General features: G+C 42.0%; 4 protein-coding genes across 6 annotated transcripts in view; 1 reads left to right on the forward strand and 3 right to left on the reverse strand.

Annotated features, from left to right (window-relative positions):
* Nucleotides 1-1,622: 1,622 nt before the first annotated feature.
* Nucleotides 1,623-32,065, reverse strand: NUP37 (nucleoporin 37). Its single transcript, XM_069973479.1, has 10 exons — nt 31,962-32,065; nt 24,451-24,628; nt 18,774-18,898; nt 16,682-16,754; nt 15,643-15,737; nt 8,515-8,605; nt 6,594-6,775; nt 5,110-5,160; nt 3,980-4,073; nt 1,623-2,418 (listed from the first exon to the last, which is right to left on the reverse strand). Exons 2-10 carry the CDS (start codon nt 24,604-24,606, stop codon nt 2,305-2,307), a joined length of 981 nt encoding a protein of 326 aa, XP_069829580.1. The 5' UTR covers nt 24,607-24,628; nt 31,962-32,065; the 3' UTR covers nt 1,623-2,304.
* PARPBP (PARP1 binding protein) lies at nt 21,671-51,060 on the forward strand. Of its 2 annotated transcripts, none has more exons than XM_069973468.1 (11): nt 21,671-21,720; nt 32,911-33,066; nt 40,205-40,432; nt 42,238-42,336; nt 42,420-42,590; nt 42,709-42,863; nt 45,657-45,831; nt 46,771-46,949; nt 49,067-49,148; nt 49,517-49,685; nt 50,603-51,060. In XM_069973468.1, exons 2-11 carry the CDS (start codon nt 32,917-32,919, stop codon nt 50,881-50,883), a joined length of 1,689 nt encoding a protein of 562 aa, XP_069829569.1. In that variant the 5' UTR covers nt 21,671-21,720; nt 32,911-32,916; the 3' UTR covers nt 50,884-51,060. The 2 variants fall into 2 exon arrangements, with proteins under 2 accessions (XP_069829569.1, XP_069829561.1); XM_069973460.1 differs by lacking the exon at nt 21,671-21,720 and adding an exon at nt 31,884-32,197.
* Nucleotides 51,061-51,120: 60 nt separating this feature from the next.
* Nucleotides 51,121-55,045, reverse strand: PMCH (pro-melanin concentrating hormone). The gene is made up of 3 exons (XM_069955518.1): nt 54,815-55,045; nt 53,661-53,856; nt 51,121-51,170 (listed from the first exon to the last, which is right to left on the reverse strand). Exons 1-3 carry the CDS (start codon nt 55,043-55,045, stop codon nt 51,121-51,123), a joined length of 477 nt encoding a protein of 158 aa, XP_069811619.1.
* Nucleotides 55,046-100,708: 45,663 nt separating this feature from the next.
* Nucleotides 100,709-144,179, reverse strand: part of IGF1 (insulin like growth factor 1) — a 57,904-nt gene continuing 14,433 nt past the window's right edge. For both annotated transcript variants that reach the window (XM_069955531.1, XM_069955540.1), the window contains exons 3-4: nt 107,516-107,697; nt 100,709-105,286 (exon numbers count right to left, since the gene is read on the reverse strand). In XM_069955531.1, the coding sequence (XP_069811632.1) occupies nt 105,227-105,286; nt 107,516-107,697 (242 nt within the window). In that variant the 3' untranslated portion in view covers nt 100,709-105,226. The remainder of the gene's footprint in view (nt 105,287-107,515; nt 107,698-144,179) is intronic.

Below are 144,179 nucleotides of genomic sequence, written 5' to 3' on the forward strand. Positions count from 1 at the left end.
AAAAAAGTACCCCCCCCCCCCCCAAACAAAACTTATTGTGCAGTGACATCATGAGCAGCAAAAAAGGCCCCCCCCCCCCCGCCCCCCTGGAGTACCCCTTTAAAATGGCATGAAACCTTTAAAAATGTAGCAACTACACCCAGAATGTAAGATAACAAACCCACTTGGCGAGTATGGCCAAACAGGTTGCAAAATGCTCTACAACCTTATTCTTTCTCTTTTTAACAATTTTTTTAACCCTCTTTTTAACCCTGTAAGGTCACAGAGTATGCTCAGTATTGTTTCACACATCACAATTGGACAGGTCCCATCTATTGTCATATGTCCACAGGGCTTGCTATAAAGCATATCACTAAATGCTGTTAAAAAGATCTCACGCAAGATGGCAGCCCCAATGACAATGTATAAAAAAAACCTGAAAAAACACAATAAAAACAGATCTGAGAAAAAAAAAATTCAGTAAAAAAGATCTAAGCGACACATGCCCTTTAGGGTCAGTTCAGACATACAGACTCGCAGCGTAAATCTGGCTGCGAGTCTGGCATGTCCTGGCAGTTCACTGTCACAACATATTCGCAGCGGTCGTTCCAACCGCTGCGTGTATGTAATTCTGCCGGTCCCTTAACCCCTTCGGCTCCCGCCGCTCGCTGTATCTTTATACATTACCTGTCCTCGCTGCACGGGGTCCCGTCGTACTGCTCTCCCGCCCGGCCAATCAGTGGCTGCGGCTGGGCAACACACTGATTGGCCAGGTGGGAGAGAAGGAAGCCGGGACCCCGTGCAGCGAGGACAGGTAATGTATACAGACACAGCAGGCGGCAGCAGTGGGAGCCGAAGGGGTTAAGGGGACGGTAGAATTACATACACACAGCGGTCGTTCCGACCGCTGCGAGTATGTTGTGACAGTGAACTGCCAGGACCTGACAGACTCGCAGCCAGATTTACGCTGCTAGTCTGTACGTCTGAACTGACCCTTAATCAGCAAAGGCAGTATAGCTGGTAAGGAGGCCTAATAAAGGCCTCTGGCATCCATTGCAACCGATTGGCACCCCACAATTGTGTTGTGTGGGTACAGCACCTGTTAGTTCACTATTCTCTGCATGCCACCATCAATAGAGGGTTAAACTGACAGGATTAAACAAAAGTTGCAGGCAGGTGTCATCTCTCAACTCAACTCAAATAACGCGGCTCAGCTCCTAAGTTCGCTGTACATGCAAAGATTACCGAGCTGCCATAATGAGGTGTTTTGGAAGCCGATAAGACATTAAATATGCCTGTAATACACATATAGCTATCCAAAGATAACAATAAAGGAGAGATAAGGGCAGACTAGAGTCCCAGGTGGTCTTTATCTGCCTACAATATTCTATGTTTCATCAGAAGAGGTTGCCTTTGTGTAAACTGAATTGTAATTGTTATCTACTGGACACATGCGACTGTATATAAAATCACTGGAGTATCTATATTTTAAAGGGTGGTACTTTGTTCTACTTATGTCATGGAGTCAGAAGTGTAATTATGCTGCAAAATATAAAATGCACTTATATTTGTGTAAAACCACAATAAAAATCAAAACAAGACCACATATCTGGTATCCCCAGTGATATAATACACCAAAAAACTTTTGTTTTCAAAAGCACAATTTATTTGGAAACAGCTTCCCTTAACATAACAAAGATTGCATTCTTCCTCTCATTTCTCCTGTTTTATAAGTAAAAATAGTATATTAATGTATACCACTAGATGAAAGCCCCTCTTCTGAAAAAATAACAGGGACGTATAAACTATGTACAAAGTTATAATCCTGTCATTATGCAGCTCTATCACAATCTGAGTGCTGTCGCTCCTGCCCCCGGAAGTTCAGGTTGCTATGGGTATCTCCAAGCCAGGTGAGTTCTGTGCACATACCCTATAATGAATCAATAGGGCTTGTGCATTAAATTCACGTGACATGGCTATATCCATGGTAACCCGATCGTCTGACAGCAGAAGCAGCTGCACATAGACCGAGATAGAGCTGCATAATGTCAGGTACTCTTTAAACAACAAATTGCACAACTGTACAATTTACTTTGTTTCTTAAAGGGGGTTTTCAAGATGTGAAGAAAATTGGCACATCAGCACGGTAGAAGGGTAAAGCTTAAAGGGAGGCACCATGGTGGCAGCAGATATTTTAGGTGAGTCCATTTTTTTTGCCATTTCATACCATTTTGTTCATCTAGCCAATTTTTTTTTCAGTTTCCGGAAAACCCCTTCCGGGAAAGATGTACCATAGCTCAGTCCTTAAGGATATAATATTTTCTGTTACATTTCGGTAAGCCAGAAGAAAAGCTTGCGGTATCCTCCAACAACGCAGAGAGGCAGGGACCTGTGCCAGCTGAGTCCAGAACTCACAGGTGCTGAGCCAACGAGGATGGGCTAAAAAAAAATTAAACTGAGAATTATTCTTTGAATGACAACCTTCCCATTATCGCGTGAGCCAATTTTGGTGTTCACTGCAGAAGTTGTATGAAGGCCTTATTCTGGGGTACATATAACATTGTTGATCAATTTTCATTAAAGTGGTACTGTCCCCATCTGACTCATTAACTCAGATTGTACCCCCTTGATAACTTTATTCTATAGGACATAATTTTACTTTTTTTTTTAAAACATCTTTTGCACAATATAAAAAAACATGAAAATCGTGTAACTGTATTCAAAAACTTCAAAGAGTGTGGGCTATGGGCTTGTTCATTCAATCATTTTTGCTTTGTGTTTTGGAGGGCAGGATAAACAAATCAGCAGCTGTAGCAATTAAAGAAGCAGTTCACAATTTTTTTTATTGGCCTCCATGTTAGGCACTGGCGTGTATACTCACAGGTGATTGGTGTCCCGCGGCGCCGCTTCCTTCTGGTCTTGGGGTGCCGTTCAAATCCGGCATGCTCATGTCATCCGCTGCTGTGACCCCTCTTCTATCTCCTATGATTGAGTGCCGGAAGTCAAGCGCTCCCATAGAGAATGCATTTTAAAGCGTGACTTCCGGCGTTCAATCACAGGAGACAGAGGAGGGGTCACAGCAGCGGATAACGTGAGCGCGCCCTCGATTTGAACGACGCCACAGGACACAGATCACCCGTGGTGAGTATATGTGCCAGCGCCTAGCGAGGGAGCCAATAAAATTTTTTTGTGAACTGCTTTTTTAAGCCAATGACACTTTTTTTTCACTTTTTTTACAAATTAGGTAAAAAAAATTTTTTTCCCCACAATTAACTTTTTTTTTAATGACGTTATGGTACTTTACCATGTAATAGCTTGAATTCTACATCGGAATGCATATTAATGGCAGGCATCATATTAGGTGTATTAAAATGACAAACCAGGGGGCCATTGTTAGGCCCCCGCAGCCATAGCAATCCATTTGTACCCTGTAAATTTTCTGCAGAGCGTAGATACTGCAGTATCACTATTGAAAGTGACATTTATGGAGTTAAGCTGTTAGCAGCAGAGTTCTCTCTCTTCCCAGCAATTACAGTAGGAACCTAACAGACAGATTTATTTGGGTTCTCCAAAACTTAAACAGTGAAGGATATCCTCCACTGTAGACCTCCACTGAGTCTAGGTCATCAGTGTTCAAAGTAAACATGTTGTGATTCTGGCTACTGTATATGAAATATGATATGACAGAGAGAAGATGCAATATACATGTTTATATGTATGGCGCATGGTTCACGGCTCCATTAATTCTCTCTGGAGCGGCCAGGGAGAGCATAGTACAGTAATTCATAACAAAGGAGCCAGGGTGCCAATAGAGAGATCCCCAGGGGACATGTGGGATGGACCGCTATCACCAAATCCCCCCCCCCCCCCCCCCCCAACTCATACTTGTCCCCTATCCTCTGGAACAGTAGGGGCAAGTATTTTATTTTTTTATTTATATCGGAAAAGCATGTTAAATTCCCTGCTAGTGCAGTGTAACATCCATTTTAGAGTGTCTTACATGGGGGTGCCCTAAATGATGGATAAGGAGCTGAGTGTTCATTTTTCCAGGACATCCAGTAGTGGCAAATAGGTTTTCATTGCATTTGGACCACCTACAAGAAAATTCATATTAAAACATCTATTGGTTGTAAAATTAGCACACATTAAATTAAATCTCAATTATCTTAATCATAATTGCTAAAGAGTGGAATAAATTTATACACCTAAAAGATCCTTTCCCTTCCTCTTTTAGGCTATGTTCACACTGCGTATGATTCCGTCCGTAGTTCGTACACCACCGTACATGTGCGGCTGAAACTACGGGCGTGGGAAAAAATAGACATGCGGCCGGATGCGTACGAACCGCGAACATACGCCTGTAGTACAGTTATGCTTCCCTAGCTTGATTCGAAGCGATCTGAAACAGGTCATTTACTTGAAAATCTTCGTCCAGCCCCGTAAACCACACAGAACCTTTTGGATCGAAAAATCAAGTTCAATTTGGCTGAAATAAGTACTTTGTACGGGACCGCATGGAAATCCACGGCCGTGAGTTTCAACATTTCCGTCCTCAAACAATGGTCTTGTTCATTTTTCACGGCGCCGTATACGATCTGGCCATAAGCTCATACGTAGTGTGCATTGTGCGGGCGTATATTGTATACTTTCAAGCAAACGCATCAACCTCAAAACTACGTGCGTATATTCGCGGTTCGCACTACGGACGGATTCATACAGTGTGAACATAGCCTTAATCTGTTGCTTTCCTTTGATCATATATCAGGACCATTCTGCAGAAGACCTGCATTGTCCCTAACGGGTTCCCACTCATCTCAGGAGCAGTTTCATTGTTTAGTGTAACAGCTTCCTTGCTTAGATGCTATATGTACACATTGCTAAGCCCTGTATCTAAGCACCCCCCTTCCTTTAGTCTGTAGGCAAGACTTCAGCAGAAGTTCACTGTTTAGTGTAACCCCTTTCTTGCCATGCTGCTCCTGTTTCTTTCTTTTTTGCTAACATAGCACCTTGCAAAGCCAGTGCATTAGTAACTTCTAATCAACAGTCAGTCTGTGCAGTATACATCCCATATCATGACTGCTTGATATATGCAGGACAAATTATAGAAAAGTGTTTAAATTAAAAACCTACTTGAAGCATTTTGCTCTGTCCGCATGTACAGGCTTATTGTCTTGAGGGTAGCTAAGAGGAATAAAATAAATTATTAGTATGTTCAAAAGTAGTAAGTAAGTTTATTATAAAAGCTGTTTTTCATAAATAATTATTGGGGTTGCCCAGTTTCTGGCTTTTGTGTAAGGGCACCTACACATTATACACACTGGCTCTCTTGGGACATCCCATTCTAAAAGGCATTGTAACGATTAAAGAGGGACTATCAGCAGGTTAGATAAATCTAACCAGCTGATAGCCCCCTACCTTCCTCCTCAGGGCTGTTCCGGTGCAGTTAGTCATGTGCTCCATGGTTCGTGAGACCATTAGGGTTCACTGCCTGCCCCAATAGTTCCGATCCCACTGCATCGGAACAGCGCCAAGGAGGAAGGTAAGACACATACCTTAATCCTCTGTGTCTCCTTTGCAGTAGGGGCCCCTTTAATAAGAAGTTGGTCTCCATATACTCTTTTAGAAGACTTTCTACAAGATTTTGGAGGGTTTTGGAGGAAATCATGTCTATTCATATAGTTATGCATAACAAAGGATAGACAATGATGTTAAACAAGAGGGCCATTCTAGTTCATCCTAAAGGTGGTCAATGAAGTTTAGGTCAGGGCTCTGACCTCTGACACCTGGCATTGTGCAAGGTGATGTAAGTCTTGAATTTCCAGTAGACAGTTTTTTGCTAATTTTAATTTCATATGAAGTTTGCAACTCTTTGGAATCATAGACACTATGCGCCTTTGCACTTGGTAACCCTGCTCTGTAACTTAAAGCAAACTTTTGATATGACATATGAGCGTTCGGACCCTGTCTGATGAGAATGAGTCAGGAGATGTATGTGCTTATGGGACTGTGCAGGTTTTAAACACAGAGCGGGGAGATGAGCAAGTGGCATTGGGTGTTGCTCCCCGATCATACTCCCCAGGGCATGTCAAGCGTTTTTGTGAATGGCAGTTACGTTTTAAAGTGTTCTGCCACTATGTGGCTCCTAAACACTTCCGTTTTACATTATACCACTCAGAGATGCTCACTGAAGATTTAAGAGGGAAGACATTTTATAACCTGACTTGTTTCAGTGGTGATATCCTATTACAGTACCATGCTGGAATCTAGTCAGCTACTTAGAACCATTTATTCTTTCACAATTGTTTGTAAAGGCAGACTGCATTGATAGGCGCTTACATTTTTTTTACACCTGAAATGGTGGAACTGAGTAAATGAGAAATCCATGTAAATTCTCTACTCGGCAGTGCTCCAGACCTCTGGCTATGCAGGAGGCTGCAGCACAGCTCCACAAACTAAAAACTACTCCCAAATAGAAAGGTGGCGTGAATTTCTCTATTATTTTTATATTCACTAACAAGTCATACAATTTACATAGTAGTAAATAAGATACAACTATATATGTAGCATACTATTTATATACATTTGTAAAAGCAATAGTACATGTAGTCACTTACCTGGAGCTTGGCATTTCCCAGATTACCCAGTCATTTGCTGCAACTGCTCCTACTCTGAATGTATTTTGTAAGCACCAGTCTGCAGACATGAGTGGCATCTGCAGGGATTCAAGTGACAAAATGGCTTGACGCCTAGTCAAATCATATATACGTATTATGCCAGTCTTCTCTGCTACCATCAGCTGGAAAAATGAGGGGATATTCTGTTACAATATAAAAAACCACTGAACTAAAAAGAAAACACAAGGTAAGTGATAAAAACAGTGAATTTCTTCAACTAAGTAACATGTAGCTTTTAAACCTCTTCTGCGTCCAGGCCCTACTGAGAGGGGCAAAGCATCATTTATCCTGGTGCTGTCATGAAGGAGGATGCTGTGTAAAAAAACCCCCAAAAAACTAACATGCACTCACCTTCCTAGCTTTGCTTCCACCTGGGTTATTATGCCACTCAGCTGCAGATTCCAGGCTTGTGACTTCATAGGCAAGCTACAGTCACTTATTGGCTGGCGGGGACAGTGACAGCACAACCCTGACCAGAGCTGCACAGTGGGGACCAGTGCAGCATAAGGGCTCGTTCCCACTGAGGAAAGGTAGCGGAATTCCGCGACGGAATTGTCCGCCGCGGAATGCCGTTAGCCTCCCGCTCATAATGGGAGTCTATGGGAGGCGCGCGCTCCTGCCCTGTCCGCGCTGAAGAATGAACATGTTCATTCTTCAGCGCGGACAGGGCAGGAGCGCGCGCCTCCCATAGACTCCCATTATGAGCGGGAGGCTAACGGCATTCCGCGGCGGACAATTCCGTCGCGGAATTCCGCTACCTTTCCTCAGTGGGAACGAGCCCTAATACCGGCAGCAGCACAGAGCTCTGAAGGTGAGTGCACCCCCTCCCAAGGCATATACCTGAAAAGCTGAATGCCTGGACAAACATTTTAAAGAGTAACAACCCTCACTTTCATGCTGCCTGTACCATGAGTTGTCAGGGTAGTCCCCAGCAGGTTCACCCCCACTTGCCTTCACTGATAGATCTCCCCCTGCTTTGGTATAGAGAAAGAGCTACTAATGAAGGTCATCAGTGACTGCCCTTGCAGGAAGCAAAAGCTGACGACAGGTTCCCTATAAGCCAATATCAGAATCTGTCATAATAATACTTTTATTTGGAGCCAGCCCTGGATTGGGTACAAAAACAAAGGAAACAGTACCAAACAAACTGCATTGTGTGAAAACAGTCTAATTCTCAGTCTAAGTCTCATAAACAAATACACAATATACAGTCTATAATATGTTAATTTAGGGCTCAAGAACATGGCGGGTATACTTTGGATACTAGTAAAATTTAATAAACCAAACATAGACTATGTAACTATGTTTTGTCTTTGGTATTCCACATGCAGCACACTCTTCTGTATCACAAATAAAATGTATACTGGTGTGAAGCAGACCCAATATAGTCACACACTGACTACATTTAGAATACTGGAGGCTATGACTGTGCTATACACTAAAATACCTTTCTGACATATACCCATACTATGGTCACATTTTTACATGTAAATGAGGCCTTAGTGCAGAAAGTCAAAAGTTTGAATAAGTTAATAGAATTCATCAGGCATTGTATATTTTACTGACACGTGGACCTTTAAAGTAGTAATAAAAAAAGCTGCATTCTCTCACAATTATCCTTTGCTTTTTACAAGGTTTCCCTTCATTATACTGATGTAAATAAAAAAAAAATTGGGGAAATCAATTGATACTGTTGTAAGATGCATTAATTAACAAAATGGTACAAAATGCACCAAAATGGCAAATGTGGCAGTATTTTGCTGAATTAATCTTCCCCAATATGTTCAAAAATTAACTACGTCTTATACCATGGATCACAGATTATTGTGCAACTAATTGATGGAGAAAGAAAAGTTCAAACCTTGTAAGCTTCTAGTGGATGCCAAACCACGCTCATCCCAGGGGAATGCAGCAAAAACAATGCAATCTGGTTACCAGCTAAATCCCAAATTCTAATAAAAAAAGTAAAATAATAAACAAAGACATTAAACCTATTACAGAATGTGTGTTCATTTAGCAAAGGCTGATATATGTCTATGGTCTTGTTATTAAAGGGGAAGTAGGAAGGTGGCAGGGGGGATAATAATAACCAAGCACTACTTACCTCTCCCCGCACGATAAAAAGCCACCCCACCGCCTCCCGCTGGAAGGCATTTCACTTCAAGTTGTGATGACATCACAACTGAGGGGAAAATGCCTGACCTGGTTGATGGACAACCTGCTCAGCTAATCAAAGTCTGGATTGGCGTCCCGCCCCAGTCACTAATTGGCTGTAGTGGTGGTTACTATGTTCCCTCCCCGCCGCCCCTGCTTTTTCAAAAAATTATGGCAGCACCAGCACTTTTCTTTTAAGCACCACTAAAGAAAAGAAAAAGTCAACATAAAAATCCCAGCACACCCCTTCTATCGTAACTTCCTTTACTTTAATTTGTTTATCTCCTACCACATTCAAAACAAATCAATAGTGAAATGGCCCTAGGAGATCAGCCATTTCTCCCTTTGATAATTCTGTAATTATTGGCTGCAGTAGGAGCATCCTCCTATGCCTTGTCTGCAATAGGAGGCACAAAATTAGGCCATACCCCTTGAACTTTATATCATATGGCTGTTCTTATAGAACAGCTCTGAATTTTGGTTCATAAAGGGGGTTCCTGAGCAAAAGACTACTCCTTTCAGTCTAAGGAGACCTGGCGACATATGCTGTATGATGTGATACGTCATATCATGTGGAAATCAACCTAGGCAGCTGTGAGCATGTTCGTGACCTTGCAGATAGCATGATCCAATATACAGACAGCCATATACAAACATCCATCTAGTCACTTCAACAGATGGACTGTGTACACAGGCCTTAAGTCATGTTTACCTTATCTTGTTGTGTTCTGGGTGTAATTTGTACACTATGAGGGATATATTATAAATACAAAAGACACTTTTGTACAGAAATAAATACATCATATAATAGGATTGGATATACAGAATATAAAAGCTTTAGCATCGGTTGGTTACAATATTATCATTTAAAATTACTTAAAGGACAACTCCCATGAAAAACTTTTTCCCAGTAATTGAAGCACATTACAAAGTTATGTGCTAGTCTAGCTCCTGTTACACCAGCCTCCCCCTCCCCTGCCTTGTCAGGTGACTCTGCTTGCTCAGCTCCAATTGGCTGAGCAACTGCAAGTCATGTCACTTGCTTATCTTCTCTCTGTTACTGACTCCCAGCACACAGGCAGCCCCCTCCCTCCCCTCATACTCTCTCCTGCTGCCGAGTGGACTCAGTGAGTGAAGGAGTCCTGTCACTTGTTTATCTTCCCTCTGTGACAGACCCCGTCTTATCTCTCCTGCTGCCCTGACCTGATTAGGGACGGCCATCCTGCAGATGTCATTTTGCAATGTACACTACATTGCAAAGTGAAAGTATGTGTGTGCAGCTTCAGTGCAGGGGCTGACAACCTGTGTGATTATACAGCAGCCTGATGGAAGAGAGAGAGAGAGAGAGAGAGAGAGAGAGGGGGGCATGTTTAGTGTATGATGGGAGTTGAAGTGAATTGAGGGGCAGGCACTTGCAACATCACAGCAGCCAAAGTGAATCATGGGAAGCTGAAACCAGGAAGTAATGGAGAAATGAAGACTGAGAATGAAGCTCAGACTGTATGCAGACGGTGGGAAATTCAAACAGTAACAACTCAGGAGGGATGATAAGTATATAAACTATGTTTCTGATTGTTTTTTGTTATTTTTTTTCTTAGCACGGGAGTTGTCCTTTAAAGATATTTTCCAGAAAAATAGTACTGTTGGCTTATTCACCACATATGCCATTAATAGTTGATTTTGACAGGGGGGGGGGGGTCACATTGTGGGTACGGAGTCGCTTTAAAGTAAATAGGACAAAAACATTTCATAAAGTCAAACCTTTCCATAATGGTATCTCTGTTCTAAATCTTAGAGGGTACCTGCTGGCAATATCCCATCATGATGTACGCTGACCTGATTGCTGCGCAATCTATTCTGCCACAGGAAATTCAGGTATCCATGTATATGACCACACAGGGTCAGTTCCTTGCAAGCTCCCACCTAGCATAGATGTATCCATAGAGACCTAAACTTCTGGCGGCAGAATGGATTACACGTCGATCGGGTCAGCGTACAAGATTTCAGGTGTGCTTTAACTGCAAAAGTAAAATAAAAAATGTAAATATTGTACAGGCTGCAACAATTTACATTGAATAAAGAGAGAGGGATAGAGGGAGGAAGAGAAAGACATGTGTGCGGGTGGGGAGAGATAGAGAGAGGTCAGTATATGTCCAGACAGCTGAACCCTGTTGCTGTCCTGTCCAAAATTTCATAAAAACCCTAACATTTTAACCCCTAGTTGCACCAGTCAGTTATAGTACGTCCCTGAAGAAGGTTAGTTTCAGCACAAGGACGTACTATAACTGACCTGCTTTAGATGTTCACTGTTTACACAAACAGTGAGCGGGAGCCGCAACTAAACCAGCTGATAGCTGACAGTTTAGTGTAACTGCCCAAAGGGGGTCCAGCATCGGCAATTGCCGGCATGGGTGAATCGGTAACAGTAATGGGTGTGGTAAAACATACATAAGATTACAATTAAAATCTCTGCAAAGAAAATGATAATTTAAACTTTTCACTCTTACTTTGCAGTTATTCTTGTGAAATGCCCAAAGGGTTAAAATCTATATGAATGTAAATTTGAATACTTGAAAGGGTGAAGATTTCAAAATGGGGTAAATTATGGTGGGTTTCTAGTATACAGGCCTCTAAAATATACTCCAAAACTGAACTGTTGCCTAAAGAATTTCTCAGTTTGAAATGTTCATGAAAAATATGAAAATTGCTACTAAATATTTACGACCTCTAACATCCTAAAAAAGTAAAAGCATGTTCACCAAATGCTGCCAATATAAAGTAGCCATGTTCTAGATATGAATTAATAAATAATTTATGTAGTATTACTATGTTCCTTATTGGCAGAGACTTATTGCTATTTTAAAAAAAATAAAAATAACAACATTTTGGACTTTTTCACAAAAAAATTCTAAAGCTATAAATCCAAATTTACCACTAACATAAAGTAAAATATGTCACGAAAAAAACAAACAATCAATCTTGGAATCACAAGGATCGGTAAAAGCATTCCAAAGTTATTGATGCTTAAAGTGACATGTCATATTTGAAAAATTTGGCTGTGTCATAAAAGCCAAAACTGTCTGTGTCCCCTAAGGGTTAATCTTGTTCAAAAAAAGTAATTTATTATGATTTGCAGCTGAAAATGTGAGAACATGACATTGACATTTGAATATGGTGACAAGATGGTGTTTTAGCATTTAGCAAACCAGCTGCTATTTAGAGGTTAAACGGCAAAAGTAATATCTTTTAGTGCTCTAGCATAAACAAATAGATGCATGTGCCGTCTGTAAAGTCAGTACATGACAAGAGAAATGATATATTTGGAGTTAAGCAGAATAAGAGCAAGCTGACCTTTTAAAAACGTTCTTGGTGTTCTTTTTGAATGTACTTGGTTTTTAATATATTTGGCAAAGGTTTCTGGTTTGTATCCAATGTCATAATGCTTTCTCAAAGTTTAAGCCATTATTACAAAAAATACATGTGGAGCAACTGCTGACAATGTGGTAATTTCAATGAAAAAAGAGGCTTCAGGTTTTTTTTCTTTTAACTAGGCTGGGAGAGACATGTTTCCTGATTCCTTTTCTACACCTTAAACATCCACCTAATTACTTAAAGGGGTTTACTTTTTTAATCTATACATTTTATTAATCTCATACTTGCATTCTATCAAGTCCCTTTGTAGGAATTCTCCATGCTTTTATTTGATCACTTGTGAAATACCTATAGACTCATATCAAGGCAAAACATGGGAATCTGACCTGCTGATAGGTCCCTATTGCACATGGGGAGCTGAGGATGAAGGTATGTCTTTTACCTTCATCCTCAGCGCCGTACCCATGCAGTTTTAATTTAGTGCTCTGTCCCTTAAGGCTGTTTGGAGCACTACCCAGCCCCAGAGCGCCGCTTCGGCCCACCCCTTATGGGACCGAGCACTACATTAAAACTGCAAGGGAACAGAGTATGAAGGTAAGAGACATACCTACCAGGGCTGTGGAGTCGGAGTCGTGAAGTCGGAGTCAGAGCTAGTTTGGGCTGGAGTCGGAGCTAGTTTGGGCTGGAGTCGGAAAAAAATGTACTGACTCCAGCTTTAAAAAATGTAGAATTGAATTTTGATATGAATTTTACAAGTTTTGCTCATGAATATATATTATGAGCAACATTCTAATAGGACACTGGCCCTATTAGATAAGGGGGGTCAAGGAAAAGTTGTCAGTCACTATTTGGCAGTTTGTTTCTGAGCTGGAAGAGTCCATTGTGTGGGGGGAGAACTGTGCTGTTCTCTTCCTGGATGCTGGATGACTGTATATGAGCAGCAGTGTAATATAAAGATATCCTAGAAGACATTACTAGTGTAGCAGTAACCTCTGTACTCAATGTGGTGTTTTTCTTCAGTGTTCTATGGCTGCAGCAGGCTGTGTGTGTGTGTGTGTGTGTGCGTGCGCGCGCGTGCTATGGCTGCAGTAGGTTGTGTGTGTGCTATGACTGCAGAGGGCTGTGTGTGTATGCTATGGCTGCAGCAGGGTGTGTGTATGTGTGCACTATGGCTGCAGCAAGCTGTGTGTGTGTGTGTGCACTATGGCTGCAGCTGGCTGTGTGTATGTGTGCTATGGCCGCAGCAAGCCGAGAGTGTGTATGTGTGTGTGGTGTGCGCTATGGCTGCAGCAAGCTGTGTGCGCTATGGCTGCAGCAAGCTGTGTGTGTGTGTGTGTGTGCTGTGGTTGCAGCAGGTTTTGTGGGTGTGTGTGTATGCTATGGCTGCAGCAGGCTATGTGTGTGTGTGTGTGTGTGTGTGTGTGTGTGTGTGTGTGTGTGTGTGCGCGCTATTGCGTGCCCCCACAGTGACCTTCTAGATTACTGTGTGATCTCTATATCACTATGTGTGACCCCCTGTATATAACTATGAGTGACCTCTAAATCACAGGAATCTGGCATTGTTAGCAGTGTTTCTTTAAGTATGGTGAATATTTAGTTAGAAACATAGAAGACTGTCAGCAGGAAAAGACCACCTGCTCCATCATGTCTAGTTGTGAGTATTTCAGGACAGGGAGGCTGGAGACTGGCTGCATCCACTGCACACACAGGAGAATCTACTTTATATACAGTATTCCTTTATTCACTCAGAATTCGCCCCAGGATCAGGTAGGACATTAGGGAGAAGCTGCTGAGCCAGTGTGATAAATAACTCCCCTGGTATATGACTGGCCATTTATGAAGCAGCAGGAGTCTGAGTCGGTCCTGATCAAATTCAGTAGTCAGAGTCGGTCCTGATAAAATTCAGGAGTCGGAGTTGGAGCTGCGGCTTACCGACTCCACAGCCCTGATACCTACCTTTAGTTCCCCTTTAAAGGAAATCTGTTCACCTTGTATCTGAGGGTTGGGTATTTTCCCGTTCCTCCGCTGATGGCTGACACTTTTACATAGGCAGATTATCGGCTAAAGGAGCAGATAATTGTCCTGTGTAAAAGACCCCTAAGTCAGAGCTGGTCAGTACAGCAATGGTCGAGTAAAGTTAACCAGATAGTTCATCTACAGCTGCACTTTTGAAAAGATATGGCACGGCTCAGTCTGGTGAGGAGCAGGATCCTTGCCTGTACCAACATCAGCACACAACAGGTAATAATGGCAGCTCTGCATGGTTAGAAACGGTAAGGGACCTGCGATGATCATGGCATAGTCACATGACAATGATCTCACAGGTACTTTAACCACTGCAACCAGGTGTGGTAAGCACAGAGAAGCTGCTTAAGAGATAAACCAGAGGTGACAAGAGCTCATGTGTCTCATGCTTTACCTCCATCATCTCCTGGGCAGGTCATATATTACCAGGAAAATAATGCTGTCCTGTCTACCTGAAAATCTAAGGATACCCTCTGCTGGAGGCTGCTATACAGCAGATCATGAGGCTGGGAATGGGGAAGGTGGTGTTGGGAACAATGGAGGAAAGGGTAGCTGCCACTGAAAGAGGTGATGAGGGGGTCAGTTCTGCAAGAAGGGCTGAGGGGGTCAGGGCTGCCACTGGAAGGAAACTTGAAGTAATATGGGTGCTGCAAGACAGTATGTGTTTGTCAGTGAGGCCCAACTTAACACTGATTGGCTTGTGAGGCCCAAGCGAAAACAGTCTGAGAAACCCTAATCTAGAGAGGCTGCATTCAACTCATGCAGTATTGCAATGACAATGTAATGTAAATGCATCATTAAAGCGAATGTACCAGCAGAACATTCACTTTCAGCTTTGTACATGGGAAGCCGCTGCCGTGGTCCTTTTTTTGAACGGAATCAATGGAGCCACATCAAAGAGGGGCGGGGGTTTCCTCCCACTGGGCCGTGGTTCAAAAAAAGGACCATGGCACCGGCTTTCCTGTGCCAGCGCTGTTCTATCCATGTGAAAAACATGAAGTGAATCTACTGCTGATCCCTTCGCTTTCAATTGCAGTAATTGATCATTGCAGTGCTGCATCATTTCATTGCAGTAAATAATCATTTAATTGCCGTCCAGCCATCCTCATGAACATACACTCATAAAATCTTTACCTTGTTTCGTTTAAGCCATGTGGGAACCACGGATGGCAAATGTCAGGTGGCTTTTTATCTCTACAGATATGATATCCTTACTACAGAGTCTATTTAATTCCGATTTTCATACTCTCATACCTTTTTTTTTTTTGTGAACAGACTAAACACTCAACACTGTGGCAAGTGATTCGCTGAATGGAGAAACCCTTCAGCGAATGTCTTATGAAAACACAAAGCCTAAAAAAAGTTTTGTGAAAAGGCCAAGTATATTAAAATATTTTATTTGTGGATGACTAAGGCAAAAAAACAAAACATTTCCTACCTGCATGTGTGATCATCACTGACACTTGCAATCTCATTTCCATCATAAGAAGAAAAGACCACATCATTAATGTAGCTAGTATGACCTTGCAGGACCTTCCGAATGATAATTGGAGAGAACATGTAAATAATTGTAGAACATGAAAAAAGATTTTGTATATGCTATAATTACCATTAAAGCGACTCTGACCCCCCGAAACCACTTGTACCTTCGGATAGCTGCTTTTAATCCAAGTTCTGTCCTGGGGTCCGTTTCGCAGGTGATGCAGTTATTGCCCTTAAAAAACAACTTTTAAACTTGCAGCCCTGTGCCAAACGGCCGTGGCCTAGAGTGACTATGCATTAGGCTGGCACAACCTCTCTGTCCCTCCTCCCCACCATTCGAAATGCTCCAGGGAGATTTTCTACTATTCATCACTTGTGTCCGCACGGTACATGGGCTGGGTTGTTAAGGTACCTGTGTAGTTTTCACTGCAGGGGAATAGGAAAAATTGTGAAGAAGGCGGGGAGGAGGGACGGAGGGGTGGTGCAAAGTAAGGACACAGAAGCTGCAAGCCACGCACGTTGGGCACAGGGCTGCAAGTTTCTTTTTAGGACAATAACTGCATCACCTGCTGAACGGACCCCAGGACCGATCTTGGTTTGGGAAGGTCAGATTGTGGGTACAGAGTCGCTTTAATTTTTCAACCAGTATACTGAGAAATATTGGAGCAGGTGCCAGAGATAGTAACAATGTACTCTACACAAATTCTATACATTTATTGCAGGAAAAATGATGCAGCACTTATTCCTAATATTTCTACTCAGTCCCAATTTAACCACAGAGACCCCCACCAAATAGACAATGGTACACAGCAAACACTTCTGAACATTACCAAGTTTAGTAGTTATCAATGTTTGGAAGCAAATTAATAAAGCACTAGCTGTGTCCATTAATTTGTGGGCCAATTTTCCTTAGTTCTTAGGCTCAGTGGCCAGTGGTCAGCCCCCTCATCCATAAGCTTGTTATGTCATGAATATCCCTCTAACGATAAACATACCTTGTATTCATTCTGATCATGGAAATCTGAAGTGAAAACCCTTAGTGTTTTATCTCCAGCTGCTGTGCAAAATCTAGTTTTAAAAGAAAAAAAATGTACATCTACATTAAAAGATTGTGAGCTACATGTCTTTCGCTCCATTAACACTTTATCGACAAAAACGTGATTCCGTGCCTTGTCCTTCCGAAAACTGCCTGATCTCAACTAAGGGTTGTTTTAGACGGCACAATATGGGGCTGTGCATAGATGCAAATGATCGCAGATCAGCGAGAGTGAAGCTTGCAGTGCCTTTACGAGGCTCGATAAATCATGCTGCAATGTGCAGCCAATAACAATAAATTTTACTGACGCAGCCCCACAAAAAAAAAAAAATCAGCTGATGAGCGGGCAATTTCCCTCTCGTCATACTGATCGCTTGCACTTTTACATGGGCCAACTATGGCTCATTGAACGTTTCCAAGAACAGTCATTGACACACGTATAAAATTGCCTTTAATAGCTCTCCCTTCCTTTGTTTTGATATGCAAGAGGAAACGATTGCTTAGCCATTCATTTTGTATGGCAGGACAGCACCTTGAAGGGCACACATTACATTTGTCAATCAGGTGGTCCTATTACAAAGAGCGATTATCTGCTAAACCAAGACGATATTGCTCCCTGTAATAGAGCCTCTGACATGGCTGTGTAAAGGCATATACATGGCAGGCCTTAGGGCCTTTAGAAGGCCCCCAGCTGCCATGGATACCAATGGGTAAATTGACAACAGCTGATGTAGTGATTTTTAACCCATTTAATGGGTTAAAATAGTTTCAGCGGGAGATCTCCTGTGATAGGGATGCAGCATTACCGTATTCTCACCCTGTCATAAAAAAGCATAACTGTCGGTATAAGGCCCTTCAGTGAGCGCCATTAAAAAGATGTATTTGCGGTCACTAAGGGGTTAGGTAACACTCCCTATTTAAGGGGTAAAAGTTTTTTTAAGGCCACATGCACACATCCGAAGCTTTCTCCATAGCTCCAAGACTATGGATGTGCATCTTGACCCTCTGCAATAGCACAGACCCCTTCATTAAAGGGGTTATCCAGTGTCAGAAAAACAGGGCCACTTTTTTTTTTAGACACAGCCAGACTCTTGTCTCCACATTTGGGTGGGGTTGTGCAACTAAGGGCCCTATTCCACCGGACGATTATCGTTAGCATAATCGTTAACGATTAACGATCTCAAACTACCGCTATTGCGAAAGACCTGAAAACGTTCACTCATTTCCATGGAACGATAATCGTTACTTATGATCGTAATTGCGATCGTTTCTTCTTCCGTATTTCTTCGCTATTGCGTTCGTATCTATTGCGAACGACCGAACAATGTCTTATTCAATGCGAACGATTTGCGAACGTTTTGCGAACGAGCAACGATAAAAATAGGTCCAGGTCTTATAAAGCGATCAACGATTTCTCGTTCGGTCGTTAATCGTTACTGCATTTCAACCGAACGATTATCGTTTAGATTCGAACGATTTAACGATAATCTGAACGATAATCGTCCGGTGGAATAGGGCCCTTAGGGTGCCTTTACACAGAGATTTATCTGACAGATTTTTAAAGCCAAAGCCAGGAATGGATTATAAAAGAGGAGAAATCTCAGTCTTTCCCTTAAGACTTGTTCTGTTTACAGTCTGTTCCTGGCTTTGGCTTAAAAAATCTGTCAGATAAATCTCTCTGTGTAAAGGCACCCTTAGTTTCATTGAAGTCAATAGAGCTTAATAGCAAGCCACACCTGAACCGAGACAAGAGGTGTTGTCTCTGGAAGAAAGTGGCCTTGTTTTCCCAATGCTGGATAACCCCTTTAAGAACAGGTGATTTTTTTTTCGATACGAATCACGACCCATAACACTTACGGATGTACAGGGGCCATAGAAATAAGTGGGTCTGCATTTGTGGATCTGCAAATGCGGACAAAAGAAACGGATGTGTGAAAGCGGTCTTAAAATGGGATCTTAAATTTGACTGGCTGCTATATAAATAAATATATTAAAAATAAAAGTTATGATTGCTTCCCTTTAATATAATAAAGTAGTTAAAAGAGAAGTACCTTAGAACTGGAGGCAAAGCATCACATTTAGTTTCTGGACTCCAGGCTATAGCATCGACTCTTGCTCCATGGTGAAATGTTTTGATAATCTTAAACTCTATACCATCTACAGTAGAATCTTCTTCCTATATTACAAATTACAGATAATAAAAGTTACTTTTATAAAGAAACTTTCCATAACTAAAATAACACAAGTAGGATTACAATTAATGCATTAAATGTAAAATTTGCTCAACACAAAAGGGTCTTTTAAATGAGTGATAATAGGATGAACAATCTGATTATTTTCTTGTGTAATAAACAAATGTGAAAAAAAAGAGTCTATAGATGCGTAAGCCACTGTATGCTTGTATAGTGGCAAACATTAGAGGCATATATTGGAGTTAAACAGACCCTCATCAGTGTTCATTTTGTAGATGTTAACCATAAATATACATGTTATATTGCAGACCCCCTAATGTATACCCAAATTGCCCTTTCTATATGATATTCACATTTATTTCTGTGATGCAGATGCTAGCCTAAATGGTCAATCATCCAACACTATGACGTGTTGCATAACACTGCAGCAATTATCAGATCCCATTGGCTACAAAAAAAAAAGCAACCCATAGATTGGTTACTGCGACTTTTACCCACAGAAAGCACAGTTCTGTGCAACACTTCACACTGCAGCACCATAGACAGGTCACCTCCACCACTACTGTAGTTTGTTTTCTACTCTACACGAAGGGCAGAAGACTGTGCAGTTTACTGTTAGGTTGTAACCCAGATTATGGGACAGAGCGTAAAGGAAAATATGCATGAAGACTGCATAGTAAATGAAGCTAAGCAGAATGAACACAGTACTGGCACCTTACGCAAGCTACAGATGGAATGGTGAGTTTGTCATTTTTTATGCCTTGATATTTTAAGCAGCAGACATTTACAAATGTCGTAGAGAATGACAATTGTTTACCACGTAGTAATCTGTCTTCAGGAAAAGTCATTTTTATAGCACTGGTTTATCTATTGCTCTGTATGTACAGAGGAGATAGTTACTGCAGCAAAGACATAATGTTGTATTGTACTGAGTATAGTGGCAAATTGTGGAGAACCATAACTAGTTACAATGAATGTCACCGAGAGAATCCTAATGTGTAGATGTTCCTGACTCTTCAAATGTTGTGTTACCTGTCAAATTTATTGCTGCATGGTGTGCATGAATATACTGTAGTTACTAGCATCCACCAAGTACATGTATTACTAGATTAGTTTAGATACTGTTGTTTAAGTTGCTTAAAATATATATATATATATATATATATATATATATATATATATATATATATATATTCTTTTTTAGCAATAATGCAATAAACACTGCATCAAAATGTAGAGTCATACCCCACAAAAACTATCATAGTGAGATTTATAATCTGACTGATAACTATTGCTATAAAAACAAAGGATACCAGTGTCTGCTCCAGCCAAAACAACCTTATGCCCCCTTTAAACTGTATGGCTGTTATTTTGCTAGTCAGCAGATATTTCCGTGGTAAACAGTGTCCCTACCATGTCAGCTCTGCAAGCACAGTGGCAGCAGGAAAGATCTCAGCTTCCTTTCTGGTGTTGGCAAAGTGGGGTTCACAGTCCTGAACTGCAAATGGGGATGCAAAGCAGGGGGACTCTTTTCCTGAAACATGAGATGGTCTAATTCCTTTATTACTTTGTAAAGAGCAGTGCACTAAAGGGTTCCATCTTAAAAAGAATTTATAGGTCAGATATGTTGACATTTGCTGTCTTTATTGATGCAGTAGACAAGTGTTGCAGATTTCTGTGAGTCTGCATTCTTCAACCACCCCCTAGAAGTCCCCTGACCCTTGCTCCACCAGGATAATTAGCAACAACAAGATACCATTTCTCAATACCCAGGGAACTGATGAACGGCTGGTACCTGAAGAACTATGGGGGAATCGGGCAAGCAAAAATACTTTGCCCACCAAAATGTAATATTGACAGACAACCCCTTTAAGAGGTTAAAGGAATCCTATTACAAAGACAATGCATTTGATAACGCTGAGCAGACAGATATATAGTTGTGTGGTAAGGATTCAGGATAACTTATCATTTATGTAAACTTCTGCCCATTCTTAACTAAGTAGTCAAGTGGGCGGTTCTTCTCAGTAATTGAAAGCTATCTGTATATATGTGTGTGCATGTAGTGAAAGCTGTCAGTCACATTTTTACATGAATAAATGAAAATACATTTCCCACGGCTCATTTTGCTCTACAAAACATGATGCCTGCAGACTAGACTGCATTTTCAACATGACAGATTCCCTTGCACTCCTCAACCCTGCAGCCATTGTTCATTTTGGGGTTTTTGTTTTCTCCTTGTTACATTTGAAAAGCCATAACTCTTGTCCTTTGCAGGACCAACTGTACTTTGTATCTTTGTACTTTGTAGTGTCTTTTTTTTGGGCTGTGATCTGTATTTGGGTACTACAGTACTTTTGTACTGTATATATGTAACTTTATCACTTTTTATTCCATATTTTCTGGGACCTTTTTTGTGCAGATGCTGTTTGCCATGCAATATCAGGAATGTGTTAACGTAATTGTTCGGGGAAATGCACATGCGACAATTACAAATATCTTTGATCTTTTTTCTTGCATTTTTTAATTTGAAAAATTGGAAAAGTGTGGCGATTTAAACTTTTATTAGTGGATAAGTTTATTTATGCATTAAAAAATTCTTTTTTTTGCCAACACTTTTGAAGTTCCCCTAGGGGACTTCTATTAGCAATGTGACTGACAATGGAGATCGATGCAGTACCTATGTACAGAACTGATCCATTATCATTATGTAGGCAGGCTAAACTGATCGGCAAGTCAGGCAGCCCCAGGAGGACTAGCAGAGGACTTGGGCCACATTCACACGTTCCGTGTTCCGCGCTCACAACAGGTCAGCTTAATTTTGGTGCCAATTCAATACATTTTAAAAGATGTGGCTTTATATTTATATGGATTTTTGAAGGATTTTAGTAGCTTTACAGTTTTGTTTGATAAAAGCTGAATGAGGTGTGAGATCTTAGATACATGGCAGACTGTTCTCAGCAATCTATGGTAACCTAATGAATCTGTATTTACTAGGGAATGTGATGACTTAAATACTTGAATAGAAGCAAAGGTTATGATATTCTCTCAGTCCACATGGATCACTGTAGAACATTATCAGCTACCCATGAAATTATGCAAGTATTTTCCACTATTCAAACATGTACATAGTGATACCACTATACACTAAAGTACAGAGTAAATCAAAAGTGTAGCATGTCAACACAGAAAGCTCCAACGACCGGGAACATTCCCTGTGATGCTCTATGTTCAGCACCAATAACACATACATAACAAATACCTGTGTATCACAGGAAACATTCTTGTTTGTTGCAACTTTCTGTGTTGATAACTGTTAAACCATAAGTGATACTACAAATCTGATTGTGGCAATTGATTTCTGAGACATATCTGGTCTTCTTCAATATGCTACATGGCCATCTTCCAATTGAAAAAACTTGCCCTTGACACAATATAACGACTTTCAAGATAGTGACCATGTTCCCGCCTAAAAGATAGGCCCCCTCATCCAGTACTTGCAGGAGTATTCAGATATGTCATTTTTCCTTTGGTTTCTGACATAAAAAGGTGTCTTGAGACTTTCTCTAGCAGACTAGGAGTTAAAAGCTGAGAAAACCCTTGTTCTACTTGGCTCTGTAGTCTAGAAATAGCCTGTGTTGTTCCACACAGCCCTGTGTTATTAGAGCTGCATATTTGGGACTAATAAAGAAGTCAACTGAACATTTTCAAGAACATCCGAAATGTCTCATTCACACATGTAAAGGTTTGACACACATTTTACACTGAGCAGAATGAATGACCTCAGGAAGACGGCGTTCCCCTTGAGATTAGTTTCTCCTATTGATATGTCCTGGAACATGGCAGGCAGTGTTCTTTTGGCATGAACTCTTGTGGTCCATTCTGACATTTAACATTACCTTTCCATTAATATGTCTAGAGAATTGCATCATTGAAGTATACATTTGTAGAATTCACAGATGTCAAGCTAAATGTCTACTTTACAAAAAATTAATAAAAAAATAAATAAAAACAAGAAAAAGGCATTGTGGCATGTTTTTTTTACTGATTATATTTGCATCAAAGGCCTCTGCTGCAGATATGGTTAAACGAGACAAGAAAAAAATATTTCCCGTCAAAATGGTGGATACCTTAGTGAAACCAGATAGACCATTCTGTAAGTCAGTGGGGTCTGCCAGGTGCCAGTGGTATCCATCATGCAACAGATATAGTAACAGAAGAGGTGTGAGAACAGAGAAGATGGAAGAGGTGAATAGGAGTTGTCCCATGACCCAATTTCATATAGTTTGAAACATTTCTAATATGCATTAATCACTACAGCCGCCAACTCATTAACATCTCGAATGAGAATTATAGTGGGCCAGGGAACTTTCGAACTGAAGATAGGTGTGGGTCCCAGAGGAGGGATCCATATCTAGGGGACACTTTTGGCATATCCACAGGATATATCCTAAGTGTCCCAGATGGGTATACCTCAGTTAATCTCACGTAAGGCTTGGGAATCTGCCATGGCTCCTATTTGTGCAAGAAGGGAAAGCGATGTTTATCCTTTGTTTAATGAGGACTGGAAGAGAGCACTGACATCATTAAAGACTTTCTCCTTGCACAAAGTAATATTGTGCATAGAGATTATTAAGGGCCTTTTACACAAGTCAGTTATCAGCTAGAAGCACTGAAGAATCCCAATCGGCCCGTGTAAAATCACAGAAATGAACTGAGGACCAGGAAGACGTCAGACCCTTGGCTGATTGTGTATTTAGAACTTGCTTTGAAATTTATTGGTATCTGCTGCACATCTTCCTATGTAAACTGGAGATGTGAGGCCGATAATGATAAAGGTAAAGCGACTGTACAGATATGCATATAATAGTGCATACTTACCTAGAGTGCAGCTGAGATCCAGCATCCTGTTCTTCCTGCTTTCCCATCCGGCTGCTGTCTTCAGGCCCCACCTCCTCCAGAATGACTGACAGCTGGATTTGTCATGCTGTGTAAAGGCACTGCATACGTGGGCTGAGCTTGGCGAGTGGCGCTTTTTAGCGGCCACTTCCGGTCGACAAATCTTCATCGTCTAAATGGACCCTTACTCAGTCATTAGGCTTAACAGAGTTTATACAGACTATTACAATGAATGTACTAAATGTTGTCTCCCTCCATGTCCCTGGGTGTTGGGGTTCTGGAAAGAGGAAATCATACTTTTAAACCCCACTCATTGCTAAGGCTACACAGCCTTGACACAGGTCACACTTCCTGAATTGTGTTGCATTACAGCTTATGTAAGAAAATAGGGTTGCAGCAGGATGGATTTCTGATTGTGGTCAATTGTGGTTTAAAACAGAATCCCATAAGCATGACCAGTGACTTGGTCATAAGACCTGTAAGTTTATCCCGAAGGCTTATATATTCCTTTCCAAATCCTGGTGAGTCAAATTCACTTTGTTATGTTGGTCTATTACTTGTTTTACTGTTTATAAACAGCTTTATAAGAACAGTTTATTTAGTATTTCAGTATACTGTACAAATGCCACTTTGCACCTACCTGAAATCGGCAAGAAGCAACAACTACATAGTTGTTACCACCATAGGCGACTAAAGATCCTACACCCCCCGAATCGAAGGGATTGAATTCCACCACATGTACAAAGTCCTCGCAGTCCACTGTGTACGTTGCATTTCTAGCCGAGTCTTGTTTCATTCTGTGCTCTATTACTTCCAAACTGAAATATCAGAAACATTTTCTTTTAATAAATTGTTATATTTAATTCACAAAACTCAAGGGCAAATTTTAATATAAACTATACATGAACTATATAGACTATTTAGGCCTCATTCACTTTGTGCTTTGTGCCTCCATAGTGGTCTAGATCACTACATCCTAGACAGTGACCCATGCCACAATTGTGGGTCCTTACTAGGACCTGTCCTTTTCTTTGTGGTACGGAACACTGCCTATTCATAGATCTGCAAAAACTGTGGATGTGTGAATAGGCACATTGAAATCAGTGTCCTTTAAATTTGTCCGGATCCGCAATTAGGCACAAATTTTGCGAATGAGGTCTTAAAGTGTCACTGTTGTTATAACTTTAAAAATCTAAATCAACAGTAGATATAAAGCGAGTTTGCAGGTCCAGTCTCCTGAAGGCAGATTTTCTGATTTGTGCTGGTTGTAAAAAACAGACTAAACACAGGAATTACGGGCAGTACAGAGTCACAGCTCAATGTGTCCACCAGTCACATGACTGCCTTCTCTGCGCTCAGATGGCCTGAGAAGCACAGGACTTCCTGTTTTCTGACTGTTTCCTGTTTTTTGAGAAAAAAAAAAGTCAGAAAACAGTTTTCCATAACTAAAAATAAAATAATGAATGTAACTTGCAAACTTGCTTAATATATAAAAAAATATATAAAACGACATCAACACTTTAAACCAGTCTCAAGAAAACTGTGTTCCCCATTTTGGATTTTTTTTTTAATTCACAGATAAACAAAGATGACTATTAAAGGGGTATTCCAGGAAAAATCAATAAATTGCTAATGCAAAGTGTTAACCAAGGTTAACCCTTTCCTAATATACTTACCTGTCCTTTTTTGGCCCCCCAAGGAGATCTCCGGTCCGCTCATGTGATCTTCCAAGTTGCGACTCGCGGATCCTCTGTCCTTCCGGTCCGGTGACGTCACTATACCCGGCCTGCGTCCGCTCTCCGTCTCAGCAGCAGATGTCACACAACAGCACCCTGCAGGGACCCCTCACAGTAACCTGTTGTACAGTTAGCCGTGTGCTGATCCCCCGGCCCCCTTCTCCTATATCATTGCGATCCCCCCGGCCCCCTCCTTCCTGTATCATTGCCACCGCAATCCCCCCGGCCCCCTCCTTCCTGTATCATTGCCACCGCGATCCCCCCGGCCCCCTCCCTGTGTAATGATTGAGATACACAGATCACTCACCCCCACCCCCTGGTGTAAGTGTGTTGCGCTGGACCCGATCTCGGCGCTGCTATCCTCAGCTGACAGGCGCTCTGTGTGAGTGCAGGAGAGATTCCTTTCTTGCTCCGTACACAGCCCCTGTCAATTGCCCTGATACAACTCAGCTGAGGATAGCAGCTTGAGCTGAGGATAGCAGCGCCGAGATCGGGTCTAGCGCTGCAACACACTTACACCAGGGGGTGGTTGTGAGTGATCTGTGTATCGCAATCATTACACAGGGAGGGGGGCCGGAATGATACAGGAAGGAGGGGGCCGGGGGGATCGCGGTGGCAATGATACAGGAAGGAGGGGGCCGGGGGGATTGCGGTGGCAATGATACAGGAAGGAGGGGGCCGGGGGGATCGCAATGATATAGGAGAAGGGGGCCGGGGGATCAGCACCCGGCTAACTGTACAACAGGTTACTGTGAGGGGTCCCTGCAGGGTGCTGTTGTGTGACATCTGCTGCTGAGATGGAGAGCGGACGCAGGCCGGGTATAGTGACGTCACCGGACCGGAAGGACAGAGGATCCGGGAGTCGCAACTTGGAAGATCACATGAGCGGACCGGAGATCTTGGGGGGCCAAAAAAGGACAGGTAAGTATATTAGGAAAGGGTTAACCTTGGTTAACCCTTTGCATTAGCAATTTATTGATTTTTCCTGGAATACCCCTTTAAGTTTGTACGCTATGCAAGGAATATGTATTCTACAACTATTCACATGTAACTTGTGAAGTCAGGAATATCATCAAAAAAGTATTTAAAGGGTATACCACAGTGTCTCCATAGGCTTTAAAAGGAACCAATCAACACCAAACACGCTATAAAGCTAATAAACATTGTAAATAAAGCTCCTTATCTAGTGCCCAAACATACTCGTGTTTCCAGATTTCCAGCAAAACCCTAAAAATGTCCTTTATTTTTTCCCGTGCTGTATTAATTCCAACTGGGTCTCAACTAGTCACAGTCATTGTACTGTATTCTGCTGTAATTACGCCTCTCTGGACAAGATTTACAGCTCAGTTCGTCAGAGGGGCAGTCTGAGCGATTGTACTAGTGTCGCCGGAAGCATTTCCAGGACCCTGCAGCAGCCGAGATCATTGAGACACAGTGTCTTCATCAATAACACTAGCATACAGTGCATGAAAGAATAAAGGTATGTTTTCAGGGTTTTGCTGGCTGGGACTCGGGATACACAAATATGTTTGGGCACTGTGTTAAGAGCATTATTAACAATGTTTATTAGCTTTACAACGAGTTTGGTGCGGATTGGTTCCCTTTAATAAACCAAAACTAGTATACTTGAGCCTGATCTCTTTTATGCTGGTATACATTTTAATTCAGGGAGTGGTAGTAATTTACTTTTTTTTATCCTTTAAATAGAATGTACAACAGTGTAATCCAGAACAATTGTAGTCACCTAGATGTTTTGCCTACTAAAGCCACTTCCAATTGCACTTGTAATAAACCTCTTCTTTAGACAAAAGCATGTTACCCTTATGTAACATTTGTGATGTATTTATTAGATTACAATGTACTTAGATTACAGTGTACTACAAAATTATATATTACAGTAGCTCTATGGGATTTAAAAGGGTTGTCCATGCTTAGAAAATGATTACTACTACTCACCTGTTAATTTTATTTGCCAGAGTCCATGACAGCACCAGTAGAGAGTGTTTGCCCCCAGGAAAGGAAACTTACAAAGACAAAATGGTGGAACCTCCCATCTATCTTCAGTGGTTTCCTGTCCTTGGGAGAATACACCTGCAGTCCAGATAATGTCCAAGGGAAGGAGGTAGTTTGTCCCTTATGTTGTGTTTTAGCACACCACATAAATCTATTACAAACCATGAAGGAACCCTTGGAGGTCGGTAATGCTGTCATGGACTCCGGAAAATCAAATTACTGGAGGGTAGTAATTATAATTACAGAGAGATTACAGAGACCAACACTTGGAGAACCTTACGTCCAAAGGATAGGTCAGCAGAGGAAAACAGATCAGTCAGAAAAGAATTCCTTTTAACAGGAGGAATCTAGGATCAGTCCCAAAAAGTGTTGCCTCCTTAATGCCTCTAGCCTGAATTGCTCCTAGTTTGAGATTCCACCAAGGGGGTATAGGATAGTAGACGGTAAAGAATGTCTTTCTCCCTTACAAGGGTGAACTTCTGCCACAATTTTCGTAAAAACATTTGGTGCCATGGACAGACAGAATGGTAATGTCTGGAATGGCAAGTGAAGTAGCTGCCCTGTAGTCTCACTGCCACCCTGAGAAACGATTGACAGTCTGGGTGGATGGGTACACGGTAATAGACATCTTTTATGTCTAAGGGTACTATTACAGCGGCCGACCATGGCCCAATCATTTTAGTAAACAAGCGCTGATCTGCTAGATCGGCGCTTGTTTACTGGACCTATTAGACAGCCTGATAATTGGGCAGTAAGGGCTGCATGGACATTGCTAGCAATGTCCATACAGTCCTTGCCTAAACACCTGATACCTTACCTCTCCCCGCTCCTGGTCTTCTCTCTTGTGCTCAGCGTCTGATTTGTTGTCTCTATTAGGCTAAGTTCACACTGCGTTTTCAGCATCCGTTTAACGGATCCGTTTTTTGCAAAAAAACTGATTGCAAAAAACGGATGCATTTGTGTGCATCCGTTTTTGATCCGTTTTTCCATTGTCTTCCATTATAAAAAAAAAAACGAATCAAAACGGATGCGTTTTTTTTTTACGCACAATAAAGAACTGTTGACACTAATTTTTTGACCGTTAAAAAAAAACGGATCCGTTAAACGGATGCTGAAAACGCAGTGTGAACCTAGCCTTACACAGTGCTATAATCAGCCCAATTTGCCCGATTATCGCTCTGTGTAATAGGGCCCTAACACCACCATAAAGCAATCCTTTTCAGAAATACATTTCTGAAGTAAATTCTTTGAATAAGATGTATCAAGTTTAACCCTGTACACCACACATTTCTTATTCCTGATTCCTTTTAGACTTCTCCTCCTCCTAAAAACAGGTAACATATCATCAGTCAGACGAAATAACATTATGATACATAATCACAACCCCCATGTGGGTATCGTCCGCACTGCTTCGAAGTCCTGAAGAAGTTCAGCGAGTCTCAACCGGGGTCTCCATAGTAAGGGCCCTGGAGTCACACACCTGCCTATTTTTGAATCTTGGCACCTGACTGAAGCATCAATCTGTCCCCGGAAGTCTTAAAAATCATGTTCTTGCCCATGACATTATCAAACTGCGTACATGTCTCAGATGCATGTGCGGTTCCAGACAAAGGCAGCGGTATGAAGCCACCTCCGGACCTCGCTCCTCAGGAAACTACCTGGTGGGGGTCCTGCAGCATTTAAAGGAGTAGTGCGGTGAAAAATGTTTCCCCTCATTCCCTCCCCACATGTAAAGTTATATAACTTCATAATATACTTTGGTAGCCAATTCTTGCATCTTACCCCACTTTCCCTGGTCCCGCTGGCCACTGGAAGTCAAGATCATCTTTCAGCCTTGGACGCCATTTTGTGTCGAGACATAGGCTGACACGTCATGATCTAGGGTGTTCCTTGGGCTCCCGGGCACTCCCTACCTGCTTGGCACGCCTCCCATACCTCTCCAAGCTCTGCTATTGGGTCCTGCTTCACTCTGCCTCTCTCTGTACAGCCTTGTCAGTACTATTAGAACTGCAAGTCCCAGCGCACCCGATGGTGATACACATGTCAGTCCAGTGTGTTTGACCATCGGGTCTGCTGGGACTTTTACTGGGAGCAGTTCTAATAGTACTGACATTGCTGTACAGAGGGAGGCAGAGTGAAGCAGGTCAGACACTGCCCCCCCATGTATACAATCCTGTTCCCCCTGCAGGCACTGCTAACGACATCTATCACCCCCACCTGGCGGATGGGTGACAGTGCCGCAGAGTCGCCATCAAACTCCTATCCTTATGAATTCAGCTGAGCGGCAAGGTCAACTGTGAGCTACGCTGGGGGGAGCGTTGATGGTGGTGGCGGTGCCAGCGGGGTTACAGGACACAGGTTATGCTCTGCCAATCGCGGCTGAGCAGCTAATGACGCGGCATAGGGGGGCCGGCATGAGGGACGGATGGAGCGGTTCGGCTGGCCTCCCGAAAATGGGGGTCGACACGAATGAGGTGAGTATAGTGCATCACACTTCCGGGTCTAGCGTGGGTGGGGGGAGAAACACAGGGAAGGGGGCCATTCACATACATTACAAAGTTGTATAACTTTGTAATGTGTGTTATTTAGTGAATAATTTTGAAACGCTGCACTACCCCTTTAACAATCCAGCCCATGTGCTGTGGTAACACAGGTGGTGAATAATAGACAATCTGCCCGAAGCATTCCTAATGATGAGGAGGGCGGGGAGGGAGGACAGAGGGGTGGTGCAAAGTTAGGGCACAGATACTCCCGTAGGGCACAGAGCTGCAATTTTAAAATTACTTTTTTATGACAATAACTGCATCACCTGTCGAACGGACCCCAGGACAGATCTTGGATTAAAAGCAGCTATCTGAAGGTACGAGTGGTTTGGGGGGTCAGATTGTGGGTACAGAGTCGCTTTAAGACACCTGTGCAAATGTTCAGCATGGAGAAAATGTTCCAGTGGCATTCCTAATAATAAAGAGGGTGAGGAGGAGGGACCAAGGGGTGGTGCAAAGTTAGGGCACAGATATTCTAAGCCACAGGGGTGTAAGTTTAAAAGTTGTTTAAAAGTTTTAAGGGGGGGGGGTCAGATTGTGGGTACAGAGTTGCTTTAACCATTGTGAAACCAATTGTACTTTGCACTGGCATACTTAATTTTTCCATAAACTATGCTGTGAAAACGTGAAAAAATTTATTTGCACAGTGAGGGTGAAAAAAAAAGTTATTTGTTTTCATTTTGGAGGTTTCGTGTTAACAACGCTTGCCCTATGGTAAAACTGACATTTTATCAAGTCGGTACGATTACAACGATAGGCATTTAAAAAAAAACCTAAAAGTTCTTAAAATTTCTCAACTGCTATGCTTATAACGCTTTTATTTTTTGGTCTATGGTGTCTATGTGTAAGGTTTTGATCTGTACTTTATATATTGGTAGCTTGCTACCGTATATGCGACTTTTAGATCACTTTTCATTACAATTTTTCAAAATTTGATGTGATGTGTTAGCAGCCAGGAGCGCAGCAGTTCAGAGCAGGGTCATGGCATGACTACCGCAGTACATCATTTTCTTGCAGATTCCTAGTACGTCACGACCTGAGGAAAAGTACCCGCTCAGCCAATTGGTGGCTGCAGCAGTGTCCCGCCCTGTCGCCCCGACTGGCTGAGCGGGTATTGTATTAACTGGGTTGTGACATTGCAGTAGCTTCAAGAAGCCAGTAGGGGTCTGTGATCAGTGATGAAGCGCTGTGGGGGCACAGGGACAGGTAAGTATACATTGGCTATTATGGTCCCGCACCCCTCTGTAAAGGTCAGCTCTCCTAACCCAAGCATTACACAGCAGATGAGCACACAGCAGTCTTATCTGCAGCTGGCCTTGTTGATGGTGCGTTTACACAGACAGATTTGTCTGACAGATTCTTGAAGCCAAAGCCAGGAATGGATCTGAAAAGAGGAGAAATCTGAAGTCTTTCCTTTATGACCCGTTCTCTGTTTATAGTCTGTTCCTGGTTTTGGCTAATCTGTCTGTGTAAATGCACCTTAAGAGCTGACAATAAATAGGGTGTCCTCTGATCCCCATTTGCTGTAGGGGATTTCCAACACAAATAAGAAGTCCATGACTGACTGACAGACGGCCATAACACAAGCATTGCTGCACCTGTATTACACAACAAATCCCAGCCAGCCAGGGGTATACACAGCCCCTCAGGTCCCAGTACTAGTGATAGGTGTGAGGGAAGCAGACTATCTGTAGGCTACTAGTGACAGGTAACACGGACCACACGTGACCCCCACAATACAGCCCTCAGGCGTACACTTCCTTGCTTTACAGTTGCCATCATTTATTGGGCAGATTTGATAACTTTATCAATCCTCTGCCAACAAGCTGCCCCAACCCGCCGCCTGCAGTCATACACACCGTGCTCCCTGCTCCCGCCAGCCGATTTGTAGAATCACAACGTGACGCCACTGAGACTACGTACTGCTTCCGGGTTCTGGGTCGCGTCCTCTCATTGGTCGGTGCTGTGGTGACGTAGGCAGCATTTAAATCTGTGTTTATGTGTGAGAAGGCGAGCGGCAGTTACTGCAGCTGAGACGGTGGTTGGCACAGGCGGAGGTTGCGCTGAGGTGACGGCACTGGCCCCCAGGACGCAGGTATATAGTGGGGAGAGCCGGGGGCTGGGTATTGGTGGAAGACTGTCCACCTGCTCTACAGAAACACAGGTCTGACTGTGAGGGAATGCCCAGTGGCTGCCCCCAGTACATGATGATAATAATAGGCTTGCTGCTGGGCTCAGTGTGCAATCTTCTGCTCCCACTGTGCAGACTACATACATCCCAATACTTATAATGGAGAATTCTGCCTCATATAGTTTGTGTCTGCCTCCGGCTCCTTTTTCATACAGTACACAACATGTGACCCCGCGACTCTTCATTCCTGTGGAGTTGCCCGGAAAAAGCCAATTGCCACTTTCCGGTGGCTCCTTAGGAATGAATAAAGCCGGAGATCACGTGATGTACTCGCGGCTGTATTCATAACAGAGGAGCCGGAGGCCAAAACAGAGATTTGGGGGAGGGGGGGGTTACAGCACTTACCGCATTTGTGTTGACCCCCCGTCCGCCATCTTGTGACAATGACGTCGTCTTCGGGAGGCCGGCTGGACCGCTCCAGCCGTCCCTCATTCCGGCCCCCCTATACCGCGTCATCAGCTGCTCAGCCGCAATTGGCTGAGCATAACTAAACCCAATTACAAAGTTTTTTAAAATTGCCTGTACTATTGATTTTTGCAAAAAAAAACTGACAGTGACACTTTAAGATTGCGATGCACAATTATAAAACTGATCTCCAAATCTGCATCTTCTTCCAGGTTACAATGGCTGCTTCTGAGTGCAACGTGTTAGATTTGATCAAATGTTTCAGACGACAGTGGTCTCTTGTGTGCGAATGTGAGAGAACCACAGTATGCGGAGCAGATAATATGCTGCTTATGTTGCAGTTAGCCATAGCTGAAGTCAATAAGGAGGTAAGATGTTATCACATTGTATTGCTGCCATTCATCCCAACTTTCTTTACAAGAAAAAAAAAAATTTCTGCTCCACCTTGAATTAGTTATTTATTCTTTTACTAAAGTCTGTATAGTTGCCTGTATTCTATTAGAGCAGTGCTTCCCAAGCTCTTCCATCTCAGGGCACCCGTTGGGGGGGGGGGGGGGGGGGTTTGGGGATTTAGGTCGGGGCACCCCTAACAAATAATGTTCTATAAAATATAAAAAAAACGCTATTCACAGGTGACATCTCCTTTGATTTGGGGCGGCACTTTCCCTTTTCCACCTCATCTGGCCCAGGCCGCACATTTTTAGCAACTTTCTTCCCTTTCTCCCTTATATGGTAATAATGCCCCCTGCTGTGCCCTCACATAGTAATAATGTTTCCTACTGTGCCCTCACATAGTAATTATGCTTCCTGCTGTGCCCCTACAGTAATAATGTCCCCCGCTATGCCCTTGATATAGGAATAATGCCCCCTAATGTGCACACCGTATAGTAATAATGCCCCATGCTATGCCACCACTGCTCCCCCCCAATAGTAATAACGACCCTGCTGTGCCCTCTATATAGTAATAAGGCCCATGCTGTGTCCCTCATAAAAATGCCAACTGTTGTGCCCTCTATAGTATTAATATACTTCCTACTGTGCCCTTCATTGTAATAATTCCCCCATGCAGTTTTCTCAGTAGTTCTCTTAATAGTAATGCTCCCTCATTGTAATAATGTACCCCTTGCTCTGCCTGTCTTAGTTATAATGTCCCCCATGCTATGCCTCACAGTAATAATATCCCCCTTGCTCTGCTCCTAGTAATAATGGCTCCCTGCCATGCCCCACATACTACTAAGCCCCTACTTGCTATGCCTCAGTAAAAAAAAAAAACTCATACACTCCTAATCCAAGCTTTGTGGATACTGCTTTTTCTGACCCCATCCTTCGAGCCGTAGGGACGGGTCCTCCCACAGGCATCATGACGTCACACCTGCTGGAAAGATTACGTCCCGGGTCCCATACATCACGTCTTGGCAGGCATGAAGTACCGGCCACAAGGCTCACCTGACAGCTTGTCAGTCAGCTGCCTTAGAACTCCTTGCTGCTCCTGGTGCCTGGAAAAGCTGGATCCAGTCCTGGGAAACTTCTCCCAGTTTCCCAGGACTGGTTCCAGCTTTTCCAGACACCCGGAGAGGGGTGGCATGGCGTTAAAAGGCAGCCGACGGACGAGCCTAGTAAAGCGCTTTGCTAGTACTGTAAATTCACTCATCCCTATTCACAACCTAAAATCACAGACAATGTTTTGCCATCATAGACTTCAATTTCAGTCAATATTGCATTGTAGTGTGAACATACTATGATATATATGGCATTAGAGTCATATTCCACCTGAGGTGTGATACAGTCTACTAGGCTGAAAGAGATGACATGGCTAGGGGCCTTCAATAGGCCCCCTGCTGTCATGGAAATCCATCTGCATCCTAGTGATTGTGTCACAATTGTGCTGATGGGGTGACTGATGTCCAGAAACCACTTAAATGCCACAGTTACGGTTTGACCACAGCATCTAAGGTGTAAAAATACAAGAATCAAAAGTTTCTTTGCTCCTGGTAGTTAGTACAGGGACTCTCCTGTCATGCAACAGTTGAGCTCCCATAATATTTGGCCCCACCATTAGATGACATATTGTGGTCAAATGGAAGTGATTCCATTTCCCTGGTCCATCTTGTTTCCGTGATGGTGCACTATTCTGCTTCTCCCGATGACCTTCTGAACATGCTGCATCTGATAAAGATTGACTACGGTTTGGACGTTTATCAGGAGAGGTGGGACAGTGCATCATACACAGTACATGTGTGTAAATTAACACAGGCACCAGCTTCCCTGGGCCAGGTGAGTTCAGTGTAGTCTATGACTCTGTAGCCCTAGCAGGCAGCATATAGCATTTTTAAATTATATTGTAAATCCCCTTTAAGACATCGTATAGATTAATTATAAGCTGCTAATTGATAATGGAAAGTGGGATGTAAGCCAATTTTCCTCCTTTTATCTAACACTAATAGCTTTGTTTTTTGTTAAAAAGGTGGGGGTAGGCATTGTCTCGTATTCTTTCTTCCCATATAAGATTGTGAGAAGTGTTTGATATACAAAAGAACATGTCACAGTTGCCTAGCTAAGTTCTTGTTTTATTTAGAAAAGCTTGTGAAATGTAATCTTGCTTATGGCCATGGCTGAATTAACATTGGGCTTTTTGAACTTTTTCCCCCATGTTTGATCCAGCTGGCTTGTATTCGTGAGCAAATCCCTGCTCCGACTGTCCCACAAAATCTGTCTCTCTCAACCAGTGGTTGCTATTATGAATAATAGAAAGTGCTGTTATGTCATTGTTATCTGGATTGTGTTTCCTATGGGGATTTCAAATAGTTTATTGATCCAAGATAAACCCTTCCAATAAAGTAAAACCACTTGTCAGAAGATCAATACTTTTAGGACTTTCTCAGATATTCCATTTTTCTAATCACAGTAAATTGTTGATTTTTCCTTTTTATCTCTATACTTCTTCTTTTTTGGGTTTTTATATATTTAGTACTATAACAATATAGCGGGTGCATGATATATACAGTAATATTTGACAATCTGTCAGATTTGGCGCCACCAAACTGCTGGTTTATTAAACGTGCCAGACCTCTGGAAGTTGCCTTGTGAATTGGCAGTGAGGAGAACCTGGCCTCAAGAACTAGGCCTGACCAGAGGTCTCGAGGAGGCTGTGGAAAAATACCAGTTTGCTCTCCAAGATGTCCAGGTCAGCATTTTAACGATGTTGACTGATGGCAGATATGAAGTCTATGTGAACTAAGAATATAACTAACCGTGAAAAGACTTTCTTTGCTAGAATTGTAGATTAACAAATTGCATTTAAAAATCTGCCATGCATTATAGACCTCCATTCCTGTTTTGCAGTGGCAGATTATATTTGGGGTGTTTAGGGAGGCTGCGGAGGGGTAGATCGGGGCATCTGCAGTACTAGAGAGTACATTGTACTTCCTAAATCAAGGGTGCACTGTCAAAATCCAGTCACAAGACTCTGTGCTCTTGTTATGCCATGCATAGCATATATGTATTTTAAGCAGAGACCTGTTACAAGGGGTGTGCCACAACAGTCTGTTCTGGGACCTATTCTCTTTAATATGTTTGTAAGTGACATAGGAGAAGGTTTGGTAGGGAAGGTTTGTCTCTTTGTTGATCACACAAGTGTGCAATAGGGTTGACATTCCTGGAGGTGTCATATGTAATATGGAAAATTTGTTAGCTTTACTAAGTGGTCCAAACAATGTTACCAAATGCATAATCATGCATTTGGGAAGAAGGAATTCTGAGTATTATATCGGCAGTTCTGTTTTGGTAAAGACTTCAGAAGAGAAGGATTATGGGGTAGTGATTTCTGACAGCCTAAGGGTCCTATTAGATTAAGCGATTTTTAACAATGAAAGATCGCAAACAAGATTTTATCGTAAACCTGAAATGATTCGCTATATCACACACAACTACAGTCATTAGTTACGATTGTTACTACAATTGTTTACTCCATCTGATCCCAGCAAAGGAAGGAAAAATGTGGAATTACATTGAATGATTAACAATGATTTAGGTGTCGGCACTAAACGAATGATGAACGATTTGTCATTGCCTGCATTTACACACACGATTATCATTTGAATTCAAACAAAATAATGATAATTCGCATGATAAGTGTCCCATTTAATAGGGCCAGTCACCAGTGCAACCAGGCGGTAGCGAAAGCAAATCATATGCAGCCCTGTATAGGGCTGTATAGCTTATAGAGGTATAACCAGCAGGAAGAGGGAGATTATAATCCCAATGTATAGAGCTCTAGTGAGACCACATCTGGAATACTGTGTCCAGTTCTGGAGACCTCACCTATAAAGAGATATTGATAAAATAGAATCCAGAGACTGCTACAAATATGGTGGAGGGTGTAAGGCATAAAACATATTAGGAAAGAGTAGTAGATGCCAGGGCTGTGAAGTTGGAGCTAGTTTTCACTGGAGTCAGAAAAATGTATTGAGACTGACTGCAGCTTTAAAAAAAAAGTCTGTGTGGTGGTCTCTTTCTGGGAGAAGATTATGTGTGCTATGGCTGCAGCTGGCTCTGTGTGTGTTAGAGAGAGAGAGGCAGAGATTAAAGGGGTATTATGGGCAACAGTGAAAAATTCAGCGAGGGCAGGGGGTGGTGTGATCATAACAAAGCCCTATTTACCCATCCCTGTGCCTCTGCAGTGCAGTGTTAGGGCTCATGGTCACTGCCGGGCTCCTGATCCTGTGATGTCATGGCCCCATTCAGAAATGCCCACTCAGCCAATCAGTGAGTGAGGTGGGACACAGCTGCAGTCACTGACTGGCTGAGTGGGTAGTATATGTGGAGCCATAATGATTCAGGAGAGCGGATGCTGACAGAGAACTGAAATCTGGGCCTATGTCTGACCTCTATATCACAGGGATCTGGCATTGTTTGAAGTTTTCCTTTTGTGTATGGTGCATGTCAGTTGGAAACATTGTCAGCAGAAAAAGACCACCTGGTCCATCTAGTCTAGTTTTGAGTTCTTCAGGACATGGTGGCCAGAGACTGGCTGCATCCACTGCACACATGCCAACACACAGAGGAGAATCTGCTTTATGTCTTTGCCTTAATTACTCAGAATTTGCCCCAGGATCATGTAGGGCATTAGGAAGAAGCTCCTGAGCCAGATCTACTTTACACCAGTGTGATCAATAAACTGGCCATTTATGAAGGACCTGGAGTCTGAATCTGTCCCTGATTAAATTCACGAGTCCTAGTCAGAGCTGCTGCTTACCAACCTGAAAGCCTTGGTAGATGCTTGGAACAAACTTCTAGCAGATGTGGTTGGTAAATACCTGACATTAAACCTGCCTGGAATAAACATATATCTGTAATAAGAAAGGAAATACTAAAAGGGCAGACTAGATGAACTAGGTGGTCTTTTTCAGCCAACAATCTTCTATGTTTCTATAACACCCCCTACTTACCTGTTGACAAGCTCCCTATCCATAGTTCACCACTGCCCTCTGTTACATCTCCCTTCTAGGCTGCAGCCAGCGTTAGTCCTGCAGCCTAGAAGTGAGTTGTAATAGGTGGCACCTTGTCCTGGCACAGGCAGCATGCTGACATCACACCTGCTACCTGAGCCGGTGCATCCTGCAGAAGACTATAAAATGATAAAATAAAATTGTCTGGACCGCCCATATTATAATTATCTGTGCTGTCGGCAGGCCAGTTGTAAAAAATCAACTGATTTTCCTCTGCGGGTCAAAAAAACGGCACCGCTGGCCAGAGTTTGACATGTCTGATATAGACAATAAAATGGAAAATTTGAAAAAAAGGCACCAAAAATTCTTTAAAAACAATGTAATACGTATACATTATTTTACCAATAAGTTATCTTGACACATATCCTTTAATCTTAAAGGAGAAGTCCAGTGAAAATTATTTTTTTTATGTTATTACTTATGGAAAGTTATACAATTTTCTAATGTACATTAATTATGGGAAATGCTCATATACTGCTATTTCCCTTAATTTAGTGTTAGAATTATCTCTGAAGCAGTGACGTCACGACGAAAGGTGTAATTCCTATGGAGTGTCCAGCAGGGGGCGCTCTATATATAGAAGTCAATGAGTACCATTGACTTCTATATATATAGTGCGCCCCTGCTGGACACTCCATAGGAATTACAGTGTATGTAATGTTATGCACTCTACTTTTGTGACTTCATGAATACATTTATGGAATACTTTGGGGAGCAAGTGTCCTTGCTCCCCAAAGTATCCCATAAATGTATTCAATGAATACATTTGCAGGGCACAGAGCAGGGAGGGAGAGAGGTGCAATCTACCTCCCCCCTCCCTCCCTACTCGGTGCTGGGAACATATACAAAGTACTACTCCCCCATTATCTGCAGATAATGGGGGAGTAGTACCTTTTGCTATCCCTATCACCGCCCGCGCTGCTGCCACCGCCGCTCACACAGGGGCTGCCTTTCATGTCCCCTGTCGCTCCCCCTCCTCCTCCCGGCATCAAACTTACTATCGCGCCGCTGATTCCCCGCCGCCCGCGCCGCTCCTCACTACCCGCTCGCCCCGTTCCTCACACTATCTGGCTGCCGCTCTCTGCTCTTGCATGCCCGCCCCCACCCCGGCCGGGGACACCAGGAAGCGCCGTGCTCCCGGCCGGGGTGGGGGCGGGCTGATGCGGCCGGCATGCAAGAGCAGAGAGCGGCGGCCAGATAGTGTGAGGAACGGGTGGGCGAACGAGCAGGCGGGTGGTGAGGAGCGGAGCAGGCGGCGGGGAATCAGCGGCGTGATAGTAAGCTTGATGCGGAAGGAGGGGGACATGAAAGGCAGCCCCTGTGTGAGTGGCGGCGGCGCGGGCGGTGATAGGGATAGCAAAAGGTACTACTCCCCCATTATCTGCAGATAATGGGGGAGTAGTACTTTGTATATGTTCCCAGCACCGAGCAGGGAGGGGGGAGGTAGATTGCACCTCTCTCCCTCCCTGCTCGGTGCCCTGCAAATGTATTCATTGAATACATTTATGGGATACTTTAGGGAGCAAGGACACTTGCTCCCCAAAGTATTCCATAAATGTATTCATGAAGTCACTAAAGTACAGTGCATAACATAACATTACATACACTGTAATTCCTATGGAGTGTCCAGCAGGGGCGCACTATATATAGAAGTCAATGGTACTCATTGACTTCTATATATAGATCGCCCCCTGCTGGACACTCCATAGGAATTACACCTTTCATCGTGACGTCACTGCTTCAGAGATAATTCTAACACTTCCTGATACACTAAATTAAGGGAAATAGCAGTATATGAGCATTTCCCATAATTAATGTACATTAGAAAATTGTATAACTTTCCATAAGTAATAACATATAAAAAAATAATTTTGGCCGGACTTCTCTTTTAAGGACTTTAAGGAAAGTCTTTTTCTGCAATTGCATGATAATCTAAACCCTCATTGACAGTTGTTGTGTGTTTTTTTTTTTTTTTTTTTTTTTTTTTCTCCAACTCTAGAGTGGCAATGGCTATACAGCTTCTCTCAGTGATGTCCTGCTAACGTGGAAACACTTGGTAAAAGATAAGCTTGGACTGGCCAGTGAGAACATTCCAGCCCCTCCGAATTATCATTCAGTCAGTAGAACGTATGACCAGCTTCTAAAAAAGAGCAATTCATTGGATCTCATTGATTTATATGCAGCATTCTCCAAATCTGATTCATTGAAAGAAACTATCTTTTCTTCTGTGAGTAGACCATAAAACAGTTTGTATTGAAAAATAAACTTTTTTTAAAAAAACAAAGGCATATAATCTGTGTGCCTAACATAGGCTGAGCTTCAAGGCCGAACAAATGGCCAACATAAAGATAGAAGCCTCTTTTAACATTCATTACTAACATTTGAATGAAATAGTATAATCACCACTACAGCTGGATATATGAAATGCACCCTAATCTGGTCCCAAACAAGGGTCCCCTGAGCCATATTCATAGCTCCCACCCAGACCAATCGTTCCATGATATATTGTGGGGTCTAGGTATGATAATTGGGGTTGGCCATACTTTTCGAAACTACTCCTCTTTCATAAAACAGTTTGGAATTTCAGATGGAATTGATGTTTTTACCACTTTGGAAAGAATTTAGTACATCAACTACATTTTATTTTAAATTGCAAGCAGCATGTCCTTTGTATACAGGGTGGATTGTCATAAAGATATGTTTCATAAGCAGCTACAGAGTGTATAAAAAAAAAAATTTGCATCTGAAAATGTTTTTTTTGTATGTAAATTGTGATAGGAGTTTGCAATGATAGGGATGTTGCAGGACAACACCCAGGGAAGGACAAGAGGAGGCTTGCTGAAAATGCTATAGAATTTCTGAAGAGGATTGTCTGAGATTCACAAAAACATAAAAAAAAAAAAAGGTTGCTACCAGCATGAAACAGGAAAAAGTAATGAAAACGCACACAATTATTTTTGTGACTGTTGAGGCCAGTGATTGTTTTCTTCAGGTATTTACAATCCCAGCTGTTAAAGGAGAAGTCCAGATAAATTTCATTACTCAAGTATTGTATTTCCCCCTTAGGGCGGGTTCACACTACGGAATTCTCGCGGACAATGTCCGCGGAATTCCGTCAGCTGGCCGCCCGCACATCTGGCCGCCTTTCAGCTGGCCCCATAGACACCATTCTATGGGCCGGCGTATTCCGCTATACGCTGAAAGAAGTGTCATGTCACTTCTTTCAGCGGAATACGCCGGCCCATAGAATGGTGTCTATGGAGCCGGCGGAAAAGCGTGTGCCCGTGCGGGCGGACAGCTGACGGAATTCCGCGGACATTGCCCCTGAGAATTCCGTAGTGTGAACCCGCCCTAAAAGTTATTCAATTATTTACAGGAAATGCTAATAAAGTGCCTTTTTCCCTGAGTCAGGTCGTGACATCACCATGTTATCCAGGAAGTGAAGCCTTGATGCAGTAGTAAGTGCAATGAAAAAAGCGCTTTATAAGCATTTCCCATAAGTGTATATTGGTGATTTGTATAACTTTTGGGGGGCAATACAATACTGTAATAAAATTTTTAACCGGACTTCTTAAGTGTCAAGCTGGTGATACAAATTATATTCACATGTTCTGTGTTTGCTCCATGAAACATGGATGGTAAATGCCTGTCCTGGACTGTTTCCCTGCATGGCATGGTCTCAATATCATGCAGGGAGCGGGGAAACTGTTTGAATCTCAGCAGCACTGTATTGACAGCCACAGAGATTTAAACTGTCTCCCCGCTTACAGCACATAGATACATCATGGGGTGCGGGGAAAGAGTCCAGGACAGGCATTTACTGTCCGCATTTCGCAAAGTGGACACGGACAGCCATAATGTTGGCTGCAACACCCCCCATCCCCACTTTCAGTGTGCCAGATTCTTTTGTTCTGAGGGAAGATGAGCAGCCACAAGGTGTCTGGCTGTAGCCCCCCTTCTCCCCAGTCAGAACAGCGTGCTTTTAAAACACAGGACATGGTTATACATATTTCAAATTGTATTTTTAAACAGGTCCAGTTACAGGAGTTTCTCATTGGCCATCAATCTGAAGGTGCAGACAAGTCTTTATCTGTTTCAACACCATGTAAACATAATATGGATTTTGTTAAGGTAACTAATGGGGGGGGGAAAACATTGCTCCTTTTTGATTCTGAGAATTATTTTAGGTAGATAAACTACTTCTTATTTTGCAGATGAAAGAAGTTGTTAAGAAAATCTTTTGTTCCTATTTAGTCCTTTTGGTGAATTCTAAGAATGATCTTGCCCTAGCCCATGTTATTAACTGCCCAGACAGAGGTCTGGGTAGGGAAGCCTTCACAGACCTTAAGCATGCTTCAAAGAATAAGCAGATGTCCTTGTTTCTGGTAAGTTACACTGTGTGTTTATTTTTTTTATAAAGCCCTGCCCATATATGTGAAAATGTGTACGTCTGTGTTGTGAATGTCCACTTATATCACAATATATACATATACTCCATTACAGGCAGCTACCTCCTTCATTAGAGCGGTAGAACTTGGTGGAAAGGGTTATGCCCCCTCTGAAGCTGATCCATTGAGGAAACACATTAAAGGTCTATCACAGTTTGTTCACTTTATTGACAGATTGGAAGAGATACTTGGAGACACAAGCAGAACAAGGTAATTTTTGTCCATATTTTGATTAAAGGGGTTGTTCACAAAAAACATTTTTTTTTCTTTCAAATCAACTGGTGCCAGAGATTTGTAACTTCTATTAAAAAAAATCTCAAGTCATTCAGTACTTGTCAGCTGCTGTTTTGGCTTGCAGAAAGTGGTGTATGGTGAACAACCCCTTTAAATGGCTGTCTGTTTTGTCTTTTTTTAAAGTGACTCTGTACCCACAATCTGACCCCCCCCCAAACCGCTTGTACCTTCAGATAGCCAAGATCTGTCCTGGGGTCTGTTTGGCAGGTGATGCAGTGATTGTTCTAAAAACAACTTTTAAACTGCCAGCCCTGTGCCCTATGGGAGTGGCCTTGATTGTGTATGCATCAGGCTGGCACAACCTCTCTGTCCCTCCTCCCCGCCCTCCTCATCATTAGGAATGCTCCAGGCAGATTGCCTCCTATTCGTCAGCTGTGTCAGCCCGGCACATAGGCTGGATCGTTAAGTCACCTGTGTAAATGTTCAGCATGAAGAAAATGTTCCAGTGGCATTCCTAATGATGAAGAGGGTGGGGAGGAGGGACGGAGGGGTGGTGCACAGACATGGGGCTGTAAGTTTAAAAGTTTCTTAAGACAATAACTGCATCACCTGCCAAACGGACCCCAGGACAGATCTTGGATTAAAAGCAGCTATCCGTAGGTACTAGTGGTTTGGGGGGGACAGATTGTGGGTACAGAGTTGCTTTAACCACTCAATGGAAAAGCTACTTTGGTTTTTAGAAGGTTTATTTCATAGGTGTGGCGCAAGTATGTGTCTATATTTTTCCATCAATTGTTGAATGAGGGTTTGATTTTTGTGGGACCAGTTGTACATTTTAATGAGACCCTTTTTTTTTTTTTTTTTTTTTCTTTTTAATCCTTCAAAATTGGGAAACACTGTGCATAACTTTCAAACAGCCATTAATAGCATTTTAGGACTTGCCCACTCTATAATAAGATTCTTTAATGTACTGTAATACATTACAGTAGTTGACACGTGCTAACAGCTGCTCCTTAAAGCGACTCTGTACCCACAATCTGACCCCCCAAACCCCTTGTACCTTCGGATAGCTGCTTTTAATCCAAGATCTGTCCTGGGGTCCGTTCGGCAGGTGATGCAGTTATTGTTTTAACAACAGCTTTTAGGCTGGGTTCACACTACGTATATTTCAGTCAGTATTGTGGTCCTCATATTGCAACCAAAACCAGGAGTGGATTAAAAACACAGAAAGGATCTGTTCACACAATGTTGAAATTAAGTGGATGGCCGCCATATAACGGTAAGTAACTGCCATTATTTCAATATAACGGCCGTTGTTTTAAGATAACAGCAAATATTTGCCATTAAATGGCGGCCATCCACTCAATTTCAACATTGTGTGAACAGATCCTTTCTGTGTATTCAATCCACTCCTGGTTTTGGTTGCAATATGAGGACCACAATACTGACTGAAATATACATAGTGTGAACCCAGCCTCAATCCTACAGCGCTGTGTCTAACGGCCGGGGCTTACATTTGTATGTGCATTAGGCTGGCACACTTCTCCTTCCCTCCTCAGCATTAGGAATGATCGAGGAACATTTACTGCTGTTTCAGCTTTGCACAGGTGTCTTAACGATCCAGCCCATGTTCATTATGCACAAAGCTGGGGAATAGGAAGCAATCTGCCTGGAGCATTCCTAATCATGAGGAGGGCGGGGAGGAGGGAAGGAGAGGTTGTGCCAGCCTAAAGCATATACTAATGTAAGCCCCGTCCGTTAAACACAGCGCTGCAAGTTTAAAAGTTGTTTTTAAAACAATAACTGCATCACCTGCCGAACGGACCCCAGGACAGATCTTGGATTAAAAGCAGCTATCCAAAGGTACAAGTGGTTTGGGGGGTCAGATTGTGGGTACAGAGTCACTTTAAGTTCAGATAAAATAAGCTCTGCCTCTCTTGCTGTTCTATCTTTCTTGGCACTTTCAACAGTGGTTCCGGTCCATGTCAAATGCTCAGTCATATTAAGGACTGGATTGCTGAGCAAGATGGCACAGCAAGAGATGGGGGAAGGGGGGATGTAAGAGATGAGGCCTCTTTCATCTTCGCTATGGGCCAAAGCCAGGAGCAGTTTTTATTGAGTATGTGTCATTACTTTACTATGACGTCCTTCCCGCCAGTATGCCATTTTTAAATTTCACAGGACTTCTCCTTTAATTTTGATATCTGTATACATTAAAGCTTCCCTAAATGACGACATCCCCACTTGCTGCATAATGCAGGTAATTTTTGACTTTTTTTTTTTTGTGTACTTCACTGAGTAACAACGGGGCATCCACCAGTTTGTTTTCTTCTCCAGGTAACGTTTTGTCTTTCCACCCCCCCCCCCCCCCCCCCCCCAGTGTAGGAGTACAAAACTCAGCACAGCTGTTCAGCAGTGAAGATGTTAGTAGCTCTGTTTCATAAAGTGTTACTGTAACTTAGAAAAACCCCAACCATTCTCTTGATATACCTGGGGAAAGCATACCATAGCTCGTTTCACTCCCTGGCTCAGCACTGCACGACTCATTGCAGGGAAAGTTTTTTCTAAATTCATCAAGCCTGTCTCCTGCAATGAGAAGGATTAAGCATGGAGCCGGAGAGTGAAACGCAGCAGAGTGCTGCTATCTCAACATGAGATGCTGAACACTTTTAACATGTCAAACTTTTTTGCTAAGTAACAGTAGTGCTTTAACTCACCTATTCTTGTGTGTGTGGTTTTTTTTTTTTTTTTCCCCCTTTTCCCCTACAGAAATGCTGGAGAACTAATCCTAGCAGCAATAAAGATGCATCTGATAAAAGGAAGAGGCAGTGGGGATGCTTTTAGTGAGGTTGCAATAGAAGTGGCTCAAGATTTGGATTTAAGAATTAAAGACCTTAGTTTGTCCAATGAGAACGAGTGCCCCACAGTCATCAGTCCTGCACGGGTAAGCAGGATAGTATAAATATTTGCCTTTTTTACTTATGGCTATTGATTTATGTTATTGCTATTATTCATTTGCATTGGTTTATTTTATTAAATAAATGAGATTTGAGCCTGTATTTTTTTTTAATCCTAATCTTGGCAAGATGAGACTGTAAAAATATTATATTTAACAAGGTGTAGGGGACTAATTTCTTTCCTCTTGCTTCTGTTATCTTATTAAAGGGATATTCCCAGCTAAACTAATATAGTTATACTTGTTGGGCTCATCAAGGTAAAGAGGTATTCCAGAAAAAAATAACTTTTCCCCTATCCACAGAATAGGGGAAAAGTAGGAGATTGCAGTTGGTCTAACCTCTGTACCCCTTCCCGATCTCCGTATTGGGTCCCGACGTTTTTGTTAGGAACAGAGCCACCGGGTACAGCGTGTGACCCACAGCTCTTTTCATTTCTATGGAGTTGATGGAAAGCGTAAAGTACAGTGCTCTTCCGGTTTACTCTGCTCTTTACGTCCGGTTTACTCTGCTCTTTACGTCCCTCAATAGGTATGAATAGAGCCGCGGATCACGTGCTGTGCCTGCAGATCTATTCGTAACAGACTGCGCTGGGGGGTACAGAGGCTGGACCCCTGCGATCTCCTACTTTTCTCCTAAATACATTTATTGGTGTTTATTTACAAATATATACATGCCAGCCAGACCACTGTATTCAGAGCAGAGAGGTGGTCGGTAACTTGGACAATGAGATGTCAACAATTGGAGGGAGAGAGCAGCAGGTTGTGAGAAGGCGACCAGTATGGTAAATTTAGTGTATTTGCAAAAATATTTAACTTGATGAGCCTTACACATAACTATATTAATTGAAATAAGAATATCCATTTAAGTCTATAGCCATTATTACTACTAGATGTGATAGATTTTTTTTTTTTTCTGTGTATTTACAGCCTAGAATTCATGCGATAAACCGTGGCACAGCTTTATGTGGTAGAGAGACCGTAAAAGCATTGCTTGCACTTTTGGATGAAGAAGCTGCCTGCCCTCCCAGCAAGAACAAAGCAGAGCTTTTATGTTCAGATGGAGAAAATGACACCTTTGGAGCTATTTCTCTTTTGTCCCTTTTTAGGTAGGACTTTAGTGAACCTGATGATTATGTGAAAATCATTACTTTTGCTAGCAAAGTTGAAAACATTTGTTTACTGTTGTGGTTGCTGAACTTGTAAAACTTATTAGGTCAGGAATATGCCCCATAAAAATAATTCACTCTACCACCTTAGAAGATTAGAAATGCAAGGCAACTGACACATATAGTAATTGTTCTACTAGAAGCATATGGGCGACTTGGGGTCCATTTACCTGACAGGTTATCTGCCAAAGATTTGAAGCCAAAGCCATAAACAGACTATAAACAGAGATCAGGTCATAAAGGAAAGCCTGGGATTTCTCCTCTTTTCAAATCCTTTTCTGGCTTTGGCAGAAAATCTTTCAGATAATCTTTGTGTAAATGGACCCTTACCCAACCAATTTATTAGTCAATGACAGAAAAACATGAAGCAAAAAACAAAACACCTCCATAACCCACATCAAATTGACACATTAAATTTACATAAAAAACAAACAAACTGAATTTTAAAAATATCTGTTCCATACATGAACCTATGTGAAGCAATAACAGATGACATGACAAGGGATGATTTAAATCCTCCTATAAATCTCACCTGCTGAAATATCACAAGCAGGTGGGATTTAACCCGCTTAGCCTGCGCAGGTGCCGGGATAGGTGACTATGACTTTTTTATTTTTTTTTTATTTTATCTTTTATAAATGTTTCCCCAGGCTGAAATTTTTGCCCTGTGCCAGACTTCTCCTTTAAGTAAATAGTGGGCTACAGAACCAAGACAGATCAAGCTTGGAGTTATTTTGTTTAGAAAAAAGTCTTAGGGGTGACCTGATCACAATGTACAAATGAGTGTCCAGTACAGAGATCTTTGTAGTGATCTTTTTTACACCTAGGCCTGTAACAAAGACAAGGGGGCATCCTCTACGTCTAGAGGAAAGGTTTCACCACCAGCACAGCTGTGGATTCTTTACTATAAGAGCAGAGAGACTATGGAACTATCTTCCCCATGATCTTGTCATGGCTGATTCATTAAAGCTGTTGTCCAGTTTAAAGCTTTTTTTTTTTTTTTTTGTTCCTTTCTTAAAGTTATACATACCACCCATGTGCTTCCAGTTCTGGTCTGGACATTTTCCCTGACTTTGACCACCTCTCCAGCTGCACAGGAAGTTCTGTAGTTCTAAAAATTTCTATGTCTGTTGTCACAATACATGTTACTGTCCTCCCATTTTATGCCAATACATCACAGAACGTGTCATAGCACTGGGTGGTCCTGGCACTGAAAGAGCCCTATTAGTTTGTTTCACTCAGTGTCACATGTTCCTTTTTTAACCATTGGCAGTGCTCTTCAGGACCTTCATCACATGGTCCCTCAGAGCCAATAGAATCACAGAAACTGACCCTGCTGCCTAATAGTGCAGTCTTCTGGGGAGAAGAAATGGACTATCTGTGCTCTATGGAAGGAGAGAACAGTGACCACTACTCCCCCCCCCATCCAGCAGAGCTTGTGTATATACATGCAGGGACATCACTGGCCCTCACTGGCAGTCATATACATGCAGGGACATCACTGACCCTGACTGGCAGTCATATACAGCAGCATCTGGGGATATGGTGATGAATCATATGGGGAAATGATGGCTGGCTGGTGCTGGTGTTTTTGTGGTTCTTACTTTAGATAGGCTAGTGGTCACTGTGGGTAGGGAATGTGGGAGGTATTACAAGCAGTAGGCTGGTGGAAGGGGGTGAGCTCTGACACAGAGAATGCTGGTCTATGTAGTTTAGCAGGTCCCTTACTCAAATGATCAAAACCAGGAAGTATAGAAAAGATAGGCCCACAGTGGCCCCAAAACGTAGCGGATCACAGCAGAAATTGCTAGGGGGACTTGGTTAAGCTAGAACTACTACGCCTGCAATTTTTTTTAGTTTGCATATTGTTAAACATCCTCTTTAAATACATTCAAGGGAGGTATTGATGCTTTTCTTGAAAAATATAATATTACACGTTATGGGCACTGAATTTCATGTGATAGAACGTTGATCCATATTAATTATGATGATGTTCCTCCAGCATGTGCGATCTGAATCTGTGAATAGATTTTTGTACAATCCATTCTTTACCCTAGATCTCCTGAACAGCGTAATGCATCTTCTCCCGAATCCCTAAACCAACGTGTCCAGAAGTGCATTGACAAAAACAAGCCTAAGGTAAATGAAAACCCTCCCAAGTCTATAGTCTCTAAAAAAAAAAGGATAACCTAAACTAATTATAACAATCATATTGTCACAGCTATCATAAAAATGCAGTAGGCGCCAGAATTTTTAGTCCATTAAACTTGTAACTACACTAGCAAAATGTACAGCATTTTATTGTTTTATTATTTGTTCTTTTAATCACCACCACAGTCTGTTGTATTGGGTTTAATGCGTTTGACTATCTGTATTTAAAGTGAAATACAACATTTCTGGGAAAAGTACTACCTTCAGTAGTAAATATGGTTTTTAAAATCCCGTGATAAATTTGTATTAAAAACTTGTGTGCGATTAGAAACATGAATTTTATTTTTTGTCCTCAGCTAAAGCAAAACCTGATTAGATCACAATTCTCCTGTACATATAAAGATGATGCCACAACCCAGATAAAACCGCTTCCCTTTCCAAGTATGAGTCAAGTTCCAACATGTATTCATCCAGCACCAAAGATTGTTCCCATACTCTGCTTTGATGAAGATGATGTACCAAATGGTAAACACTCTACTAATGTATTTTTTGTTTGCAGGTTTTTTTTAAGATTCTATGTTGAAAGGGTTCTAAAACCTGAATTAAAGGGAACCTGTCACCAAGACACTGCTATCTAATCTATTAACAACATTTTTATAGAGGAGGAAGAACTGAGCAGATTGATGTATAACTTTGTGGGAAAAGATTCAGTATTACTTGTAACTTCTTGATTAAATCCCTGATGATTCTGTTTTAAGGAGTCCAGTGGGCTGTGTCACTCAATGATAGGATCACTATGTGGATTGTCTTGCAGAGCAGAAACATACATAGGTTAGAAGGAAAAATTAAAGGTTAAGTTTTTATTTATTCATGTACATTTTTGCTCCTTTTTAGGGTGTAAAGTAGTTATGGTAGTGGTTTCACACTGTGATTGACAGCTATGTGTTCCTCAACAGTAATTATTCACATAGCAGCATGTAACTGCTGTTGCCAGTGAATCTTCTCCGGCATCTTTTGTCCTACTGTTTTTTGCATTATGGAGCACTAATAAGAGCAATGGAAAGGTTTATCCATGTATAAATTATAATTATAAAATATAATTATAATTAGGACCGCCCACTTGACTACTTTTAATCTAAAATAAGCAGAGATTTACTTGACTAAATAACAAGGTATCCCTCAAGACCACTTTTCAAACTGTTCTGTTCCTCCTGCAAATTAGATGATATTTTCAATGTGATGGGATTATTATTATTATTTATTATTATTATTTTTTATTATTTATTATTATTTATTATTTTATTATTATTTATTATTATTACCGTGCATCTGTATAGAAATTCTGAAGTGGAAGTCCTCCATAGCACTTTAAACCATAGAGTAGTAAAACCTTTACAAACATTATCATGTGATGGCACATTAGTTTTTTTGTTTTATTTTAGGTGATGTTACAAAAGAGAGAACAGCACTGAAGTTACATTCAGGAAATAGTGACCTCAAAACTGGAAAAGCAAAGTTGAGTAATGACCCTATACGCAAAAGTACAAAACGAAAGCAACTGGACCATAGTGAAAACCAGTACATTCCTGAAAATGAACCACCACCAAAGAAAACATTACCATCAACGAAACTAAAGGAAAAGGCAACCAAAAAGAACAGTAAATGTACAGCAAATAAACAGATAGTTGGTCAAGCCAAGCTCACCAGTTTTTTCCGTGTATAATTAGTTCAAAATTCTGTACAAATTCTGTTTTAATGTTTTTGGAGCATATTGGCCGTGTTTATTTATTTGCTTATTTAAAACTTTTTTTGTATTTTATTAACTCTTAGCAAATTCACAACATGTTTACATTGCACATTTAAATTTTTTTATTTACATTAATAAACGATGCAAAATTTATTTTTAATTGTTTTGCGCAAGCTTGTTGTTCAGGTAAGAATAACTTGAAAAATCTTCATATCAAATCTGCCAACAAGGTCTGTAAACTCTTCCCAGCATACATCGGAGCACTAGAATTAAGAGATTACTCGGTGATTACATTTTTTTATTTTAACTAATTTTACACAGTGCATAATGTCATAAATATCTGACCCCATGATACCAAGGGTGATTTTTCTCTATCAAAGGTTAGGTGTACACATAGTGGGGGATTTATAAAAGGGTGTAAAATTTAGACTGGTGCAAACTACCCACAGCAACCAATCACAGTTCAGCTTTAGGCAGTGCTGGAAGGAAAGCTGAGCTGTGATTGGTTGCTGTGGGCAGTTTGCACCAGTCTAAATTTTACACCCTTTGATAAATCTCCCCCATAGTATTTTGGTCTTGGTTTTTAGCCAAAACGGGGGGAGGGTTGTGTGGGTTTCACTAAAACAGAAGAAAATTTATAATGGAAAGATTTACCCCTTTTTTGGACCCAATCTTGGTTTTGATTAAAAATTTGTAAAATACTAAGAGTATGAGAGACCTTAAAGTGGTTATAAAGTAAAGTTATAAAGCTACTTTCTTGAAAAAACTTCACAATGCCTGGCTTCAGGTTTTGTGTGGTATTTCAATTCAGCTTTATTCACTTCAACTACACCCAAACTGAGGACAGGAGTTGTGCAGGAGTACTGCCGTGTCTTTCTAATCCTAGATAACTACTTTAAAGAAATATACATAAAACACAAATTAGAAAAAAAACACTGTCCATGCCGAAAAATATCTTAACCATAGCTGCCTGATTCACTATTTCTAACGCACCAGCTTTATATGGCTTGCCACAATTGCTATGGTTTTTCGACAGGTAAAAAAAAGGGGCATGGCCTCTATTAAAAGTGAGCATGACTTTAGATCCACCAAATTCTTGCTCTGTGTATTGAAACAAACTAGGGAAGCTATTCTTACACTTTCATTTTACAGTTAAGTTGCCAATAAACTATATATTAATGTTAATCCTGCACAGTAAACAATTTACACAAACAATATGCCTAACACCAGAAATGAGGTTTTGATTGATTTATTTTTTACCACCCATGTCAAATGAAATCTACAACAAATGTTGCTGATAAATGCTACTGATTATGGCTATGTTCCCACACACAGTATTTTTCAACCAAAACCAGGAGTGGATTGAAAACACAGGAACACTATTGAAATTGAGTGGATGGCTGCCATTTAATGACAAATTGCCATTATTTTAAAACAATGCCTATTGTTTTGAAATAACTGCCATTATTTGCTGTTAAATGTGACCATCCATTCAATTTCAACATTGTGTGAACAGAGCCTTTCTGTGTTTTCAATCCACTTCTCGTTTTGGTTGAAAAATACTGTATGGGAACATAGTCTATAGGTGTGGTGCAAAAAGAGAAAAAAAAATCCCGGTTATTTTGTTATATAGTAAGTAAAAAAAAAAAAAAAAAAAAAAAATGGTAAAAGCATTATGGACCTTAAAAATTGAAGATGAAAAAAATAATCGAAAATTTTTTCTTGTGGGAATGGTTTAAAGTGTCACTTTTTTTGCAGAACTCAATAGTACAGGCGATTTTAAGAAACTTTGTAATCGGGTTTTATTAGGCAAATTATACCATTATCTGCATTCAAAAAGACTTTCCCCAGGTGTATGTCTCTCTCTGTCTCAAGGATTACACAGCGGGAACTGTGTGAAAGCTGTACTCGGCGGTCAGAGAGATCAGTGGTGACTTCAGAGGAGATAGCCCAGAGATGTAGCTGTAAATTAACTCTTTGTTGTCCTGTTTTGGTGCCTCATCTCCCTCTACCCCTCCCCTCTCCATAAAGAACAATGAAGACTGGGGGGAGAGCTTCAAGCTGCTTTTTCATGATAAAAATGATTTTTTTTTCGGCTAATAAACCCAATTACAAAGTTTCTTTTAAACTTTTTTTTGCAAAAATCCATGGTACAGGCAATTTCAACAAGAGTGACACTTAAAAATTGTATCTAATCCAAATATTGTTAAACAAAAAACATGAAAGTTCCATGGACCTGTGAAATCCTTTTAGATAAACACGAAGGCTGCATTCACACTTTTGTGAACATTCTGTTTTGACATATCCAATGAGTTAAACAGAATCATCCATGTTGGAAATACAATAAAAGCACAGTGTGAACACAGCCTAAGATTTTCTACTATCTGCAGGCAGAACAAAAATGTATTTCCGTATGCTCTAGAGAAAGTGGAATTACAGCATGGACATTTCAAATTAAAAGGTTCATATAGAAAAACAAAGATTGTGATAGACTGGGACCCATACACTAGAAATCAATATTTTGTGGGGGTGACAGGAAGCAATCTTAAAATCATACACACTTTTAGGTTATGTTTAACAGCCATTCTTCTGAACGTCTGTTGTTTTGGTGTCAAATTGTGGTTGTATTATGCTAATTAAGGCCTAATTTGCATAATACAAATGTTGTTTGGCACCTAAAAGGAGGTAACAAAACAACCAAAAAAAGATGTAATGGGAACATAGCTTTAAAGGGGTTTTCACTTAATACTTACTATCAAAGTCTCTTCTCCCTATTGGAAACTTTGCTGCATTTTCTTCTTCCCCAATATCTCTTCTTTCATGTGTTAGCTCCACATTTTCATCTCCATTCTCTAAATTTTGGGATGAGCTTTTAAACGGGATCGGTTTCAAACCGACATTTAACGGGAGCGCGTCATGGCTGAAGTAAGTGTTTTCAGACCCTCCACTCTGCAGAAGAAGAAGTGACAAGTTGTGTAACCATATTAGTGTGGAGCAATAGGAAAAAACATTGTAAAGGCCATACAAGAACATTTAGCTTTATACCATTTGCACCATAAATATTCTCAACTTCTGTGCCTCATGTATGTAATAATATAGTCTGTTTTCTTTTAGTGTTGCCTGAGCTGTACATAATTTGTTTACCTTTATGCTTCTTTCCTCCTCTCCTTCAGATAATTGGGCCATTGTCCCAATATCCTATCCTGAGGACCCTCTTACCAGCCTGACACCTGGCTTTTGCTTTGGACCAGAGACCCTTTTAGCAATTTGCAACAATGGCCATGATTTATGCAGAGATAAGATTAAGATAAGTTATATGTGAATGAATGGAACAAATATGTAAGGAGTACTATGTGTATGCACTCCAACCGGCTGAATGAAAAACTGACATGTAAGTTTTTCAATAAAAATCGGCCGCACATTCCATTATGTGCAACAGTGAATTGGGAAGCGGGTGCACAGAAATTAAGATAATTGGGATGCGGCCAACAGAAATGAAGATAATCTTAACTGACACTGGCTGTTTTGTGACATGGCCGGTGTCATACAACTTGTGAACGTGTCCTTGCAATAGCAAGAAACAGGTAGCAGCAAGATGCTGCAAGATCATTGGTGGGATTCCCTACTATAATGATGAGGAGATAGAACCAAAAAAAGTATACTGCACATACAGGAACGACATGGAGGGGACCTTGGGCTTAGAAATAGTCCACAATATGGCACGACTAGATAGTAATAACATTTATTGCAAAGGGAAACAATGTGGATTTTAGCCACTGGTGCCATACAAGAACATTTAGCTTTATACCATTTGCACCATAAATATTCTCAACTTCTGTGCCTCATGTATGTAATAATATAGTCTGTTTTCTTTTAGTGTTGCCTGAGCTGTACATAATTTGTTTACCTTTATGCTTCTTTCCTCCTCTCCTTCATCCATAGAGTACTGGTCCTGCGGGTTAGTTGAGGATTTGTATATCGTGTCTCCATTCCTCAATGCTTTCCTTAGAGCAACAGTGTCTAGTAAGACGTCATTCTCTGCTTTTCGAATAGACTTTGACAAGGAAAATAGGAAGCCTTGGGATAGAATGGATAACGATATTATAAGTGGATATCCTAAGCTGATCATTCTTACCATTCTTCTGCAAGGCCTGTGGCAGATCTATAAAATAAAATCTCTTTCTGATAATGGTATGGTGAGGATTCCTGCTTTTTATATATATACTCGACAACGTAATTAGCATCTGAAAGAAATGTTTGCCACCTCTCAATGATTCTTTAGGGGTTTACCTTAGTGAAATCTATTACCCTGTTGAATGGCAAAAGCACTCAGATAATTTGTTTCCACACTAATCCAGCAAAGGACATTGCCACTTCAGAAACATAGCTTCCTATCTACAGGGTGCTATCTGTTCAGAGAAAAGTTATTTCCATTAGGATTAGCTACGTATTTTATTTTATGTATTTGCAGGAATATAGTTGGATTAGTTACCTGACCTAGAATGGTCTATGTAGGAAGTAAAGATTTATCAATACAATAAATAGAACAGCAGTAAAATAGTAATAGTAAGAGACTCGGCAAGTCATTGCTTGACCCCTTTCAAAGTCTTGAAAAATGATGATTTTTTTTTTTTTAGCTACATAGCAGGGTGGCCACTGGCTGGCAGAGAAACGTTTTTTTGAGTGACCTTTACCTCCCAAAATAAGTGAGAACCTGTTTTCACTATGGACACCCCTTTTGAAATCAGTCCTGAAAATAAAAAAGAGCACCCTGATCCTAGCCTCACAAGTAGGGATGAGCAAATTTCCTGTAGGAACGAAGTGAAGTGTTTCTTTAGGATCGGTGGCAGCTTGTCAGGCTGCTGGCAAGGAAGTTTGTGCCATGAAAAGCTGGATCCAGTCCTGGGAAATTTGTCTGAGTTTCCCAGGACTGGAACCAGCTCCTCCCAGCACCCTGAGAGGAGCAGTATGCACTTTAAAGCGACTCTGTACCCACAATCTGCCCGTTTGTACCTTCAGATAGCTGCTTTTAATCCAAGATCTGTCCTGCAGTCCATTTGGCAGGTGATGCAGTTATTGTCATAAAAAATTAGTTTTAAAATTGCAGCTCCGTGCCCTACGTGCGTATCTGTGCCCTAACTTTGCACCACCCCTCCATCCCTTCTCCCCACCTTCCTCATCATTAGGAATGCTCCAGGCAGATTGCCTCCTATTCACCACCTGTGTTATCACAGCACATGGGCTGGATCATTAAGACACCTGTGCAATGTTCAAACAGAGTAATGCTGCATCTACAGGTAACGATTAACGTGCGAATTTGCGTGATAATGATCTAATTCGAGCGATAATCGTACGTGTAAATGCAGCAAACGATCAAACGACGAGCGATAAATCGTTCATTTTGATCTTTGAACATGTTCTCAAATCGTCGTTGATCGTTCGCAAAAAATTCGCAGATCGTTCCGTGTGAACAGTCGTTCACCAATTTAAGCAATGTGTGAGATAAACGAATTTTCCGTACAATATATTGTACCGTCTAAACGCTGATTGTTATGGAAAAAAAATCGTTACTCCGACATCGTTAATCGTACGATCGGGCCAATTATTGTTTCGTGTAAACGCGGCATTACTGTTCCAGTGGCATTCCTAATGATGAGGAGGGGTGGTGCAAAGTTAGGGCACAGATACGCCCATAGGGTTTAGGGCTGCAATTTTAAAACTAATTTTTTATGACAATAACTACATCACCTGCCAAACTATCACCTGCAGCTATCTGAAGGTACAAACAGTTTGGGGGGGGGGGGGTCAGATTGTGGGTACAGAGTCGCTTTAAAGCCAGCAGTCTGACAAGCTGCCGGCCAATCCTAATGAAACGCTTCACTTTGTTCCTACTGTAAATTCGCTCATCTCTACTAACAAGGTAATTGTGCAGGCTCAACTCCAAATGACAATCGTCCTCATGAAATCAAAGAAAACTTCAGCCCCACTGAGGTTGAAGGTTTTGTACCGATAAGCTGCAGCCGAAGGTGCCAACCAATCCTGTGATAGGGCTTTTTAGGGCATACAAACTTGTTCTCTAGTGTTCAGTATTTTTTATTATATTGCTGCTTGTGTATATAAAACAATAAACTTCCTATGCTTACCTCTCTTTGCTCCCCCGTGTCCTCTTCTAGTGTTGCACGCTGGCTGCAGAGCCTCCACTTCTGAGACAAACCAGTCTCAGGAGTGACAGCTCCCTCAGCCAATTACTGACCGAGAAAGGACAACCCAGCGGCCAGTGATTGGCTAAGCGGGCCGTTACTCTGGATACTGGTTCGTCTTGAAAGTGGACGCTCTGCAGTCATTGGGGACATCGGGGGAGCGCAGGTAAGCTAAGGATTTTTATTGTTTTATAAGAACCAGCAGCAGTATATTAAAAAATATCAAATGCCAGGCGACCCCTTTAGGTATATCTATTGCATTTAGCTTATACCTACACCCTGTATATATTACAAATGTTTATTGACCTGCACTTGCTATTAGCTGTACTGTTAATTAATACATCATCATCAAATGAAGACCTGCAGTTAGAACCATATTTCTCTTTATGACTATGACTATTTCATTTTTGAAAAGTTATACAGAAGGCAACTGTAGTTGGGTTACTTTGGCACTAGGTGGCGGTGGCCCTTTAATTAAATTATTTTTTCATCATAGGAGGGGGAAAAATCTAAATGATAATATGTTAGAAACTCTCTCATCTCCTCAATTATTATGCATGGTTGACTGTGAAGTCACACAGCACTGTACAATATATTATTACATATTTAATCTCTTATCCTTATTTAGCTATGGTTAGTTCCGGGTTGTGTCTCAAAGATCAACATTTCCTTTAAATAAGTTGTAAGTTTAAATCTTGGGATAACACCTTCAAACGTGGTCAAAAATTAGTTAAACATAGGTCAAGTTTTACAGTCTTTGTTTTTGCATTTCTATTTAAAATATAAATATAGGCAGCAGATGAAATATATAGGTGACATAGGCTATGTTCAGATGGGTGTGGGTTCCACTAAAAAAAACACAACAATGTACAATTTAATTTAAATGATTGGGGTTTTATACAACCCCATTTACACTCAGCAGGGAAAACATTTGCATAGACACAGTACAGACAAAATGCACAGCAATGTCGCACCCCAGGAATATGGTAACCAATGATGTCAATGTACAGAGATAATGCACTTAATAAGTTACAGTTTTCCGACATAACCTGCATCTGGATTTATTAATTACTATGTAAGAATGACACCCACTTTTCTGCTCAGTATTGGCCTCCTGCCTGGCCATTGTCCCAATATCCTATCCTGAGGACCCTCTAACCAGCCTGACACCTGGCTTTTGCTTTGGACCAGAGACCCTTTTAGCAATTTGCAACAATGGCCATGATTTATGCAGAGATAAGATTAAGATAAGTTATATGTGAATGAATGGAACAAATATGTAAGGAGTACTATGTGTATGCACTCCAACCGGCTGAATGAAAAACTGACATGTAAGTTTTTCAATAAAAATCGGCCGCACATTCCATTGTGTGCAACAGTGAATTGGGAAGCGGGTGCACAGAAATTAAGATATTGGGATGCGGCCAACAGAAATGAAGATAATCTTAACTGACACTGGCTGTTTTGTGACACGGCCGGTGTCATACAACTTGTGAACGTGTCCTTGCAATAGCAAGAAACAGGTAGCAGCAAGATGCTGCAAGATCATTGGTGGGATTCCCTACTATAATGATGAGGAGATAGAACCAAAAAAAGTATACTGCACATACAGGAACGACATGGAGGGGACATTGGGCTTAGAAATAGTCCACAATATGGCAGGACTAGATAGTAATAACATTTATTGCAAAGGGAAACAATGTGGATTTTAGCCACTGGTGCCCAGGAAGCTGGCTGTCTAAACAGATTGATTTATTGTTTTTATAGTCACATGATAGAATTGTATACCATTTGTATGTTGTTTTTATGGAATTGTAACGCCTTCTCATGCACGTCTCAATGTGTGCAACAAAGGTAATGTCTGGTGAAACAGCTGTCAGGTTTCTTGTGTTTGGTGTCTTTGCCTTCTGAAGCATGCCTAAATGGATATAAAGGCTGCACTGAAATAAAGAAGTCACATTTACCGGTGAGTGCCCTCTTTTCATTCTTGCTTGAATACAGTGGACTTCTTATGCTATTTGAAGGAGCACCCAAGGAGTGACATATTTGTGATGGACTCTCTTTTTCTTTGAGGATTTTGACTGTGCTTAAAGTGTACCTGTCGTTATGACTTTCAAAATCTAAATCAACAGCAGATGTTATATAAAGCAAGTTTGTAATTTACATTCATTGTTTCTTTTTTGTTACCATGCTGTAAAACAAAGCTATACTTACCAGAAATCCAGGTTCAGTCTCCTGAAGGCAGCTTTTTAGTCTTGTGCTGATTGAAAAAAAGAGACTAAACTCAAGATGCCCTGGCCAGTATAGAGAGTTGCAGCTCAACATGTCCATCAGTCAAATGAACTGATGCCTTTTTTGTGGGCAGATGACCTGGACATCCTGTATTTAGTCATTTTTTTTCAGGGAGTCTAAACACAGAAATAGCAAAAAAAAATGTTAATTGCAAACATGGCTTATTTCACATCCCCCGTTGATTTAGATTTTGAAAGTTATAATGACAGTGACACGTTAATGAGTAGTGTTGGTCGCCATGCCTTTAAGGAATTTCATTAAAGAAAAAGTCCGGCAATTTTTAAAATTTGACAGCCAGCTGGAGCAGGAGGGAACATAAACACTTACTACTTACCTCTCCCTGTGCCTTTGCAGTGCTGGCTTGCCGCTCTGGGCCACACCCCTTCCCCACATTTCCGCCCAGCACCCCCGCCCCAGGCCATCGGGGGATAAGGCAGATGTACACCAGGGAGGAGGGGTGGATCTGCCCCTTCTCCCTAGTGTATGCCCCGGCCATAAGTTTGATAAATGTCCCCTAGTGTGTCCATAATTGTGGACCCACAACTACAGACAGGATTTGGATGTGTATCCATCCCTGTCCGCATTTGTACAGACCCATTGATTGAAATGGGTGGATCTGTGCCACCGATACGGCAACTATTTGCAACACTGATCACGGCTCCTTTATAGATCCATAGCAATTGGTACTATACTGCCTGATGTGTGAAAGGGGTCTTGCAGGGATATGTTTGTATTGTCAGTACATTCCATAGCAGGTTTTCCCATTTGCATTTTAATGTAGCGTTACACACTAAAAAAACCTTCTAAGGAAATAAAGTCAGACACACAATAATATAGAGGTATACAGGAAACGTCATGCAAGGCTTACATTATGCTGTCCCAACATATTTTTCAGACTATTTTTAACATCCAATCAAAATGCTGAATTTTATGACCTCAGGGTTTGCGATCTCCCTAGACTATTTCCACAGACCATCTCCCATTGTTGCAAAGGACTGTTAATGTTGTTGCTGCTAGCTGCTCTTTGCTACCTCTGGTATTTTTACGTACATTTATTGACCCTAAAAATCACAGGCCATTGTGTATTACCCAATTAACTTTAATAGTGGGACTATTTTAGGCATATGTCAGATCAGGGGGGAAAAAAGTCTGTTTCAGTTGCACTATTGTAAAGAGCTTCATGGTAAAAGGTAGATCAAAATCTATGTAAAAATAAGACAGCTACCACCTTTGTCCAGATTGTTCTGCTTTTCTTTTTATCTAGGGTATCTAGTTTCCTTACAAGGGTTCCCTTAGAACACAGTAAAATCAAGACCTGTCAGAGTGAAATGAGTGGGAGAGCACAGCTGGTGATTTAATATAGCTAGAATCCTGGGACATAACTTTTTAAAGGTAAAGACATACATTATAAAGGTTTCATTATATACCCTGAGACAGGTACTTTTTTCTTTAAATGTGACTGTACAACTGTCCCAGGCACAGGTACTTGTATTGATGTGGCACTGTTGGAACAATAGAGAAGTGGCTGATGCCTCATTTTCTGGTAATTTTTCCCATTTCTAAGGAATAGCAATGAGCAAAGTTGCAAAATGTTTGTCCAAACCCAATTGCTTAGTATTTGACATGGATAAAGCCCAGGGGCGTAACTAGAAATGGCTGGGCCCCATAGCAAACTTTTGATTGGGGCCCCCCCCGCCCGCCCCCTCTCGATCGACCACTACGCCATCAACACACTCAGCTCTACACAGGTCCTGTACACCATATAAATTACAGTACAGTTATATCAGGTGACTTACAGGGGACGTCTTCTCTGATCGGCGTTCTTCCCTTTTCATTTTCTTCTCCATCTCCTTCTCCAAGCCACAAATCCACAGAATCTGCCAGAAAAACATATTAGTCTCCTCACACTGGCACCATCCTCATCTTTCTATACTGCACATCTGCATTGGCCCCTTTACACCCTCATTTAGTGGGAAGGCTGACTCTATGTGATCCCATTTTATTATATGGCCCTCCTCTCTGTCGCCCCTCCTTATAAATAGCCCCCTTATGTTGCCCCCCTTATAGAAGCCCCCCATGCTGTCCCCCTTATAGATGCCCCCCATGTTGTCCCCTAATAGATGGTCCCCTATGTTGCCCCCCCTATAGATGGCCCCTCCTATGTTGTCCTCTTATAGATGGCCCCCTCTCCCCCTATATTGTCCCTTTATAGATGTTCCCCTCTCCCCCAATGTTGTCCCTTTATAATATCCCTCTCCCCTATGTTGTGCTCCTCTCCCCTATGTTGTCCCCTTATAGATGTCCCTCTCCCCCCCTTCCTTATAGATGTCCCTCTCCCCCCCTTCCTTATAGATGTCCCCCTCTCCCCCCCTTCCTTATAGATGTCCCTCTCTCCTCCCTCCCTTATAGATGCCCTCCTCTCCCCCCTTCCTTATAGATGCCCCCTTCTCCCTCCCTTATAGATGCCCCCCCCTTCCTTATAGATGTCCCCCTCTCCCCCCCTTTCTTATAGATGTCCCCCTCTCCCCCCTTCCTTATAGATGGCCCTCTCTCCCCCCCTTCCTTATAGATGTCTCCCTCTTTCCCCTTCCTTATAGATGCCCCCTACTCCCTCCCTTATAGATGTCCCCCTCTCCCCCCTTCCTTATAGATGGCGCTCTCTCCCCCCCTTCCTTATAGATGTCCCCCTCTCCCCCCCTTCCTTATAGATGCCCCCTTCTCCCTCCCTTATAGATGCCCCCTTCTCCCTCCCTTATAGATGTCCCCCTCTCCCCCCTTCCTTATAGATGTCCACCTCTCCCCCCTTCCTTATAGATGGCCCTCTCCCCCCCCTTCCTTATAGATGTCGGCCTCTCTCCCCCCCTTCCTTATAGATGTCCCCCTCTCCCCCTTCCTTATAGATGTCCCCCTCTCCCCCTTCCTTATAGATGTCCCCCTCTCCCCCTTCCTTATAGATGTCCCCCTCTCCCCCCCCTTCCTTATAGATGTCCCCCTCTCCCCCCCTTCCTTATAGATGTCCCCCTCTCCCCTCCTTCCTTATAGATGTCCCCTCTCCCCTCCTTCCTTATAGATGGCCCTCCTCTCCCCCCCTTCCTTATAGATGCCCTCCTATCCCCCCCTTCCTTATAGATGCCCTCCTATCCCCCCCTTCCTTATAGATGCCCTCCTCCCCCCCCTTCCTTATAGATGTCCCCCTCTCCCCCCTTCCTTATAGATGCCCTCCTATCCCCCCCTTCCTTATAGATGCCCTCTTCTCCCCATCCCCCTTATAGATGCCCCCTTTTCTCTCCCCCCCCCCCCCGGAAAGCAGGTTTAAAAAAAACAAACTCACCTTACAACGCGCTCCCCCGTCGAGCCTTTTTCCTGTCAGTCCCCCGTCTGATGCGCGGCTGCCGGGGGCGTCGCGTCCTATCCCCGACAGCGCGCGTATCATAGAGCTCTCTGTGGGCTTGTGCTGCGGCCGCGACTTCCGGCACACAGAGAGCTCTATGATACGCGCGCTGCCGGGGATAGGACGCGACACCCCCGGCAGCCGCGCATCAGACGGGGGACTGACAGGAGCACTGTCGGTCGGTCCCGTGCTCCTCCTGGCCCAGTGACTCCTTTTCCCTATGGTTGGGGAAAGGAGTTGCCGGGTCAGGAGGAGCACAGAACCCGCGTCACGGGCCCCCTGATGCGGCGGGGCCCCGTAGCAGCCGCTATGGCTGCTACGGCGGTAGTTCCGCCAGTGATAAAGCCTATGGCTTGACCACACAATGGGGGAGATTTATCAAACTGGTGTAAAGTAGAATTGTCTTAGTTTCCCCTAGCAACCAATCAGATTCCACTTTTCATTCCTCACAGTTTCTTTGGAAAATGAAAGGTGGAATCTTATTGGTTGCTAGGGGCAACTGAGACAATTCTACTTTACACCAGTTTGATAAATCTCCCCTAATGTCTTTTTTTTGCCCATTTGGCGGCCATTTTATTCCCCAAATAATGGTTGTAGTTTTGACATAACAATCGTTATTCAGCCACGTAATGAAGGCTGTCAAAAAAGCCACTGGAGTCAAATTCCAAGCGTTTGGATTTGACTATATGACCTAGAAAGAGAGCAATTGGAAAAAGAGAAAAATGGAAATGGAGCATAGAATCATTAGGAACAAACACAATTTGAATAGTGATATGAATGGCCATAAATAAAAAAAATGAAAGCATGAATGAAATCACCCCACAGATAGGAGAAATAAATAGGAGGATATGACTTACCTGAAAGGTTAACCGTATTTTCCAGCGTATAAGACTACTTTTTAACTCCGAAAAATCTTCACAGAATTTTGCATTGGCTGGGTCCTTCCCGGAGGGATATCTGGCTAGTCCTGTGTTTCGAGACTCTTTGATGAGACTCCACAGGCTCTTCTTTTGCATATACATCTTATACGCTGGGTATGGTTGCTGCATACGGTGGAGGAGCTCAAAAATGTCCGCATCCCCACCATATGCGGTGACTCCTTTAAAAAAAACAAATCAGTCAACTGACCTGTGACCCGTTACCAGCAGCTATGCGTCTCCCGTCATGTTTCCGCACGTTCTTTGATAAGATGCTCGGCTGCTGGGAGAGCTTCGGGAGAATGACAGGGGCTTTGGGGACTTCCAGCGCCTCTGCCATTCTCCCGAAGCTCTCCAGGCAGCCGAGCGTCTGAGCTTTTCCAATGAGACGATCGGCTGCCGGGAGAGCTTCAGGGACCTTCGGCACATCGGGAATGTGACGGGAGATGAGCGGCTACCGGGAACAGGTCACAGGTGAGTTGAATTGTTTTTTTTTTTAATTTTTAACTTCAGTTAACCCCTGCCTGACCACAGCAGGGTTCCAACTAGTAAACCCTGCTGTGGTCAGGCAGGGAGTTAACATTTTTCTGCGTATAAGGCGAACGCCTAAAAAACTTAAAAGTCAGGGGTCATCTTACACGGCCAGTCATCTTATGTGCCGCAAAATACGGTACTTAGATAGAGCAGAGGCTGAAGACAAATTAAGTAAAGTGTTAAAAGAGGTGGAAGAATTGAAAACGGGTATTGGGAAAATAAATGCCCGAATGGTTTAAGGAGGATTGAGGATAGTAGGGTTACCAGAAAAACTGAAGGGAATGGCTGTGCAAAGTTCATACAACAATGGTTAAGAGAGAGGTTTGGTGATGAAGGATTGTCTGAACCCTTTTGTGTAGAACATAGGGTAGAACACATTGTGCATAGGGTAACAAATCAAAGAAATGTTGGTGGTGGTGGTCAACTCCTTATAATATCAAAAACATTGCTATAATGATCAAAAGTTCATTCTCTGGAAAGCCAGAGGGAAACAATGAATAGATTAGTTTTAGTTTTCCTATTTTCTGATTATTCTGTCACAACCCAGATGCAGAGGGAAAAATACTTTGAAATCAAGAAGACACTTAGGAGCTTGAGTTTAAAATATGTTTGTAGAATAAATGTATGTATACCCTGCAAGGCTTAGGGTGATTGATGGTTGATGCGACTGATTGGCTAGAGACTAAATGAACCCTATGAGGTGGATTTCACATAAGTTAAAGTATCAAGAGGGTCCCAGGAGTGAAATCACTTTTTAATGTGTGGGTATAGGGGGAGGGGGCGCTTGTGTTCAGGTGAAGGGTGTTATTTTTTTTTCTCCTTTTTTTTTTTTTTTTTGTAATGGTTGTACAATGGTGCCTTGGATTACAAGCATAATTAGTTCCGGGACCGCGCTTGTAATCCAAATCCACTCTTAAATGAGAAACAGCTGAGTATGTGATATTATAAGTTACTGTATAGTATAGCAATTAGCATGTGGAGTATAATGTATAATAAGGGCATACACTTGGAAAACAGCAGCAGTTTGTAGATACAGGATGGAACCACAAATTCCCCATAATGCAGTAGCGTAGTACAACAGGGTAGAATAGAGAAGCAGGGCTGCTGTCAGAGGTCTGTGTCGTCACATGACAGCAATGGGGAAGAGGTGTGTGTTCAGCATGAACCTCTCAGGAAGTGAGAATCAGGAAGTGAGCTGTGCAGGAGGACAGTGACAGAAACTTTATATACAGCACTGTGTATAGCTGAGCATACCTCCCAACTTTTGAGCAGAGGAAAGAGGGACAGTCACGGCAATGTGCCAACCCCCCCATAGCCACACCCCCAGTAGCCACGCCCCACACAACCGCATCACCTGTTACCATTACATAAGAAACAAATATTATCACCAGATCTTCACTACATAGTGACTTATACCCCCCTTATACCATCACAACATAACATCCAGTATACACAGAGCAGTACTCTCCCTCAGCATTGACCATATAGTGGTAGATGAGGCAGTACACAGAGCAGTACTCTTCCTCAGCAGTGACCATATAGCGGTAGATGAGGCTATACACAGAGCAGTACTCTCCCTCAGCAGTGACCATATAGCGGTAGATGAGGCAGTACACAGAGCAGTACCCTCCCTCAGCAGTGACCATATAGCGGTAGATGAGGCTATACACAGAGCAGTACTCTCCCTCAGCAGTGACCATATAGCGGTAGATTAGGCAGTACAGCTGCAGACCTTATAGGTGATTGTATTGCAGGTATTCGGTGACTCACAGGGGACGTCTTCTCTGCTTCAGTTTTATGTTTCTTGCCATCTTTCCCCTCCCCCTGTGCAGCAGTCCCCATAGAGTATAGCCCTCCCCGTAGCAGCTCTGACCCATTCCTGTGCAGGAGCCCCCCAAAAGCACATAGTATAGCCCCCACATAATATAACCCCTCCTTTTTAGCCCCCACATGGTATATAGCATGCCCCTATGTTGTATGCCTCTTAGTATCCCTTTAGTACCCCCTTAGTACGCCCTTAGTACCCTCTTAGAATGCCTCTTAGTACCCCCTCAGTATGCCCTTTAGTACCCCCCTTTTACCTTCTTAGTACCCTCTTAGTATGCCCTTTAGTACCCTTAGTATGCCCCTTAGTACCCCCTTAGTATGCCCTTTAGTACCCCCTTAGTATGCCCCTTACTACCCCCTTAGTACCCCCTTAGTATGCCCCTTAGTATGCCCTTTAGTACCCCCTTAGTATGCCCCTTACTACCCCCTTAGTATTCCCTTTAGTACCCCCTTAGTATGCCCCTTAGTATGCTACTTAGTACCTTCTTAGTATGCCCCTTAGTACCCCCTTAGTATGCCCCTTAGTATGCCTCTTAGTACCTTCTTAGTATGCCCCTTAGTACCACTTTAGTATGCCCCTTAGTACCTTCTTAGTATGCCCCTTAGTACCTTCTTAGTATGCCCCTTAGTATGCCTCTTAGTACCTTCTAAGTATGCCCCTTAGTACCCCCTTAGTACCCCCCTTAGTATGTCCCTTAGTATGCACCTTTGTACCCCCTTAGTATGCCCCTTAGTACCCTGCTTAGTATGTCTGCCCCTTAGTACCTTCTTAGTATGCCCCTTAGTACCTTCTTAGTATGCCCCTTAGTACCCCCTTAGTATGCCTCTTATTACCTTCTTAGTATGCCCCTTAGTACCTCCTTAGTATGCCCTTTAGTACCCCCTTAGTATGCCCCTTAGTACCCCCTTAGTATGCCCCTTAGTACCCCCTTAGTATGCCCCTTAGTACCTTCTTAGTATGCCCCTTAGTACCTTCTTAGTATGCCCCTTAGTACTCCCCTTAGTACCTTCTTAGTATGCCCCTTAGTACCCCCTTAGTACCCCCTTAGTATGCCCCTTAGTACCCCCTTAGTATGCCCCTTAGTACCTTCTTAGTATGCCCCTTAGTACCCCCTTAGTACCTTCTTAGTATGCCCCTTAGTATGCCCCTTAGTACCTCCTTAGTATGCCCCTTAGTACCCCCTTAGTATGCCTCTTATTACCTTCTTAGTATGCCCCTTAGTATGCCCTTCAGTACCCCCTTAGTATGTCCCTTAGTACCCCCTTAGTATGCCCCTTAGTACCCCCTTAGTATGTCCCTTAGTACCCCCTTAGTATGCCCCTTAGTACCTTCTTAGTATGCCCCTTAGCACCCCCCTTAGTACCTTTTTAGTATGCCCCTTAGTACCCCCTTAGTATGCCTCTTAGTACTCAATCTCGTGGAGCTTCTGGTGCAGACTTCCATAGTTGCCAACAGTATGACCTGCCACGCCCCGCCCCCATTTCGGTAAGCCCCGCCCCCGGTGCCCACCACAGCGCTAACTAACCAGCAGAGTACACAGGGCCAGAGTACGCCGGGGCCGGGGTGGGGGCCAGTGGGACATATGGGGGCCATTCCGGGACAGCGGGACATCACCCCAAAACCGTGACTGTCCCGCTGGATCCGGGACGGTTGGGATGTATGTAGCTAAGAGTTAGTGCAGGCAGGTTATAGCAGCAGTGTTTATACCTGAGTGTAAGTGCAGGCACATTATAGCAGGAATGGAGAGGATGGGAAACACGAGGGGACCCTATGCGTTTTTTTTTTAAATTTATTTATTTAAAAAAAAAACGCATAGGGTCCCCCCTATTTTTATAACCAGCCGGGTTAAAAACCAAACGACAGCAGCCTGATAACACCAGGGTGGGAAGAGCCATTGGTTTAGGCCCTCCCCAGCCTAAATCTTACCAGCCTGCTGCCGCCCGGTCCAGGAGCGCCAATTTTGACGCTCCGGGACCACTGGCACCCGGCTCTTCCCAGTACCCCTGGTGGCATTGGGTACTGGGGTAATAATAGGGGGTTAGTGTTAGCCATTTTATACCCGCTAACACTAGGCCCCAACTTAGTAATGGATTCCGTCTATTAGACGGCTTCCACTACAAAGTCTATAAAGTAAAGAAATAAAGACAAGACACAAGTTAAAAAATTTTTTATTCAAATAAAAACACCCCCACACCCCTCATTGACCATTTTATAAAAAAAAAAACATTAAAAAAACGCTGGTCATCGACGTAGTCCACGGAATCCGACGTAATCCCCAGGATACCGATATGTGAAAAACAAAAAGGGAGAAACACACAAAAAACACAAACAGGAGCACAACACCCATCATTGTGAGCGGTGTTGTGCACCTTACAGTATGCAGCATCTTTACAGATCGCTGCTTACAGTCTGGCCCCCAAGGGGTTAAGGGAGGATGTATTGCATCCCCCTTAACCCCTTGGGTCCAGACTGATGTCAGACTGCACCCATCCCAGCAAGGAAGGGGTTAACTGACCCCCCCTTCTTTGCTGGGAGGGGTGCAGTGCTGGGGAGGGGGTGGGGAGAGCTCTATACTCACCCCGATGTGTCCTCTTCGCTGGTCCGCAGCACAATGAAGTCACTGTGCTGCGGACCGGCTCATTATATGTGCGCTGAGCTGATCAGCCAATCAGCTGAGCGCACATATAATTCTAAATGTTTCTTCTAATAATGCTATTGTGATAACATAATTAGAAGAAACATTTGATGTTTTCATTAAAGTAAAGTGATGATTAGTACAGAATGCTCTATTGCCGGCATATGAATTAACGGCTTAATGGAGCTTCCTGTACTAATTAATATTTAATTAATAAAACACATTTTCGATGAAATAAATTCAGTTTCGTTGTTCAATAATTTAATTCTAACGAATCCATCATTGTGCAATTAAATATACTGTCAAAAAATAAATATATATATAAATATACATTTATTTATATATCTATTTATTTTAACAGTATATTTAATTGCCAAATGATGGATTCGTTAGAATTAAATTATTGACCAACGAAAGGGACTTTATTACAAAGAAAATGTGTTTTATTAATTTAATATATTAACTATTAGAGGCATCGGCATTCGGCATCATTGCCGGCTATTTTTGAAGTACTCCGTACGGACCGCCTGTCACTCCTCGGCCGCATGTCCAGCCACAAACAATGGTCTTGTTCATTTTTTACGGGTCCGTTTACGATCGGGCCGTAGATTCATACATAGTGTGCACTGTGCAGCCGTATATCCTATACTTTCCAGCGTACGCATGAACCACCAAAAATACCGCCGCACAATTACAGCCGCAAATACAGCCGCACAGTTACATAGTCTGAACCTGGCCTTAACATGTTCTTAAATCGTCGTTCACAGATCGTTTCGTGTAAACAGTCTTTCACCGATTTACCCTATGGAAAAGATGGGCTTAAGCGATCTGAAAAATGATCGCAATAACGATTTTTCTAATGATTTATTCATCTGATTGCTGATCGTTATAAAACCCAAATCATTGCTTCAAAATTGTTAAACGATCGATTGGGCGAATTATTGCTCCGTGTAAACGCAGCATAATGCTGCTGAGTGAATTCAACTCCTGGCAGTGGGCCTCAGCAGAGGTGGGCTCAAGGGTAACTAAGCCCCTGTGCTACCCTGGTAGCTAAAATTTTGATTTTAGAACGCTCCCCAAAAAGACTAGATTTATCCATCTGAGGACAAACAACTGTCTAATTTGCCGATAGCAACCATTTACAGCTCTTTATTTTAGAGGCAATCTGAGACATAAAACCTGAGCTGTGATTGGTTACTGTGGGCAAACCACGCAACGTTTGTTCTCAGATTTTAAAAAATCTGGTCTACTGTTTTTCTGTCACTCTACATGTGGTTTCCCTCATTTTAATTCAGTAGCTGGGTACAAGTTCAAGCTCATGACAACTCCATTAAAGCAAGCATCATAAACAAATGTCAAAAGTCCCATAGACTTGCAAGTGTATAACAATGTAAGTCTATGGGACCTCTGGCAATTCTGTATACTGCTTGCTTTAGCATAGGATGTTGTTGAGGGTTTGGACTTGTACCTTGCTGGCGCAATAAAATGAGAGGTAGAAGTGCAAGAGACCTTTTCCTGGCAATATTTGCTAAAAAAAAAAAAAAAAAATCAATTTTAAAAAATCAGTTACAGCCTAGATGACTAGTTGCCACCCCTCTCCTGTCCTCACGCAGTGGAATAAAACTACTTTTTTCCTGCTGTAAAGCTACCACCATGTAATGCCAGTAAAAAAATGTCTGAAAGTTTGAAAGGATCAATCCCCAAACATGACTCAGATTGCATAGTGCTGATAATAGGGTACTGTATGGGAGTGGTATAAGTTTAATATATTTACTTTGGGCAGTTCTGTTTTTGTGATATAATTCACTATGGCTTGTGTACTTGTAGTACACCCGTCCTTTTTCTTACTCACTGTTATTATAACTAGTGTGTTTCACCATTGGTATTTTTTTTGTTTTTGTTATATCATTTGTGCTGTAAATATTGCTTGTATGGTCCTCTTTTATCTTTTCAGCTAATAAAGGGCAATGTTCATTACATTTCTCATTACAATAAATCAAAGTATATGTGCATATTACTTTCACTACTGTTTAATGATGACTTGCTTTTATACAGTATGTAGTCAGCTAAAACAGCTAGCTTTTTCAAGCAAAGCCAGAACATTGGTTTGGCCTTGTATTTAAACATTTGGGTTTGGCCATAAAAGGATAATGTGCCAGTTTTTAAAGTTGTAAAGTGGAATTTCAAGTGACTAAAGTGGTCCAGAATAGGGTGAAGTTTATGGCTATTATAATAAAGAAAATAATACACTGCATGTATAGTTGTTGCTTAGATACAGCAAGTTTGCAAAATACAAGAGAAGCGTAGACATAGTAAAGATATCAATCTTAGTAAACGTACCTCATACTGTTTTTAACAAAAACATGATGGTAAAAAAGACTGATATATATTGGATAAAATAAGTCTACATACCGCTGGTAAAATGCCAGGTTTTTGACATATAAAAATTAGATATATTAGTTCAGATTTATTTTCCCCATTCAATATGAACCAACAAACTGAAATAAATTAGACGGGGGTGGAGGGGGGTTGGAATAAAAATAACAAAACTAAAATAACATGGTAGCATAAGTGTGAATACCATCTTATAATAGGGATAAGGTTGGGTTTAAAATTAGCCAATTACATTTAACTAAAGATGAGTAAACTTTTGAAAAGTTTGGTTCGATCGGTTCGCTGAACTTTATCACAAAGATCGGGTTTGATCCGAACCAATCTGATTGCAGCTATATTAGTGTTAGTATTAGAGTATAGGCAGCATATGGTATTGACTGTTTCAGTGGATAAGTGTTGTAAAATGACACCTTCTTTCAAGACAGCAGTGCAGCACCATTTTAACAGCGGTCATCCCAGCCTTGGGGCCTAGCTGCATGGAGCAGCATGTCATCTCCGCATGCAGGATAGATCCGATCACTAGAGGGGGTACACAAGCAACCTTCTTAGAGTTAAAGCAACTCTGTACCCAAAATCTGTCCCCCCCCCAAAGGTTTGTATCTTTGGATAGCTGCTTTTAATCAAAGATATGCCCTGGGGTCCGTTTGGCAGGTGATGTAGTTATTGTCCTAAAAAACAACTTTTAAACTTGCAGCCCTGTGCCCAACGGCCGTAGCTTGGAGTATCTGTGCCCTAACTTTGCACCACCCCTCCGTCCCTCCTCCCCACCCTCTTCACCATTTTTTCTATTCCTCTGCAGTGAAAACTACACAGGTGCCTTAACGATCCAGCCCATGTGCCCGGCTGACACAGGTGATGAATAGTAGAAAATCTGCCTGGAGCATACCTAATAATGAAGAGGGTGGGGAGGAGAAACAGAGAGGCTGTGCCTAATACATACACAATCTAGGCCACGGCTGTTGGGCACAGGGCTGCAAGTTTAAAAGATCTTGGATTAAAAGCAGTTATCTGAAGGCTATTTAAGGAGGCTTCCTGCATATGAGCTCTGCTTGAGCATCAATGTCTTTAGGTCCTGCTAAGGTGTTCCTGTGTTTCTGATACAGTGTTCCTGCACTTTCTGGCTTGGTCCCTGTGTTCCTCCTGTGGTGTTTCCATGTTCTAGTGCTCCTGATGTCTGGTCCTGCATTTCCAGTTGGTTCCTGTATTCCTGCTTGTTCCCATCCTCAGTGTGAACCTGACCCAACCTGTGTTTACATCTGTTCCTGCACCAGGTTTGCACAGCGAAGGAGGGAGTATTCTCCCAGCACTATTGGTGCTGAGATCGCACTTATCGAAGCACATATAGGTTTAACTGCCGAGATCCAGGCAGTTGCGGTGGGTGCTGGGCTATCAATGACAAAAGATCTTCCCCCCTGCGGATGTCATCCCAGTCAAGTACTGGCATAAAGTGCATTTCGTAAAAAGAGGGCACCTCAGTTGTACTTAAGGCCACAGTGGAAGTGGTACTAGAATTAGTGACCACCAGTTCCAGGACTGGTTTGGCCGATGTGGAAACAGGAGCTTTCCCAATTAGTACCCTGGCTGGGATTAGTTTCAGGAGGAGTTTTGCCCTGCTCTGGTGTTAACAGCCATCTCTTCCTGTTTCTTAGCCTTGACCGGAGTTCCTCACTGACTGGTAAGTATGTAGCATATCTCCTGTTCCATATTCTTTGCATGTCGGGGGTCATGATCTGACTGCGGCATGTAAAGAGTTAGGGTACTATTACTTGGAACGATAATCGGCCGAATCAGCCCAATTCGGCCGATTTTCGTTCCGTGTAATAAATACAACGATCAGCCGATGACAACGATCATCAGCTGATCATTGATATAGGTTTGAGCCTATAATTGTCGGGCGCCGACCGTGCATCGCTACGTGTAATAGCAGTGTGCACCCAGCGGCTGACGATATACATTACCTATACAGGCTGCAGGGCTCCTCTTGCGGCCTTCTCCCCGGGTCCCTTGCGCTCCCGCTTCAGAGTGGCCTGTCTGAGCTGAGAGGCCGCTCTGAAGCTGGAGCACGTGGGACCCTGGGAGAAGACCACAAGAGGACCCCTGCAGCCTGGACAGTTAATGTATAAAGTTAAGCAAGGGCTGGAAGGACATCGGTAACGATGTCCCTGCAGCCCTTGATAAACGATAATCGAGCCATGTAATTTGCCCAGTAAATGGGCGCCGATCTAGCAGATCGGCGCTTATTTACAGTTATTATCGCGCCTTCATCGGCCCGTGTAATAACACCCTTAGTCTATCAGAAATGGAAGTTTCACTTTTCCTAATAGCTAGAGCAGGGGCTCAGTTGGGCCCACTGTAAAAAGGTGTCGGCCTAGAAAAAGTACTCTTAAAGGGGTATTACTTTCAAAACTTAGAAAAATGTAGATGCATACTTATCTGCATTCTGTAAAATGCTTCTATTTTCATTCCTGCACAATTCCTCAGCTTGCCACGCCGATTCTTCCTCTCAGCTTTTATCCTGGTCCACTCTGACACGCTACTCTTCTCTTCCTTCCTGCAGCTAAGCCGCAATCATGTGATCAGTGGGCGGGGTTAGCTAACCAATGAGAGCTAAACTGGCCCACAGAAAACATCACAATGATACTGTGACCCCTGTCATGCTGTTCAGCAGCATGTCCTGAGCTCCTGAGCTTAGCTCTATCAGATCTCTCCCGACACAAGTGCCTGGCAGCATGGCAGCACCCCCAGCAGCAGCTCCCCCCAGCTGGCCGCAATCCATCCTCATAGCGCGCCTACTTTCCCCCCAGACATATTTGCCTCACAGAACCAGCTGTAACCAGCCTCACCGCCCAATGACTGCACCCCCCCCCCCCTCACCACCACCACCTGGGCACAAGGAGCATCCCCAGCAGGTCACAGGTAACCCTAGCAGCTGTAACCAACCTCCCCTGGGCTGGCCGCAATCCCTGCCCCCTAGGCACAAGTGTTGCTGTCATCAGCCTCCCGTCTGGCCGCTTATTTTTACATTGTGGCAACATAGCTTAAAGCTTATTTGGCATTTTTAAAATATGTCAGGTGTGACCTTGCAATGTTTTATCCCTTGTGACAGTAAAAACATCAGTTGTGTCCATTGTGATAAATCTATCACACTGTGTTGCTTCATTGCAGCCATGTGCCTGCAGTCATGAGTGCGTGAGATGCCATTACTGCAGCCGCACAGTCACCAGACAGTTAACTGTAACTTTCTTTTCTTCAATGCAGGCAGCACGACACTTCCATCTTCAGCCTTGTGATGTGTGTTGCTGCCAAAGTCATCATGTAGCCCTGGCCTAAAACAGCTACACTATGCAGCTGGATTGGCAGAGCAGACGTCACTCCTTGCATATAAGCAAAATATTTCACTTTTGTTAAAGAGAATCTTTGAGAGTAGCACTTTTATGTGGTTATGCCATTATCCCAGTATGTATTCACTGTTTTTTTATTAGGGCATACTAGTTATCGTACCTTGGCTGACTGCTCCATGTAAAATAATAGAAATTGGTTCAATAATCAGTTGTTTATACAATGCAATAGTCTATGTTCCCACAATGTAAAAACAAGGGCAAAGCATGATCATTAATAACGGCTGTTGTTTTGCTACAAAGGACGTTATTTGCCCTTATTTTTAAATTGTGGAAACAGCCTTACAATGCTGGTGTTGTTGTGCCCCTGTTAGGGCATGTAATATGCTATTAGTTTTAATACCACTGTGCATTATATATTATAAAATATACTTCCACATAGCAAAGTATTACTCTAGCTCAATTTGGGCATATTCTCCTTTTTGGACATTAACAATCATAATAAAAGGCCTATGCTTCAGTCTGCAGACTGTCCTACATAGATAAAGAAGGGGAATATGAATATGAGGAATATTTTTATAGTCCCACTAAAATGACCAAAGGTGTCTCCATAGCATATACTAGCCTACTGGAGCTGCAATGTCCTGACCGGTTCCCCTTTCAAGACAAATGGGAAAAAGGCTTGGAGAAGTTAGTGTCCTCAGTGGTCAGTGTCCTCAGAAGTCAGTGGATGTTTGTGTTTCAACTACCATATACTGTGTCTAAGTGTGCTAATCATTTAGAAGCGTCCAGGAAGCTATTGTACAGGTGGTATTTCATTTCATATAGATTGTTGCGGATCTATTCTTCCTCTTCTCCATTATGTTGGAGGTGTGGCAGATCTCTTGGTACATTACTCCACATTTGGTGGAACTGCGACAAACTAAAGGATTTATGGCAAAAGGTACATGAGAAATTAGATGCAATTGTTAAATATGCTGTACCCTGTGCCCGGAAGTTGCTCTCCTGACAGTTGATCTTGACAATCTACCACTATCCCACCTAACAGTCATTTTTCATGCACTGCCATTGCACGATACTGGAAATCCTCAGACTTACCGACTCTTGCAAGTATTCTAGCCACAGTCCTACACAATTACACAATGAAAGACAGGGTGGTATTACACGGGCCGATGGGGGCCCGATAATACCTGTAAACGAGCAGCGATCTGCAAGATGCTTGTTTACTGGGCCTATTACACAGCCCGATAATCGTTAAACAAGGGCTGCAGGGACATCGTTACCGATGTCCTTGCAGCCCTTGCTTAACTATGTACATTACCTATCCATGTTCCAGGGCTGCTGCTGCGGTCTTCTTCTCCACGGGTCCCGCGTGCTCTAACTTAAGAGTGGCCTGTCAGCTGTCAGGCCTGTGATTGGCCGGGCGGCCTGTCAGCTGACAAGCCACTCTGAAGCGAGAGCCCGCAGGACCCGGGGAGAAGAAGACCGCAGCAGCAGCCCTGGAACGTGGATAGGTAATGTATATCGCCAGTCGCCAGCCGCGCAGCGCTATTACACGTAGCGGTGGGCGTCGCCCGACGAAAATAGGTCCAAACCTTTATCAACGATCAGCCGATGATCATTGTCATCGGCTAATCGTTGTATTTATTACATGGAGCAATAATCGGCCAAATAGGGCCGATTCGGGCGATTATCATTCCGTGTAATAGTACCCTTAGTAGCTAGACGGCAGGGTACCTGCTCGACCTTTAAAAAGAAATGGCAGGACTGGCCTTCCATACACTTTGCCCAACTGTAATGGTGTAGGAGCACATAAATGACCAAGTAGTACTCATTACAATTTAAGTTACAAGCTAAAAGTGATTCTGAACTGGATATTGAGCACGTTATACCATTATAGTGTTTGCTGTTGTATAGTTATGTGCAGCCCTGGTTCCCTCCCTTCCCTACCTACCCCCCTACCCACCTTCCCTTCCTTCCCTATTATCACCAGGCACACATCATACTATTACTGTGTCTTTGACCTTTATACTATTGATTTTGTGTGCCTTTAATTGTTTATTGTTTACATATATGAAAAATTATTCAATAAAGTGTTATAAAAAATAAAGAAGGGGAATATGAAATGGGTAAGAAATGGACACTGGTATGGTGTGTGGCAGAGTAAGGAAGCATCAGCAGGAAGCCCCTACTAAATACCTATGCCAAAATACTGCAATCATGAAAGCAAAGTAATATAGAAGAGGAATAAGTACTATATATGAAGTATAGAAGAGAAAAAAGCAATGTATCATAGTTACATGAACTCTACTTATTATTAGATTTGTTTTATGTATGTATAAGTAACCCGTTACTATTATGTTGAGAAATTGGCTTCTTAGTGGTTTTTGTGGAAAGGGATTGCCTATGATTAATGGATGGAAATTATTGTTAGAAAATGTCAGTTCCTGGCCATAAACAGCAATGTAACTAAGTAGGGAAGCGCTTTTTTCATGTAGGGAAACTACAAATTAAAATGAATATATATATATATATATATATATATATATATATATATATATATATATATATATATATATATATATACACTGTATATATATATATATATATATATATATATAATTTTTTTCAAGGACTCCTGTTTGGGTTTCCCCCTCCCTTTTCCCCCATATTATTCTGTCAGCCTTCTCACTCTTCCACTGGCTTCTTCCTGCTTTGGAGTTCTGGAGAAAGACACAAAACTAAAAATAATGTGCTCAGAATGTAGACAGCAAATATCCACTATGGATAGTGTTTAAGACTAATCAGTTTAAGGCTATGTTCACACATAGTATTTCCATCAGTCTTTTGGTCAGTCTTTTTCCAACCGAAACCAGGAGTGGAACTGACAAGGCAAAATTATAATGGAAAGATTTGTATGGCTCTTGTGTTTTCATTATAAAAATAAAAATATGTAAAAAAATAAAATAAAACACATAAATATATTACATATTGTAGCATGCGGAATTGTCTGATCTATTAAAGGGGTACTCCAGCGGGGGAGCACTTTTGTGCTGGCACTGGGGAGGAGGTGGCCGAGGGAAAAGACGTCCACTCACCTCCCCGGTTCCAGCGGTGGGTCCTGCATCGCAGCGTTCCGGTGCCCGGTTCCCGGCCGCTTCCGGGTGTCTGACGCGGTCTTAAGACGTGACATCTCCGGTCCGCTCAGCCACTCAGTGAAGGAGGCGGGATCTGAGCAGACTTGAAACGGATCCCGCCTCCTTCACTGAGTGGCTGAGCGGACCTGAGACGTCACGTCTCAGGCCTGCGTCGGACACCCGGAAGCGGCCGGGAACCGAGCACTGGAGCGACCGCAGGAATCGGGAAGGTGAGTGGACGTCTTTTCCCTCGGCCACCTCCTCCCTGGTCCCAGCACAAAAGTGCCCCCCCTCTGGAGTACCCCTTTAAAATATAACATTATTGTTCCCACACGGTGAACGACGTAAACAAAAAAAAAACCTGCAGGATTGCTGATTTTTTTAAATTATATATCAGGAAAAATTTTATAAAAAACAATCAAAATTTTTCTTTTACACCAATATGATACCATTAAAAACTAGAGATCATGGTGCAAAAAATGACACCCCAACCATCCCTGTAGGTAAAAAAATAAAAGCGCTATGGCTCTTAAATGGTGGGGAGGAACCATTAATTAACCATTATTAATTTGACCCAGACATCCAGGCACCAATGACCTCGGTCATAAAGGGGTTAATGATGTAATCCAAAAGCCAAAAGTGGCTAAAAGAAGGACAACTAGTGAACTGGTGCACATGCACACTAAAGGCTATCCTGTCCAATCTGATCCCACAGAATTCCTACAGTAGCACAAATTGCTGAAAAAGTTAATGCTGGCGAGTCACATGATACAGGAAAAATTACCCCAACTGCAAAAGTAGTCAAGGGGGTGTCGAGTGCTGGCGAGTCACATGATACAGGGAAATTTACCCCAACTGCAAAAGTAGTCAAGGGGGTGTCATGATGATACAAACTTCATGCAGATCTTGTCCTTGGGGGGATTTTAACCCTGGTCCCCAGCGCTGCAAGGTTACAGTGCTAACCACTGAGCCACTCAAATTCAGTCTTAAACTCAAATCAGCGGTGGGGAGAAGTTCTGAGTCACATGATACAGGGAAAATTACCCTAACTGCAAAAATAGTCAAGGGGGTGTCGTGATCATACAAACTTCATGCAGTTGTTGTCCTTGGTGGGATTTGAACCCTAGACCTCACTGCTGCAAGGTTACAGTGCTAACCACTGAGCCACTCAAATTCTAATTCAAGTTAAAATTCAAACTTAAATCAGCGGTGGGGAGAAGTGGTGAGTCACATGATACAGGGAAAATTACCCCTACTGCAAAGGTAGTCAAGGGGGTGTCATGATTATGAGGAGAGAACATACAAACTTGATGCATATCTTGTCCTTGGTGGGATTTGAACCCTGGACTCCAGTGCTGCAATGTTACAGTGCTAACCACTGAACCACTCAAATTCCAAATCAAATTCAAGCTCAAACTCAAACTTAAATCAGCGGTGGGGAAAAGTGGTGAGTTACATGATATACGAAAAATTACCCCAGCTGCAAAAGTAGTCAGGGGGTGTCATGCCCAAGCCCAGGTCAGTCTAGTAACTTAAAAAGACAAGTTATTAAGGGGGGAGGAGGGGAGCAGTTAGCTTGTCAGACACTGGCAGGGGAACACTCTCCAAGGCCTTTCACCTTAAAAGTGACCTTCAGGCCTTTGACCGTGGTCGCATGTGCCTTGCCCATCTTGGTCTGGGTCAGCACTATTGTCTTGAAGTTGACCACCAGGCTGTTGCCCAGAATTTGGCATAATAGTGCGATTAGGCAGCCTCAGAGGCATCCATGCATGCTGCTACTGCTGTTTCCTGTCCATTTCCATGGTTCCAGGCTAATTTTTTGGGTGGTTCATATGCTACCTCTGTTTTAATGGTTCCCTGTGTTCTCACTGCCATGCTGTGTCAGGCTAAATTTTGGGGAGGTTCAAATGCTACCTCTGTTTTAATGGTTCCCTGTGTTCTCACCGCCATGCTGTCAGGCTAAGTTTTTGGGTGGTTCAAATGCTACCTCTGTTTTAATGGTTTCCTGTGTTCTCACCGCCATGTTCTGACAAGCTACATTTTTGGGTGGTTCATATGCTACCTCTGTTTTAATGGTTCCCTGTGTCCTCACTGCCATGCTGTGTCAGGCTAAATTTTAGGGTGGTTCATATGCTACCTCTGTTTTAATCCTTCACTGTGTGATCACTGCCATACTGTTGCCCCTAATTTGGTGTAATGGTGCGATTAGGCAGCCTCAGAGGCCTCCATGTATGCTGCCCCTGCTGTTTCCTGTCCATTTCCGTGGTGTTTCCATCATTTTCTGAGGTTGACAGGTCTTCACACAACATTCCCTTTGTCGAGCTTGGGTCCCCTGCAAAAATGCTTGAGTTTCCCATTGACTTCAATGTGGTTCGTTACTCAAAACGAGCACTCGAGTATCGGGAAATATTTGTTTTGAGTAATGAGCACCCGAGCATTTTAGTACTTGTTTATCCCTAATTTTCACAATGATTTTCACCAGTTTTCAGGTGTAAATCATGGTAAATCTGGCATAGGAGGAGCCTATGCCCCCGTTATGTCTTCTTGCCCCCCCCCCCACTCGCCTAACGGGTGAAGAGTGGGCAATTTGGCAAAAGGTTGCAAATTTCTGTGCAAACCATGGTCCAGGAACACCTTTATTACATTCCCACTGTTGTTTTCATATGAAAAATATAATATTACTTTTTTTTAAAGGCAAAGAAGGGCCATTTTTTCGTAATGACGACCATTAATAATAATCACAATCAATATTTACGGCTATCATTATAAAACAAGGGTTGTTATTTTAAAAACAATGGCCATAATTTTGCCTAAAAAGAGAGTGTGGTAACATAGTCATAAAGTGCCATTAACAATACAACAATCTTCTTACCCGTTTCAATGATGTCAAGATTCACTTGCTATGGTCATTGACTTTCAGTTAAAAATAAATGTACAGTAGCTTCTTTACTCAGAAAAAGGTAATTTGTTAAATATGAAACCAGACGTTTTTGCCAGGCTAAGCCTAGATCAGCCTTGTCTATTATTCTAAAGTTCTATCTCTTAATATTCAACAACTATCCAATGTAAACCTGCTGGCCCAAGGCTTTTATTTTAGTGTTCATACAAGAATATGTTATGTTCACATTATCATTTTTTAAACAACTACTGAACTGTCCATTCAGGGCACATTAATATCTAACAAGCTTGTCTAGACTGATACACTTGACTTGCTTACATGAAGAGGGGAATAAATAAAATTGTTACATGGTGCATGTCATTTGGACTCAAGGGCTGAAACCAAAGCAGAATGAAGATGGCAGTGGTTTCTAAATAGGTGTAAAACAGTACATACTAGGTAAATATTAATATCTGGAGGGTAAAGTACTTCAATTTGATTACTCAGAAAATAACAGGTCCACAATAATGAACTTTGTGCTGTGTTATTAGGAAGTGTTCATCAAGCTGAGCAAATATTGTGGATACAATCCTAATGAATCAGTTCATCATCCTAAAGCATGTTTCATTTTCTAGGTGGTGGTAAACGTTAATAGCCCTACTTAATAACCCCAATAAGGGTAACCCCAACCACAAAAATGGTCCCTTCCTTTTCTAAAATGACAATGAGGATAGGGACTAAATGGAAAGGGTATGGTTGACTAGTCAGGTCAGTACCTGAAGGTCATGTATGTGCAGAATCAGCAGCCAGAAGCTTGATCCAAGCCCAAATGAGTAGAAAGAAGACAGGAGCCTGTTATAATTAGCAAGTTCTGAACAAGCAGGAACGCAGGGGCCAGTCCTGATAGGCTTAGTGTCCTGATGCTGTGCTTGGCTGTGCTTAGCCAATGGTTAGCTGCAAGGTGGGTAGACATGTAGACTTCAGGTTAGAAGCAAGCGGGGGTGGGAATGGCAAATGGAATTGATGGTGCTGGAGCCAAGAGAGATAAGTGACTGGAGCAGTCCTTAGGTATTAGGTATAAGTGTGGTATCCCACCACGGATGTTGCTATTTGTTACACCCTTCGCAAAAGCCTGTACTTATTGTAAGTGGTGATGTAGTAGTGATAGAGTTTCGCCACTGGATGCCACTGTTGTAAGTCTATGCACTTAGTTGCTGCACAGCTGAAGTATGCAAAGGGTTATTGTTTGCCTATGTGTCACATGGATCTGTGAACCTATAGGAGTGTCTTCTTTACTGTCCTATCACCTCTCTCTTTAATTCTTCTTTGTGCACGCTTCACCAATTCACAGCGTACTGTACAAGGAGCTGTAGATAGGAAGTCACGTGGTTAGAAGGAAGCGTAGGTCAGTTTTAGTCAGGTTCCTGTATGATGAGGAAGCAAGACAAGACACACTTAACAGTTTCTCCTCAACTAACGCTACACAACGCTATGCAGTGTTAAACCCTTCACAGGAGAGGACAAGTAAGAGATCATCTCAACCCACGCTATGGACTAGTAGAGTCACAGTGCAGGACAGTATCCACAAAGGCAAAAAGCTAGGAACTGATCCGGATAAAGCAAAGTTGCTAGAAGCCTATGAACTCTATCTCGCAGCGTGGTTGTCAGCAGGAAATGCTCAGCATTACGCTCATCCCAGATAACAGAGTCTGGGGCTTGTGTCACCCTCGAAGACGGGTCCCTTTACACTGGTAGGGCAAGAGGTGGTTCATTCCGACCAAGGTGGATGCACTGGCACAAGTATTCTCTCTCAAGTATCCTTCTATTTCTACCTCATCACAACATCCCGGCAGAGCACAGTACTATTCGGGTTGGGACTCTTACGACATCCTCCTCTCTGCTTTTCTGATTCTTCTTTATATCTCTCAACACACAACCCACTCAGCACGACTGTACTCCTCGCTATACTCCTATCGCAGATCTGGATCCTGTATTATCAAGTGCATTGTCAAGTGTATTTAAGTGTAACGTACCCTGTCAAGGCAAAGCTGTATGTTCTGCTGCACACAAGAACAAGAGATTATTTATGGTAAAGGGACTGTGATTCTTCGCCCTGCACCAACACAGTTTATAAACCTTCCTTGGGACATTTCCCCTTTCTGTGGGTGGCAGTACCAATAGTGCGGGTGGGTCACTACTCCACTCCAGATCACCGTGATCATAACAACCCAACAACTCAAAGAAAACGTGCCTAAATGATCGGGGATTTCAGGCTATTTATAAACAAATTCCTTGGCAACACAAAGGGCCAAAAGCCCAAATGAGCCTGGATATCCCCTAGTACAAAGTAAAACGTAACTTTTAATATATCATGTAAAAAAGACTGTGAGATTGTGATGTTAAAAACACTACTCCACAGACCACTACAACATTATTTTGAGTCCACTAACCAGTGGTACTAAATAACACTCAGGGTAGCTGCAGACTACCTAAGCTACATAGGACTGTGGTAGTAGAATTAAAAACTAAACACCGCCTCCACAACTAGTTTCACTCCTGAACGGAGCATCTTCAGGTGTAGGGCAAATGCCAGGGAATTTGCATAACAACCCAAGGGACCCCGTAGCAGCCCGGCAGGTCACTGACCACAGGGTAACAAGGTGTAATGGGCCCTTTAAACTAAAAGCATGTGTGCCACCATACGTGTGTGCCTAACCGACACTGGCGTCACAACACAAAATCGTAGGGTCCGGTTACCTAAGGATTAGGTATAATAACTTGCCATCAGAAAATGGCAGTATCTTATGGCACCCTCAGAGATTTCTCACCACTTTCTATACAGATCCAAATACAGAGAGACCTAATAATGTGTGGTCAACAAAAACATACAGCATAACATTATATGTGTTGTCTTACCCACAGTACATGGTATAACCCGTCCCATAAAATGACAGCATTGTAATCTTTAATTTGAATACATAATTTGGAATTGGTGCAGAAGCCCTTGTACTCAAGCCTTACTTGTGTGGAAGAGTGCAATAATATACAGTGATACCTTTGTGTTTGAACCCTTCAGTATTCGAAAGAAATTTCCTCATGAAGCTTTGCTCGCTACATTGTTCGGTATCCAAACAAAATCACTATTGTTCAGCTGACAGTTATTGAGGTGTTTGGGAACATCAAGGTCACAGAAGCAAAAATTCCCATCAGATTAATGGGAATCCCCGCTCCTTTACAGTAAAGGCGGAGAGAGAGAGAACTTGCCATGTAAGTGCTGTTACAACTTGGCGCCAAATTAAAACTGGCTGGTGACAAGTTCTAACAGGAAGCCCGGAAGCCAGCAGCCTGGAGATGGGTGCCTGCAGCTGGGGCAGGCTGGTAGAGGTATTCCTCATGACATGGAGCAGCAGCGACGGCCCAGGGAAAGCTTTGGCTGGCGGCTGCCAAACAAGTGGTGGGGAGGGTGACTGGCACCATAGGAATGGCACTGGCGGCCCAGAGAAGAGTTCCCTGAACTGGGGCAGGCTGAAGCAGGGGCTGGCAGCAGGTGAATGTGGCCAGTGGCTGCTGGGTGAGGGGTGGGGAGGGCAACTGGTGCCCGTACATGAGGGGGAGAGGAGTCCTCACAGCTGTTAGAACTTTTACCTGTCCTGTTAGAACTCGCCTCTGGCCAGTTTGAATTTGGTGCCAAGTATTAACAGTGACCGATGCGCAGCAAGTTCAAACAGTCACAGTGCTTCTGATGCCATGGGAAACACCCTTTTAAAGCCTGAATCCCCGCACCTTTACAGTAGTGGTGCAAGATGCATCACTACTTACTGCTAGTCTTTACTCTCTGTGGGCTGGGCCAATGTACCTGACCTATAGAGTGTAAAAATCAACTCAACACATTTAGGCTATGTTTACACAGTGTAAAAGTACGGCCGTTGTTGCTATCAGCAACAACGGCCATGCTTTGTACGGTGTGAAACACTGCATTGCCTTCTATAGGTTCCCGGACGGAGAGTATACACATAGTACATGCTCCGGCTGGGATCCCATGCGGCGCCGCAAAGAACTGACCAGTTTTCTGCGGCCGTAATTCAGTGAATTGCGGCCGTAGAAAGACCTGTCAGTTCACACAATGAACTGAGCAGCTCTAGCCGCTTGCCTAATTGTGTGCTATGAGAGTTCTGATACGGGTACGTGCTGATGCGCCTACACCAGAACACTGCGGCCGGTCTGGAATGGCTGGTCTGTTCCGGCGTGTGAACATAGCCTTACATTGTTCCCTATGGGAACACACAACTTGCTTCTTGAACTGCTCGGTTCTGAAACAGCCTTCCAGAACCGATTGTGTTAAAAAACAGGTGTTACTGTATAACTTACAAAATGTATGTGTGTGGCATCTCAGTTTTTTTTTTTTTTTTTTAAATCTTTTGGCTGCCTAAAATTTACAAGGTCAAATACAGTCAGCCAGGCAAGAGTGCTTCCAGTTACAATAGTGACTATTGCTACAGCAATGGAAAAATACAGACCTCACGTGATTGTCAAGGTGTTCCAATGATGTTAGTTTCATTTATCTAACTGAGCAAACACTCTTTCTAGGAAATGAGTATTGACAATATTGTGTGGTCACTTCACAAGTGGGCAATGGGACTAGGGCAAGAGTTCACACATCCAACAAACTCCAAGATTGCCTCATGTTACCACTATTATCTACATTGTAATGGTAAAGTGTTAATCTGAAAATTTAACCTACAGTATTTTTTACTTTTAATGTTCAGAAATGATTTATCGACCCAATATCATAAATAAATAAAGATATATATTATATATTAAACCATTCCATTGTTAATCAGTGCAGGCTTTCCCCATTTAGGGACTGACCTGCAGATGCCAGGGCACTCGGAACCCAAAATTCCAAAAGACTTTATAAAAAACTGAAAAAACATAGCCAAAAACCCACATATTTCTCCATTGTGTTCATTGGAATTTATCAAAACTATCAAAAATGATCTGTCCCATAGCTACCAATGAGAGCTAAGCTTATGTTTCTTACGCTGCACTGGTAAAATGAAAGCTGAGCTCTTAAAGTGATTACAAGGGTGACATACATAGCAGCAACCACAACAGCGGCTGCTGCACTTTGCAACAATACCTTTGTTTCGGAGGTCTTGGGGTAGAAAACAAGTTTTAATCCTTGGTGCTACTGAGATGACAGTATCATCAAGCCGGGGTTTCTCTGCTGCTGAGTTTCCTCTCCCTGCCTACAGTGCAGCACTGGAATCCATTCCTCTTGTGACCTTGCATAGGGGGGAGGGCTTGGGGTCCTCCTTGGGGCAAAGAATCCTTGGTGAAAGAATCACTCAAATAAAAACTGTGCTTAGGAAATTTAATACCCCCCCCCCCCCCCATTGCAATATTTATGCAAATACTGTTGATAATATTAAAATTGTTCAATAGTAAAAATCTTCACATTTCGGCTGAATTTAATGTTCTGTGGTGGATCTTGCAGTTTTATTTTTTATTCCTGGGTATACAAAGCTCTTCTCATAAAGAATTATTCTGAGTTATGTCACAAGTTCTTTCTTCCCACCGGGGCATGTAGTTCATGAAGGCGTTCATTCCTGTGGATATCTAGGTTCAGTGTTCCAGCCAATGTCCCTTCTGAGACTTTGAACAATACATTTTGTTGTTCTCTTTGGCTTTAAACAGAGAAGGTGTGTAATAAGTAGGACTACAAGATCACAACCCACACAGCAATATTCACATCTGTTCTTTGCAGTATTTTTACATTCAAATGCTTATGTGAAATCTTAAAGGGAAACTAACAGCAGGATAGAAGAATCTAACCTTCTAATATGTTCCTATAGGGCTCTTCATGAATATTCATGTAGCCATGTGTAGTGTAGAACGCTGCATGAATACTCAAGAAAAGACTGAGTTGGCGAGTTTACATCCCTGCTTTTTTACTGCTTAGGTGTCCAGTGGGTTGTTCTGCTGAGTGATTGACATCTTTGTATAATAGGGATAGTTGTAACCTAAGTATATAGCAGGAATTTAAATTAATAAAATACATTAATATACATTGCTCTACACCGTGCCGTCCAATATACAGAAGGATACCAAAGTTCAGAAAAAAAGTGAATAAACAAAGAAATAATCTGTAGTTTCAGGAAAACTAAATTCTTTATCACACTGTAATCATATTAAGTATCACTTTTTGTTGCACTTATGACCTTGGAAAATGGCACAAAACCTACCACACCTGTGGCATCTGTGAATCCCTGTAATTTATCAGGAGGTATATAAAATCAGATTGCCAGATTGTTCTACCATTAAAAGTACAAAGAAATTCGGCCAGACCTTTAAATCCTCCTTAACATTTTGACACTAGCAAAGGCTATCCCCAAAAGATTCTAAATCTCTTTTACAGTCTTTTTCTATTACATAACAAAGACTCAATTGCTAACCTACCTCTCTCATTCTTTACAGCTGTTAAATGAAATATGTCAGTAAAATGTACCAATTGTGATCCCAAATAGTCCAAATAATCACAAGACATGACCCTCTGCCAGTCTAGATAGTGAATAATGGTCCCTTGTCATGTGACAACCCACTCCAAATTCAACACGAACGCCTTAAAATAACAGTTTAACCCATAAACTGACAATAGGAAAAAAAAAAACTGTGATACCGCTCTAAAAACCTGCCCCTATTAGAAGACCATACCTTATTCAGACTTTCTGTGATTAGTTTTCAGTAGTGATGAGCGAGTACTAAAATACTCGGGTGCTCAGTGCTGAAGACGAATATTTACCGATGCTCGGGTGCTTGTTTCGAGTAACGAACCCCATTGAATTTAATGGGAAACTTGAGCGTTTTTGCAGGGGACCCAAGCTCGGCCCAGGGCAGGTTGCGTGAAAACCTGTCAACTTCAGGAAATTATGGAAACACCACGGAAATGGACAGGAAACAGCAGGGGCAACATGCATGGATGTCTCTGAGGCTGCCTAAGTGCACCATTACACCAAATTATGGGCAACAGCCTGGTGGTCAACCTCAAGACAATAGCGCTTACCCAGACCAAGATGGGAAAGGCACATGCGACCAAGGTCAAAGGCAGATGACAACAGTTACTAGTCAGATTAGTTTTTGGAGGTTGTCGTATAGAGTCTGTGTGTAAGTGGTGCTATATGGTGTATGGCACCTCTTACACAGGACAATGAGCAGTGAGGTTGGATATGGCTGCGCTAAAACAGAAAGCAACCCTGCAGACTGGCTGCAGATGACAACAGATACTGGTCAGACTGGTTTATGAGGATAACAACTTTTCAAGGGAGCAGCACAGGCCAAAGTCATAAATAGAAAAAGTAGATGTAGAGTGCTCGTCTCACCAGACAGGACCCCTCCGTCCAGATGCACTTCAAAGTGAAAAAACGTGATGCTTTTATTCACATCCTACTCCCGCAACGTTTCGGCTGGTTCTCAGCCTTTCTCAAGCACATGCGGAAATAGGAAAAGGCACATGCGACCAAGTTCAAAGGCAGGTGACAACAGTTACTAGTCAGATTAGTTTTTGGAGGTTGTCGTTTAGAGTCTGTGTGTAAGTGGTGCTATATGGTGTATGGCACCTCTTACACAGGACAATGAGCAGTGAGGTTGGATATGGCTGCGCTAAAACAGAAAGCAACCCTGCAGACTGTCTGCAGATGACAACAGATACTGGTCAGACTGGTTTATGGAGGTAGTCGTATAGAGTCTGTGTGTAAGTGGTGCTTTATGGTGTATGCCACCTCTTAAACAGGACAATGAGCAGTGAGGTTCTATGCAGCTGTAATACAAATCACAGCAATACAATGTACAGCAGCAGCACCAGCCACAAAAAATATAATAGTACCGAGAACTTCATTGGGGTCTGTATGCACCACCTTTCTGCCAGCAGTCGATCACCACAGTGTGCAGCTAAGATCGTGGTAGCTGCACTGTAAGTCTCAGCCAGCAGCCTGGAGTACTCCAAACAAAATAATATTTTTAAGCCCTTACAAGAGCTGTTGTGTTCTTTGTCTAGTATCCCTGCCTACAGAAAAGCTTATTCCCTTCCTAACACTGTTTCTGGCAGCGGTCGATCACCAAAGTGTGCAGCTAAGATCGTGTTAGCTGCACTGCAAGTCCCAGCCAGCAGTCTGGAGTACTAAAAAAAAAAAAAAAATTTAAGCCCTTACAAGGGCTGTTGGGTTCTTTGTCTAGTATCCCTGCCTACAAGAATGCTAATTCCCTTCCTAACGCTCTCCCTGACAATCAGCAGCTCTGTCCCTATTCTCTTCCAGCATGCATGTGAGGTGAACACTGCCGGCCCAGATTCTTATATGCCTGGGTCATCTGATCTGGCCAACCAATCGCTGCTGTAAAATAATCTGTCAGATATCTGTGTGTGTGTAAAAGGACCATTAGATGTAAAAGTGGACCTTACCAGCATGCAATTCCGGCAAAGGGACTTTTTTTTTTTTAAAAGGCAGGGGCAGGGGGGAACATAAAAACAAGCTTAACTCAACTCTCCCTGTGCCTCTCCAGCGTTAAATCGCTGCTCTAGGACCCCCAATTGGGCTCCGTGATCTTCTCCCAGCTAACATCACAACTGGTTGGCACTGGTGATGCTCATGTGGCGGACGGCGTCATTACGCCCGACGTCACGTCCGGCTTCATCGGCGTGGACTGCCGTACATGGCGGCGTGTGCTTCCGGACCGCCAGGTAGTGTACAGTCCAGGTGTTAATTAATTATAGCCAATCACCACATTGGGACCTGTACTTAAGACCCCCGGACCCCCACCTCACTACTCCCTGGCGAAGTGGTGCGAAACGGCGTTGGAGTGTGAGGTGGGTGACCAGTGGACTGGGACTGATAGTACATACCAGTAATAGTAACCTGCATCCTGATTTACTTGCTTGTATATGCACTGTTCTGAGCAGCGTATCGTAGCAGCAAGCACTTGCACTTTATTTATTTGCACCTTATGCTGTAGGAATGTTTACATATGCTGTACTATAGTATTTACATGGATGCATTGTCGCTTTAACAACCTGTCCCAGCAACCTGGTCCCCCGCCTCACCAGGTCTTGTTTTTAATGTTGTATGTGTTTTTTCTGTGATTAATACAATAAATTTGATGAATTGATGTAGATACCATCTGGTTTTTATGTAGTTTTTTTTTTTCCCCTTTTCTCCTATTGGTGTGATTTGATTCGTAGTGGATTAGGGAATATTTATGTGGTTAATAGAACACTCAGGTTGATCCTAGTGTATATAGGTGTTTCATAACATCACAACTAGATTGATTGACTGCCAGCTCAGCCAATCAGTGACTGGGGCAGGATGCAGCTGCAGTCACTGATTGGCTAAACGGGCAGTCCATCAGCCAGGAATGCCTTATGGTGGGGGTCCAGGAGCAAATGTAGCTGCGCGGGCACGTGGAGATGTAAGTTACCTGTCTGTAGTAAGTTTTCCCCTGCCCCTGTCAGTTGCCCAAAAATAAAAATGGCCATACTTCTCCTTTACTTAAGTATTTAAATGAGTATCTGTCACAAAGAACGCTGGACCCAATCAAAGTACAGTCCATTTGCCCCAAGAAATCTGAGTATCCATGGAAATTACAATTCCCTGCATTACAATGACCCATATTCTGTTTCATTTGGCACTGCTGACCTGGCTCTAATGTTGTTTTCTTTAAGTGGGGCAGATAAGTAAAACCAGGAGTGGGAATTAACACTTGGTGTCATGGTGTCATGGTGTCATGGATGTAGCAGTGTGATATGTAAAATACTTTCTACACTAAGGCTATGTGCAAATGGGCCATGGAAAACACTGTACCATGGTTCTCTGAGCCATGGGATAGTGCAGGGCAGGCTACCCTGAAGACCCCATTGACTTCAACAGAAGCATCAACTGCCTCTGAAAAAAATATTATACACACTGTGCTGTTGTGAAGGAATAATAATTAGTGATGAGTATTAGGGTACTCGATGGTATTTGTTACTTGGATGAGCATCTCGTGATAATCGAGAAAATCTCATCATCCATTTCCTGTAAGTTTGGGTGCTTTTTCTCAGCCAATAAACATGCAGGAGACTTTTTGGTACATCCTGCGATCACGGGGGACCCATACATGTCGATAGCAGTGATTGGTTGGCCAGATCAGATGACCCTGCCGTATAAAAATCGCGGCCGGTAGTGCTCACTTCAGACGTATGCTGGAAGAGATTAGGGACAGAGCTGCTGCTGGTCAGGGAGAGCTTCAGGGAGGGAATTAGCGTTCCAGCAGGCAGGGAATACTAGCGAAACAACCAAACAGCCCTTGTAAGGGATTCAAATCGTTTTTAGGCTATGTTCACACTGCGTATGAATCCGTCCATAGTGCGAACCGTGAATATACGCACGTAGTTTTGAGGTTGATGCGTTCGCTTGAAAGTATACGATATACACCTGCACAGTGCACACTACATATGAGCTTATGGCCGGATCGTTTACGGCGCTGTGAAAAATGAACAAGACCATTGTTTGAGGATGGAAATGTTGAAACTCACGGCCGTGGATTTCCATGCGGTCCCGTATAAAGTACTTATTTCAGCCAAATTGAACTTGATTTTTCGATCCAAAAGGTTCTGTGTGGTTTACGGGGCTGGGCGAAGATTTCCAAGTAAATGACCTGTTTCAGATCGCTTCGAAACAAGCTAGGGAAACATAACTGTACTGCGGGCGTATGTTCGTGGTTCGTACGCATTCGGCCGCATGTCGATTTTTCGCACGCCTGTAGTTTCAGCCGCACATGTACGGCAGCGTAAGACCTGATATAGATTCGTACGCAGTGTGAACATAGCCTCAAATTGTATTACTACAGACTGCTGTCTGGGACTTGCAGTGCTGCTACCACGATTTAAGCAGCACACTGTGATGATCGGCTGCTGGCAGAAAGGGGACATTAGGTGTTGCATACAGACCCCTAAGAAGTGCTCAGTACTATTTTATTGGGGCCACTAGTATATTTTCTGATTTCTGTATTTCTTACACAAGGCATATCTAAGTTCACTACTGCTTGTTCAGTGTAAAGGTGGTGTCACAGAGTGTATATATTGTATCCCCCAGCTGTTGCCCAGAATTTGGCATAATGGTGCGATGAGGCATCCATACATGCTGCCCCTGCTGTTTCCTGTTCATGTCCGTGGTGTTTCCATCATTTCCTGAGGTTGCAGGTTTTCACACGACCTTCCCTCTACCGAACTTGGGTCCCCTGCAAAAATGCTCGAGTTTCCCATTGACTTCAATGGGGTTTGTTACTCGAAACGAGCAATCGAGTATCGGGAGATACAATATTCGTCTCGAGTAACGAGCACCTGAGCATTTTAGTACTCGCCCCTCACTAATAATAATATATGATAATATATATTAATTATAATGTGCATTGTACCCATTGAAATTATTTATAATACTCAATGTGGGGACAATTTATCAAGCAGCTTTACAGTATGAATGTCCTTTCCTGCCCATAGCAACTATTCATAGAACATTGTTCAGTGTATTCCATTAGTGCGTACACTTAGCTGAGCTCCCCTCTATACCCTGAAAGCAATGATAAGGGACCCTTTAATATACTTCACTTCTATTAAAGTTAGTTAAAATACTGTACACACCATGCACCCTCAATTCATTTTGATACACTGTGCCTCCTTAATTCAATTTAGTACCCTTTTCCCTTTTCTAATAATTCTAATAACTGTGGTGTCCCACCATGGGTGTTTCTGCTTAGAACACCTCTCGCAAAAGCCTGGTGCCTCAAAAGCAAAGTGGTGATGAAGTATTGTATAAGTTTGCCACTAGATTTCAGTCTTATGTATATTCATGTATATATGTCACACAGCTGTAGTCATGTAAGGGTTATTGTTTTGTTTGCGATCTGTACACCAATAAGAGCTACTCTTCTTTTCCACCTATCTCTATCCTCCTTTCTTCTCGCACTCTCTTCTTCACCACTCACAGGAGCTGTTACATATACCCTGTAGGAGGACCCACACTTAGTCAGTTCCCTTTTGTTTCTCAGTGGAGCAAGACACACAGATCAGGCATCCCTGCTGAGCTTAGCCAGGAGCCTGGCTCTGCCAGGTTCCCTGTCCGGGACAGACCAGCTGTAGTGTATCCCTAGGGAGAACACAGAGACTTTCTTTAAAGCAACACTTATCCTCACAATGCAGTGCTAAACACCTACAGAGAGGACAAGTTAGAGATCACTCCAACCCACGTTGTGAACATCTCTAAAAGTGCAGGACAGTATCCTAAAAGTAGAGGAACTGATCCGGATAAAGAAGCTAAGAGCCTACGTACTCTCTCTCGCAACGCAGGTGACACCGGGACAAACTCCTCTCCACTACTCTGAACACTATCTACTCTTCTCAACACACAACCAAGTCACTACTGTACTCTTCCTCACCAGATCTCAGTATAGATCTAATGAAGTCAAGTCTGTATCTGTCAAGTATTATTCACCTGTATCACAGAAGATTTATCAGTAAAAAGAAAGAGTTTATTCTACTGGGACTCAGTGATCATTGCACCAGCACTTACACACAAGCTACACTGTCCTTGGGTCATTTCCACTCCAGACCACTGTGATAAGTGCCCAAGGGACCCATCACAACCCGGAAGGTCACCAACAATAGGGGAAAAGTATAGCTGCACAACGCCCTACACAACAGTACATTCAGCAGCAGAAGAACTAGGGTTCTGGCACACTGCTCTGACATGAGGCAACTTGAAGTGTCTGCCTCAGGTGGCCTCAAGGAGGCGTCATGCTGGGGTTAGCACCTGACTCTTGGATTGATGGAGCAAGTAACCATTTAATCCTGGCCCTGCCAATCACTCTTGTGGCAGCAAGCGGCATTATACTTCCAGCCGAAAGAGGCCACTCCCTACTTCACAACTCTTGTACATTTGCAGAGCAGAAGGAGGTGATGCTGGAGGACAGCACTGTCACAACCAGGTAAACATTTTTCTTTTTTTAAATTGCAGAGTGGTGATGCCTGGGGTAGGGGTTGGGGTTGATGTCTAACCATTGGAATGCTATCTACTAGGGGGTGGCTAGCTACCAGATGGGGATTACTTCCAGGAGATGTATGGGGGGGGGGAATGTTTACTGAGGAATTACTTACAGAAAGGAGGACTATCTCCCCTACTTTGGGGGATATTATTTAATGTTGGGACAACTACCTAGAGAAACCTAGCCATTATATGGTCGCACAGTGGTAACCTAACTACTAAATGGATGCACAGAGACCTCTGAGAGACGGCCTACCTACTATATAGAAGCAAAGAGAGTGTCTAACTACCATAGAGGAGCTCAAAGGGGACCTAACTACTATATAGGAGCACAGAGGGGGCCTAAGTATTATATGGGAGCACAGAGTTGGCTTAACTACTATATGGAGGAACAGAGGGGGCCTAAATACCCTATTGGAGTACAGAGTTGACTTAACTACTCTATGGGAGCAGAGAGGTGGCTTGATTACTATACAGATGCACAGACAGGGTCTATCTACTATATGGGGGAAAACCATTCAAACTGTGTCAGGATAACTGTATTGTATTGATATTGTAATGGCCTGGGCCCCCTGAGCTGACATCATTGCAGCACCCGGCAGCTGAGTGTGCCTCCCAGTTGCTGCAAATAGACTCAGAAATATCCTGGATCTGGCTCTGATTGACAGAGCAAAAAGCCATTGGCCACCTGTCCTGACAATCACTCTTGTGGCGCAGGCAGCATTCTGCCTCTGGTCACAAGAGCCTGCTCCAGCTTGCAAGTGATGTCCCTCTTGCACTCAAATTATGGAAAGAAGGGGATGAATTTTGTCTTTTTTCACTGTGATGCCTGCATTGGGGGGCAGGGTGTATGCTACCTTACAGGAGGAAGCCTTCATGGTGGGAAGGAATTAACTTACAGAGGAATTTCCTACATGGGGTGCAGGGGGTTAAATTACATGGGGATATCTATATGTGGGTCAGAGGATTTACTGGGAATTGCCTACATGGGGTAAAGGGGGTTCAATTACAGGGGGATATCTACATGGGGATGAGGAGGTTAAAAGAGGATTGACTACATGGGGGAGGGGATTAATTTACAGGGGGTCATGTACATTGGGGGGGGGGGGGTAACTTTCAGGGGGATACCTACATGGTGGGAGGTGGTTATCTTACAGGGAGATGCCTGCATGGGGGAGGGGGTTAGTTTAAAGGTGATGCCTGCATGTATGTGAGGGGGGCTAACAGGGGAGATGTCTACATGGGGGGACTAACTTTTAGGGGAGATGCTTACATGGGGGAGTAGAGGGCTAACTTTCAGGAAGATTACATAAGAGGGGGGCTAACTACCAGGGCACATGCCTACATGGGAGGGAGAAGGGCTAACTACCAGGGGAGATAGTTACATAGGAGTGACAGGGCATAACTACCAGGGAAGATACCTATATGGAGCGTGGATAACTACCAGGGAGCTAACTACGAGGGACATGACTAAAAGGAGAAGAGGCTACCAGGGCGGTGCCCACATAGGATATACTACTTACTGGGGGGCTACCTGCGCAGCCTAACTACTATATGGGGGGGCACAAAAAGGTCTAACTACTATATGGATACAGATGGGACTAACTATTGTATGAGAGCACAGATGGGGCAATATAGCTGTGGAGTATTATGATGTTGCATGAGTGAGGAGCAATAAATGTTTGTTTGGCCCCCTGGGATTCACTCAAAGAAAAAGTTTGTTATTGGGCCCAGCCATTTCTAGTTATGTCCCTACTAGTCCATCTGGTGTGATCCTAGAGAAGAGCTATTATAGCAAAAATTGCTCATAAATGCTAGCTTTAAAGAGGACCTGTCACCCCCCGTGCCAGGGTGAAAGGCTCCCGACCCCCCGTTAGATCTCCCTATACATACCTCATCGCGCCGGGTCCTGCTTCTTGAGCTGGTCGGGTGACTGAGATTTCAGCGCCCGAAGCCCGACGCGCGCGCTCACAGGAGAGTCAGATGCTTATAGAGAATGAATGGGGAGTCCGATCCTCCGTCATTCTCTATGGGCATCGAACTCTCCTGTGAGCGCGAGCGGGACCCTCCTCCGACCGGCTCAAGAAGCGGGACCCGGTGCAATGAGGTAAGTATAGGGGGATCTAACGGGGGTCGGGAGCCTGTCACCCTGGCACGGGGGGTGACAGGTTTCCTTTAAGGCAAAGGGGTCAGACCAGACAGTGCTTTACTATTTGTTTAACCCCTTAACGACGCATGACGGGTATACCCGTCACACCGCCATTAACCCTTTGAGGACCAGGCCCAAAATGACCCAGTGGACCGCGCAAATTTTGATCTTAGTGCTTTCGTTTTTCCCTCCTCTCCTTCTAAGAGCTCTAGCACTCTCAGTTTTCTATCTACAGGCCATGTAAGGGCTTATTTGTTACAGGAATAGTTGTACTTTGTAATGGCGTCATTCATTTTACCATAACATGTATGATGGAATTCCAAATATATTATTTATGAAGATATAAATAGGTGAAATCGTAAGAAAGAATGCAATATGGTAACGTTTGGGGGGTTCCTGTGTCTACGTTATGCACTATATGGTAACAGCGACATGATACTATTATTCTATAGGTCAGTCTGAACACAACCATATGCAGGTTACACAGATTCTCTAATGTTATATATATATTTTTTTTATGAAATCCTTTTTTTTGGCAATTAAATATTAATAAAATGGGCCTATTGTGACGCTTATAACGGTTTTATTTTTTCACCTACGGGGCTGTATGGGGTGTCATTTTTTCCGCCATGATCTCTAGTTTTTATTAATACCATATTTGTGAAGATCGGACGTTTTGATCACTTTTTATTGATTTTTTTAAATATATAATGTAACATAAAATCGGTAATCTGCGCACTTTTTCCCCTCTTTTCGTGTACGCCATTTACCGGTCACAATGACGCTTCTTATATTTTAATAGATCGGACAATTACGCACGCTACGGTATATTATATGTTTATCTATTTATTCATTTTTATATGTTTTATTTATATAATGGGAAAGGGGGGTGATTTAGACTTTTATTGGGGGAGGGGTTTTGGGGTAGTGTGTTAGTGTTTTGAACTTTTTTTTTTTACACTTTTGAAGTCCCTTTGGGGGACTTGTACATACAATACTTAGATTTCTACACTGATGAATGCTATGCCATAGGCATAGTATTGATCAGTGTTATCGGCGATCTGCTCATTGAGCCTGCCTGTGCAGGCTCAGTGTAGCAGATCGCCGATCGGACCGCACGGAGGCAGGTGAGAGACCTCCGGCAGTCCGTTTCAACGATCGGGACCCCCGCAGTCACACTGCGGGGGTCCCGATCGGTAAGTGACAGGGGACTCCCCCTGTCACTTACACTTGAACGCCGCGACCGTCGCGGCGTTTAAGGGGTTAATGACACGCGGCAGTGCGATCGCTGCAGCGTGTCATTACCGGTGAGGTCCCGGCTGCTGATTGCAGCCGGCCCCCACCTGCTATGAAGCGCGCTCCGCTCCGGAGCGTGCTTCATAGAGGGAAAAACACCCAGGACGTAGGGTTACGTCATGGGTCGTCTGGGGACAGACTTCCATGACATAACCCTACGTCCAGGGTCGTCTAGGGGTTAAGGAGATGCAAAGAGGGCTCCGGTGTCGTCCCTCTCTGCAGCACGCGGCACCCGGCTGTTTTGTACGGCCAGGGACCGCACGCATTAGCCGCCGTGGCCGATCGCCGCGGCAGGCTAATTAGCTAGTTAGATGCAGCTGTCAAAGCTGACAGCTCCATCTAACGTTACAGCCCCATGCCTTGTGTCTAGTGGGGGAGACCGGCCCCCTGCGATGTGATCGCGGAGGGGCGATCCCATCTTCCTACCCAAGCCAGGTCTCAGCGTCTGTATGACGCTGATCCTGGCTCGGCAATAGATTGCTTCTGGCTGCAGCAGCCCTAAGCAATCTAACACTGATCTCATTGATCAGTGTATTTTAAGTACAATGCAGTGATCTCTATGAGAGATCACTGCAGTAATAATAAAAGTCCCCCAGGGGGACTAAAAGTTAAGGCCCTATTACACCAAGAGATCTGACGACAGATTATCTGCCAGAGATTTGAAGCCAAATAAAAGTCTGAATAAACAAACATACATATTTGGTATCACTGCGTGCGTAATCGCCTGAACTATTAAATGATCACATTCTTGATCACACAGGGTAAACGGCGTAAGCGTAAAGACCTGCCAAAGTGCAAAATTGATGATTTTTGGTCACATTAAATCCAGAAAAATTGTAATAAAAAGCAATCAAAAAGTTGCATATGCGCAATCAAGAAACCAATAGAAAGAACACATACGAACTGGAGAGAATGGAACCGCTGCACATCCCACCTATGGCTGATACTTATGCCGCTAGGCCTATATTAAAAATCAACACCAGAGTGTCTGTATATGAATTGATCAAGCCATATTGCCCTGTGTACCACCGCGCAGGTCCTCTGGTCCACAAGGGTCCCTACGCTAACTCCACACCGTGTCGGTCAGCGACCGCCAACCCCGCAAAGCGTGCACATACAGGGAAGGGAGGCCATGGAACGGCCCTGCAACCCCAATGTCACAGGACCAGACCCAAAAAGCCCCACCAAAAGAACACATCATGGTGCAAAAAAATTACCCCTCACACAGCCCCATAGACCAAAGGATAAAAGCGCTATAAGCCTGGGAATGGAGCGATTTTTAGGGACATATATTTGTTAAAAATGGTTTGAATTTTTTACAAGCCATCATACATGCCATACAAGCCATACATGTTACATATCATAATCGAAAAGACTTGAGGAACATATATAGCAATTCAGTTTTACCCCAGGACGAACAACGTAAAAACAAATACCCCCCATATTAATAAATGTTTTTTGTTTTTCTTTTCAATTTCACCACACATTTATTTTCTTTCTGGTTTTGCAGTGTACTTTATGAAAAACTACAGCCTGTCATTGCAAATTAAAATTAGTGGCGCAAAAAATAAGGGCTCATGTGGGTTTCTAGGTTAAAAAAATGTAACTGCTATGGCCTTTTAAGCACAAGGAGGAAAAACGAAAATGCAAAAATTGAAATTAGTCCAGTCTTTAAAGGGTTACGGTTATTTTTTTTTTACTAGGTTTAGATTGCATCTTTCAATGTTCATCCTGTAAAGTAACTGCTGTTATACATGTATTTACTGTCTAGAGAGGCAGCCACTAATATTATTTCATCATGCTTATGCCCAGGGAGATCGCAACATGTACACATGCACATTGCCATTTATCTCATTCATTTATGTTTTGCACAGTAAGGGCCCTATTACACAGGGCGGTTAATGTTCGAAAAATCGTTATATAGTTTAGATTTAAACGATAATCGTTTTGTGTAACTGCAGGCAATAAATAAATGACTAATGAGAAATTGTTGCTTGCTTGTTAAGACCTGGACCTAAAATCATTGTTGATCGTTCGCAGATCATTTGGTTTAATAATTTGATGTTTCGAAAGGTTCAGCGAGCACAGGAGGACCACAAGAATGATCACAAGTAATGATCATGGTACCGTGTAATTGAGACGCGAGCCCTCTCATAGACAGGCTTTGGCACACTGAGGCAGGAGGGATTCCAAATCAGAGAGTTCCGCCGCGGAATTCTGCCACATTTACTCAGTGTGAACATACCCTAATCGTCAAAAAATACCTTTGTCTAACAGGACCCTAAGTTGGTTTGCATTGCTTTTCCAGTCTGTAAGATGGCATCCAATGCCTTGCTGTTGTTGCTACACATGCACTGATGATGATGTGACATACAAGCTATTCTTTTTACTATGTGGTTTTATGTTTGGCTATGCCGTGTGCATTTTAAGCAATCAGGGTGCATACTTTATCAACAGTTTATGGCTATGTTCCCACTAAGTAAAAATATTGTCGGAATGTTAGAAGACGGTTGCCTTCCCTTAAATTTTTACTTAGTGGGAACATAACCAGCTGAATGGCAACAATGTGGTATGAATACTGCAAACAAACTACACTCCCTTAAAGGGGTTATCCAGTGCTACAAAAACATGGCCACTTTTACCCCTGCTGTTGTCTTCAGTTCAGGTGTGGTTTGCAATTAAGCTCCATTTACTTCAATGGAACTGAGTTCCAAACCCCACCACATGTGGAGACAACAGTAGGGGGCCATGTTTTTGTAGCGCTGGATAACCCCTTTAAGGCAGTAGCTTCTTTCAGCATGATAATGTGTCCTGCCACAATGCAAAAATGGTTTAAAAAGGCATCAAAGTGTCGCTATGGCTTTCAAATTCACCCGTTATTAATCCGATCCAGTCTAGGAATGCTAGTCTAGGAATTCTTGCAACTAGTCTACGAAATCTTGCAACTTACAGGTATTTAAAGAGGTTGTCCGGGATAATCACATAAATTGCTATGGTTCTGGTGCTGGAGCCCGTCCCGCTCAACTGCAGCTGCCAGTTCCCGGGCCGCCCGCTTTCTGCATTTTCGCATCATAATATAACAGAGAAAGTGATTATGTCTGACTCAGCTCATATGTTGTAACTGAACTGAAGACATTTTTACAAGATAAGCTGAGCTTTGATCTTCTATAAGGTTAATACTATTTGTATGAATTTTTGCAGCTTCTGATGATCAATAATATAAAGACGATAAACCCCTTTATTGACATCAAGGTTTAAAACAGTCAACAGTTTTTTGGAATCTAATTTAATCCAGCCATAGCAATTATTATAGGATCACTCCCAATGTGTATTATGCAACCTAAAATGCAGTAAACCTTAGTCTAGTGGTCTGTCCAGGCATTCATGGGGTTATACAAAACAACTGACAGAAGACTGATTTCTGTATTTTTCACTTTACCAGTTTGCCACAAAATTACATAATAATCCAAATATACCTTATAAAGTGCAGGAAGCTTGGTCAGCACTATATAAAAAAATAAAACATTACCAACAAAGGCAAAATGTCTGTTTGCACAGCTTTTGGTCTCATAATTAGACATTAAAGTCCATTAAATCTGAAACATTGGGAACCATGTAAAACTTTGGCTCCAGCTGACACATTAAGATGACAATATTAAAATTTCAGATGGCACAAAATTCAAGATATATAGACATAAAAAAACAATTCAATAAGTTTTATTTACACAAGGATTGTTCCTTTGTTTAAAAATATATATTTTATATGCTTTATTTTTATATTTTAGTCAAGTACTTCATTTAAAAAAAAACAATAGCACCACTTTACCACTCCTGGCCAAATAAGTAACTGGTAAAAGCAAATATGCTACATATCAGTGTGTATAATATGCAATGAAATGCATAGGGGTGCCATATGTGATCCTGCTATCTAGCATACCCAACTGTATTAACAGAGATCTCCCTCACTGGTTCACTGCAGGTGACTTGTATGAGCAGGACCTGCCATACAATGGGCTGATGTTTCCAAGAATGTAGAATATCAATTAACCAGTTAAACCATGACTTATGTATGTGGGTGACAGGTGGGTTCATCTTTTGCTGTCTATATATAGGTGATAACTCTAATGATATCCAGATATGTAAAAAAGGCACAGATCCTTACATACCATAAACATGTTCTACTTAACAATCTACTGCAGTAGTAGTATTGCTTCATAGATAAATCCTTACTATGTTCTTCTTCTTTTTTATTTATTTTATTAGTTGGAGGCTTAATAATTTAGATATTGCTTTAATTCCAAACTTTAAATAATTTACAACTGATAAATGACGATAACTTTGTGTCTTTCTTCACTTTTTCCAAAGCCACTGCTTACTAACACTATTTTACACCAAAAATACTAAACAGTTCAGGGCTTAAGCATATGGAGGTAACATTCAGTAACAGGTCATTTCTTTATATTTTTTTCCTACCAAAGCTATAAAAAACACATTCTGCGCCTTTAAAGCAATGTCTTAGCAGAAAATGACCTATTGTTTTTCAATCAGGGTTTCATATTAAACATATTTTTTTAACACTTTTTGGTGATGCTTTTTCTAACTGTCAGTTTTATTTTCTATAGGTTAGAAAATCCTGAAATCTTGCAGTTTTTTTTTATTCTGGCCACTAAGCCAAACAATAAGCTGACGCTTTATGTTTTGTAGAGAATTTGTTTCAGCAGTCTCATCATTTTCATCACAGTCAGGATTATAGAAAGTTATATTCGTTTATAGATAACCCAGAATTTGGACATTCATAATAGGTAATCATTTTCCTTCTTCTTGCACAATGATATGTATAGGTCACAGAGCATTCCTAGAAAACTCTCCTATAAAATTCAGCAGTGTACCGTCCAGTCTAGTGCTTCCTATGTCCATATCTCTAAATGTTGTGCATAATGATAAGACAATATGGCTGCTACTATAATAATATACAAAAATAAAATTAAAAAAGTCAGAAAATAGAAATAGATTAGAAACGTTTCTGTATAAAGCCAGTTCACACAGAGTAATCAGCGCTAAATTTCAGCTCTGATTCCTCACTGAAAATTGCGCCTGAAAATATAGTGCAGAGACGAATTCAGTTGGGTTCAATGGAATTTGCGCTCTGCAGTTCACACGGTGGAATTTTCGCGCTGAATTCTCTATGTGGCGGATCTGTTTTCCACCAATAGAATTGACATGTCAACTCTTCTGGCGGATTCCGCTGGCGGAATCCCATTTAAATGAATTGAGCAGTGAGTTTCTGCTCTGAAATTTATCAGCGCAGTATGAACGCAGAATACTTGCGTAAATTTAGCGTAGAGTTGGAAAATGTAAATGATATTGATCAAATAAAAATGAATTCGCGCAGAATTCCGTCGGAGGTGATTCCAGATGAAACTATTTCCTCGCGAATTCCGCATGAAATTCCATGATTTACAGGCTGAAAGGGATTCAGAGGCAAACATTCACACTTAGGCTCTGATACCAGAGGGAGCCCTAACCCTCTGCCACATCAGACACCAGTATAATAAACAGTACATAGTTGGTGGGAGACCCTGTTGCACATTTATAGGTTCAATTCTGTGTATCGCCACTGAGGAAATTTACTCTTCCTTTTGTTTAGTATGTATTTTTGTGTGGCATTTGCTGCTGTATACAGTGTTATCCCAGTAGCATCCATGATTCTTATGTTGACTGGAAAGACTTGAACCTGCTCTGAACCTGTCACCTACCTAGGAACAGAAAGGGAATATTCTATTCTACTCCACTACCTATTACTGAGAAGCATAGGCATCTATCTATGGACATATATATATATAGTTTTTTAGATTCCATTTTGTAATTTCTATTATTGGGTCAACAGTTACTGTTTGACAGTGAACTGTCTGATATATTGCTTGCCAGGATCTAAATTATAAGCTTTTCATTTATGGTAGAATGATTAACTTTAAAAATAGTTTTATATATGTAAGCAAAGCAGGTTTTTCCTTTCCCATAAATTAAATGAACCTCCTCTTCAAGTCACATATGGAATAAGGGTCATGATTCAATGAATTGACGTAAATTGACTCAAGGGATTTGTCCTTTTTGACATCTGCTGTACAAATTAAACACAACCAAACTGTTAAATGGTATACAGATTCTTCACTGGGAGATGACTGAAGCAATCATTGAATTATTATGACAGGACCCTCTTGGAGGAGAACTCTTTACATTTGGTATGAATTAGTGGCTATTAACACTTTCTCATTTTGGATACTGAAATATTGCCTTTCAGTGTGTGCAAGGAAAGGGGGTTAAGACAAGACAAGCATATTCTGTAACTGCTGGGAAAATGTTCCTATAGATTGTGTGGTTTGGAAAGTAGCACGGCCCTATAATCAAGCTGTCCAAATTCCTTGTCTGCGAGGGGCTGAAAATATGAAAGTCTTTGTAATGTATCAGCACAAAGGAATATTATTTGCTACATTCATTTTTGTGAACAGAGAAGCTAACAATTTAGTGTGGAAATTGCCTTGGGAAGTGTTTGGGTTAAACTAATAGAAGGAAATGGGGCACATATGCCTTACAGAGGGGCTACTCTACTTAGGACCCTCTTTTACTAATCAGAGATCTTCCTTTGATTAGCCAGCATGTAATACTGCATTTTTTAGGAAGTGGCTACAGCTCCCCTGTTGGTAACGGCTGAGTATCTGGATGCAGGGCTGGAGTCAGCACAGGGCTTCCCCAGGCAAGTGCCAGGGCCCACAACACCTCTAGGGGCCCAGAGAGGGAGAGGGGCCTGGTGTTCTAATGTTTAGTCCACTCTCGTAGTTCAGGCTGAGGGGCTAAACATCAGAAGACACAGGAGACGGAGCAGGACCTGCACAGAGATAGAAAAGGGTGAAGGACATGATCACATGTATCAAAGGTCCCACAGTGTGGAGAGCAGCCCGACAGAGAGGAACAGGGAGAAGAGCTGTAAGTGCTGCGTGTCAGTATCTGAGTGTGTCAGTCAGTCAGTGTCTGTGTCAATAATGGGATTGTGAATGTTAGTGTTGTCTCAAGTGTGCATAGTGTGTGGATGATGGATGCATAGTGGATGGATGAGGGGCCCGCTAAGGCTCTGTCACCCGAGGGCCTGCAAAAACCTGGAGCCAGCCCTGTCTGGATGTCCCCTACCTGGAAAGGACTGTCTTTTTTATGAAGTAGGAAAAAAGACAACGGATAGTGGGCCACATGTTGATATTTACTGAATAATTATTATATTCAGGTATAAAAGATTATCTAATCTACTAGCTTGACCCACCATGATAAATAACCAATATATATTTTCACATTTCTTTCTTTCAAGTTCAGTCCAAGTAGAAGGTAAAATTGCAGTTACACTTACAGTAAGGCCCCGGTTTGTCCTTAAGAGATGGGTTTGCTTTTACCAGTTAACATTTATGGCCAGATCGTTACACAACACTCACTACAACATACGGTAGCACCATTGTACTATTTTACAGCTCTACATACCAAATGATATATGTTCATTAGTGATATACAGATATTGAATGGACTGAGCACAAATGTATATTGTTGGACAATTAACTAGCTTATTACCTAGAGACAGCTGTGATTTTTATGAGCCTAGGCATGTGTTTAACTGTTGCATCATAACATATTCAACAAAAAGGTGAATGAATTGAGCCATGGTGAAATGTGAAAACCAGACTCACAACCAACATATGTTGGGATGATAGGATTCATGAACATAGGGAGAGGAATAAAAACATTTTTTCGGCTACTGAAAAGTTAAATTGTGCAAATACAGAAGGGCAGGCAAACAATGTTATTGGACGCTGGATGGTAAACCACCCATGAAGAGAAGTGCAAATATGAGAAAGAACTCTCTTAGACATGTCTGGGTCATTCCTCCAGCACCCATCGAACATTGGTTAAGTATAGTGCAATTGGAGCCATCAAGAGGCCATTTATTTTTGGACCTCTAGGGGACACAGGCTATTAAAAGAAATGTTTGTGCAGGACATATAAAACAGGTGAAAGATTACACAGCATTAGATCAGCTAGGTGAGATGAAATGATTCTGTTTGGAATATATAATATTGGAATGTGTAATTGCATTGTACAGAGGAAGAATGCCCATTGATTGAGAGATGTAAGGTCTTTCCCTGTTTTATCTCATTTTGCTCCATTTCAGTGATGTATCCTGCAGATGGCACATTCATTCTTCAAGATTTGAGTGGCAACAGCATTATATCCTGAAGCTCCGACTCCCTGTGTTCCCTCTACTTGCATTCTTCTGATGTACTTCCTGTTAGTATACAAAGATTTGGTATTACTAAAATGCACCACAAATAATATGCTAAAACCATGATAACATTTCAAAACTAATTCTACTATAAAATGTCCATGTCAACTTCTAGAGACGTCAAAAGTTTGGAGCGGTTGTGGTTTTGACGATCTCACAGTGGGAGAAGGTCTTAATACGATTACAGTGGAGATTATCTCCTGCAGCAAGATGAAGAGAGCAGCAAGCCGGGGACTAAAGTGCCTAGACAAGTGCCTTCACAATGATCGTAGGGGTGAATACCCAGACTCCAACAGATCTAAACTTTTGACATGTCTCTAGGACATAACAGATGAAGGGAGGTCCAGCAGCGTCAGGGAACCAGGTCCAACTTAATCGACAATGGAGAAAGATGGATGCACACTGATTAGCCCACAATCTCAGATGTAGGCAAATGAAAAATCAACAGCATCCATAGTGCAATTAAATCAGACCAGCCCTGGAAACATGAGGTACATGGATGCATATATATATATATATATATATATATATATATATATATATGTGTGACAATGCCCTTTAAGGGTTAAACTGAGTCAAATATCTTTTTATGTCCTTGTTTTATGCATGAGAAGGTCACATTGGTTTCATCTTCAGTCACCACTGATTTTTTTTTCTTCAATCTAGTTCCACATAAAGACATGCAGATGGACTGACATTTTTAGTTCAGTGACAGCAGATTGCTTAGAATGTTGTGTTAAAGTTGCTCCGATGGAAACATCACAGCATCATCACCAAAGTAGTTTGACCATTGTATAGTGACCTTTCACACATGTCCTTTGAAGAGTTGTGTATTGAGTACTGATGTTGCCCGGATTGCTGAGCCTGGATGACTACACTAGCTGTATTAGTCACACCAACTGCAGCTATGTCCTGGTTAGGCTTGATCGAACAGCGGAAAAAGCTAGGTTTGATCAAACTCGAACCTAGCTGGACCTTCCGCATTTGATTGCTGAAGCCTTCCCGATCCGTGGGGAAGGAGGAGACATCCCGGGGACCGCCTGGAATTCCGGGATTCAGCCTAGGAAATTCCAGGCGGTTCCCGGGCTGTCTCCTCCTTCCCCACGGACCGGGAAGGCATCAGCAATAAAATGCAGAAGGTCCAGCTAGGCTTGAGTTCGATCGAACCTAGCTTTTTCTGCTGTTCAATCAAGCCTAGTCCTGATACAGGGTCAGGTCGAAGTTTTTGTGGGCCCTTGGGCAACAGGGTCTCAGCTTACCCCTTTGTGAAGCAAATTATGCGGTGACAGTAAAATCAACATCTACTGTACAAATATCAGTGTTCCCCTTTAGTAGATGCTCCCCTGTGTAGTCCCCCTTAATCCATGGCCCCCCTGTGTGGATTCTCTTTAGTAGATGCCCCCCAGTCATTATATGCCCCCCAGTATAGCTTCCCTATAGCTTCCCCTATCTATAGATTTGCCCCCAGTGTAGCCCCTTTTAGGAGATGGCCCCCACTTAGTATATTGCTCCCCAGTGTAGTCCCTCTGTCAGTATATTGCTTTCAGTGTAGTCCCACTGTCATTTAGTGGCCCCATAGTGTAGTCCCCCCATGAGTATATGGCCCCCCAGTGTAGTCCCTCTGTCAGTGTATTGTCCCCAGTGTAGTCCCACTGTCAGCATGTGGCCCCATAGTGTAGTCCCCCCATTAGTATATGGCCCCCCAGTGTAGTCCCACTGTCTGTATATGGCCCCATAGTGTAGTCCCCCATCAGTATGTGGCCCCTAGTTTAGTCCCCCTTTAGCAGATGGTATACAGTGTAGTCCCCCTTAAGTTAATGGCCCCCAGTGTAGTCTCCCTGTCAGTATATAGCCCCCAGTGTAGCTGTGAACTGCCCACATTATAATCCACCACTCATGGACCCTTAGACGTGATGTGGACCCCGTCACTTCCCGAGTAAGCCGGGTGCTGGTGCCAGCCCTGTTTTGATAGATTTGCCTAGAGTCTAGACTGTATATTGAATATACATATATTTAAATTTAAATAAATATATTTGAATAGTTATTGTTGCAAAATGAAAAGTGAAAATTAATTAGCGCAATGATAAGTAAAGCCTGATGCATAACAATATTGAATCTCCCTAATCAATCAGAATTATTCCTCAATAAGTAAATAATTTTTCTTAACAGTACTATGTGTTTCTTCTATTATAGCCCACAGCATCTAAAAGTCTTCTTATAATGCTGGATTACCTTCTGGGCTTTTGGCATATCAGTGTGGCGTTGGGCACGTACAGATCTTGCTGACTTCACTGGCTTAGCAGGTGCACAGTACATCTCTAACCTTCTTAGATCACAGCTTTGGAAGCAGCACTCATCCACTATCCCTCTGTGATGTGATCTTCGACTGCTGTATCCATACCCTACTGGTTTACCTAAGGCAAAAATAAATGTAGAATTATACAAGACATGCCAATAGTAGCTAAATTAATGAAATACAATACAAGGTTAAGCACTAAAGGAGTTGTCCAAGGGTAAAAAACATGCTGATTTATTTTTCATAAACCAGTGTCACAGTTCAATGGAGCTGAGCTGCAGCCATGTCTTATTAATACTGCAAAGAATTTATGTATGTCAGGTCCTTGTTGTCTTTACAGGAGTCTTTCTGAGGACTGTGTTACTTTACACCAGTTTTACACTTCTTGTCACTTTCCTTCAGAAACCTCTCAAGGGCTCTATCTTTAACATTGGGACTCTATCCTCAACACTACCATCCAGCAAGATGCTGCCCAGCGGGCTGTATCCCTCTATTGATAAATTATGATCATTCAGTTGAAAGATAAAGTGAAGACACATACTTTTCTTCTAAAATTCTTCTCGTAGATGAATATAGTCTAGGTTCTATATCATCATCTCACGTTTAAAGTAAAAACAAGTGGACTTACCAGTTCTAGAATAGAGAGTCATCAGGTGTATACTTAACCCAATATGCCAAGTTGTACGAACTGGCTGAGATCAGAAAGGCAGATACAAAATCTGGAACAGGACTACCACCTACAATGTTTCATTCATAAAACTAGTTACTTTTGAATCCTTTGGGAACCAGGGATCAGGTGCGACATCTGCCTCTACACCCCTTATAGCTCTATTTTCTGACTAGAAAGTTTATTTCCATGACATATGTGTACCCCTAACCTCATCTTCCATGATACATGTCAAGGATAACTTTAGGGCATGGGAGATTGGGCTGAAATGAAGTCAAATTTCTACTGTGATAAAGATCTATATTCCCTGACTTGGTTTTGATACACTTTAAATCAAATGTTGATATAACAACATAATAAAATTAGTATGGGCATAAAAGTATAGGAAGGGAAACACAGTTCCAGTATGTAGTCAAAAAGGATGGCAAAATCGTGATACTGGTTATTACAGGCTACTAAAAGTAGGAGTTTTTTTAGTAGGAGTCAGAGTTTTTTTTTAGTTAGGGATTTCCTTTTGCTGCCCTACACTTCATAGATAAATCACAAGCATGTCCTCAGATACACTCTAGCAAAGTCATCTAAATGTGCAGGCAATAATCAGAAACTGGCATTAACTTCTCTGCCATGCTTAGATATGCACCCAAATCAAAGTGAGCATGACGTGGAAGAGGTGTGTTGGGGAGGCTGTCTATGGAGGTGAATAACTGGAGAAAAGTGTGCTCTAGAGGGCGAGAGCCCCGCAAGCACAGCATTATTTTCTACACCAGGTCAGATTCCAGGGTAGAATGTGAAATCAACAGCCAAGAAATTTTCATTGGCAACAAAAATGCTTTGTATGACAAAATCACTTTTCTAGGAAACAGACTAAATTATTCAAGGTCTCAGATAAGATAATTAGATAACATTAGTTTCTGCTTAGTTTACATTCTGTTTTTAAACTATGATCAGGCCATAGTGCTACTGTATAGATTCAGCTCATGCATGTGTCCATTCCTGAGCAGTACAGAAAAGAGTATGTTACCAGAGATATATTACCATAGCCTTTTGTTGTGTATGTACTATATCAACATATATTTGGCTGCAAAAAGTATCTTTATATGAACACATGAACTATTTTATTGTATGTTATATATTATAGTAAATAACACAATATGTTACTATGTAAAGGCAATTTCATGTGAGTGTACTGTGTATACACTTTTGCAAGCCCCATCTTGATTAAGGCTGTGATGACCCAAACTGATTCCTTTAAGTTTCTTTAAGTCATTACACCAGTGTTCATGCCAAAGTTCTGTCTGTACTATGGAAGCAAAAATGTAATGCACTTGGATGAAACCAGCCTAAAGGAAAGACTACATTTTAAATTCTGTAGTTAGGAAGCCCCCGCAGTGAGGGCGTGCAACTCATGACGGTTTTATTTTGAACTACTGTACCTGTCTATAGTCACGCAATACTGCAATGATTATGCCTTCTGTTGTACTGCTGTTAAAATTTCAATAAAACTTGATTTGAAAAAAAAAAAAAAAAAAAATTCTGTAGTTAAGATCTGAAAGTAATTGACATTTTAGCTAGACATGGCTTGGTTGTTTCCTACTAGTGCCATAATAATTATTACTTAACTTGCTGTGGTCAAAAGTAATGACACTTTTAAAAGTAATGACACTTTTAAAGGGAAACTATCAATAGGTTACAAGTATCTAACCTGCTGATATGTCCCTATAGTGCACAGGCCACTAAGGATAAGGATCATTTTCTTACCTTGATCCTAAGGGCTATTTTTGAGATACTTTATATATTTAATATGCTAATGAAGCATTTTAGTGCTCTGGGGGAGGGTTTAACACCCTCAGTGCACCGATCCACCCCAGCCAGCTCTCTCTCCTAATGAATATTGGGGCACTGCTCTGCTATCTGTTAGGAGGGATAGACCGGCCAGGGCAGATTGGTCCACTGAGGGTGGTATTTCTACCCCTAGTACATCAAAATAACCAACAAATTTCCCAAACATGGTTCTGAGTATCATAGGTAAGACTATTACCTTCATCCTCAGCGCCATGTGCACTATAGGGTCATATCAGCAGGTTAGATACTTCTAACCTGCTGATAGTTTCCCATTAAGAAGGTTCTTGTTCAGGATAAAGTAGACCATTACCACAAGCCATCCAAATCTTACCAAAATTAACCCATAAAGGCGAATTCAAACACAGAGTTTTGATGCCTTATTTTCCTGTCTTTTAACTGAATTAAAATTAAAATTTCATCTCCCTAAAATCTTTGGCCAGATGTTTTATGTCAGTGTATAGGAACACGTGAATATCTCTAACACAAAGCAATTTGGTTTGTGGTGTTTTTTTATTGGCAATTTTGTGGTCAGTGCTTGGGTATGGGGTTTTTCTCCATAGACGTCAATAGGCTCTTTAAAATGTCTTTAAAAGCTATTAAATCATTTACATATGAAATTACAATTAGAGAAAGCCTGTGAAACTGGCATAAAAAATACAACTTTAGAACACAGGCAGTGTTTTTGTTGGAATTTTATAGTATAGGGTAGTATAAAGTCAGAAAAATCTTGCAAAGTCAGAAAATTGCCTATGTTATAGTTTTAAGTAAAAAAGGCAAAAGTATTAGGCTAGGGTTACACAGTGAGTTTGGCTCCAACAGATCAAAGTGTGTTGCTCTGGCTACATTGAGACCTAAAAGTTGCTACAACCTGACAGTTGCCAGAATACAGCAGGTTTAGATTTTTGGCAACTGTTGGTTCATGACCATGGCAACTTACAAATTATAATGTAGGAAGTGAGAACAGTGTTCGTGGATTTAAATTAATTTCACAACTATGCACCTTCTTGTACAATATATAATAAGAAATCTAGTCAGAATATTGCAAATTTCTTAGATATATTATGAGGCATGAGTTTTAATCAGCACGTTTTTCCCAGCAACCCTGTCTAATTCCATCAGTACAAAAGATATAATTAGTTATACATGCACACCATTAATTTCTGCAGTAAAAAGGCTAACTTTCTTTTAAGGTTAGGGCAATCACATGTTTGTCTGTATTGTAACTGTATATGAAATGCACAAAGTGTCTCTACTTGGCTTTAACTGTACGCAGAGCCACTGCCAATAATCGTGTTAGCACAGCCCCTTTGTCCTTGTCATCCTGGGGGGAGGCTGCAACTCCAGTTTCCTTTGAAATATCAGAAAATAAAAGATGATCTAGTACCTTATTATTTTAAGCTCTATATTTAATCATTGTGGTTTAGTCTCTGCTTTTTATTGTTTCCTGTATAGTATATTAGCAAGTTGTTTTTTTACCTTAATATAAAGCATTTATGACTTTTACATCCTCAGAGCCCTCCTTTAATTTACAAAATATTCCCAATTTGATTAAGTCATAGGTACAGTATCACCGCTGCTGTTATCCTATATCTCTGCCCTTTCTGTTTTGTCTCTGTATGTCATTTCCAAATACCTCTTTTAACTCCCTATCTGACTAATTTGCTTGCTGTGCTTTTTGCTACTGGAGCACTACACCAAACAATATAATAAAGCACTTATGCAAAATCTGTAATAGGATCCCTCCCTACAACATGCCACAGTTTTTTGCACAGACTCCTTTTCTATTTTTTTTTCTATAAAACCATAACCTAATGGTGCTCAGCATATTCGCACCCCCCCTCCCGTTTGTTATTATTCTGAATACACCGTTTATTCCACTTATCGTATGCAATTTCTAACAGTACATTACATTACATTAGCAAATCTCCCCTTATGTTAATAAAAGAAATATTTGTTTTGCTCATGTTAAAGCAATCATTGTCCCTGATGGATGTCACCATGTTCTGTATGTTCTGTACAGACTTCAGTCATGTCCTCTTTGGTGATTGTGACAACCTCACTTCGATGTCATTTCTATCATTGTGTGCTCTGGGAGAACAGACTCTCCTTAATGAGAATACAGTAAAATACAGTTCTAAGGTTTTGTGGTGGATAAAGAACAGATTTCCTGTTGAAAACCAAGTTTATTCAATCTGAACAATTACTGGCATTATTATAGATTGTAATTGTTAAATGCATTAGGTAAATGTAAAAGCAATCTAATGGAGAATGCAGAAGACTGCTCAGTTTCACAATGGATTTTTGACAGCTCCTTCATTCTAATATAGTTATAATAATAAGGCATTAGCCACATGAGCATGCTACTTTGCTGCTCCTGTTAACAAGATTTGTAGAGGCTATTATATAGAGCACTACTCCTCTTAGACACAGTGAGTAATGAATTTTCATTTACTGTTCCAGTAGCCATTAGTGGAAGTTAGTTTCGAAGGAGCCACAATGTGATTTATGTATCATGCCATCTATGAAATGTAATACCTGCTTCACCGATGTAAACGAGCACCGATCTGCTAGATTGGCGCTCGTTTACTGGGCCTATTCCACGCCCCGATGATCGTTAGCGAGGGCTACAGGGACATCGTTACCGATGTCCTTGCAGCCCTTGCGTAATACATTACCTGGTCGGCCTTTTCCTCCGCTCTATCTTCCTCCCTGGGTCCCGTGGCGCATCAGCAGCTCCGGTGCAGCCTGTCTGAGCTGTCAGAATGCTTAGCCAATCACTGGCCGCGGCGGTCCTGGCCTGTGATTGGCTGAGCAGTCTGACAGCTCAGTCAGGCTGCTCCGGAGCTGCTGATGCTGTGCCGCGGGACCCGGGGAGGAAGACGGAACGCCTGCCCTGCCCGCTATTCCAATGTGGCGATGCGCGGTGATGATTTTAGGTCTGGCCCTAAGTAAACGATCAGCCGATGACACGATCATCGGCTGATCGATTTCTCATTTTCTCTATTCCACCGAGCAATAATCGGCCGAATTGGGCCGATTCAGGCTATTATCACTCCTGTGAAATAGCCCCCTAAGTGTATGTTCACACTGAGTAAATGCGGTGGAATTCCGCAGTGGAACTGCCTTAGGGTGTAACTGTGGCTAAATAAAAAAAAACAGCTAACTCAAGTGGGGCCCGTTTCTCACATCTCCTGGCCTGTTCCCAGCGGGTGCTGGGGACCCCCTGAAGCTCTCCCAAGCAGCCGAGCGTCTCATTGGAGACACTCAGAGACATTTGGCTGCCGGGAGAGCTTCGGGAGAATAATAGAGGCTTTGGGTACTTCCGGAGCTTCCGTCATGAGACGCTCGGCTGTTCGGGAAAGCTTCAGGGGATCTCCGGCGCAGTCAGTGTACATCACACTGCCTGTGCCGAAAACGGGCCAGTAGACGCGAGGAGTCCGGGAACGGGGCCCCAGGTGAGTTGACTGTATTTTTTATTTTTATAATGGTCGCCCGATACAGTGGGGAAGCGGCCATTTTTGAGCCCCCACCATATGGGGCGGAAAACAGCGACAGTGTGAACAGGACCCTAGATTCATGGTTCAAGAGAAACATAGAAGATTGTCAGCAGAAAAAGACCACTGGGTCCATTTAGTCTGTCATGTTAGTATTTCCCTTCTTATTATCTTAGGATAAATATATATTTATCCCAGGCATGTTTACATTCTCTTGTTGTACATTTAACAACCACATCGGCTGGAAGTTTGTTTCAAATATCTACTACTCTTTCAGTAAAGTAATATTTTCTCATGTTGCTCTTGATCTTTCCCCCAACTAACCTTAGATTTTACCCCCTTGTTCTTGTATTCAGTTTCTTTGTAAGAAATTCTTACCTCTTCCCTCCTGAACCTTATTTGCCCTTTGCTTATTTAAAGGTTTTAATCATATTTCCCCTCTCCCTTCTTTCCTTCATACTATACAGATTTAGATATATTAGGAGGTTTGTGCAAACAAACCTGTTGAGTTGACATCTCCCTGCAGCCGTGTACCTCATCTTTCTGGCACCAGTCTTCTTCTCTTAGTTGGTCCGGCTTTTTACATAACGTTAATCAAACAGAAAAATGTGAATTAGCATGTGAGGAGCGCTGGGGCATTCCTCAGGCCCCCAGAGCACTGCTTGGCCCACCCGCCGTTTCTTTTGGTCATGCCTATCTTTGCATATTCAATTGTGCGTGACCAGAGGATGAGGAAGGTGGGCCAAAGGGTGCTGGGGGGGGGGGGGGTCAGAGGACTCCCCAAGTACTTCTAAGATGCTAATTTACATTATATGTCTAATAGATTAAATTTATAGAAAATGTTGGGATCGACTAAGGAAAGAAGACTAGTGCCAGAGAGATGAGGTATTCAGCTGCAGGGAGCTGTCATTAGGTTTGTGTGCACAAACCTGCTGATAGTTTCCCTTTAAGGAGGTTATCCAGCACTATAGACACCTGGCCACATTCTTTCAAAGACAGCCCCTCTCTTGACTCCAGTTCAGGTGGGGTTTGCAATTTAGCTCCATTTACTTCAATGGGACTGAGTTACAAAACCTACACCCAAATTGGAAACGAGCGGTGCTGTCTCTGGAAGAAAGTGGCCATGTTTTTGTAGTGCAGGATAACCCCTTTATGTCTTTTCTGATATGCTTTATGCTTCAGAATGTCCACCATTTTTGTAGCCTGTCTTTTTACCAGGTTCTATTTCATCAACATATTTAGAATTCAGAAAAGGCAAGTTCCTAAAAAATGCTTGATAAAAAAAAAATGTACTTCAGATAATATATATCAGGTGATTGACAGATATGAATTCATGTGTAATAACACTGTGATATTCGAATTGACATTACTTTTCTATTAAGCTGAGCAAAAAAAAATCCTTTTTTGTCTATCACAGCAGAAAAAAAAGATGAGTCACTATTGCCAGGAATCTGAGCCTCGACCCTTAGATTTTCTGCAGATGTTATGGACTGAAGCCAATGAACTATCTGTTGTGGAGAAGCTATACAATTTAATCATCAAGGATTATCTTAACAATTTATATTTCATTTTCAATATAAACTCAAAAGCTTTAGCAGGAATTGCCCTTTTGCATACCTGGCAGCCATGTTTCTTTAACCATAAACACAAGGTCATTTCTTCAATCCACAAATTAGCTATCCTCCCATTACTTGCTGTTGTATGATATTCAAGTACATATTGGGAAGGATCCAAAGAATGCACCCTTGTAGATGGAAGCCCAGGCCCACAAAGCATGTGTGTTCTGTGAAGCCCTTTTAAAGTGAGTTTCCCTGCAATTAAATATTAAAGAACTTATCCTGACTACGACTGATCTGATTTTTTCCTTGTGTGGTTAAACTTTATTACTGGGATACGTCAAATGCTTGGCTCTTTTCGCGTCTCTCAAATCTCCTCGCTTTCCTATTATCTTTTGTAAGTTTAAAAAGCTTGAGTCTATGCAGCCCCTCCGAGGACCACTAATACAACTGAGAATACATGTTGGGGCTTCGAATAACTGACATATGATCCACCCAATCTGGTTTTCTTTCTTACAGGATGCCAGTACCCAACACCACTTGTTTATGTAGACATGAAGAGCTCATTATCAAATGTATGCTGACAGCATGCAAACGTATTTGTTTTGTTATCAATCTCCATGACACACATATTGGTAGGTTTTCCCTCTTGGCTGTGGAAGTCCTATATTAAACTGTAATTTACACAGATTTACTCTTAGAAAGTAAGCTTCACAATTGACAGCTATATCAAAATGTGCATTGCTCAGCTGTTGCTAAGCACAGCTGGGAGCTGTGTTGGATCTCTTAAAAGGGTCAACCCTGTACTTCAGGAGACAGGGAATTAGTAGTATTCTAGTAGTAAAGGGTCACTCCTCCATTGGTAATTTACAAGTATATTGAAAAAACATCCTTAGGAACCAATGATTGATGGATTTCGTCCTATCACTGTGAATAGGGAAAAACCTGTTAACCAACAGCAGTGACAATTTCCTGGCTATGTACTGCCATGTTTTGGGTGTATGTTGCCCTCACCTACAGTATATTACAGCATGATATACAGAACACTAAAACAGTATTTTTGTCCCGAGTCGGTTCCCTTTACATTGACTACAGGATTTAGTAAGTTTTTGATGAAAAAATGCTCTTTTACAAAAAAAAATAAAAAATACATCTTATGTTGCATGATGTCAGTCTGATATCATACATTTTTCTTTGACAGATCTGCAGTGGATTTCTCGCTGGAAATTCGCATCGATACCCGCTGTATATTGCTGCCCTGTACACTCTATGGGCAGACAAACTCGCAGCAGGATGCACATCACGCTGCGAGTTTGTCAGCAGCCCGCCCCGTTAACCCCCCGTCGCCAGAGCGTATTCATCCCCTGGTCCCCGCTCCGGCTTGCTTCAGGGGTTCCTGGCAGATCCCGCTCGGCCAATCAGTGCGCTGCCCCGCCACAGCGCACTGATTGGTTGAGCGGGACGTGAAGACACCGGGAGCCCCGAAGCAAGCCGGATCGTGGAGAAGGTGATGTATATGCTCCAGTAGCGGGGGGTTAACGGGGCGGGCTGCTGACAAACTCGCAGCGGGATGGCCTTCCTGCTGCAAGATTGTCTGCCCATAGAGTGTACAGGGCAGGGATCCGTAGCGAGTCCGTTACGTGTGAACGCATCCTTAAGGGGGAAACTGACAGCATAGATATGCACATATCAGTGCTGCCAGTTTTCAGTTACCTGTAAAGGGTGGGTTCACACGTACAGGAATCGCAGCAGATTTTCCATTTCACTGTAAGTCCCTTCTCCCTTAACCCACCGCTGACCCATGAATACTTTACTCATCTGCACTCCTTTCTGCTTCTGTGGCTCTTGGCTCCCTAACATCCTGCTTGGGCAATCAGTGGTTGCGATGGGACAGTGCACTGATTGGCTGAGTGGGACACCAGGGAGCTGGAAGCCACAGAAGCAGGCCAGAGTGCGGACAGGTAAAGTATTCACCGGACAGCAGTGGATTAAGGGGGATTTAAAAATCTGTTGCAACTATTTAAACCCGTACATACTAACAGTACCAGCAATCACAGCGTATTTCACTGTGGAACTAACATTGCGAAATCCACCGCAATTCCGGTACGTGTGAACCCACCCTAAGCGAGCATTGCTTAGATACCTTTATCTTTCTTCTTTGATCTGGCATGTTTGTAAAAAAAAAAAAAAAAAAAAAAAAAAGCTCATTATTTTGTGGCAACAGTGTCGTAGAGGCAGGTCTTTGACACTGTCTGAGCTCACCTTAGTCTCGGACCACGGCTCCATCTCTGGGTTACCCCTGCCTGTAGCTTTTTATGGGTTTTTTTTCTTTAAAGGGAACCTTTCTCCCCCTGTGCCGGGGTGAAGGCCGCCCGACCCCCCGCTAGAGCCCCGGATACTTACCCCATCTCACCAAGTCCCGCTCCTGGTGCCGGTCCCGGGGCGGAGATATCCTTGTCTGAAGCCCAGCATGCGCACTGCAGAGATGAGTCCGACGCCCATAGAGAATGACGGCTCCATTTATTCTCTATGGGCGTCGGACCCATCTCTGCAGCGCACGCGCCAGGTTTCTGACAAGGACTTCTTCATCCCAGGACCGGCTCCAGGAGCGGGACTTGGCGAGATGGGGTAAGTATCCGGGGCTCTAGCGGGGGTCGGGTGGCCTTCATCCCGGCACGGGGGGGGGGGGGGGGGGCGGTGACAAGTTCCCTTTAAAGCTGTTGAGTTCAATGTGAGCTACCATGATGAACAACTCTAAAAAATAATGTAATTTCTTTTTCTGTGTTGTTTTTGAACATTCCCCAATGAACTCAATGGAAGATGAAAAGAGCACCGTTTTTGGCTTGCACAATGATACAGTTTTTGGCATGTCTTTTGCTTATGTAAACATAAACTTTGTGCTTCTCCCTATGCAAACCTTTTCTCTGTACAGCAGCACTTCTAAATTCTGGCTGTGCAGGAAGTTGCAGCACACGTTTATCAAAGGGTCACTGCCATTATGCAGTACCACTTGCTTTTTATAGTTCGGCATGGAGAGAAATAGCTCATGCAGGGGAATAGAATTGCTGAGACAACCTTCTTACACATGACCAGTTCTGTGCACAAGTTCTTAAAGAGTCACTGTCGTGGATTTTTTTTTTTGCAGAAATCAATAGTCCAGGCGATTTTAAGAAACTTTGTAATTGGGTTTATTAGCCGAAAAATGAATTTTTATCATGAAAAAGAAGTTTGAAGCTCTTCCCCTGTCTTCATTGTTCTCCTATGGAGAGAGGGAAAAGAGACACCAAAACAGGTTAATTAAAAGCTACATTACCCTCTGTCCTCTCTCCTCTGTTGTCACCACTGACCTATCTGACCTCTCTGACTTCTGAATAGCTCCCCTGCTGAGGAATCCTTTGTTCTCTGTTTTCTGCTGCCGACATTTCTGCTCCGTCTCTTTTCCCCCCTCCCCTCTTAATAGAACAGACAGGACGCGTCTGATTGATATGTCCTGATTCTGAGGAGTGGATGGCAGAAAGGAGAGGGGGGGGGGGGACCTAGGAAAAGTCTTTTTGAATGCAGATAATGGCATATTTGGCTAATAAACCCAATTACAAAGTTTCTTAAAATCGCCTGGACTATTAATTTCTGCAAAAAAAAAAATTCACAACAGTGACTCTTTAAGTGATGGTGCATATTAGTGGCCTTATTAATATCTCCTATAGGTAGACTATTACCTGATGTTTTTATAAAGACAACTGCAACTATTTTTCTGGCTATTGACATTCTTTCATATCACATGGCCTATAAGACAACTGCCAAGATTTGGCAATGTCAACAAAACATTATTTTTACTCGCTTTGTGTCTGTCTGTCTGTACTAAATAAACAAGAGCTGCCCAAGTCACTCGATATTATTCAAGCGTAAAGTCTTCAGCAAGCAAATGCAAAGCAGAATTCTGTATAGTCCTCCTATAAACAACCTGCTTAAGTTGTTTTCCTAAACTACTGCATTGTTACACACACAGTGTAAATAAGTATTAAATATAATCCAGCTATTATAAAAACCAATTTGAGATAGTGGAAACAATTTCTGCTTGTATTGACTAAACATTTTGCTCCATGACAACCTTCTGGGTTTATAAATAATGTGTGTAAGGAATACAGCGGTGCCCATCATCAGTTATATTTATAGAATGCAAGTTAGCAGTGGTTTGGCCAAGCTTGTCGATGTCTACATGATGGTCTAATTTGATTGATGAAATCTTATACTGGGCACATACTTCATACTTGAATGCAATTCTTGCCAGAGGGCCCTGTTAAATATTCTTGTTAAAAATTATTTGATTTGAACATATCGAGCACCAAGTGATTTAAAGGGAATTCAGCCTTTTATTCATATCAGCAAAACAGGTAGATACATTCGATTTGGCTGAATGAGTTACTTTGGTTGAAAGGGTGGAGGTTGGAGGTAGTTGAAGCAAATTGTTGCACTTCAAACCACATCCATTACTGCTGCTAAGTCGTGCCTTTTTCCTTTAATCTATGCCCTCTTGTGAGTGAGGAGCAAAAATTTTTAAAAAACTTAGGCCCCGTTCACACAGAGGAAGGAATTCTGCGCTGGAATTGTCCGCACGGAATGCCGTTAGCCTCCATGTCATAATGACACTCTATGGAAGGCACGCACGCTGCTTCTTCCATAGAGTGTCATTATGACACGGAGGCTAACGGATTTCCGCCCCTCTTGCTCTGTGTGAACGGGGCCTTAGAGGTTGGACACTTAAGTCTAAATTTAGCAATATTTCCTTAATTACTCCAGCTGTTCCCTATTATAGATATATAAGAACCTCGGCTCCCTTGCTACTTCCTGCCAGTATGAACAGTGATCCTGTCCACAATATGGTTGAGCATGGAGAGTAACACGTGTTCAATATTTCTATACTGCAGTCCACGTACATGCAAGTGATATAGCCAGAATTGCACATGTGATACATTGTATTTACTACTTCTTAATGATTGTTAGAAGGACACACTTAGCAGTCAAGTTGTATTTTTTAAGTGACATGGTAGTGGCCAATCAAACTGTCTTTTTTTCACATATAATATTCTAGCAGCGTAATTTATTTCTTCATAAAGAGCAGCTATCATGTTAGATGTATCTAACCTGCTTATTAGTGTGAGCAAACTCACTGAAATTTCAGATTCAGCAACATTCGTCCAAACCCGAACGCTCAGCATTTGACTCTCGGCATCTGGAGAAGTTCTATGCTGCACACAAGGTTATAGCCATTTTTCTACCATTAGGCCATGTTCACATGGCGTAAGATACCAGCCGTTCCGTTTCAGAAAGGCCGGTGTCAGAGAAGATCCGGCCGTAACTCCAGTACCAGCCGGATGATTTTCACCTCTGATGAATTGGGATGCGCATCCGTGCACACCCGCATCCCAATTCGCAGCTGCACATTATGGAGCGTGCGGCCAGAGCCAAACGCTCTATTGTGTGAACTGATGCGTTCTCTGTGGCCGCTATTCACTAAATAGCGGGCATTGAAAACTGACATGTCAATTTTTTGGGGCACCGCTAGCGATTCCGAACAGAGTGTATACTATGTGTATACACTCCAGCTCAATGTAAGCTCAGTAGTAATTACCGCAGCCGTGATTACTACTGAACTTACTTTATGTGAACATAGCCTCATAGTGACTATGATGGTGTGAAATGGCTATAACCTTGTGGTGATGTCTGGTGTCTGTTCACATTGGCTGAAGTGTGTTAATTGTTGGATGGTTACTCCTAATAAAGGCTTTTTCTTATTTATGTGCTTTTTAAGTGAAAAGTTTTCTGCTTTAAAGGGGATCTCCAGGTAGAGATTAAAAAAAAATGAAACTTCTGCAGAAGCATAACGCATTACTTACCTTTCTATTTCAGTTTTGAAACTACCAAAAATCCATTTGTTTAGGGGTTTTTTGCTCTGTTTTGTGTTTCTGTTCTTCCTGGTTTGGCATTTCCCAGAATGCAATGCTTTCCCTCATGTGATCATCACAGCCCCCACCTATTACAATCAGTAAAATTAGTGCAGCAGCTGCTTCTGGCTAGATAGAGATGGTGAATCAGTCAGGGGAATGGGTTATCCAGCCAAGCCTCCTGTATGCATCATCAGTAAACACACACAATGTGAGACAGAGACATGGAAGATTTGTCTCCTAGGGGGGGGGTAGCAGAAGGAGCAGGAGACAATGTGAGTTGGCACAGGGGGCATTTTTTTTCACTTCCTGGATTTCTATCAGCTACCAGTGTGGCAGAACCGTACAGATACAGTAATACATTGTATAGACACATCTATATAACTTTTAATGTACTTTTATTAGAAAACAAGTTTTTCTTATCCGGAGTTCCCCTTTAATTGTAAACATTCTCCTGGGTACTACCTATGTAAGGGCAAATACCAGCAGGGGAGGGGCAGCTGTCTACAAGGGCGTCTATCTATAAGTAGAAAATAAACTACAGGGGGCCTATCTATAAGGAGGAATCTACCTATAGGAGCTATCTATAAGGAGGAAAAACAAGAAAGGCCTATGTAAATTGGGGTAACTAGCTACAGGGGGCCTATTTACAAAGGGTGCAGGGGAACCTACATATACATATTTTTACCTATTATAGGTCAGCAATGAACAGAGAACAACAAATTATTTCTTGCCCCCCAACCCCAATGACAGGTAATATACAATGAACAGTAAATGTAAGAATCAATTTCACTGGTGCCTCTAAGCACCCAAGTCTGACACTGTACACTGCACATGCACAGAAGAGGGGAGTCTGCTTTTATATCCTTTTATAGTACACCCTAGTAAGCAGCAAAGAGGACATTATACAGCAGTACTGAACAGTCTTAGCTGTAAATTAAACCCCAGGTGAGAGCTTATCCTCATAGTAAGCTCTTGTGTGGTCTCATTGTAGTTTCTGCAGCTTATGGCTCCTTCAGTTCAGTTCTCCTCCCATTTCCCTTCTTACCCCCCTCCCCCCTAAACACTTGTATGGCAGCATGTAAAGTGATCTTTCAGTCGGCTGCTAGTCAATCTTGTAAACAGGATTGATAGGACTGAACATTTTATTTTTCCATTTTCCAGAGCAAATTCACTAAAACTGCACTAGTTAGGGAACTAGAAGACCGGAGTGACAAGCTTGATTGCACATGAGGGTGCTTAATAATCTCCTTTTTATGATATGTATATATATTCAGAATACCCCAGAATACATTTTATGGGTAATGAAATACTGAGAAAGTTACGCAATACTCAGAAGAAATAAAAAGTCACTGTAGCTTATTTGACCTCTGTAGTTCTTTAGCAAAAATGCATGTTCATCAGAGTCCATGCTTGGCTTGCTTTATGATTTGTTTTCCAACCATGAAAATGTTTTATAATAAAATATAAATTTATAGTCATAAAGCTGACAAGACTAATAGTATTTGTAATACTTAAAGGCTGTAACAAGGATAAAGATGTGTGAGTAAACTATTGTGCCAAAAGCTCAACTGCTACAACTGGCAAAATGAAGCAACAGCTGAAAAACTACAACCAGTTCTGTGATGCCAACTACTGGAAAGCTACAACATGAGCATATTGCACATCAAGGTATAGAACTTGTTATCAATTAGATCAGTCCCTGTCCCCATTGTGGCCCACAATCTAAATTCTACTTTTACCTACCTATATATTTTTTTTGGAGTGTGGGAGAAGTCTGAACTACTTATAAGAAACACACACTTTCTAAGAAGTTCTTTTTTTTACACATTCCCCGTGGCATTGACCCAGCCCAATAACTAAAAATCACCTTTTCTGGTATTTCATGTCATAGTGGTTGTATGTGAAAACATATGAGGCATAATAGTTTAAACTCAAATGCTTATGAGAACAATTAAAGACCCAAGTCAAGGGCGCATAGACTGCTATGAGTCCATGCAATTTCTCTGTCCCTCCGATATTACAGTTGTGCTCAAAAGTTGACATATCCCAGCAGAATTTTTGCTTTCTTGTTCTTTTTCCAGAGAATACAAATGATAACACAAAAATGTTCTTTCCACTCATGGTTAGTGGCTGGGTGAAGCCATTTATTGTCAAACTACTGCGTTTTCTCTTTTTAAATTAGGACCAAAAACATCCAAACGACCTGGATCAAAAGTTCACATACTTCAGTTCCTCTAATATCAATAACAGCTTGAAGTCTTTTGTGATAGTTGTGGATGTTTATTTTCTCTGATGGTAAGGCTGCCCATTCTTATTGGCAGAAAGCCTCCACTTCCTGTAAATTCTTGGGCTGTCTTGCTTGAAATGCATGCTTGAGATCTCCCCAGAGTGACTTAATGATATTGAGGTTAAGAGACTGAGATGGCCACTCCAGAACCTTCACTTTGTTCTGATATCCAAAGAATTGATAATGCCAGCCAGCAGTGTTCAAATTGTAATTATCAAATGGAAAATCTGTAAAAAGTCAGGTAGCCCAACAAAAATTTCAGCCACAACTGCCAGGAAAATTATTCGGGATCCAAAGAAAACCCCCCAAAAAATCAGCTGAAATCCAGGACTCCAGGTGTGGCTGTTTCATGATGCATAATAAGGAGGCACTTGAAGAAAAATGGGCTGCATGGTAGAGTCGCAAGAAGAAAGCCATTACTGAGGAAATGCCACAAAGTACCTCTCCTACAATACGCCAAGCAACACAGACAAGCCTTCAAACTTCTGGAACAAGGTCATTTAGAGCGATGAGACCAAAATCTAACTTTTTGGCCACAAGTTCCATAAATGTTACATTTAGAGAGGTGTCACCAAGGCCTATGATGAAAGGAACACCATACCTACGGTGGTTGATTGCTGATGGTTTGGGGATAAATGAGCTACAAAGGCACAGGAAACTTGGTCAAAGTTGTAGGAAAGATCAATGCAGCATGTTATTAGCAAATACTGAAGGCAAATTTGTACTCATTAGCTGTGCATGGAACGTCCTCGGACGTTCCAACATCACAACGATCTAAAACACAAGGCCAAGTCAAGGTAGTTATTGGCTACAGCAGAACAAAGTGAAAGTTCTGGAGTGGCCTTCTCAGTCTTCTGACCTCAATATCACTGAGTTACCCTAGGGAGATCTCAAGTGTACAGTTCATGCAAGACAGCCCAAAAATTTACAGGAACTGGAGGCTTTCTGCCAAGAAGAGTGGGTAGCTTTACCATCGGAGAACTGAAGTATGCGAACTTTTGATCGGGATCGTTTGGATGTTTTTGGTTGTCATTTAAAAAGAGAAAACGCAGTAATTTGACAATAAATGGCTTCACCCAGCAACTAACTATGAGTGAAAAAAAAAGTTTTTGTGTTATCATTCATATTCTCTGAAAAAAGGACAAGAAAGCAAAAATTCTGCCGGAATATGTAAACTTTTGAGCACAACTGTACATGGAATAGCCTGGATTTTGTTACTCCTATTGTGTAAAATGCTGTATTATGTAAACATGACATGCAGTACACAAAATTGCATTGTATTTTAAGGCTATGCTTACACAACGTAAGTTAAGTATTAATACTGGCCGTTGTTGCCGATTTGCAACACAGCTGTGATTAATACTTAACTCCCGTACGGAGTTTTTTTTACAATTTACCAATTGTCCAATGTGTTGGCGGTGAAATTAACATAGGAAAGGCAGTTGTATCATATCGCAATTTTTGATACTTCTTTTTCTAGATTGCTATTGACTTTGCTGATACCTTTTCTGTTTGTAATATAATAGCTTTGGCTATCTAGATATGGCTCTAAAACATGTATTCATTCACTTGACTGAATCAGTGGTAGCGACCTTTTAAGGAGGTTTCTGATAAAACAAACAAACCTAACTTAGCCTTAAATTTGCCTCTGTTCCAGTGCTGCTGCTCTAGTATCCCCTGCCTGAAGTGCTACAATGAGGTTACATACACATGACACTTCAGCCAATCACTAGGATCATCAGCTGTGATATACCATACGCAGGAAGAGACGGCAGTGAACAATCTACATGCCTTGATTGCGCGTGAAAACAGCTATAACATTTACTCTGCGGCCTAAAGCAGTGTACCCAAAGATTCACTGGTGAAACTGAGTTACTAAACATATGCAACCACTGCATGGCTGTACTGGCCATATACAGTAAGGTGGACTTTCTAACTAGTTGTCAAAGGAGCACCAGGAGGGGGTGCAATAGCAAGTATGGAATATATAGACACAGGATCTTTTTCATTATTTCAATTAGGGATGGTCCTAACCCGAACTCTCGGTAATGATTCCCGCTGTCTGCCTGCTCCGTGCGCAGCGGGCGGATCCAGCGGGAGGACCGCCTGGAAAACTGGGATACAGCCATAGCCATAGGCTGTATCCCAGTTTTCCAGGCGGTCCTCCCACTGTATCCACCCACTCCACGGAGCAGGCAGACAGCCGATCTGATGCCGAGCGTTCGGGTTCATACGAACCCGAACCTCAGAGAGTTCGGACCATCCCTAATTTCAATGTATATTGTATAATGTATATTTAGTCATAGGCCAACACTCCTAAGCAACTCTTCATAGAGTCACACCCCAACTCTATGTAGCTTTTTTTAAGTAAAACCTATTTATTCCTCAGTATTCAAATTCTAAGAAACATGGAAAGTAAGATGGAAAAACACAAGTATAGCTGCTTGAAAGTCTTAATGTTGCATTCCATCTACAGAGTTACTGATGGAAAGTATGGAGAATGACACAATAGGGATTTCCTGTCTCTGTGAGGATTGAAACACAGCACCGACAGGAATGATGATAAAAATGGTAGATGGATTTTAAACACCTAGAAGCATTGACAGCACCCAGCACTGTCACCTGCAGAGTGCACATGGTAACATTTTTAGAAGCAAGGAATGTAGCAGTATATGAGCACCAGCTGATAGTACTCAACATTTCATAAGGGAGAAACGGTTTAATGTCAATATCATGTTTCACTGTATACTCTCAAGGGAATAAAGTCCATTTTCAGTAGCTTTCCGCTGAATCTCTTCATGCTGTGAGTCACTAATTCCCCAATGCCAAGCAAAATATATCTCTTGGAAAAAAAGAATGGATGTAAAAATAAGCAGCAAATATACGGATCAAAATAACTTGCTCATGAAGTTGCTGTTGATTAAGACTTCGGCAGATAAAATGAAATTGTTCTAAAATCCAACAATTAATCATATCTCATCTAATTGTATATACGCCATGGAGACATCTGCTTTCTGTTATCTTGTATTTCCGTTTATAGCTTAAATCAAAGTTGCCACTGGAATGATGTCAAGTTTTAAACCCTTTAACCTAATGCAGCCTACAGCCTTATAACATCACATAGGGGGAATTTATAAGTGCCTTTACTAGAAAACAAGTGTAAAAATATTTTTAATTTCCCCCATAGTGTCTTTTGTTGTGGTGAAGTATAAACCAAAAGAAAAAAATGTACCTCCAAACAGCAAAAAAATCACGTAAAATCTCCAAAAAGGACCCAATGGTCTTATACTGTGAGACAGAAAAATTAAAAACAATTAAAAATACCAATGAACCATATGGCCTTGTCCTGAATCCAGGAATAGAGCCCCACTCATTAGGCAAATAACCTAATACCCTCTCTGTACCTCTCTGTAAGACATTGAAAACAGTAAGTGCCAAAAAGGTATGAGAATGCAAAGTCTTAGTACATGGGCAAAGTAACAATAAAGGGCAATGAAGCCACTGCTGATGAAGCCTCCATGAGGGGCCATATGCGTGGAGCTCTTTCCCCACACCGGGACCTTTATTGTTTCATTGCCCACGTACTAGGTATTCTCATATCTTTTTGGCACTATCTTTCAGGTCTTACAGGTACAGAAAAGTACAGATGTTATTTGCCTGGTGAATGGGGCATTATTTCTGAATGCAGTATAAGGCCACATTTTTTATTGGTGTTTTTAATCTGTCTGTCTCACAATGTGTTTTTTGAGACTATGGGGTCCTTTTTGGAGATTTTATATGATTTTTAACTTTCCAATGAAGTTATTTTCTTCACAATGAACATTGCGGGTGACTTTTTATAGCATACAGCTTTTTTCTTTTGGCGTATACTGTATGATCCTTTTGTGTGCTGAGCTGCACTCCATGCACCTCATTGAGTTGGTGCATGCTCCATCTCTAGTTTCCTGGTCTTCTGTTATGGTATCATACAGTATAGAATGCTTATTAAAATGTGGTTTGTGATCACCATCCAAGATGACCACTCTGAATTGACCCTGAAATTGTATGAGAAACTATGCAGTAAAGTGAGCCCTGCTGTAAATTAAAGAAAATAATTTAGCTGTAACATCATTGTCATCATAACATTCAATTAGAACTTCACACTCCTTCAGTACTTAACAACTTTTTATATGTTGCTGACCTAAATATCTTATCCTTACTTCTCTACGCTCCCTTGGTGTCTTCTTGTGACATCTCTGGGTCCCCCTCTGCATGAACAGCTCACTCAGCTAATCACTGAGATGGGACAGCACTGCGGCCAGTAATTGGCTGAGCAGACTGTCACTGCTGAGATGAGTTGGTCTCAGAAGTGGTGGTGGCTACAGTAATCTGGGGATCCAGATATGTCAGAGTAGGACCACCGGAGAGCGATGAAAGGTAATAAGATGGTTGTATGTTTTATATAAGGGCAGCAACATAAAAAGTGACGGATAACCTCTTTAATCGAAATTTATGTTAAAGAAAGTATGAGTTACTTCGAAATTTACAAACCTGATGTTATGACTAGTGGTACACTAAGTCAGGAAAAGGATGGGGAAGACAGTAAGACAGTGGACCCTGCACTGTGCCTGCCTACTTGCCACAACCAGCCCTAGGTGACAACCGTTCCTAACTTAGGCACAGTGGCACACAGAACGTAGACAAGACAAACAAGAAAGGGAGGTCAAATGGTCCAAGGTCACAACTACCGAGCAGCAAAGTACAAAATCGAGATCCAGAGAATAAAATAACAAAGCCAAAAGGCCAGGGTGGGCAGAAAACCAGGATAGTCCAAGAACAAATGCAGGGGTAGGAAAACCAGGAAAACGCACAGAGAAATGCAGAGAGATCAGGTTGCAAGGACTCAATAGCCAGCAAAGGGTTAAGACCCTGGAGATGCTTTATAGGAGGTAAGGGGTTTGGTCCAGGACCTGATTGGCCTAGTCCCCTGATGTCCAAACACAGACACCTGATAACCAAACTCACTGACTGGCAGGGAGACCTGCCACAGAATCACCAAAGAATCATAAATCTTTGCCTCGAGCGCGGTCTCGTTTGTGCTTTATGATCCAAGGACCGCGCCAAGATCCCAACAGGTACAGTCCTGACACCTGAATTCAGGCAGATAAATAGACACATAAGTTAATACAACAGAACTGACCTGGAGTAAACAAAGCTTAGCAAACACTATGGCTTCAGTTATAGCATGAAGTAGACTTCATGCTATAACTGAATCTAGGCACGAATTCAAAGCTCAAGATGGTTCCTGGATGCACTTTCTCATTTCCCAATGACCTTTTTGTTTGAGTCTGTTTCTACTAAATTTGTACTCTCACTAAACTCTTTAAAATTAGGCAGTAAAAATAAGCAGATATTATCCTTTACTGTAAGGCTATGATCACAAACCGTAAAATGAAGCTAAATAGGGTGGTATTTTCAATATAACAATTTGCTCCTTTTTTTCATTTGTTCACACAGTACACTAGCTTTAATTTTACTGAACTTTGCTTCATCAGTAAAATTGTCAAGTTATTGACATTCTTTGTTAAATTCTGTTGGTGTCATGTTCTTATCCCTATTTCAGGCTATGTTCACACACTGTCAAAATGATGACCGTTTTTAATTGGACAGACGTCAATTAATGAAAACTAACGTCGGTTACTTGTTAGAAAAAGGGTCATTATTATGAGAATAACGTTGGTATAAAATAATGGCCATTATTTGACCTACAGTATTATTCCTATTACACATGCATTCACCTAAATATAATGGGGGAATAAATGAAAAGTTAGTAAAGTCTGTGTATTTTCTTGTCTCAGCAGCTTATTAATTGAGAGTGGTACACGCTAACATTTATCTAGTATCTGGTAAACTCTCTCTGCTCAAAATCTCAGTTTCCAGCATTTAAATTGCTTACTTGGCTGCCCAAACATGCACCACTTTTTCACCCTCAAAAATGCAGGCTTTATTTTTTTTTTTAAATAACCCGGTAATTTATTTTTGTTGAGTATTTATTTTTTCTAGGAAGAGGTTGGGTTTCAGATATTTTGACAAAAAATTGGTGCAAAACCTGGCAAAAAGTACCCAAACATGTTTCATTGATGTTTTTGATTTATATTATGTTGCTCAATAAAAAATATATAATATAAATATTACAACTTTGAATGGCACATCCATTATGATTGTGATCCAGCTGTATAGAGCTCTAGTGCTCTAGCCTCATGTGATAGCTTTACAGTATGTTGGAAGGAAGAGGAAGGGAGAGCTGCTCACCTATTTGCCCATTGGGCTTTGTGTGTATAAACCCTCACTTTGAGTGGAGGTACCCGTGTCCGTAATTCCTTCAGAGGTAATGTAGTTGTGGTGGGGGTAATCCTAGGGCTGCTAAAGCCGGTGGTACAGTAGAATGGGATACTCAGGGTGGCATCCATCTTCTGTAGCTGCGGGGAATCAAATGCTGAGCATTCAGGCTTGGATAATGTTGCAGAATGTGAACATTATGACAGTTTCGCTCAACACTACTTATGAGCTTACTTCATGGAGTTACTGCAGCACTGTAATGTACATGTAGAGATTATGGGACACATGTATCAAAGTCTGTGCCCAGTGCAGACCACCAAAAAGTCACAAATGTTTGCGCAAAGCCCCAGCTGTATCAATGTTTTCCTGCCCTAGGGCGACATCCAACTTTTCCAGCCACCAGGATTAAAATGCTCAGTGTTATGGTTCGGAGAACGTTGCCCAACCCAAAAAGTTGGGGAAGTTTGCTTAACCCTACTGGACACAGCAGAGTCTTGGTCCTGGCATTGGAAGGAGGACTGCCAAAGATCAATTCTGAGAGTGATTTGTATCAGTTCAGTTTTTAGTCCTGTGCTGAGACCACATTGAATAGATAAATAATGTCTTTGTCGGTATTATGAATTGTGCAATCTCTAGAGCTGCACATGTTCCCTTGAGTGTGTAGTTTGACGTCATAAAAGAGGCTATGTCTTTTACTCTTTAAAGATGTCCAAATTCCAATGTCCAGACTGCCAAAGATCAATTGTCTATGGTACATCACTAATATATCACAAAAGTGATTTTTAGGACAACCTGTAAACATTTAAATAACACAGACTAATGCTTCAAACTGGTGCCTGTGTAAGTGATGCACTCATTTCAATACCACTTACTAAGGAACAGCTGATTCAGAAGTTCTGCTTCTATTGCTCAACATCTTCTTTATTATATGAACACCACTGCCCTGCAGCCAAAAGCCTTATAGTCCCAAATGTTGATTTAAATGGTGCTGCATGTTTAAATCATGTCTGCGAAACTTGCTCAGCAGGATTAAGAAACTCATTCATGAATGGACAAGTAAATATCTATTCCCCTGGTGTTCCAAAAACACAGGTCCTGATGTTTTATCAGTTCCAGATTAAATAGATCTATAAAACTCTCACTTTGTTTGCCAAGCAAATTAGAACAGGTTTGCAATGTGATTTTTGACACAGCTGAGAATTCTGCTCATAAATTCTGAGAGTGATTTGTATCAGTTCAGTTTTCAGTCCTGTGCTGAGCTGAGACCACATTGAATAGATAAATAATGCCTTTGTCGGTATTATGAATTGTGCAATCTCTAGAGCTGCACATGTTCCCTTGAGTGTGTAGTTTGACGTCATAGAAGAGGCTATGTCTTTTACTCTTTAAAGATGTCCAAATTCCAATGTCCAGATTTTATTTATAGCTGGAGAGGTACATCCCAGAAAGTCCAGTAGAAACCTTTATCAATGGCAAGTGCTTCACTGGTCTGATACTTCATACAGCAGAGATAAAGTAACATAATAAAATATACATTTTTGAAAAGTTTTGAAAACCTATCCAACCAAATTGTGGGATTTCAGACTATGGTGACCTGTGAAAGGCCTTCACAATCATGTGACCTGTTGTTTTTATGGACAACACATCACTATGTTCCCTGTGTCACCCAGTTAATATACAATTTACCGCAGAAGCAGGCAGCATTATTTCTACTGAACATGTTATAAAACTAATTAAGAATTCACTGACATAATCATATTTTGTCAGTGGACGCAGATGCAATCCAGAACTATTATCCTGAGTGCAAGTGAAATTCACATTTCTTTTGACCTTTCCCCCAATTGGCTATAGTCTGGATCTCATTTTCAGTCTATAGTAAGCTATTTAACTGCTTCCAATTTGGGGATATTTAATACCCTGGGAAGGGAAATTTGTATTAAGACCTCTATCTCTGTCATTTGACCCAATAGAGGACCAGCCCTTCCCTGACAGGGTTACAATCTTAATTTATATTTACACAGCCTTAAGAAACAGAACTGTGTGAAGCAATTGAAGCTTATATCTCTGGAGGGGGGTACCCATTTATTTTTTCATGTTAGATTTATACAGGATATAACAAGGAAAAGTTAAAAAGTTGTAAAGTCAAAGGCATACATGGGTATGGTACGGATCTATTAACCTATATAAGTACTGCATTACAGCCCCTTGGTGCTTGTGTGTAGCATAAAGTGTATAAAACCTAAGTGTAAGAAGATGGGTCCACAAATGTATAGAAATAAATTGCATTTGTAATTTTTAGACACTTATTTGGAGAAAAAAAAATGGTTAACTGTAAAACTGACAATGAACAAATGCCTAGGATAAGCGATAAGTATGTCCTCTACAGCTGTGACTGAAGCAGGACACCACTGTGGCTACTGATCAGCATGGGCAGGCCCTGTGGGGTCAGGATGATACAAACCATGACAGAAGTAGAGACCAGCAAAGGAGTGGGACACAGCAGTTGTGGGGGAGCAGAGAAGAGTGAAAAGTATATAATGGGGTAAACTGCCCATAGCAGCCAATCACAGCTCAGTTTTCAAAAGAGGAGCTGTGATTGGTTGTTGTGGGCAGTTTACACCAGTGTATATTTACACCCTTTAATAAATCTGGGCGATTGGAGGAGATTTATAAAACATGGTGTAAAGTGAAACTGGCTCAGTTGCCTCTAGAAAGCAATCAGATTCCACTTTTTATTACTCACAGACTCTTTGGAAAATGAAATGTGGAATCTGATCGGTTGCTAGGAGCACCATGTTTGATAAATCTCCCCCATTGAATTTGTTTTTTTATTTTTTTCACCTCCCCTAGCCATTTCACAACCATTTTAATGGCACAAATGGCTGAACCCATTTTTAGTCAAACAGTGGTCTGGGACATAACAGATATGTCTATACTTATGTCTGCAACTTGTTCTAAAATGTCCATAGTAACACTCAAGGCCCCCCTTGCTAGCAATGTTACTGTACAATTACGGGAGTTGATTACAGCTATGTCGCTGCTGAGGCACACTATTAATATATAGGGAGGAGCACTTTCAGGACCTGCAGGGCAGGTGTATAGCTGCACTGAGAGGCTGGGGAAAGTCACCAGTACATCAGACAAGCTCTTTTCTATTCCTTTTCATGTACATTTCACAAAAATAAAGCAACCAATTGAAAAAAAGAAGATTATCGTCTTCAGCATCACCACTACTATCACTTTATGCTTGTAGGTTGGTATGGGCTAAACTGGTGTTGGCTTCCCTTTAAATCCTTTGAGCCATGTATTACACTAAATCACTAATGCTATAGTGTTAGCTTTACAAACTATAGAACAATAATTTAACTTTAAAAACGATGTAACTATATATGTAACATACTAATACTACTGTATTACATGTCCCTAATAATCATAATGTATACAATTTAAAAATAAATATATTCAATTATTTGTTCATTCTTTACTTAGGCTTTTAAAAAAGTTAAATCTCCAAACCATTTGCTAAACGTTGACATCCACATAAAGTAGTTACTAAGAATTGTCATGCACGTATACTAAAAATAAGACTTTCCAGGCATGGATCAGTGCCTGTCTATAAATACATTTAAATCTGAATTTTCAATCAGCAGCTTGACATTAGGGAGTTCTGGACTGTAAATGTCTTCACCAAGTTTGTTAAATCATTTGCTGAGGATACATTGCTAAATTTTCCCACAGTATAATCCCCTAATACAGAGATTCTCAGCTGGTGCATCCGTCTACATTTATCACAGTACCAGACTGGGTGTGTTATAATGAGCTAGCAACTTATATGGCATTTTTAGTCTTTTTTTACTTTCAGTTCAATCTACTGGTAATGCTTTCATTAAGAAGTGTCACATGGGTTTTAAGTGGTATTTGAGATCTGAAGTAAATGATCAGCATTCATCAATTTAGCTCTCATTCATTTAAAATACATACAACCCATGTCTCATTAGAGCCAACCTTCATTGTGCAGCCCCAATCAGCTCCTTGGGCTACCAGTAAATAGCTGATATTATCAAGGGAAGCAGTAGCCAGACAGACATTTTCCCTGTAGTCTCCCTTGCAGGGGAATTACATGGCAACTATTAGGAAAATAATATACATTGACTACTTAAGGACCTTTCTGTCCACACTCAGAGACGTGGTCTCAAGCAAGGGACCCCTTTCTCCTATGATGTTTATGTTCCCTATCATTCTTTATGGAACAGACGCTTCAGAAAACACAAAACACATAGCTGGATTTTTGTCTACATGATTAAACATTTGTACATTGCACCACTCTATTATTTAATATGGTGAAAGACTCCTGAGAGAAGAGCTCCTTATCTGCAAAATACTTTAGAAAGATCAAAAAATGTTGGCAGAAAACAAGTCCATCTAATCTGCCCTTATCTTTGGATATTTTGGTCCCTTGAATGTGCAAAAGAAGAGCCTGTTAAGCCTCATTTAAGAATCTCGAACACAGGACTAGCCAGATATCCCTTTGGGAAGGACCCAGCCAAGGGGTGGCTCCTGTAGGTAAACCACCCAAACCACCATATTAAGTGGCCCTATAAGTCAATGTAATGACAAGGGAAAAAACCAAGGCCGGGTACCCATCCACAGACACCTGTTTTGGGGTGTTGCCCCTCATCAATGTGGAGCAGGATTCTGGCTAGGTGGGAGCAATGCCTAGTAAAACCATAAGAAAAACAGATAGCTGATCACAGGGAGACCAGCCAAGCAATAACACTGCCGGCTTGCGGTTAAATCGGTCAGTGCAGTGAAATCCTAGATGCATTGCTCCCTGGAAAACATGAATATGAAAAAGAAGAGCCCGTAGAGACTCATTTAAGAGTTTTGAAACACAGAACTAGCCAGAAATCGATCCGGGAAGGACCCAGCCAAGCTCAAAAGATTCTTGGCTGCCTGGAAAACATGAATATAGCCATAGGCTGTATCCATGTTTTCCAAGACTAGCTAGGGCTGCACCTAACTTCTTTCGCTACCGGTAATCAAATGATCCCTGAAAATGGCTGAACGATCATTGTTTACACTGAACAAAACTTGCGAATGATTAACAATGATTTTGAGGTCAGCTCAAAATATCATGGCCAAGGGTGCTGAGGATGTTATGCAGCAGGTGGGCTTGGTGTTTTTTGTTGGGACACTTGTAACGGTGGCCAGGAGTGGTGATACCCACCCCAGAACTTATGGGCACTGGCACTTGTAAAGGTAGCACAGTTGTGAGAGTGCAGGTGCAGATGTGGCGACAAAAATAGTCCAGAGTCCAGCACTTAACCAGAGATGCCTTTTACTGAAAAAAATTTAGTACAATATAGTGAAATAAACTCAGAAATTGACAGGAGCAGGTGACAGTTGTGAGGTAGTGATTAGAGAAATAGAGAATAGAAATAGAGGTAAAGTTTGTCTATAGAATGCCCAAAGCATAGGCGTATTACACGCCATGGAGAGGCCATTACAGTGTAGGGTCTGCCTCGATATGAGTCCACCTTATCGTGGTGAGGCAGTTTACGCTGTTTGCAAATAGTAACCAAGAGACTCATTATTTTTGCTTTTAACTATTTTCATGTCTGTGGTGGGTCTGTATTTTGCTGTTGCGGTGAGCTGTTGCATTTTTCTGTGTTTTTGCGTGTTTGCAATTTCAGCCATGGCAACGTGCTCCTGCCTAGTGTGAACGGTGTTCTAGGAGAGCTGACCAATTTTTTCTTTTTTTCTTTTTTTCTGTGTCTATAGAAGGTACAAGAACTATAGAAGGTACATCTTGGGGGGCTTATCCAAGGTAGAAGTGTACTCTGCTGGGATTATTGCGATGAATAGTACTTGAAGTGAAAGAAAGAATACTAGTACACACACACACACACATATATATATATAAATAAAAATTATATATATATATATATATATATATATATATATAAACTAGTTTAGAGAGTGCCAGGTTGGGTCGCACCAGCCCCAGGCCTATACAACTGGGCATAGCAGACTTCCCAAGCTGTGTGAAGATCAGTGAAGATACTTCAGCCTTCCGTTCTTTGTCTTACTGTGGATCAGTTCCTTGGGGGGTGGCTACTACCAATCTGTTCACTTTGTGGGGGAATATTGTTCTAAACTCCTATCTAAAACCCATCAGAGACTCAAGTGTATCTCTATTCAGTCTCATCTGCTAAAACAGTACTTTTGCTAAACGCGCTCAAAGGCAAACCCCAGCAGAGCTTTCTCTTAGGCACATGAAATACACTTTGTGAACTCAGTACAGTAAAACCTTGGATAACAAGTAACTTAGTTTCAGAGAGTTTTGCAAGACAAGCTAAAAACTGTATCCTGGTAAATGAGCAAGATTTCTTAATACAAGCTCCCCTGTGTCCCCTTCCTGATACTGTACTGTGTAGGAAGCCCTCTCATTTTAACCCATTGCTACCTGATCAAATCTGCAGGTGATGGGGTGCCTTCAGGCTCTCTGTCAGTGCCCATCCCCTTCACAACTGCTTCCCTCTCACCCCTGAAGTAACCTCTTCACCGATAGCTGCTCCAGGCAGCCGTCACTAGTACCAGCTGGTACCAGCACTGGTAGTTTTGCAGCAACTTGGGGAGTTGTGTGCGAAGGAAGAGTTAACCAATTAACCCCTTCTTTACTGATACAGTATTCTTTATTGTTTAGGAACACCTTACCCACCTTATTTTTGGATTTTGGAATGAATTGTCTGCATTTCAATTGTGGAGAAAGTTACGGCACAGATTGGGGACAAAGTACAGCACCCATCGGAAAAAGAAAGGTCACACACGCACTTCATTACACTGTCAGCACCTCAGAACCAGATCAGGTGCTGACAGATTCCCTTTACGCTCTTTCAGTCTTTTCTCATATGGTTCATGCTTAACATCTTTCCCTATTTTTGTAGCCTCTTTTGCAGCCTCTAATGTATCTGTATATTTCTATAGTTAAGGTCTCCAGAACAGAACACACTGGTCCAGAATTGCCAAGCTTTCTTAAATACATTATGTCTGGTTTTTCCTACATCAACCAATCACAGCTCAGGTTTTATATCTTAACAATTGTAGGAAAATGAAACCTGAGCTGTGATTGGTTGGGGTAAGAAAAAACAAGCAGTGTGGGGTTTAGACAGCTTGATATATCTGGGTCACTATTCCAGAAGTGGTCTCAATCTATATAGTGGGAACACAATCTCCCTTTTCCTACTGGTTATTCCTCTAGCTATGCTGTGAATCACTTGGCTAGCTTTCCCTACCACCTGATGGCACTGGGGACTCATATTGAGGTCAGAAATGACTAGCACTAAATTGGGCTATAGGCCCGACAAAAACAAAACAAAACTGACCACACTCATTTGTACCCATCTGTTTAATCCGTGCCTACTTGAGCAGTAGCTGGACAAATTCTGTAGGGTACTTTCCATTCGTCTATATAACACTTTGTGTTATAATGGAAACTTCTGGAGACTTTCATGCCATTATTATAACTTTCCTAGTGCAAAAGTATAGAATACAGAAGAACAACAATTTATTTAAGATTCCTGAAACCCCCACCCCCATGTCTTTTCTGCATTGAGCTCCAAGCTAGAAAGTCTAATATACTGTACTCCAACTGCTGTGTGGGCAGGTCCAGGTCAGACACGTGTTTGAAACACATATTTATATAACCTGTCATCATACGGTACAATAAACATGGTTGACATAAGACCACACAACCTTTTTGATGCCTAAAGGCCAATTCGCTACAAAGGTAGTCATGAGTAGAATTATTTTATTATTCTTTTGCTGGTTAAATATCTATGATTTGTACTTACTACTGTATATATCTTTTATGAGTAAAATGCAATACATCAGAAACTATTATAGGGTAAAAATAAATGTTTTCTTGTACATGTAGGGAATCATAAAATCCTTTCCTTTATTTTGGCACCAGTGTAAAGTAGAACTTTATAGGGAATGGGACCAAAACGTAAAGCCAACAAAAATTAATTTATATCAAAACTACGTCAATTTTTTAAAATAAAGAAATTGGATATAAGAAATATTTCTTCACTGCCAACTGGTTTTCCAACCTTATTGCAAGTAGTTTCATAATTACTATATTGGGTTTCCGAGCAATTCTTAAAAACCTTTTTGGACCTTAAAAAGATATAAAAATAACTCATTCAGTATGTGTCAAGGAACACGCATATGGCCTTCACTACCAATTCACATTTATCTTGATCACTGCTGTGGAACACATAGAAGCCTAATACTTTTTGTAAGTAGTGCTAATCCATTTATATTTATATTTTTTAAAGAAATACTGAACCCTGTAGTCAAAATGTCAGCGACATGGGACCATATTATGTATGGCCACATATAATTTCTGACAAACTCTTTTCTAACCCCTCTGTGAATAAGGCTGAACTACAGTACTATACACATCCACTGGACAAGAGTAGCACTATTTTGATAAAATATTCTACATTCTTTTTTTCCAAGGTTTTGTTGTGGGTAGTGTATTTTGAGAAAATATTCTTTTTTTTTTTTTTTAAAGGTGTGTAGTGTTAGGCTGAATTCATGCATGCAACTTTTAAGCCTTAGTAAGAAGAAAATTCAAAAATAAGAAAAATATACATAATGGTCTTTTGTATCTATTTATGCTAAATATTAAGGCTATGTTCACACTACGTAAGAGACCGGCCGTTCCGTGACCCCTGCCGGGTCACGGAACGGCCGGTCTCTGGCCAGATCATGTCGGCCGGTACTTAAGTACCGGCCGGATGATCTTTCGGCCGCGGAGCTCTGATGCGGGCGCAGTTTTCCCTTTTGGCCCCTGATATGTCTGTTTTAACCCCTTCAAGACTAAGCCTATTTGGGCCTTAATGACCAGGCTCTTTTTTTAAAATCTGACCTGTCTCACTTTATGTGCTTATAGCTCAGTGATGCTTTAACGTATGCTAGCGATTGTGAGATTGTTTTTTCATCACATATGGCACTTTATATTAGTGGCAACATTTGGTCACTGTCTTGTGTATTTTTTGTGAAAAACATCAAAATAACATGAAAAATTAAAAAAAATTGCATTTTATGAACTTTGAAATTCTTTGCTTCTAAAAAAGAAAGTCGTACAGAATAAATTAGTTACTAAGTCACATTACCAATATGTCCTCTTTATTCTTAGAAATTTATCAGCAAATTAACACATTTTCGTGAAAGTTTCCAAAACTGATTTTTTTAGGGACCAGTTCTTTTTCATAAGTTGATTTAGGAGGCTTGTATACTGGAAACCCCCATAAGTGACCCCATTTTGTAAACTACACACCTTAAAGAATTAATCTAGGGGTATAATGAGCATTTTAACCCTACAGGGGCTGGAGGAAAGTAGGCCATAAAAAATGGAAAAAATAAAATTTTCCAATAATATATACGTTTAGATGAAAGTTTCTCATTTTCAAAAGGAACATGAGAGAAAAAGCACCCCACCCCAGGCAACCTGCGGTGGTTATGGGTAATCTGGGGGGGGTTAGGGGTAATCTGGGAGTAAACTGCAATTATTACTATAATAAAAAGTGTGTGTTTTTCACTTTTTGTACTTTTACAGTCATTTTCACTATATTACTATGATTACTGTGATATTTTCACAGTACTCATAGTTCAGTGACAGAGACCAAATTGGTCTGTCACTTTAAATTTTCAGAGCTGGCTGGTTGTGGAGCGCATGCGCACTTCAGAAGCAGTCAAGACACCAAGGAGGACCTCCCTGGATCAGGTAATGTATATGGGGAAGGGGGGGGGGGGGTGACTGGGGGACGGGGGGTGACTGGGGGGGTGGGGGGCGATTTGTGGGGGACAGGACACATCACTTTTTATCCCCTGTCACCAATCATTTATGGTGACAGGGGATAAAAAGTGCCGGCAGCACATGGTACAAGAGATCAGCGGTATATAGTATATACCGCTGATCGCTTGTACCGGGACCCCACAGGGGGGTCCCCGATCACTGACCCATGCTCTCCGCTACCTCCGGTGGTGGAGAGAATGGGGCTTTGATTTATTTTTACATTTCCATCGCTGTGAACAGACATAGTCTGTTCACAGCGATGGTGGTGGCCATCTTGGATCCGATGGCCGCCGGGGGAGGGAGCGGGTTAGTTACCAGCCCAGTAGGGGGGCTGATCTGAGGTCTGATTGACTTATTTCATCTCCTCCCGCCGTGGATTCACGGTGGGGGGAGATGAAAGGCAGTGCAGCGTCGGCCCATTAGTGCCCGCTGTATTGGCACGACCCGTATCTCCGCAGTTGCGGCGGGTGCCTGGCTATCACTGACAGCCGGGCCCCGCCGGGGATGACAGGAGAGCAGCTTCTGCGCCCCTGTCATCCCGAGGACGTACCGACATGTCCATCTGCAGAAACGGGCTGCAGATTTGGACGTGCCGGTACGTCCTTATGCGGCAAGGGGTTAATAAATATTTGCATTAGTTATAATGTTACACTTTTTGGTCAATTTTTGTCTTAGAATTTTGCATTGTGCCAGTCTTCTATAATTCTTTCTGAAAATGTAATAATAAATCAATAAATTGATGTTCCCCTTCCCATTTTCAATACAGTGTCCGTACACAGTCTGACACTAACACTGCTTGGACAATGTCATCATGTATCATTACAAACCCAGTTGACAAGGGGAATAGTACACACAGTTGTTCATTTATTCATTATTATTTATTGATGCATTCCTGGTGATATCATCAGCTGCAACTGTCCAGTCCATTGCTGATATTTAAATGGGTTTACAAAGATTTTACAAAGCCTTTCTCTGGTGTCCCCTGCCAAACATTAGCCTGATCAGTCACAAGGCCAGTCACTGCCTGTAACATTGCATTACCAGTGTACGTGTTATCATTGCAGCAGGCCCAGCAGGGAATCCCATTGTAGCAACAGCAGCAGCAGTAGCACTAGACCAGTCAAATGTCATTAATATGTAGGCAGCATCTCAAACTATCGCTCTCCCTGTATAGCCTCTGTGAATTTTCTAAAGTCATAGAGACATCAGTTGCCATTACTGCTGCCAAGACTACATTAGAGTGATCACTAGTAGTACAGCTTTAAAACATAACTATCATTTCAGTGTCATTTTTCAGAAAACAATAAATATCAATAGTACAAGCGATTTTAAGAAACTCTGTATTAGCTTTTATTTAGCAAAAGAGTTTCCTTCTGTACTGAAAAAGAAGTTCTTTTACTCCCCCCCTCACTTCAGAAGAAGTCTTCTTCACTTCAGAATTTTTGTGTCTATTATGCTCTATGGAGAGGGGATGGGGTCAAGAGGAGTGAGTGAGCACGGAGGAGAGAAATATCAGTCCTGCACAGCACAACACCCTGCAATCTTCTCTCAGCAAGTTCCTAGATAAGCACTGACCTTTCTGACCTCTGGATTTAGCATTTTAGATGTCCAGTCAGTCTGCAAACAGCGGACCTTCATGTCTCCTCTTCCTGCTCCCTCATCTCCCTCGGTCCCTCCCCCCTCTATAGGAAATAATGGACACAGCAGAACCCACCTTCACTTGTTTCTCTGTAATGAAGATGGATTTGCCTGATAATGAACAGATAAGAAGGGAGGTGGTGGCTGATAAACTGCTTTTTGAGTACAGAAAGAGGCTTTTTTGCCTAATAAAACCTAATACAGAGTTTATTAAAATTGCTTGTACTATTGACTTGTGCAAAAAATAAAAAAACCATAAAAGTTAAACTTTGAGACTGGGTTCACACTACGTATATTTCAGTCAGTATTGTGGTCCTCATATTGCAACCAAAACCAGGAGTGGATTAAAAACACAGAAAGGCTCTGTTCACATAATGGTGAAATTGAGTGGATGGCCGCCATTTAATGGCAAATATTTGCTGTTATTTTAAAACAACGGCTGTTGTATTGAAATAATGGCAGTTATTTACCGTTATATGGCGTTTTTAATCCACTCCTGGTTTTGGTTGCAATATGAGGACCACAATACTGACTGAAATATACGTAGTGTGAACCCTGCTAAGGAAGGATAGCAGGTTTGCAAATCGTGGTCATATGCAAAGTCACTGACCATAAGATGGTCAACAAAACATTTTTTCTTTCTAATCGACTGGTGCTAGAAAGTACAAGAGATTTGGAGTTTACTTCTGTTAAAAATCTCAGGTCTTCCAGTACTTATCAGCTGCTATATTCTTTCCAGTCTGGAGAGCAGAAAAGGTTTACTACAGGGATTTGCTACTGCTCTGGACAGTTCCTGACATGGACAGAGGTGTCAGCAGAGAGCACTGTGTTAGATTGGAAAGAAAACATCACTTCCTGCAGGACATACAGCAGCTGAAGTACTGGAGATTTTTTAAATAGAATCAAATTACAAATCTTAGGCACTTTCTGACACCAGTTTTTTTTAAAGAAAATGTTTGGGTGCACTACCACTTTAAGCAAAAAATCATAGTTCTAACTCAGCAACTCATGAGCAATGCTCCAAGATTTCTTTACTCCTTACCAGTCCTCACTAAACTTCTCACATTCCAGGAAAGAATGACAACATGAAAAATTATTTCAAATGTTCCCTGGAAAGTACTTAAGAGGAACTTAATTCTTGTTGCCTCAGTCTTTTTGATATATAGTTCTGTGTGTCATGAATTACAGCAGAATTACAGCATGTACAAAGGGAATTGTAACACTGGGTTCATTTTATTCATGTTTGCTTCCAACATGAGGAATATTGAGCCCTTTCCACCAGAACACTCACTATGCAGGTCACTTGCTTATACGTATGATCACAGTGGCAAATGATTTCAATTAAAACACTGTGTGGTCTGTGTCAACTGTATGACTTTGCCCAGTGATGAAAACGGCTAATCAAAAATCGAAAAGCAATTAATTATGTCTGTCTGGGGTAGAAGACCTTTTGTCCAATAGCGCAACATCAATTGCCGTAAGTCAAGCAATTCAAGGGTTTTTCTTGGTATTTTAGGTCTAGAGAAAAGTAAAAGTACTATGTGCCAAGAATCATTTCCAGGCTTGCCAAGTGCTTCTTTAGATGAATTGTGCCAATAAGAGACTAAACAATGCGTTAAATCTGAATAAAACTGACAGTAGTTTAAATAACCATGTCAAATAATCATTCTGTGCAGTATTTTCCACTCAATTTAGCATTGCATTGGAAAGGTTTTCATTTTTTTTTTATATATATAAAAAAGCACCCAAAGTGTATATCTCTAATTCAAAGATACATCTATATTAGAGTTGAGCAAATTTACAGTAATATTTGTTATCTGGACTGTCGACTGACAGCACGTGATATGGGCAAAACACAAAAACAACAACCATGAGCGCTTCTTTAAAGGGGTATTTTCATCACAACTAGACCTAAAATAGTAGGTCATTATAGTTTAAGAAAGTTTGCAATTGGTTCTATTTAACTTATTAGCTCAGTCTCCCTGCTAGGCTCTCAGATCTGTCATGTTTACAGCTGTTGTCTGTATTCCTGTGAGTAGTATTGGGCGGACTTGAGTAAACTGTCCAGGTTTGGCAGCTTCTAAGAACCCAAAAGCTCTCCATTTGATTCCTGGTGTCTGGAGTTGAATGCCGCCCTAGGGCTGACAATAAAAACATGGATACAGCCATAGGTGCTAGGATTCAGAGACATTTCCAAACCAGGCCAATTTCCTTGATGTAACGCCTGAAGTCGTGGATCCACTGAACTGTCACTAGCGATGGTGGTAACCGCACCAGGGAGCGGAGTCTAAGGGGCCGCTGTTTTCACCAGAGCCCGCCGCAAGGCGGGATGGACTTGCTGCGGCAGGCGACCACCAGGTCGCTACCCCTGGCTTGGTTGCTAGTGACAGCAGGCGAGGCATTGCCGGAGCAGTAGGCAGATGGTAATGCAGGCAGAGGTCTGTAGGCGTAACCGCAGGTGGCTGGCAGAGCTCAGGAAAAAATGAGTAAGCAGCGGACAGGGACTAGGGACTGGGACAGTGACTAGGAACAAGGACTGAGGTCAGGAACAACAGGGAGCTGGGCCAAACGCTATGGGAAGCATGTAGAGGCTCCAACACCAGAAGTGGGGCATGCTGGGATTATATAGGGAGTGACCAGAGCAACTACCAATTAAGGGCGGACTGGCCCTTTAAATCTGAGACAGCCGACGCGCGCACATGCAGTAGGAGGCGGGGACGCGCGCGCCGGCCGGCACAGCGGGTGACAGGAGCGGGGCGAGGTAAGGTGCCCCCCGGGGCCGAACTAGTAGCAGCGCCGGGTCCCTGCACATGGACCCCGGCGGCTGCATGGAGAGGTTGCGGCGGCGGCCCGGAGCCGGGGCCGCCGCCGCGGCCGTGACACTCGAGACGTGAGATAGAACATTTTCACATTGTGTCATAGAGTATTTATTTTTTATTTTTAATTCATTGTTGATGGATGGATGCCACAACAGCGGAAAAATTCTTT

This window comes from Dendropsophus ebraccatus, chromosome 1, assembly GCF_027789765.1.
Source record: "Dendropsophus ebraccatus isolate aDenEbr1 chromosome 1, aDenEbr1.pat, whole genome shotgun sequence".
NCBI lineage: Eukaryota > Metazoa > Chordata > Amphibia > Anura > Hylidae > Dendropsophus > Dendropsophus ebraccatus.

Coding starts and splice junctions, on each gene's coding strand:
- NUP37 (XM_069973479.1), bottom strand. CDS start 24,606: ATGAAACAAGACTCGGCTAGAAATGCAACGTACACAGTGGACTGCGAG. Junction 8,606..15,642: donor AGTGATGATCACACATGCAG/GTAGGAAATGTT, acceptor TTTTTTTATTAG/AATTTGGGATTTAGCTGGTA. Junction 5,161..6,593: donor TGGGAAATGCCAAGCTCCAG/GTAAGTGACTAC, acceptor TATTCCTCTTAG/CTACCCTCAAGACAATAAGC.
- PARPBP (XM_069973468.1), top strand. CDS start 32,917: ATGGCTGCTTCTGAGTGCAACGTGTTAGATTTGATCAAATGTTTCAGA. Junction 45,832..46,770: donor CAGTCATCAGTCCTGCACGG/GTAAGCAGGATA, acceptor GTGTATTTACAG/CCTAGAATTCATGCGATAAA. Junction 49,149..49,516: donor TTGACAAAAACAAGCCTAAG/GTAAATGAAAAC, acceptor TTTTGTCCTCAG/CTAAAGCAAAACCTGATTAG.
- PMCH (XM_069955518.1), bottom strand. CDS start 55,045: ATGGTAAGAATGATCAGCTTAGGATATCCACTTATAATATCGTTATCC. Junction 53,857..54,814: donor AGGAGGAAAGAAGCATAAAG/GTAAACAAATTA, acceptor CTTCTTCTGCAG/AGTGGAGGGTCTGAAAACAC. Junction 51,171..53,660: donor AGGGAGAAGAGACTTTGATA/GTAAGTATTAAG, acceptor TCTTAATTCTAG/TGCTCCGATGTATGCTGGGA.